Genomic DNA, 144,179 nt, shown 5'->3' with positions numbered 1-144,179 from the left:
CAGGTTCATGTTCTACCTGCCCTTGTTAGAATAATTGCCTTGAGTAAATCAGACAACTTGCTCCCCTCACAGACAAATACCTATGCTTCTAATTAATGGAAAGATTTAGCACTGCTAAAATAAGGTTCAAGGGAAAAAAAAACAACTTTAAAAAATCATTCAACTAACTAACACACAGAATAACCAAGTCCAGGATGTACATTCAAATGTCATTTGATACATTTCCAGTCATCTTCAAACTCATTAGAAGGACAGTAATCTCTGATGCTTCAATAACACACAAACCTGAGATCTTTGTGACCAGAAATAAATATACTATTCAGTATCCAGTTGTTCCTGTGCAGGGAGAGCAATACAAGAATATGTGCTAGAAAGTATTTGACTGCAATCCTGCAGAAACATTAAAACCTTAAAAAAAATAGCATACATTAATTAATAGCAGTATGTCAAGAACTTAAATAGTTTATCATCTTAAAAAATGTGTGACAATTTCTGGATTAAATTTTGCTTAATTTGTGCTCACAATTTTTGGGTTTTACTAACCTTCAACTGTTTGTTAATTCCTTTTTGTATTTTAATTTGAAAGTAAACTTATTATTTTAGTAACAGATGCATTGTGAAGTATGTGAAAAGGAATATCTAAATTACTTTTTTTGTGTCAGCAAAAGTATTGGACTGCGCTGTTTAGACAGAGTGATTTACTTATTAATCTACTTCAGCTTGTTATTACTTACTTATTTTATTATGTTGCTAATAAATGTTGCCTTAATAAAAAGCCATAAAGGAGAGAGAACAGATGAGTTGTACTATTAACAAGAAGTTGTGTAACAAAGTCAGAAAAGTCTGTTTAAAGTAAGACTTGCTTGTATACTAGTGGCCCCTACTTTAAATAGACAGTAGCTAGGGTTTGAAGATGAATAATGGTTGTGGTATTTTATTACCACATTAGTTTTTCTGTACTGTGACAAAAAAAAAAACAAATAGTGATACATGGTCCAAAGGAGATAATATTTCATGACTGATGAGGGAGCACATATCTCTGCAGAACAAATTAAAGAGACAAAAGAGGAGGTAAAAAGGAGGAAATTTATACTAAAAAAAAAGGAACTGTTACAAGAAGCAATTGAAGAAAAACTGCCGAAATCTGTCCATGATGATCAGATGAGTCAGATCAAGCCAAGACAAAGAGACATAAATTACTGCTATGATTCAGAATTATTTTGCATTTTGAAAGAAAACTCTTTTCAGGGTGAAATGGCCATGATAGATATTTTCTTTTTCTTTTCCCATCTACACTTCACAAATGAGACTCTACATTTCTGCACATGTAAGGAAAAATAATCTGACTGGAACAGAAAGCTGTCTTAGTAAGATATGAATGCTGTAATTGCTGAGTACTTGGACAAAACCAGGATATTCTCTGTTGATACTCATCATCACACAAAAGTGCATGAGATATGGTTTTCTTTGCATTAGTGTACTGAGGCTATCAACACCAATATGCTTACAAAGTAAAAACCCACTTAAAGTTTTGTTGTAGATCTTAAATATTTTTGATTCATCCTTTCTAATCTTATTTCAGTTTATGTAGGTGGACTGAACTGTAAAGTGTTATTAAGACCATCTTGAAATTTATAGTAACTATTCATAAAGGTTGAATGTTTTATTACTACTCTTAACAATTATTCTAATAACTTCTGATGTACTAACACATGCCACAGTCTCCTGTAATTTATTTCACCACAACGTTAGCACAATTACAAATCAAAGGTAGTATTCTGTGTAAAACAAGTAATACCAAAAAACCTAATTTCCTTCACAAAAATAATGCCAGTACAACAGCTGAAGCATTAAAATTTTACCTTTAGATTAAAATAATCTATGCTTCTTGGGTTTTAGACCCCCTCAATCAATAACCACTTCAAAATGTAGGACTAGCTGTAGTATATATAGTATGCACAGTCTTAAAACTTTATAAGCACCCCTGTTTAAAAAAAAAAAAAACAAACAAAAACTTAAACAGGCTGTCAAAGCATGGTCCACTATAATTCAATCATATGGAATGTCTGTTAAAGTGAGTATATTTACATAGGTGTAAATCTATACAAGTAATCCATTGATAATTTTGCAATTTAATGTACCCTTTTAAAGTTCAAAATTTTTGCTCTGTATTTTGAGTTTGACATTCTCACCACTGTGACTAAGCTGTTTCAGTCCAACGTGTTCATCACGTCTCTAGATATCATCGAATCAGTGGTTTGCACTGTGACATGTACTGACATCCCTAGCATGCAGTTCTCAGGCACTTCACTACACCCATTCATAAATTCTAAAGGATTTTTCTCCTTGACAGTACTGTCCCATGCTTGGAGGCAGCCTGAAAGGACTGTGGATGTTTTGCAAGGTCAGTGAGCCCAGTATGTCCAACGCTGTTCAGACATCCGATAATTTATGTGTTTTAGAAAGTTATTTCCACCAGACAACTCAAAAATATTCCCTCAGAAGCATTCAAATAGGCAGGAAATTAAAATAAATAAATAAATTACCAAAGCAGTGAGAACACAAATACTGTGGGCCCTTTTTTAAGAAGGTCAATCTGTAACCGTAAAGTAGTTTGGATGTGATACACTACAAAAGGATCTAAATACAGTTGGGCTTTTTTTTAATATAAAAAAGCTGCCCTGAGGTGTTGAGGGTTGTTGCAAGGCTTGGGATTTTGGGTTTTTTTGGTTTAGTTTTGTATAGTAGTCAGTCCATTAAATAAATAGGCCTTTCCAATGACTCTATTCAATGTTCATTATTAAGTGGTGAGTTACATGATAGATAAAACTTCAGAAGAACTTCATTCTAAATTTTTTGCACAGCAAACCAATTTCTCTTTCATCGCTATTAAGAAACCTAAGGGATTAATCTTTTATATCTCCTTTCAGATCTGTTACTAGCCATCATTCTGTCAGTCCACTTTTGGTTTGTGTTTTAATCTTTTCTACTTCTGCTTTCTTAGTTGGTAGGTCACACAAAACCAGCTGGGGTTCAAACCAAGGCCTTTGAGGCAGTGCTTCTAGAAATAAAGAGCATCTGAGTCTTCACCTACAACACAAGAACTGGTATAAGTTAGAAATAGCAATAGTACACATTAATTTTCAGGAATGTTTTATTAATTCATTGTAAGAAAAACAAAGCACGCCTTAACAGTTATCATAAATAATGTATCTGAGAAAAGGGTAATAGATTGTACTGCCTTAGAGAGATGTTCCATTGCAAAGCTAACAAGAAAAAAATTATAATCCCTTATGTAAGAAAAATCATTGTGATTTCTTCTTGTGCTTCAAATAAAAAATGGTAAAACTACACACAGTACTTAAATGAAATTAATCATGCATTACTTCAGATAAAATTGAAATGCCTATCATGAGTAAAACAGGTTTTGCCTTTGTGGGTGGGAAGAAACTATCAAATGTTGTTACTGTAAACATTTAATGCATAAGAAAAAATACTGAGTTTAAGTTAGACAAACCATACTACATTGGTTAGATTTGCTTTTCGTATCTGCCTTTCTGATTCTTTACGTGTCCTCTCCTTTTGGCCAGGTTTCTAAATGTAAAGAAATTAAACTTGAGTAGATGTCTCTAATTTCATTGACTGATACCAAGCTGTACTGTGATAGCAAGGAATTCTGATGGCATGTGTAAGCCCCCGTTAAACCAGTCATGCATCACCTATTCTTCCTATCCTACCTACCCTTAAAGTCTGTTTACCCTTTAGCATGACCTCTCCTTTTATTTCTTTACTGAAGCTCCAAATTTTGCAGAAGGCTGTCAAATTGCAGAACTAATGATCTGTAAAGAGTTCTTCTTTAATATTCTTTTTATCTGAATTGGTCTCTACGTGCTGTTTTACCTCTTGAGCTTATAATTTCAAAAAGTTAACATTAAACTACAATATAGAAGACATGAATTTGTGGACAAACACTGTGCTTACTAGCAGTTTCTCAGCAGCTCAGTGCATAAAGATAATTACACCTCCTGTAAAGAAGAGAGTTGACCTGTGGAATTGTTCTAACACAGAAGAAAATTGAAAGCAGGAAAGTGTTTTCTTCCTCTCCCTAGAAATGAAACATCAAAATTGAATTTGTTGCTACAGTGTAGGACTCACCACTTCTACACTGAAGTAGCTCTGGATTCCAAGATGCTTAAACCAGTGAAAAGGAGAAGCATCAAATACTCCTACTTTTATAGTTCTAAAAGAGGAGTCATTGTGCCTGAAGACTCACACCCAGCAATTTCACTGTATGTGGTCATATGGGGTTGAAAATTTAGAAGATTAAAGAGACAATACATCTCATCTTCATCATGCTTACAGTTGTGGAGTTGAATTACTTTTTTTGAGAGATCCAAGTGAAACTTTAGAACTCTGAACTAAGATTTCAGCTCTATGATTCACTGATGGCCAGGAAAGAGAAAAATCTCTATAAGCATTCAATTAGAGTTTTCTTCTAAATCTTTCCTATATGTGTCCCTGGGGAATGGGGAAAGGAAGAATAATAGATTTGTCCACAGAGAATGCACAGGTGCTTTACTCATCTTTTCAAGGGAGCTGTTTCCTTATTGTCTTAAGTTATCATCTTAAAGCTTTAATATCATTAATAAAGTGATGACTCATCTACACAAAGAAGTTGTAGAAAAAAATATTTCTGGTGGCTATCCACATAAACAAGGGCTGTGAAAATGTAAAAGGCTGGATTTGGAGATTTTTTTTTTTATTTTTTTTTTTCCAAATACTATCCTATCTGAATGCTTTATTACTTGTAAGGTCATTAGAACTGAGATGCAATTTAGATCAGATCAAGATGTACTTGGAGAAAACCTGAATATTTCTTTCAATGGTTCTGAACTATTACCACTTCAGAAACTTAAAAACTGCCCTGCAGCATTTTCTTTGTAGTCTAATAAAATGTGGTTTAAAACAATTAAAATCATAGTGTGAAACAAGGAAAAAATATGTCACATAAGGGAAACTAGTTCCAAAAGTAACAGGCGTGTTTCTTTCATTCACCTGCATATAATACATTCCGTATAAACAGCCACGCTGATGAAAACCCTGCCAGACCACAAATACTTACTTGTGAATGAATTAGCCCGCTAAGGCAAGCTGATCCTTTCCACTGGTTCAGAAGGATGTGCCACACATCACTACCTCAAGAAGGTTTAATTTGTGCACCAGCCCTCTCTTTGCCTTCAGCTCACCAGTTTTAATATTTCAAGTGGTCCTCAGATTTCTCACTTTCTCATAGGATTAGCCTACCAAGCCTTCATGTGAGCTAGGTAAAAGCCCAGTCCTTTGGCACAGACTCTTGATCCTCTGGCCCTTCCAGCAAAATTATACATATTCACAGCAAAAGTCAGTGTCCAACTGCAAAAACATCTCTCTGAAACAACCTCATCTAACAACTCAATTCACTTTTCTGGACTAGCTGAAAGGTTTATAACCTTCCAAACAATACCTTCCCTTATGTTCTCATAAATATGTTTGTACAATGCAGCATTCAGAGCTTTTATTTGAGTTTGAGCACAGCATTTGTCTCCTATAACTGCTATTGCAGCCCGATTTCCCATTCTGTAGGCAAAAATTGCATGCTCAATGCCCAAATTATCATTCACACCAAATGTGTTGACTTGACACAACTGTGCAAAGAAGCCCAGTGCAGTGTCTGTGCACATGTCAGGCACTCTCTGCCAGAAGGATACCATTCACTTTTGTTCAGAGATACGATCTGTACTTCACCAATTCATACATAGTTGAAGCTACTCATGATAAAATGATACAACAGGAATGTACTTCATTCAGATCATCTCAAAATGTGGGTTGCTGGGATGGATTAGTGGCATGCTTTAATATGTTCTAATGACATATTGTCATCATTACTTCATTTACTTGAAGTACTGCAAGATGACTAAATAATTGGCACAAACCCTAGAAGTAACACAGTCTTTAAAAGCAGCTTGTATGTTTGCACCATGAAGTAGATCTCTTGCAAATCTTTAAGCAACTATATATGCACTGTAGAATGAAGTAGAAAAGTGGACTATCTTACACTATGTTCCCATTTCTGCAAAAAGTAAACTAAACAAAAATGTATGTGATGTTCAAGGAAACTAGTAAGGCTGTTTCTGTGTATTTAGCAAATGCTTTTATGAAATCTTGTAAATGGCAAACATCAGAAAATAAAATTGAATTCACAGTCTCCAGAACATCTGCCAAAATTGCTATAATTGCCCACAACCAGGGAAATGTATCCTGCTAAATGGTTTAATCTCAGATCTGCATTACAGAGATTAGTCAAATTTATTTTTTCTTCAGTCTATACCTTTTCTAAGGGGAAATGTTTCAGATGTCAAAATACAATTTTTTGTTATGTCCAGTCTTTTTTCTCTTCCTAGAATGCCCAATCTTTTTCCAGTTACCAAACTGCATTTTTAACAAAAGAAAATTAATTTTTGAAAAAAAAACAAACCTGTGTGTCATTTCAAAAGTAAAGAGCAACTAAAAAACTACTCTATTAAGTACAGTCTTTTAAACTTTCCTAAAGGCAACTACAAGTAACTTTATTGCTGCATGTGCAAAGAATTTTGTATGAGACAAATTGACATACATTTATTCCTAATTTTTACATACTTCATCCATTCCCAAGGGAATTTTTCAAGGCTTGTTACTTAGCAAGAACAGCTAAGATAGCAAACAACTCAGAATTAGCAAGCAGTACATCAGTTCATCTGAGTATCAATTAGTATGTCTTTGCCAAAACTTGCCTTAACCCTACTGTTGATTTGTACTAAACTGTATATTGATCTTTCTTTTTATCTTGTATCTTTCCACAATAAGTGCTCCCATTTTCTTTTATCAGCATAATCCTCCAATGGATATGTTTCACCTCCATACAATGTCAATAGGCATAGTATCAACTGGCATTTTAGAAGAGCTGACCAAAAACAAAACTAGTTCACAAGATATTGATTAATGTTGGTTCAGAAGACAAATAATTTTTTTAAATAATCAGCTTTCCCAGTCTATTTCTGCCTTAGTTTGGTCTGTTTTTCTCTTTTCAAAGGCACAGACACCATGGTAACAGAGGATGAACTTTTGCCATTTCCTGGTTCTTCTGTGCGGGCTGTGAAGAAGTCCTTTGCTGGAGCAGAAGGGAGCCCTTGTTTGCAGCCCGAATCTGATGGCTTTTCTGGGCTTACCTTCCACCATCTCAAAGAAGAAGAGGTGAGAGCAAAGCAAGGGAAACCTCAAAATATTTGTGGCTGAAACAGGGGTATTATTCTTTAGGTATAAACAATGTTTTTGTGTGGGAGAGCTGGGAGGAAAAAACAGGACAAATGGTATGCATGTGTATGAGAGAGAGAGAAAGCATACATGGCATAGTTTAAACTAATTATTTTCTCCAAAGTTTAATCATAAAGTTACTTAAAATATTTCAGGCTGAAATATCCCTTTATCTGGAAAACGAGAACTAAGTAATTAAAAAAAAAAAAAGATCCTGCAAGAATCCTGAAAATAGCTTTGTTATACACTTAAGAGAAGGTGTCAGAAAGCAATGTTCAATTAGGAAACACCTAAAAAAAGGTAGAACATGGAATTATTACAGAATCCATAAGTATTGAATGGTAAATGCTTTTCTTAACAGTCCCAACCAGGAATCAAGACTCAGCTTCCATGCACTGGACAACAAATGTCCCAATCACAGAGGAAGATGAATAGCAGAGAGGTAAGCAGATCTCTTTTACAGTTTAAGGACCAGATGACAAGCCAGGGGTCACAATACTGTCAGCATTCACGTACAGTTACTGGTCTGAGCAGTAATGAGCAGAAGGCTTTAAACATATTGCCCACAGCAGAATAAAACTCTGATGGTCTGTAATGAGGCACTGAAGAAATTGTGGTAACACAGAGATTCATCCAAAGCAGAATCTTCCAAGAGGCACCATCTACATCAAAGAAACTACGGGTTACTTTATTATCACAAGATGCCTGGGGTAAGTGAGATCTCTGAGCTGCAAGGAAGAAAAAAGAACATAGTCTCTTCACTTTCCTGATGTTTGAAAGTGCAAACATCAAAGGAAGAGAGCACCCAAAGAGGAAAGAATAGAGTATGGGAAAAGAAATGGAGATGAAAGTTGAAAATAGTCAGGTAAAAAGCAGAGGGCTGAATCTGACATGGTATTGTTATTTCCTAGGTGCATACTTTTGTAGCCAAAACTCAGTGAAAGCTCTTAAGGTTAATTACGTAGAATGGATATTTCAAAGCCATTCTAAAATATTTTATGTGGCCATCTCAAGAAATGGCTAAAATAAAATAATTATGATTAACGGTAATTAGGTGTTTATTACCCCTTTTCTCTAAGGGGTAATTATTTCAAATTACTGCTAAGACAATAGAGTTTTCTCTAGGGAAAAAAATATTGTTCCTTTTAAGAAAGTGGAAAATAACGGTCCAATTTGTTTTTGTTTACACTTGATTCTTATAGAGATCCAAACTGTACTACCTTACTAAACTGGGTGCAGCTAATCACGGAAATTAGTACATCAGTGGATCCTACTTCAGTCTCCCAGGCAATATACCTAGTATTAGGGATGAAGCACTATATTTTCAGTCCTGCTCACATTCATGAATAGTGGATTTGTTTCTGTATTGTCATTGGAAACTGCTTAAAAGAAAGCAGAATGAAAAAAATAAAACAGACAACATGTAGGTCACTAACTATTCTCAGGTGCTAAAAAGTGTGTTTCTTCTAAGGCTGTATCATCAGTAGCAGATAGAGAAAATGAAGCCTGCTATATGTCAGCAAAATGCTTCTCACGGGGCATAATTTCAACCACGTCAGAGGCTTCAGAGGAGCATCCTTACATAGGTATCTGCCAGTTCTGCAGAAGAATCACAGTCAAGAAAAGCAAATTAATTTAAACAGGCTGGTGCAAGTTATATAGATCCAAAACAGGTCTAGAATAAAGCTGCCCCAGTACTCTTTCATCAAGCTATGCTGAGCAACATCAACTGCCTCTGCTTTTATTGAAGTCTTCTCAGGAGGATACAATATGTCAGCAGGCCAGGCACACAAGTTATCCTGCTTTTAGCATCACCAGCAATTGAAGGAAGAAGAGTAAAAAATGTGGGATCTCCTTCAGGTGCAAAAGACATCAGGTTTGAAGGGACACAGCAAAGTCTAGGCAAAGGTTTCTTGTTGTGAGAACCCAGGACTGTTCCCTGTGTGAAGCCTTTATCTAAAGTCATGTACTTAGACTTCATCTGAATTCAGAGAAACTTTTGTTATACACCCTATGAAGGAGCAAATAATTTCTCTAAGAAATAAAAGGCAAAATCGTTAGTGCCAGGAAGATCCAAAGCACCAAACAAAAGACACACCTGGAGGAAAAAAACAAATATAAGAAAGGTATATCATATATGACTATAAACTGTCCAGACTACAATAAACAAGGTATTTGTTAACTCTAGGAAAATCTAACTACGGGGAAAAGGCTAATAGTAACTAAGAATTCAAATATGCAGAAAATAGGCAGTAGAATCCCTGGAAAAAAAGACGTGAATATGCAGTCATGAGAATGTAAGTCACTTTGTTTTGCAGTTCACTTCCTGCTGAGTTCTGTAGAGGGTAGCTTAATGTGCTCAGTAAGTGTTCATGGGATGCAAGAGATAGAAGACGAATCAGCTTTTACATGCTTGATGATTATTTTTTTTTTATTTTCATAGAGAGGATTTGGGATAAGGAATTTATTACCCTTTAAATGATATGATGTAGGTACTATTACCATAGGAGAGAGTTTTTGAATTGAAAAAGAAATGCATTTAAATTGAAAAAGAAATGCATTATTGTAACTGCTGCATAGAGGTTTATTTGCATACAGAAAAATAACCAGTATTTCCTCTGCTTCAGATTTACTTCCAAGTAATTTATACAGTGATTCATTTTCAACTTAGCTCACCATTCCACTTCATTAATAATAAAGAGAAAGATGACATCAGAAATTATGAGTATTTCCCACAGGGTATTCACAAAGAGTGCATAGAAATCCACAGCCTCATTTTTTTCAGTGTAATCACACTTAAGATGCATCTTACGTTCTCTTGCCTCTGGTATGATTTGACCGGAGAAGTGACAGATACAAGTAAGAAATTTTGTCAAGTTGAGACTCACCACATTCCACAAAGAATATCAAATGCACTTAGCAAGCTGACAGCTACAGAGGTTTTTCAGAACATAAAGAAACAAAACAATCTGCAGTGACTTCCAAATTTCAAATGTGAGGGACCTACAAGTGATTTTAAAAAGCCCTTTTTCATGTGCCTAAGTGTGCCGAGATATGTATGTGCTCACACATACAGATTTTGAGAAAGTTCTGTGAGGAAGCACTAAGACCTTGAATAAAATACGTCTGATGAGCCAGCAGTGAGCCAGTAGTAGGTGGCCTGTTACATATGCACTGACAAGATAACAGAGATACACTACCATGCATGGAGCCAGTCAGATTTCTCACAGGTATAGTTTGAGGTACTTTGGGGTACTTACTAGATGTTCTCTTTCATTTGAAAACATGTCAAGTGACACCAAGTTAAGCTTCAGGTTAATAGTAGATGGCAACCTTATTTCTTGTTTCTGATTTACTTGTGGTTAAGAGGATAATGTTTTCCTGTTCATAGTAAAACTATGATTTGGAAGTAGAGTAAGTCTCCAAACATATATTTAAGTATATCCGAGAAACCCAAAACTAAGAACAATGTTAGAATATACCTCATTTTAAGATATCAGAAGCTTTGCCTCCAGCTCCTGATGGTAGGGGTCTGACTGGCTTCAAAACACATGCCTGGTGGGAATCTGTAGTCCAGGAGTCCACACTCAATCTAATCAGATGCAAGATTTGCCAAAAAAGTGTGCTGCATTGGTATGGGGGCCCAAACACTGAGTGCTTTTCTATACTGATCTGTTCCCTGTGTGCCAAATTACTTGCTCATAAATGAATGGGAGAGGAGAAATTATGTGGTTATAGATTGTGGTTTATAAATTATGTCTGCTATGCTGTGCAATGAAAGTTTCACACTAGGAGCCCATAAAAAGGATTATCTTGTAAAGCAGATGTTCCAGTTAAAAAAAAGGTATAGGAAACTTTACCATGGAATAGCCTGCTCAAAAGGAAAACTCCTTTTCCATTCTCAGTAATTTCTGGCATAAATTTATACCTCAAACTAAAGGGGTATTATTACTTTGTAGTTCCACATTTCTTACATAAGACTGGGTACTTAATTGCACATAGATTCATTTTTATTCAGACTAAGCAGCTGACCTCAGGAATGTCTGCTGACAGTAGATTCCAGAAATCTTTTATGTGCTGTGAAAAAATCTGAAATGGGCCTGGTTCTGAAAGATATATGGAGATGTATTGAGCTCTTTCTTCCATCTGAAAAAAGGAAGAAAGTGCAAAACTAGAAATCCTTGGTCTTTTTCAAACTTCACTTAAAAAACTGTAATAAAAATTATGTCCTCAAAAAGGGACTGATTTAGTGTCTGCCAAGGTACTTCCTCAAGCTTCAAATTTTTATCAGGATTCATTCTTCTTTTGACACCCATGTGATGCAAAACACAGAAAAAATGTTTAGTGATTTATATTGGAAAAAAGTCTTTTGTTTGTGTCATGCTGCACATAATGAGTGGGTAATCCCCAGGACATAGAACCTATTTGCTTTTACTTTGCTGTTAATCCTACTGTGTCATGTTGCCCGCTTAGGTTAGGCTGGATCTACACTCCCCAGTAAAGGCTTAGTTGTTCTAAAATAGTCATAATACTAGGTAGTTATCATCTTCAAGGAAAATGAAAAATATTCTTGGGGTTTTTTTGAGAGTTTTTGACTTGGTGACCTCTGAATGCTTTGTTGTCTCTGTATAACTACAGGAGGGACATGAGAAAATTCTGAATCTTCCTATGACTAGATACCGTGAGGCAGTCATTGCATATTTTCTACAAACAAGAAAGTAAGAAAGCCAAATCTACTGAAAGTCCAATTTGAGTGGCAAAAAAAAAACAAATCCTGGTGACTGCCTTTAATTAAACATAAGAAACTTCCCATCATTTTATATATTAAACAGATTTTAAAGAGTTAAGTTAAACCAGCAAGGATTATAGTTAATAAAACTTAAGAAAAATAAAGATGCAGCCCAACTGGTATTTGTGTATACCATTCTCAGAGAAAATCTTGAAGCAAGTGTAAATATTTTTCTGGGGTAACCTTGCATGAGCGTGTTGACTTTATGGGGTACTGAGGACTAAGACTTACTGTGAAATGTTGCTTCAGATCTTCTTCTTCCACTCAGTGACTCCCATTGCTCTCTCCACCAGGACTGCACTTTTGGGTCCATTTTTTATGAAAAAGAAAACAAACCATAAGGTAAAATACTTTTGACATAAGGTTTAGGGCTATTGGTTGAGCCAGAAAGTAACCATCTACAACCAATCCACTTTAAGTGTAACAAATCCCTTGTAAATCCACCAGGCTATTTGTGAGAGCACAAACATGCTCAACAACTTCCTAAGGGCTGGATGGGCTGGGCATGAGCAGCGCCACGTGCTACGTCCGTGACACAAAGGGATAACCCTGCTTTTCCAAAGCACCACATGAAAAGCTGGAGCCTGACCTGCCTGCATACTGTCTCACATTTATGTTACCATCTTTTCAATGCAATTTTCTTACCTTTAAAACAGATTCTGATTGGGATTCTGTTGCGCTTCATAAAAGGTTGCCAGAAAGGACTGGATATTTTTACTGTTTCCTGCTACAAGTTCCCTGAGCCTGTTTGGACGTTACAAGTAAATGATTCTTATTCATACTGAGGGAAGTTTTTGGAGCTGACTGTGCAAGTCTGGGAAATCAGAAGCTTGTGCATTTAGTTAGCTTGGCAAAATGCAGAAATTTGAATCGAAATTACCATGCTCAGTGACATCTTCTAGAAATTATGCTGCAAGATCAGCTATACTGTCTCATAAATATTTAATCAACCAACGTGCTTGTGGAGTACAGTGTCTAACTACATTAGGGTAAATTAACAAGAAGACCAATTCAGCTTCAGACCTCAGAAGTAGGCAGGTTTAGTAGGGTATCAGTAACGCCCTATAACATTTAGGATGTTCAGGTTTTATGTATATATGTGTGTCTGCCTGTGCATGCATTCATGCATGTTTACACATGTATTCATGTGTATACATGTAAGAGTATATATGCATGTATATCCCTATGATCCAGGATGCTACTAATAGAGGAAGCATTGCTTAACATGTGTATGTATGTGTAAGTATTACATATAAAAATATACAAATTTATGTTTGTGTATATATAAATATTTTTTGGTGTGAGTATACAAAGATCCAGACACATGCACAGCATGCGTGTGTCAGCCGTATCAGAAATACATGCAATATAATTTGCTACTATTTTAGGAAATACTGTTATAAAGAACAAGCTCATTTCTAGGGGCAGGAAAAAGTAGCTAACTCTAATAATAAGTCTGGATGAACTTTGCTTATTCTTTGACTTTTAGATAGTTCTTTCAATTACCTTTTAGATTTCTATTGTAAAATTGTCAGGCTAGCAATGAGGAATGAGACTGCATGTTCCCTATCACAGGCAGCTGTTGGGAAACTCTTTAAGTAAAATAAGAGACAACCTATTCTGTTACATGATTTGCCATTTATATTTAACTTGGTCATTTAATAGATGTTGGTTTACACACTCCTGAAATGTCTGCTAAATCTTGCAATGGCCCACTGATGGATTCAGTATTTGAAACTTTCCAGTTTCTCTTGTTGAGTTTTGGATTACACAGTAAGCTTCTTTAATCTTTGAAAGTGACTTTTGACTGCAAGTTAGAAAAATTTGATAGAAAATATCTATCAAACTGAAAATAGTAACAATTTTTTTCTGTAATATCGCCTTTACCAACAGAAATTCAGGTTAATTTGGGTATGTAATACACACTTTTTACCCAAAGCTTTAAATATTTTTATCCAGCCCTTGAGCACTGAAAAAAAATGTTGTTTTTTAGGATGCTTAATGTGATGCTTCCGTTAATCTTAAGAGCAATAGAAGTTAAATAGTTGCCCAAATAACAGGTGAAAACTGAGTCCAGAGCTTTGGATATTGCATATTCTTATTCATCTTACATCTAATATAAACTATATTGTAAATTACTTTAATTTTGTTTAGAATTTTAATTAATTTAGAAACAAATTGACTCCTTAAGGCTGCAAACCCATTTCATTTTCATCCATAGTAATTTGCTATGTCTCCCTTGAAAACTACTTTCTTCATTAAAACCTAGTACAGCTACCAAGTGCAGCTGTTTGTTTGCAAAATTTCAGTGTCTTAAATTCACTGCTGTAGTCCTGAAACTATGCAAAGTGGATCCAAAACACTATTGACTTGTAGCTCTCAATTCAAACCAATTGGGATTGAACAAACATAAATATGAGTAACAAGATTTTCTGGATGTAGAACCAAAAGGTAAAAAAGTTATATCAACAAATAATTTCATTTCCTAATTACATTTGAGAATGGATTTTCATTAAACATGCAGTGTATTTGATCTTTCATGCTCATTTAACCAACAATTTTTCCTGAAAGTTTTCTAGCACATCACGGAAATGTAATGACTCACAGCATTTGTTTACTCCTCTTTTTTAGGGAAAAGAAAATACCTGAGGGACCTGTAATTATTGAGAAATATCAGCTATTTCACTTCCTTTCACTTCTAAAGCAGTGTAATCAAATGTCTGCTTACTTTGCAATTATGGTAGGAATTTCTGGGTGAGTTGTAGCATTTATTTAATTCTACAGTAATTTAGAAAATGTTTTATTTAAGAACAGAATAATTATATGCCTTATCACTCACAAACTGCACGTACTTAATTTTTTAATGTATCACTTTACAATTCAGAAAACAAGAACAAGAAACAATTTCAATTTTCATTTCTATCCTTCTTGTAAAATGCATTTTACAAAGGGAGATCACATTTCTCATTGCTGTAACTAGTAATTTCTAATATGATATGCCAACTTGTTTTTTCAGAAATAATACTGTTGGAAACCATTTTCAAAACAGCTTAGTACAATGCAGGATTACTTTTAAACAGCAGGTTTTATTGATTGCTGTTTTGCAAATGACTTCCCTAACACCTATTACTAAGACACTGGAACAGCACAAGCTGAATAAGTAGTGCAAGCCTTTCACAGCACTCTGCAGGCAGGTACATTTGTATGCAATAGAGGAGAGGGAGTCAGCTAAACTATTCACTCATTCATTTTGGCTCTTTTTCTAACTGTGAGTTAACCCTGTGTGTGTCCTACAGAAGCTTTGGGGATTGTGTGCTGACATTGCACATTCCTCTCTCTGAGTTTTCCATGTTTACATTTCTGTTTGGAGAGTTTGTTCTCCTGAGTCACCAAAGCCTGATATCTTTTTCTTTATTATTTGACCTCTGATTTTCAGACATGACCAGTGTCTGAAGAAATCCTTTGTGTCTATATTTCTCACAGAGGTGTAAGAAGAAAAAGAATAGCAGGAAATTACCAGAGCTGAGATGTTTCAAGCAACTTCAGTAATTAATGGAGTGAAAGAGGCTGCACATGCTGAGTCTAGGCCTGCAAGGTAGTTGCATTAGTTCCAAAGAAGGAGGAAAACAGATTTCACAGCTTCATACATAAAACTCAGTTATTGAGATTTTTTTTAACAATATTGCATTTTAATGGACCTCCAGTTGATTTTTTTCATACACAGCTACCACTAATCCTTGAAGCTAGTTGAAAACGTTTTGTAAGTCTATCAAGAGATAATTGACTCAATGGGTGTTAACAGCCAGGCAGCTCAGCTCAAGTATTTGTCAGTTCGGAGGTGCCTCTGAAAGAGGTTTCCTTTTCTGATTAATACAAGACAAACATCTGAGTGCACACCTGCAATTTCAGTCTATAATGTTCATGCATGTGACTATGCCACTGTCCAACTTATAAACATGAATAGATCCTAATCTTCAGAAAGAAACAGGAAAAAGGCCTTTATGACACAGTAGCACAAGTGGGTAAAGTTAGTCATACAAACTGTCAGAATTTAACGTTTTTAGAAATGCACTGTTCTCACTAAAATTATACTATCTGTTCTGAATAGAAATCAAGCAAGTAAACAACTCAGCCCAAATGATACAAATAGAAAAGGAATTAATGAAGCTCTACTGATCACAAATGTGAAAAAACCGTAAATGAAAAGAATTTGGGCTTTTAAAAATGAGATTATAACAATGTAAATTTATAAGTCAGCATGGTTTTACTGTTGATAACATTTAGTAGATTGTTTATGATACTTAGCACTTTTTTATTAAAAAAACCCAGAATTTTCCAAACACCTAGTTTATCAACTACACAAAACATGAGTATCCTCAGTATTCAAAGGGATAATAATATTTATGAAACACATGAAGGTGATACACGTTTTTCACATGAGAAAAGGCACCTTAGCCATGAAGCTCCCATCCCATGGAACTTTCTGAGTATGAGTCCTGTCTCAGACATGAAGCTGTAATACACAACAATATGTTTGTTTATGGCACGTGTACTATAGTGCTGACTATACATTAGCAGCACTGCAGAACTGACCTCACAGGGTGTTTTTCACTGCTGTTCTGCTTTTGTCAGCCTTCTCATTTTACTTTATCTTGACACTTATTTCCGCTAGAACAAACTTCACATTCTCAGTTTTCTCAGTACATTATCACTATTATCAGAAGCAGAACCAAACACAGCTTTTACATCAAGGTTTTCAGAAATATATCCTCAGCCTTGAGTCTTTCAGGGTATTCTTCAACCTATCTGAGCTCATCACTTGCACTACAGATAATTTTTGTCTTTCATTTTCCACTTTAACTCTTTGGAGGTGAATAACAGGCTATAAAGAAACAATGGCAAAATTCCCACTGACTTCAGTGGGAATGATCAATCAATTGCCTAAAATCATTAATAGCATTAAGATACTTATATGAGTCCTTTCCTCTTCAAATTGTGACATTTTAACTTTCTACAGGAATATTCATGCAAATTTGTCTACTAAGTGGAGTGGGGTGTCTGAGACCCTTGTATGAGGGACCAGCCCTCAGGACCCGTACTTGCTGAACTGGTGTCAAAACCCCATTGTAGCCCCTAAACAAAGTCTTGTTTGTATCCCAAAAGGCCTGCCTGAGAGGGTGGAGACAATGCTGGTGGCCTGAATATGGCCTGTAGTCTGCATGTACAGCAACTGAGATAAAGACCAAGAGGTGGAGGGGGCAGAGATCCACTCCAGCTGCTCAGGCTTATGACTCAAACACACTTGTTCATCCTTGCAAAACAAGGAAAGTAGGCCTATAAAACAGGGGGCTGCAATGGTGGGCTTTGGGAGCCTCACTGACACAAACTCTCCCCATTTGGCTGACCCAATGCTGGATCCAGGACTGGTGATTTTCTATTATCTCTTTCTCTAAACTTTTCTTCTCCTACTCTCTCTCTCTACTTTCCTGTCATCATTAAGTAACACAAGGCCTAACCATTATTTTTTTCTCAGGTTATGCAGCTTAAACATACATGTCTTGTACTCTTCTGATCTGTCAGCCTTTATGATCATGCAGCCTAAGATAATAATTGAAATATCCAGATTCCTTCTATAGTTTTAATTAAAGCTAATTCAAATTCTGATTGAGTGTCATTTCACCCTAATCTAATCAAGGGGTATCGGACAGTCGAGCATTTCCTTGCACCGTGACATTTCAATCACTCTTGCTAGAAGGGCCAGGTCTGAGACAAAGGTTGGATCCAGCCACACTTGGGCTCCTCTCTGAAATGGAGTTTAGAAAGCAAAGGGATCCAATCTAAATCTCTCTGGGTTACCCTTCCTGGGTCGCAACAACTTGTAATGGATTGATGCTCTCTAATTGCTGTATTCCCTCATATAGCATTCAGTGATTGTATTTACTTTTTTCTTCCCCATTTCTCTGAGTCCTTCCAGTTCTCTTTTCCCAAAGTATTTTCTCTTTAACTGTCTCTTGCTTTTTCTGTTCATGTTTTTCTTACTCATTTTGTTTCCATTTTCTGAACTTCTTGCCAGATCTTATTTTTTTAACCTTTGTTCCCCTACTCCAGAAAAGGAAGACCTTCAAGACTGTGAGGGAAGGTGGAAATGCAAATATATTGTTTTGCTTCTGAGTTCTGTGGAGCTAGAAAGGACATCTGCTCTGGCAGGCTGTACCCACACTTCTGCAGCTGAGCTTCCCCTGAGATAGCTCCTAATACAAGAGAGATGGGGTGTGCAGTGCTGTCTATACATCTCAAACTGACAGCTCAATCAGAGTCAGGTGCCAGCTTTAGAAAAAGGAAAAAAAAATATTATTTAATCTATTTGTGCCCAAGTGGAGATCCAGAAGTCATCGTGATAAAATTGCTAGGTCGATATGTTAGCTTTTTTTGTTCTCCTCAATTTTAACTCCTTTTTCCTAGTCTTTCTTCTTCTTGCTGCTGCTGGGTGCTACACAGGTTAAGCATTTTTATAAATATATACATTTTAAATTGTTATTCTGTATTAAAGAGTCCTTGTAAAAACAATCATGACTCTCAGATTAAGTTTCCCGGTGTTCTCCATCAGAGAAAACAGAACTTGCTGACACATTTACTTTAGATTTAAATAGGTTTTTTCATTACTTCAGAAGCTAAACAATCACAGCTAAAAGCTGGCAAGAATTCAGATATAAAGCAGGAGGGAAATATCCCCCTGACAAAAGATTGAAATGGAGTATCTGAAAGTTCATACGATACTAATAAAATTTCACTCACTGAGAGTGGTCAAGTGGCAAAATCTGCAGAAGACATAAAGGTAATTACTTTAGCCAAAAGTGAGAATTAAAAAGACTCTAAGCAATATTGAAGAGAATTAACTGATCAATCCAAATGGGTGCTGTGTCAGTAAGTACAGAAACTTTAACAGCAAACTTCTGCGCAGGGTTTGAGAAAAGGTGCTGGGCTTTCTACATATTCTCTGCTTTCTATGATTTTCTAAAAGACCATTTACTAAAGACTAATGTTTAACCTGCAACAAGGTTAAGAAATCAAAAAAAGTTTGGAATGGGAAAGTGAGCAATATGAAAAACAAAACCATTAGCTGGAACAGGCTGACTGCCACATGGGCTGTGGAATTTGTTTCCTTGCTAGTTTCAAAAAGCCATCTGGAGAAAGCTCTGAGTAGCCTGCTCTAACCTTAGCTTCATCATGAGGTGACCTGCAGAAGCCCCTCCTGACATTGCTTTTTTTCTGCATTTCTACTCCTTTAATGAAATCAGGGGTGCAACTAGATTTGGGCACAAAACATCTTCCATTCATCTGGAAGAAGCTTTTGAATCCTCTGAAAGAAAGGAAGTGATGAGACTCATGGAAGGACTCCACTGCAAGGAGTGTGCTAGGAAATGAAAGTGGGAAATTTAATCACTCATGCTCTCATTCCAACATGCTCACTAGCACCAAGATACCAAGTGATTTGGTCATTATTTCATAGCTGACAAGAAAAACCAGCTGCCAAGTCCTCAGTATGTCTCAAGTTCTTCTTAGGTTGGTGACAAGCTGCTGAATTTAGATAGACCCTTTTTTTGGATGTTCCTTTTTTCTGTCACCCCTGTACATGAATAGGATTTTTAACCTCTGTACCCATCTGCGTCTCCTGCTTGCCCACGTTTCCTGTCTTTCTGTTTGCATCACTGATACCTTCAAACCTCTTCTTTTTACTGAGATCACCAGCTCTTAATGACTTTAGTTTATCCCTTGGTTTAAGTTAGAATTGGAGGAGGAATCAATGGAAAATTGCAACATTAGCAGCATCTCTTTGTAATAAAGATGATTGCATGCAATTTCCAGTGTAATTTTCCATCATGACTACATAAGAATTATTATCAGAAATTTGTTGCCTTCAGAAAACAGATTTTATATAGCTGAGACATTAAAAACCTGCATGAAAAGAGACTAACTTAATAAAAGGTTTGCCAACAATTGAAAGTTTAAGACAAAACACTGCCTGGAAATATCCACTGAGGCTGTGCTGTCACTCATCACATCCTCACAATGAACTGACAAGTTTTAAGATATTGCCAGAATTCCAGTGGGTATTTTTGTATCCTCTGGAAACTGCTTTATAATTTCACATAAGTTTTCATTCCCAAAAAGATGAAGTTATACTGTCATCTGTAACACTCTTTCGTGCTGTCATCTTCTCCTGCTTTTCTCACTACGCAGTGGAGAGAAGTTCTCTGCTGGCAATAAAAAAACAAAAAATGTGGTGTAATCCTTAATCTACACAGTAGATAACCAGTTTCCTGCATCCAAGCTACATCACAGTAGTGTGGTCCAAATGTAGATTATTCAGTTACAATGGAATACTTTGTTCTACAAATGGCCTTTTTGCTGTGTTTATAATTGTTTATCACATACATGTAAAAAGACTAGTTGCATTGCATTCCGCCTTGAGCATTGAGAAAACTAAATGTCAGACTATCAAGGCTCCCCATAATGAGCCTGTTAAATATAACAGAAATTACATTTTAAAATTACTGAAACTGTGACCAGCATCTCAGAACAAACCAAATCCCTCTTTACTGCCAGGAAAAAAAAAAAAAAAAAAAAAAAAAAAAAACCCAAACCTAAAAATAACCACTTCATTTGATTGGTTTTTAATTTCCAAAAGTAATAGCCCAGACCAGATAATTACATGAGAAACAGCACTGAACTATCATTAACACTAATGAACAGTACCTCAGACTTTCAATCTCTCTTAGCCAGCCATGCACTCCCACACAATACTCTCAGTATTCAGCCACCTATTCATATAAAAACTGCATTAAAAATGACAGTGAGTTACATTGTATAATCAAACAATTAGGTGTCTTGGAGAAAGATAATGTTGTAGGGCTTATTCTTCATTCCTAATTTCTGTTACAGAAAACAAGTTTACACAACTAAACTTGCCCATAACTGGGGAACAGAGGGTGTTTATTACTCTGTAATAGAGAGTAAAAGAATAAAAGAGTGATAGAGATGACGAAACACTGCACAAGCACAGAAAAAACAATATCTGTGTAAAAAAGACTGCAGACTAAATGGATCTCTGAATTGTTCAACATTATGTGGTCATTCTTGGCAAGATATAAAACTAACTGCTTGTTGTACTGGAAGAGCTTAGCTCCTGCTGATGCAGATTTTTACCAGATAGATGGTATTTCTTCTTTTCTTCAATTAACATTTTCCTAATTTTTTTTTTTTTTTAATCTAGTAGTCAAAATCTATAAAGTATTTATTGTCTTCAAGCTAGGAGATTAAGGACCTCTATTTTCACCTCTTCCCTGAAATGCTTTTGGATTTAGTTACAATGATGTTATTACTTCAAATCCAGCAATGGCTCTAGCTTTAAAAAAGATTGCAGAAAGATAAACTTAATGCTGTGTGAAAGCCATACTCCAGTGGTCTTCACTGTAACCAGATCTTTAGTCTCAACTAATTGACTACTTTACAATCTTAATTAATGGCACAATAGGTGAAGAAAAGGAACAGTAAAAAACCCAAATACCTATCTGTACAGTGAAATGGATATCCTAAAGGCAATTTAACCACATGCCATATGCTATGTAGAGAAGCAGTGAAGCCTGCTTTGTTTAAATATATATTTCGTAAGAAAAATCTTTGTGGAGTGCTGAGGTTTCAGAGATGTTTCAGTTTATAGGGAACTGATGATTGAAAAGCCCTGTCGTAGATTTCTTGAATGACACGTTAAAGATGCTAGTGGTCTTATTCTGTGGCAATAAGATTCAAAACACTGAACTGTTGATGTTCCATTCCCAGATGGTTTATTCATGGTAGGACAGATTAAGCGCAGAGGGCAGCAATAGGCATTATCTATTAAATAGAAGCACAATTCCTCACAGATCCCTGCTCATACTTACGGGCAAATCACAACTTATGTTTTTCAGATGTTTTCCATTAATAATAGCACAGGGGAGCATGGATCTTTTTGCCACTCTTGTTTAATTTTCTTTTCAGCAAGAAGCTCATGCAACAGAAACATCACAACATTTTCTCTCCTATCTGAGGAGCTGCTCAGGATACTCTGTGCAAAACTGCATCTGACAAGGCAAATACCACATCTTTTTATCTGAACAAGAAGTTATACACCAGAGCAGAATCATATTATCACAGAATATTAGGTGTTGGAAGGGAGCTCTGGAGATAATTGAGTCCAAGTCCCCTGCCAGGGCAGGAACAACACAGAATCTAGCACAATTGCTAGATGTAGCTACAACAATGAAATATACTACTAGTAGTTCACAAGAAAAATATATAGATCAGCAGTAACTGAAAATTCTTGTTAGAGACCGTGAGACCATTAGTAATTATATATAGCACTGTAGGTATCAAACAAATGGAACATTTAGTAAATAGCAAAGGGATACATCACATTAAAATGGAGTACATATTACCTTAAGTTAAACATGCTCTACTTTCAAAGACCTGTATGGAATTTCAGTTAGGGAGCTACTATTTAAGTGGGATGATGTGGTAAGGAGCTATTTGACACCCTCTCTGAAGAGGCAGGAGTGTTGTGTTTTTCTTTTTTACCATGATTGCTGTCTTTTACAGCATCTATTGGGAGCTGAGCAAGGAAAATTTTGACTAATGTAGAAAAGAGCTCAGTGAGTTTATGAATCAGAGAGATTAAAAAATTATTACTGGAAAAGTGTTAGGTCTGGAAAGTAGATTATGGGAACTGCTTTAACTGAGACTCTTCACACTGTGATTACTACTGGTTTTTGAGTTTTGGCACTTCTTTTTCTGCCCTCAGTTGCAAGCAGCTGGAAACACTTTCAATCTTCTCAAATTCTTTCCTCCCTTTTCAATAGGGACCTGACATCAGGTTGGTTGGTACTGACAGTAGCTTGGACCTGAGAGGGGCCAGCTCTGTGGCTGTTCTCTCAAGCTGTCTCTTGAGCCTATTTCTATGCTTTGTGTCCCTCTGTGCCCGCTACCTGAGTGAAACTGTAGCCTCCGCCCAGCAGTCAGCAAGAGCACCTTCCTATCCTTGTCGGCACACTGGGGGGAGTTTCTGCTAAGTATGGCAAGGGTAAAATGTTTTAGAAAGTTGTTTTCCTTCCCTAGTTTCAGCTCCTTTTCTGACTTCAACAACACAAAGTAATTGTGTCCCTGCATCACTTCTAGGTGGGGAGCTGGGTGGCTGCTTTGCATAGGTGGTGGGCTTTGCAAGGTCTCTTTGTAGAAGGATGGTGTCTCTCCAGAAGTGAAAGGAGAAAGCCAACTGAATTTATGAGAGAAACAAGGGTAGAAGAAATCTTTATTTTATGCACTATGACAGACCTTCACATAATACTAACCGAACTCTTTTAGCCTAAAGTTAATCCTTATATTTAAAGAGGTATGAAGAACTTAGAATTGTATCAAGGGAAAATCTAACCATGGGGACTTAAAGTGTTTTAAGTCTGCTTTTGGACTAGTAACTGATAGGATTTGTAATTCACTATCTCTCTGCTCTTCTCTCTGACGGGAATAGAAGTTGGTAAATTAATCTTCTCTTCACTACAAAAAGTTCTTGTGGCAGGGTTGTAGTTTCTTTTTCTGTTAAAGTCTTTGTACAGCCTATACTGTTGTATACTGCTTGTATACATACAACCTACAACTGTGCCTACTGTTTTATTTCAAGCCCTACTTAGAAGACAATTACTTTCAAACATAGCTAACATTACTGGATTATAAAAATCATGGAGTCTTTTATTTTGGTCTCTAAAAGAACTTTTTTAATTCAGAAAACACTTCTGTTATCTATGTTCTCTGAAATTACTTGTGTGAAGATTTATTATTTTTATCATTATCATTTATAAAGAAATATTTAATTATATCTCTAGAACTGTTGTGAAGGAAGATTCTCACTTTAATTCCTGTGAAATGTGCTTCAGAAGAATTGGGATAAGTAAGATGGTTCATGGTTTCTATAGTAGTCTCAGTACCACAATAAACTATCATATACTGTATCTCTTAACTAAGAATAAATATAACTATAAAGTACTCTTAGGCTAAGGGTCACTGACAGTCAACAACATTACATACAAAAAATGTAGTAGAGACTTTCAAACACTTTCAAGACTTTCAAGGAGACTCCACAACCTCTCTGGGCAGCCTGTTCCAGTGTTCCATCACCTTTACAGTAAAGAAGTTTTTCTTCATGTTTAGGTAGAACTTCCTGTGTTGTAACAGGTTGTAACACTTGCAGAGTTACAGCTTGAACACTAGCAGTCCATAGCTGAAAAATATCCTTTCTGATGTGTTAACATTAGCTGGGGGTAATTTAGATTAATGGTATCTTTACATGGGATAAAAAACCAGACAGATATTATTGCTGATTGCACAGTGCTATGAAATTTACTTCAGGAGAAACAAATTACCACCAGTCTCAGTTAAGCTAAAATACATTACTTTCAATGCACTTGAAATCACACAGCAATTTCTGTGTGTTCTGGAGCACTGATAATCCAATATCCATTTATTATGTTCTCTGAGTAAAACTGAGAAATGCATTCAACATTCCCCAAAGAAGACATCCAAGGGACCGACTAAAATATTTTTATTGGTATTCTTACCAAAATCTACAGTCCCTTAATGCCTCAGAAGGTTTTTAAGAAGTAGAATACAATATGCATTGTCCACTCACACATTCCTCAGTATAAGTGCTGGGAATACCTTGGCTCACTTTTAGGTATTCAGGCTCTTACTTATAAGAAAAAGGATTTCATTTACAGTGAACTTCTTCAGAACTCCTACATCGGTATGTTCATTAACATTAAAAACTTTGGAGAACATTTATCTTCAGCTATTTCATCTCAGCATCTCTGTTCATTTTGAAATTATACCAAAGTGCCCCAAGTGTAGAGTAACAGAAGTGCATTACCAGTGTAATATAAGCAATACAATATAAACAGCCATTTAATCTATTTTTAGATAACATGTTTTTCCTTTCCAGATACAAAAAATTCTGCATAAAACATTAAGTACTTCTAAATTATTACTGTTCTCCTCTGCATAGTTATAAATATGTTGACAAACAGGCTTTCAAGTAGACTTACTGAAATACCTCAGTTCAATCAAAGCTCAAGAAAGCCATTTGTGTTAACTTCCCTTTCCCATTTTTTGTTCTTTAAAACCACTCATTGCATTTTATTTCAGATTAGATTTAATGGCTTTGGCAATGCAGCTTACAAAGCCCAGGAAACCTAAAGTGCTGGAAATAAAGCAGCTACAGCTGCGAAACAAGTTTCCTGAGGAATGAACATGGAAAGATGTGCTGGAAGGTCCCGCTTCATTTGGAAAAACCTCACCATTTCATCACTTTAAAATCTTTTTATCATCTTCTCCAATGGTAATGCATCTGATATAGAGACACAAAATGTAATGACATTTGTGTGGAAAGTAATGCAAGAAGAGACAAAATTGTCCTTTAAGTCAAGAATAACACATAGTTCAGATACAGCATCTTTATATTTACTGACATACAGCTGTACAAAAAAACACTGCACTTGCACAATGTGCTCTGGGTCTTCTCTGGACCCAACAGCAGACACAGGATGACATGCCAGAGTAACTTGCCACAAAATTTGCACAAAAGAGATACCAGTCTGGCACAGGCACCGGTATCTCTGAATGTTTTCAGATCCAGCTTATTAATAAGATCCAAAAAGTATCCATGAATGCATCTTTTACTCTCCCACCTGAAAAAGAAAAGTAAAACACTTTCAGGGAATGCAGTTTACCATGTCTGGTACATGTTGTGAGGGAAAGACATAAATTAGGGATGACATACCTGATTCTTGCAATGTGAAACAAACAAAAATCAAACTTGTTGTGCATTGAGGAAGAAACTCTCTAAAAAAAGAACATTCCTAACACTTCAGGATGAAATTGTTCACTCCTCATCCAAGAAGAATTAGAATGATAGTTATTATCAGGTATGTTTTTATTAAAGATTTACAAAATAAAGTAGCAATTAAAAGTGAGACTAATATAACAATAGGCAAATTCTTCAAAGCAGAAGATTGCTTTTGCACAAACTGAAAAACAAAACAAAACAAAACTGTTTCTGACATATTCCATGAATAAATAGGCACTGCGTATTTATTGCTTCAAAGGAGAAAAAAAGCCAGAGTGTATGTGACTAGGGAATGAATAACCAACATGTCATTAAATGTAAAGGTGTGAAGTGTTCAATAAATATTTCTGTTGGACTTGGAAAAACACAAGGAGATATTATGTTACATATGAATGTTGAATTACTTTTCATTATATTAATAATTAAGGAAGGCTTTGATCACCTATGTGGATGGTGGAGAAATACTGTAACTTAAGGAAACCCAGACAGTTTACTCTGAGTAGCAAAAGTGTTGGCTGAGAAGACAGCTAGGTTGCTGATGCTTATTTTTGGTAAAGTCTGCAATATCGAGCAAGTTCCTGACCAGAACTAGCAGCTTATTCCACACTTCTGATCCAGGTTGACCCATTAATTTATTCCAGCACTTTTTCTCAGGAAAGGAAAGAGATCCCAGGCTCCCAAACATCCCTCAGGCTCCCAGCCACTTGTCAGGCTCCTGAGCATCCAACCAGCTCCCAAGCACCCAGCACTCCCCAGACAACAACACACCAAACTGTAACAGTGACATGATGTGCTGCTGCTGTCTGAAAGGGACTTGGTCTGGAGGATGACAACTGCTGCTATGGAATTTTCTGCTTAGAAAACAGATCCACCTCTTGCAGCAGCTGAAGCTGGAACAGACAAAATGTTTTAGCTCGATTCATGCATTGAGCATTCTGTCTGCAGGACCGTTGGTCCAGCCGTTAAGCCTGTATTAAATGTATGAAGAATTAACATTATCTCATACAAAATTAAAGAGAAACCATATAACAAGTATCAGTCAGAACAGCCTTAAGGAAACAAGATCTTGTCAAACAAATGTGATATCCTTGGAGGGGATTCCACTTACAGTGGATAAAGATATAATAAAGGCACAATATAAGCTGAACTAAGACATTCATCTGAGTTCTGCACAGCAGTCTGATTTAAAAATAGTAGAAACAACATTCATGAAGCATAAATTTAATAGATTAAAAATTTATACAATTAACGGATGAGAAAATGCCATTCTCAAGGGGGAAATTGTCATAAAATGGATGTATTTCTAACATCTACAGAGCCTGATAATAGACTGAAAGCTCTCAGTACCTCAGTGATGAGAAGAATATAAAGGAAATCCAATAATAATTGCAGATGATACAGAACTGACAAAGTGGTAAATACCAATAAGGAGAGAGTAACAAGACTGTTCTGAATTGCTTGGCAAATTAAACTTGATTAAGCACAACTTTTCAGTATAGCAAATACAAAGTAACAGATCTATGACAAGAACAGTATTCTGTGTCCTAGAAAGCAGTGTGCTGTTTACACGTAGCATGACTTTTGAAAAATCAGATCTTTAATGAGGTTATAGTGGAGTTATAATCCAGAGGAGGGCCACAAAGATGTTCAGAGGGCTGGAGCACCTCTCCTATGAAGACAGACTGGGAGAGCTGGGGTTGTTCAGCCTGGAAAAGAGAAGGCTCTGGGCTAGACCTTATAGCAGCTTTCCAGTACCTGAAAGGGTGACAGGAAAGCTGGAGAGGGACTTTTTACAAGGTCTTATAGTGACAGGATGAGGAAAAAAGGGTTTAAACTGTAAAAGGGTGGATTTAGGTCAGACATTAGGAGGAAATTCTTTAGTGTGAAGGTGGTGAGACACTGGCACAGGCTGTCCAGGGAAGTTGTGGAAGCCCCATCCCTGGAAGTGTTCAAGGCCAGGCTGGATGGGGCTTTGAGCAACCTGGTCTAGTGGGAGGTGCCCCTGCCTATGGAAGGATGTTGGATCTAGATGATCTTTAAAGTCCCTTCAAACCCAAATCATTCTATGATTCTTCTGGTGCACTGTGAAGGTACATGAGACCTGAGTGGTTTGGCTACTCCAGTGCATACAATAAGGATATATTGGCTCATTGGAATGTTTCATTATCTACTTTGGCTGAGGCCAGTAGCTTAGTGACTAAAAGATCAGTGGCACTAATCCATACTGAAATTGCTTTTCACAAATGGCTTTATTACTTTACCACTCTCAGCTTATAATGATATATGTAGCTAAATTGATGGAATAAGAAATATAACATTACCATTACTTTTTACAGTTAACAGCCTTTGAAGTTGAATTGATATAAAACAAGGATAAAGTATAAGTAATTTTAGGTCTATTCCTTCTACTTAATTAATTAGTTATTCAATACATCAGCAATACTTTTATTCAAGAAAAAAGAAAAAGAAATTATGAGAAAGCTGTACATAGAAGCACAGAGTCAGCTGAAAGATAATGGGAAGTGTTCCCAACAATGCCTAGTGACATATTCTTTATAATATAATGCTGTGTCCTTATTTTATTGGAGCAATAATTTATGCAACAGTTGCAATCTGCAAAAACTTTTTCATGGATAAATTTTATATAATGAAAGGTCATCTTCACTTCCCTTCTCTGCCCATGGTGTAGATAAGTGTGCCTAGTGAAGCTCAGAGAATTGCAAGCCAACATGGAAAAGTGCCGCAAGATTGACTTAATTGTGCCTTTTAAAGTTGTAAAGTCCTCTCCTTGACAACAACAAACATGCTGGCTGTGTCTCTGTTAGTCAAAACCTAGGCAGATGTTGCTTTCTGTACTAGGGCCAAGGTTTATATTCCCAATGAGGCAGACACTCATCAGAGGTAGTTAACAATTTGTAAGTAGAACTGGGAGTCCTTAATCAGATGTTGGCCAAAATATGCTGGGAATAAGATGTTGGACAATAGATTTATTTGCAGTTGTTATTCAAAATAAATTGTTATATGAAGGTAAAAACTGCTTAGAATCTATTGAAAATAAACCCAGATAGCTTGCTGCAGAACAATCCAGTTAGTTTAAAACGACAAAATTAGGGGCTCAATTGAATTGGCTGGGTCACTATGGAAATCAGGTCCATCAGTTGCAGTAAAATGAAAATAAATGCACTGTTCATGGCAGGGGGGCTATCAGCTGCCAGGATGTTTTCACGGCAATAAAACTTAAGATGAAGAGATGTGTTAATGGACTGATAAATACAGTAATTCCTTCTGAAACTTAAATGACTGATCTAAAAAACAACAACAAACAACAAAATCCTTGGCTCTGCTTGGAAGCACACAGACATAGACAACCATTTTGACTCTTTTCATACACCAAATGGAGACTCCACTGTGCAGATATTTACTTGGAAACACCTAAACTATCTGTGGTCTGCATACAGCCTAAGTACATGTGTGTAGCACCTCCTATCCTGTTTTCATGAAGCTACGAGTACACAGTCCCTAGCCTGAAGGGCGTGTGTAGTGCTGTAACACAATATACAAGGAGGAGAGACATATTTACAATCTTAGATTTTTTTCTACCCCATACAAGTATATCTTCACTTCACTTTATTACTGTTCTTCTCTCTTCCAGAAAGACCTCTTTTCCAGACATTTGAGGTGGTCTGTGCAGCCCTGTTCATTATGCATCTCGTTTCCTCCTCCAGCATGAGGTGTGGGCCTGCTTTATGACCTGAAGTCACATACCAAGGACAGTTTTCAAACTATCTTTTGCTAGAATTAGTGCAGAAATTTCATCTTGCCTAACAATATCTTACAAAACTCAAAGATTATATGTGTAATCTGAATTTATCCCCTGTGTGTAATTATTTTGTCACTTTTCATTTTTGGTCTCTGGACTCTTAGCTCATTCAATACTCCAACTAAAGACTTCAGTAGCATTGTAAGGTCTGAAAAAGAGTTACAACATCAGAAAATACATTGGGTGTGATCTTTGCCATCTACAATAATTATTCTGGAAATTATATTCATTCAGTCAGAACAGCTACCTATATTATGCAGTACACTACTGTCATTCAGAATTAGGAATGACAACATACAGTTTGGCTTCCTTCCAGAGGCAAGGCCAGACCAAGTAGAAATATCTTAAAATGTGCTCTTTTAGTTCATTTTGCTAATCTGAGTAGGTTTAAAAATTAAGTAACAATGGATCTTTAAACTGTTTTCAGGGGTTTTTTTGCTTTGTTTTGGTTTTCTGTAGAAAATATAACTAGCTGATTTCTTGGAAAAAAAGTAGGAGAAAGGAAACTTTTCTAAAATAGTATTCTACTGGGAGCTGCTAATGACTGCTATCCAAGAATCACCTGGATCTATGAAGATTACACAATCCAATGAACACATCAGAAGTGTGATTTTGGCTCTGGAGACAGAGCAGTTAGAGCTATTTAAAATATTAAGCACAATGAATGGCCAGGTCAGTGCAGTCATCTGCATGGCATGTCAGAGATAAGCCATGTAGTTTTATAGATCTGCCAAGCAGAAGTGAAAAGAGTGAAAAGTGCTGCAAGTGTATGAGATGGAGACAGAGAGTCTGGAACAGCAGCTGAAGGTCAAAATATCTCAAGAGGGAAAGAGGCCGTTTGGAGATGTCAGGTCAAGAGTGGACCTCCTTCCTCAAGTGCCCCATTTTTCATGCTGAGTACGTGTCTGAGAGTCAGGATTAAAATGTTCACGCTGTGCTCATGAAGAGGTAAGCACCAGCTGGTCATTAACAAGCCAAGCTCACTTATATCCACAGAAAAAAATCTCTACTGAGGTTTGCGCCAGACCATTGCTTATGTGTAAATGTGTGAATGATTGGAGAGCTTAGACTTGACACCAAGATAAAGTATGTGCTAACGTGATGTCTGGAGTTTCCTGAGTACATAACTGAAAAATCTAGTGGGTTTCCAATTGTTAGTTTTAATGACTGTGGATTTGGTGTGCATTTGTGGGAAACAACAACAATAACAAAAATAGAACAAGTCCTAGATAGTTCTTGTTGCAAGCAGCTGTGGCAATACTCTAATTTAGTGTCTTGTTCTATTAAATAAGTTTAGAAACACTGCAGCTGTATTTGATTGATAATTATCACTTTTTTAATCCCCATGGAAAAAGTCATGTACTAACATAAGTAAAAGACAGATTTATGTGAAGAACCATAGGTCTATTATCAAAGGAGGTCCAGGAAGGAAGTATTTCAGCCAGGGGCAAGAACACCTATTTCTGAAAGGCAATGAAGAAGTCACTCGTAATAAATTCCAAGACAAATGCTCTTCCAAGGCTTCTATTTAACTAGAACAAGGCTGGCAATTTCCAGACAGATATTCAGATTATTTTCAGTGATATGGTTTAATTAACTCTTCAAGGAAGTCCTGAGAGAAATAAGAATCAGGATTTTCATGCCTGGCTGACAATGCTAACCAGAGGCCACTCGCCCTTGCCAAAGTACTTTATGCAGGGGACATCTGTACCATCATTCCCTATGCAAATGACGAGAGACTATGAGAGATTATAGATACAGAAATCCAAATTATAAATTTTTCATACTCCCTTGATATATCTTCTGTGTGATCTTTATACTTAATAAGTCTGATGAAAAGAATCAGGTTTCTATTGGGTTTGTGTTTGCACTGTGAAGAATACAAGCTGATTTTCTCTTCTTCTCATCAATCACCCACACATAATGTAAATTAAATTCTTTTTTTACTAACCAAATTTTTAGGCTTGGCACCCTAATATGACCATTGTGCATGTTGTTCTATTTGCTCCTAACTCCACCAAAAGCAACAAGTATCAACAATGTGCGACATGAACTGTGAGTTAGGCTTAGATATTCATTCAGCTTTAGTTTTCCATGTTGAAGCTCTTAGGAACATGCTAATTATAACACAGCAGGTAAATAATAACCTAAAACTCTACTTCATAACAATTACAAGGAAGCCAAAGTAAATATGTGAGTTTCAACCGGACTTAGAAAGCACAGTGGGTTTAATGACTGCTTATACATATTACGAATCTTGACTGTTCCTAATACTCAAGCACTTATTAATCTTAGTACAGGTTGTACAACAAAAGAGTGTATTTTGATGAGAAGACAGGGAGATCTGTAATGTTACTGCATCTTCCAGCTCCACATATACAGGGCAGGGGAAGAAATTTTCATCCTTGGTACAAGGGGATGGAAGTATCTCTCCTCTGATACTCACAGTTCTCTGGTGCCATGTAAGCACAGGCCTGAAAAGAGCTGATGGGGAACCCACTGGAAGAAACCAATCATATGCAAAGGTTTGATTGGTCTGGTGACACATCTGAAAATGTGTTAGGAAATAACCAGATGAGTCAGTATTTCCACCTGTCGGAGTGCTGACTGCTTTTGTGGAAAAGTGCTGTGGTAAGGTTTTGATGTGGATGTGCAGTACCAGTGCTTGCTACTGGCTCTAGCAAATACAGTAACCAGTGCATTCAGAAATAGCTCTGTTCTTCTTAAGATTGAGCAATAAAGTTATTCTTTAATTAGTTGTCAACTGAAACTTCCTGACTTCTTTTTCATTTTGCCATCTAACTTCTGCTCAAGCCCCCAGGTTTTTCCTTAGAGATTGTTTGTTTTAAGGGAAGAGACACAGCTGTGCTGGCTTGGGCAACTGCAATAATTTAAACTATCTGTTATTACAGACCAGCCTTGACCCTGAACTTACATCCTTACAAGATGAGCTGTTAGCCCTGTCGATGAGGACATTTGTATCTCACCATACCTGAACAATATGTCCTGCAGAAGGTGGGGAGGAGGCAGACCTGAAGTGTGCAGATACTCTCTCAGGTCCATTAGAAACAGAAGATGGTAAAGCAAAGGAAATCTTAAAAACAAACAAAAAAACAACCACCCCCTAAACTAAGAAATTTTTCAAAAGAGGCATTTTGTGACCTAAATACTAGCTTTTCCTGAAGGATTAGTTTATGACTAGCTTGGACCCTTTTTACCATCTTCTGATAGTTTATGATACATTACTATTTCCTGTAGCTACCAATTTTTCATCATTCCCACTAAATTGTATAATGTCTTTGGCAAATATAAATGGCATTGGCAGGACAGTCCAGGCATGATAAGAAACAATCTGCATACTGGACAATATTTAAATAAATAGTGGGCTGGCTGAGGGATGGCAGAGCCAGGATATAGTTACTAAGATCCGCCCAAGGCATATGAAGCTCTCTTTGGAGGTGGACCTCAATGTACCCAAATTAGGAGCCAAACCTCTAACATTATCCATATCCCAGAGTGAAATACCACTCAAAGCATTGAGAAAACTTACAGGAATTACCTTTCATTTGTGATTTCTGGTCTTTGAAAGCAGAGTTGGAACAGGTTTTGAGGTTTTTTTATTTCCTGAAAATTTTGGAGTGTAGCATTTAAAATGTTACTTATTTATTACTTATCTAATTGTTTATATGAGCTCAATGTTAACATACTTCCTCTAATTATCTATATTTAAATGTCTTTTTGAATTTCTCTGAAACCACAAGCAATTCTCAGTTTTCTTTGGGATGTGGATCTTTCAGAGACAGTTCCTTTGAGTCAGTCCCTAATATGCCTCTTGCCTTTCAAAACTCAGCAAAGCAAAACTTTGTGTACTCAGAATTCTTTCTCTTCTGACAGATACAGAGTGAAATATTACCTTATCAGTCAAATTCAGTAAAGGTAACTTCTTTCTGCTTCTTTAAAAGGTTTCTTGATAAATAAAAAGTTGTAGTCCACATAACTGCAATATAGACCAATACACATACTACTTACATTTGCATAGGATTGTCAGCATTATCAAATGCTGTTGACATTGTTGAACTGCAACCAGATAAGTTGACCTCATCCTTGATGACCTGACACAGTTTCTCATGTATAGTCAATTAAAATGCAAATGAAGGGCTGATACAAGACCTTTCCGTGTTAACTTGGTGTCACCCAGTGCTCTGCCCACCGGTACCTTCACTCAAGATTCCTCACTTATTTGTCCCCCATTCCCATTACTTTTCTGAAGATCAGTTCCAGTGCACCTCTGTAGCAGGAACTGGGAATGGGTAAATGAAACACATTAAACTGTTCCTCCCCTTCCCATTCTTTTGCAGAAGTATTGCTAGTGAGATGCAGGGTCAGCATTATGGCTTTTCCCGGATGATGTTGCCCTCAGTCTAATGCTTTCATTAGAAAATGTTTGAAGATTAGATCCTGTAGTTATATCTGCTATTGCACTAGTAAAACTATTACAGTGCAATAAATCCATTTTAAGGAAAAAAAATAAATACATTGAAAAGACTCTCTTAAAAATCAATGACATTCTGAGAGAAAGTAGGATGAAATAGGTGACACAGGAGTTGCACAAATATAACAGAGCAGAGACGATGGAAGAGAAGTATATGATAAAAAGAGGCAGCTTTTTTTTTTCCCCCTCTTCCCTGCAAATGGCAACTAAAAGGAAGCAACAGAGCCTGAAAATCAAAGACCAAGCATATGAAAAATGGAAACAGACAGAGGAAATTAATAATTTCCTGTACAACCAGAACATTGTTTTCAAGATACACAGTAGGTTTACAAATGAAAACAACAAAAAGATGAAAGGTTTCTAGAGACTGTTTCTCCTCCTTGAAATACTGAACATCACAAATTCTATGTATGTTCTGAAATAAACCATTTTGAGAAAAAGGTTTGTGTCTGGGCTAAATTTAGCAAATATATTTCCTTTTTATTTTTTTTTTTAACAATTAAGTGGTTCTGAAATGTATAACAGCATTTAGCCCAGAAGATATACCAAAGTAACAACTTTTCACGTGGATACTAAGAATAGACAGCTAAAATGCTCTTTGCATAAAATTATGTGAGCTTCTTTATGATAGTTATGTTATTTGCGTTAAGTAGCAAGTTAAGGATACTTTATATTAAATTATCCAGGACATTGTTAACACATGAATAAAACATGTTTTTGGTAATGTAGAGTATAGCAATACTTTTGGGTCATGATAGTCCCTAAAATTTAATGTAGAGAGACACTCAGAGGAGCAGAACACAGCATGAGCCAGCACACACTGCTACAGCTCTGGAGATAATTCACATAGACAGTAGAACCTCCTACTAGTCAAGCTTGACAAGCAAGACATGATGAGTTTCTTCTGCTTCATTTCACCTCCTATTTTGACATGAAAATGAAGGAAGGATGTGATGTGATTGCAATATGTATGCAAGAAAAGAAGAGGAGAAGCTGAAATTTTTCTATTTAATTACAAGCCATAGACTGATATAGTACTGACTTTTTTTTCTATTTGAAAATAAATTGAAAATAATTTCTGTGTAAAAGAATAAAGAACATAGTAATCAAGAATGTATAGATGACAATTTTCTGTTTGCTTTGGATAGAAAGGATATCATGTATCCCATATCCTGTTACACCGTAATTAAACTGAACCTTCACATTCAAAGCATGAATTGCCCTTAAAGTCACACTGTCTGGAGTCTAAACATGTGTGTAACACTACAAGAAGTGAATAATAGGACCAAACAATCTATTCCAAAGAATATTGTGGATTTTAAGCTGTACCACCACTCATTCCCAGCAGCTGTCTGAGTTTATTTCATCTAACAAGATAAGAAGCATCAGTGTTTTTCTGTAGAATACTTTAGCCACTAAAGGCTTGCACTGACTCAACTGCAAAAAGTTTCTAGTTTTTTGCATTATTTATTTCACTACCAGCTCTGAAGGAGTTTGAACATAATCAGTGATGAAAACCATTGGAAGTCAATGAGATACTTCAGGGGTTCATTAAGCTAATACTATTTAGCATAATTATGTAATGGAAGGATGACACAAACAGAACAATGTGTAGAGATTACAGTCTTTTGACTTACTAATTAAACCTCCCATTTGGCCTCTCTATGACAACTTTAATTTATAAACTCACAATGCATGTCAGTCCTTAAGTCATGGAGTAGTTAAACTGGTAAACTACATATAAATTTCATCTTTTAACAGAGAACCTTACTGGGTTTTTCCTGTGTGTTTGGTTGTGCTTGGTTTTGATCACTGAAAATACTCTGAAACAGTGATAGTTAATCAAATGCAAAGCCAGTAAAACTCTGGTTTGATTCAAATGTCATTAAAATCAGTAGAAAGTCTTCATAGGTGCAGTGGTTTAAGACTAAGTGACAGTATGAACATTGAATGGTTTAGATGCCAAACTGCCGAATACAGGTAGTTGTTTGAATATACCAGCTTTCCTGTTCAGTGGGAGAGTCAATGCCATCCAGGAGGGAAGTCAAAGGGAAGTTACTGTCACAGACCTCACAAGCTGCTGAAAGAGACTAGAGCTAGCCTTTGATCCAGATGTGTTCAGGTTTAGGGACATAAAATACATTAACGAAAATATGAGTGTCACAAATCTTGTATCTCTGGTGGATTCAATTAAATATTTTCCTAGGATTTAGAACTTCAGTCACAATGTTCAATCCCATTCCTGTCTTCAGTTTTAAATGTATAACTTTTAGATCTTCCATTCTTAAATTTGAAAAAGTGTGTTTTGGAAACAAGACAGTTTTCAGTCCTGTGAAGACATGATCTCTATTGCATAAATTATTTTTTTAAGAAACTTTCCTTTTCTCCCTCTTTTCATGCTAAATATGTTTGTAAAGACTGCAAAGAACGACATTCTGGCAAGTCTGTCTGAGCTCAGTACTCCTACATTTTGATTGCTTCATGTCTTTTTAATAGACAGAGACTCACTAAAAATTAAACTTTGTCTACTCATGCTGCATTGTTATTATTATTTATTGATGATGGAAACTAACTTTAGCTGTGTAGTTAAGCTATGCTTGTGATGCCTGGAATAGTCAAAGAATTGTGGACAATGCAAGAATTTCTTTTTAATGGTACCTGTGCTGTAAATTTTAAGCTAAATATGAGATATGAAACTTCAAATATGCACTAGACCATGCTACACCTGATGATAGTTCATAACAAATTTTAACAGTTACTTACTAGATATTGTTTTGTAGAAAAACTGGACCTCTTACACTGTCTAAATAAGCAGGTTAAATTTGAAGATAGAGACAACCACTTTAAAATTATCATAAAGGTATGTTTAGTCTGGATTTGATATGTGTGTATATATACACACACATACTCTTTGTATTTACTATGTGGTTACTGTAAACAGAAAAGTGATAATATTTTTGACCAATAGAAAAGCATTCATATGAGAAAGGTGAGTATAATTTAAAAGGCTTCCCTTTAAAGTTTATGATATAAGAAGATTCTTCTCATGACCAGTAAGGAGGTATTCTGTTCTACAAATTTGAACAATTCTTCTTTAAGTGTGTTTTATGTGTTTAATGTGGTGTATCTTCTCCATGTAATAAAATCCAAAATATAAATTAAATAACCAATATATGTCTTCACAGTATTATCTACATTCATCATGCAGAAAATTCCGAACTACTGAATTATAACTTGTGGCCATTAATTTATACACAGATACTTTAGATTTAAAAAGCAAAATTGAATCTCTTGCTACTTGGATCACGTATATTGTCTAAAAGCACAGAATTAAAAATGTTAAGTTTCAATTGTTTCAGTAAAATTAAGACTCAATAAGAACTCAGTGGTAGTTTCCTGAAAAAGACTACTCTTTTTTCTCCACAGGAGTTTAAATCATGACTCTATCTGCTATGCTACAGTCAGAAAATAAAAGTGAGAGATGTGAAAGCAGTATTAAATACAAAAAGGTTTTATAACTTCATGAAGTAATTTTAATTAGGAAAAAAAACTTAATAGAACTATTTATTGTTCTGAATGATAACTCCTAATATTCCTTGAGCACGAAAAAACTGAAAACTGTCTCTTTTTTCTCTCTACATAACTTTAAAAAGAAGAGAACTTCAAGAAAAGTAGAGTTCATGTTGTTTCTCCTACAGAAAGTAAACATACACCACTCTGATGAAAACCTGATAAAAACAGAGGATGCCACACGGTATACATTTGTATACATTAAGTGTACACATATAACATACATAAACATATACATGTTTATACATATATAATTTTATTATATTACATGATACATGACAAGCCACAAATAAATTATATGCTAGAATGTAATATGTGGAGAGAGAGAAATCCTACACTTGTAACACTTGACATCTGGCCTTCATTTTGGTTTGAGTGTCTATGAAATTTTGATCAAAGACTTTTCCTTGGAAAAGACTTGTCTCTGTATAGAATCCCCCTTCCTGAGTTGTTTATAGTGTTGGGAGAGACCTTTATATTTTCATAATATTTATGCACACTATCTTTGCCAAATGAGGAATATTTTTTTACATAGTTCTAAAGAATAATTTTAATTAACATTTTCACTGGTGATAGTCTTTTGTTTCTTGGCACACAAGCAAGAACTAAACTAGTGTGCCCTTTGAAACTGTCAAGACCAAAGTGAAATACACCAGGCAGACAATTTGCATCAAAAGGTTTCCAAATTAAGAGCATCTACAGTAATTTTAACTGTTTCTAAGAGGCTAAAATTATAGTAGCTGAATAACAAGTTTCCACTGAGACTTAATGTTTTGGATTCAAACCTGTGATGTATTCAAGTGCACATAAAGTAAGGGGGAAAAGGAACTTTAAAAAATATTGCATTAATTCAAAATTTTGCAGTGTGTTCAGATAGATATATAGGCTTCACTCAAGTCTCTGTGCCAAATTTCTACCAGTAGCGGCTCGTTGCCATAGAGAGAACAAAACACATCAGAAGACGGTGAACCAGGTGACAGAGTGAACTATGTACATCTGCTCATCTCTGGAGACTGGATTGTCTGTATCAACTGGGGACAAACAAAGCTGAATATAGTTATCCAATGTTAGTGTCTGCCAAAACCCAACACAATTTGGCTAATTCTTTCCTCCTGATATAATTATCTGTTTAGCTCAAGAGTTACCATATTCATTATCATTCTGAACATCTCCTCAATCTATATTAATTACATGGATAATATTATTTAAAACACAGAGCTCACAGAGTCACATCACCAGTCAGGGAAGCACATTAGCCTCAGGCTAATTGCTCAAGCAAGTTGCTGTGCTTCTGTATCTATCGTTTAGGTCCTAATTCTACTCACAACAAAAATGATCACTAACTTGTCCTAAACTATCCTTTCAGTAGAAGTTCTTATGCATGCTTAAAAGAGGGAAGTTTCTCCTGTGTGAGTAAAGAAAAAACATTTTATTGTTCTTCAGGTATCTGTAATTACAACAGTCATCCCCTCAGCAGCATCTCTGCCCTTGTATCATGAGAGGGAGGCATAAGAATGAAAGAGGACACCAGTATGCACACAGATTTAATGGGATCTTTCTTCATAAACCATTTGTAAATCTAAGCAGCAAATGTATTCTACTTCACAAGGCAGGATAAATGACAAGTGATAAGACAGTTGCAATGCAAAGTGCAAAGATAATGATGTAAGTCATAACTGATACAACAATAAGCACAGAAAAAAATGTGGGCACATTTGCTTGGTTTTGTTGACAACCAAAACCATCAAGTTCATGAAATTTAGCCTTGCAGGGAGGATTAATCTAGATGTCTTTTGCAGAGCAGACTGATAGAGTATTTTCCCTTGCACAAGAAAGAAACAGCTAAGGTATCTGGATATTCTGAAGCAAATAGACATAAGTAGCCATCATTCTTGGTGTGGTAAAATTCAAAAAATATAAATAAAAGCCTGGGTTTGCATTCCATTCCTGGTTCCATTCCAGGTTTGGCAATCTTAGTAAAAAAATCACATTGTTTAGGACATCACGACTAAGTTGACTTGGCTTGTGAAATCAGTCAGTGACAAACAGAAATGTATTATGTCTGCTTTAAAGTCAATCTGACACTACTGGGGGAAGTGTGGGGCTCTGGAATAGGCAAGTCAACACTAGCAGATTCTCTGAAATCAGATCAAATCAGATTTAACCCAGGAAACATTTCCTGTGCAAAGATGTGTTAGGAACAAGATGTATAGCCATTTCCATCAGCAGATTTTTAATTTTAGAAACTGTTCTTGCCTTGTAACCATTCACAAATTAAAATGATTTCTGTCTCCTTAGACTAATCAATTCCATCCTAAACATACGTCCCCAAACATGACAGGTAATCTGCACAAATGAGCTGCTCTGCTTGGAAGAACTATCTTTTTCTACAGGGTATGGCAGATCCTGGTACCGTCTCTGCTTGCACTTCACATCCCCTTGGTTAAATGATCCTTCAACACAGAATAAGGCATATTCTGAGATTTTCTTAAAAACACACTCAGGTTCTTCAGAAGTCTATCAGTTTAGTCTAACCAGTCTTTCTGCTGGTTTCAAGCAGCTTGGGATTGGCTCTGTTATGGATAAACAGGGAGGAAAAATATGGGGAGCAAGGAAAATTAGCTTTAAAAAATAATGTTGGTACTGATCTGAAAAGAAAAATCATATTACACAGAACGTGCTAAAGACAAGATGTTCCTATGTAAAAGCTGCATCATAAATAATTTGTTACATGTGCTTGGGCATTTAAGAGGGGAATATCACTTTGATTGTCAAGTTTGTAGGCGCTATATTACTGAAGCTAAAGCTTCAATTTAGTACACTGCTGAGGTAAAATTTTCCAGAATACTCTCATGCCAACAGAAACAGATTCCTCAGACTATTGCTACCATGACTGGATCCACCAAAGCTAATCCTGGAAGATGTGATTGACTTGAAGATGACATGTCCTGCCTAGTAGCAGCACCTCTTGACTCTGCTGGACCTGACCTGCTACACCTGAGAGGCATTTCTGCCACACCCTGTAAAACTCATGTCCAATGTTAAATTAGGAACTCTCAGCCTTGGTCTCCATTTGTTCTGCAAGCATTTTCTCAGCCATTCTGATCATTAATATTCCATGGTATTTGCTACTGCTGAAGATGTTAAATTAATAAGAAGGTTTTATCACAACCATATGAACATGCCAGGTATCCCTGGCTGCTTCCAGTCATTTGAGACTTGCACATTACAAAATGACTGCTCTTCTCCTTGTACAAAACCTTCAGTAACTAAAAAAAATTGGCAACCTTCTGCATGAAGCAATGTTTGCTTGACTAGGGTTGTTTTCTAATCCAAAACTGTTGTTTTGAGAGACAGGGTGCTGGAAGGTAAAGGGGCTCAAGATAGCTGGTCAACATTCAAGGACCACTTCTTGCAAGCACAGGATCAGTGTGTCCCAATGGGTAGAAAATCTAGTAAGGAAGCTAGGAGACCAGCGTGGTTAAAAAAGGAACTGCTGGGCAAACTCAAGTGGAAAAGGAAAATCTATAGATCATGGAAGGAGGAGCTGATTACTTGGAAGGAATATAGGACTGTTGTCAGAGAATGTAGGGAGGCAACTAGGAAAGCTAAGGCCTCCTTGGAACTTAACCTTGCAAGTCAGGTTAAGGATAATAGAAAGGGCTTTTTCAAATACATAGCCAACAAAACTAACACCAGAGGCAATATATGCCCACTGTTGAATGAGGCGGGTGCCCTGGTGACAGAGGATATAAAGAAGGCAGAGGTGCTGAATGCCTTCTTTGCCTCTGTCTTTACTCCTGCAGGCTTTCCCCATGAGCCCCAGATTCATATAGCCCCAAAAGAAGTCAAGATAAAGGAGGAGTTTGCCCAGGTAGATGAGGATTGGGTTAGGGATCAGTTGAGTAATCTGGACATCCATAAATCGATGGGTCCGGATGGAATGCATCCAAAGGTGCTGAGGGAGCTGGCGGAGGTCATTGCTAGTCCACTCTCCATCATCTTCAGTAAGTCATGGGTAACAGGAGAGGTGCCTGAGGACTGGAGGATAGCAAATGTCACTCCAGTCTACAAGAAGGGCAAGAAGGAGGACCCGGGTAACTATAGACCGGTCAGCCTCACCTCCATCCCTGGAAAGGTGATGGAACAACTTGTCCTTGGCACTATCTCTAGGCATATCAAGGACATGGGGGTCATCAGGAGCAGACAACATGGTTTTATCAAGGGTAAGTCATGTTTGACTAACCTCATAGCCTTCTATGAGGAAATTACTAGGTGGATAGATGATGGTAGAGCGGTGGATGTGGTCTATCTTGATTTCAGTAAAGCATTTGACACCGTCTCCCACAGCATCCTTGTAGATAAGTTGATCAAGTATGGGTTTGATGATCAGGCAGTGAGGTGGATCAAGAACTGGTTGAAAGGAAGAAACCCGAGAGTTGTAGTCAATGGGGCAGAATCTAGTTGGAGGCCTGTGACTAGTGGAGTCCCTCAGGGGTCGGTACTGGGACCGGTGTTGTTCAACATCTTCATCAACAACCTGGATGAGGGTACAGAATGTACCCTCAGCAAGTTTGCTGATGACACCAAGCTGGGAGGAGTGGCTGACACACCAGAAGCCTGTGCTGCCATTCAGAGAGACCTAGACAGGCTGGAGACTTGGGCGGGGAAAAACCTGATGAAGTTCAACAAGGGCAAGTGTAGAGTTTTGCATTTGGGGAAGAAAAATGCCATGTACCAGTACAGGTTGGGGGCTGACCTGCTGGAGAGCAGTGTAGGAGAGAGGCACCTGGGGGTCCTAGTAGACAGGAGGATGACCATGAGCCAGCAGTGTGCCCTTGTGGCTAAGAAGGCCAATGGCATCCTGGGGTACATTAGAAAGGGTGTGGTTAGTAGGTCAAGAGAGGTTCTCCTCCCCCTCTATTCTGCATTGGTGAGGCCGCATCTGGAGTATTGTGTCCAGTTCTGGGCCCCTCAGTTCAAGAAGGACAGGGAACTGCTGAAAAGAGTCCAACACAGAACCACAAAGATGATTAAGGGAGTGGAACATCTCCCTTATGAAGAAAGGCTGAGAGGGCTGGGTCTCTAGTTTGGAGAAAAGGAGAATGAGGGGTGACCTCATCAATGTTTACAAATATGTAAAGGGTGAGTGTCAAGAAGATGGAGTTAAGCTTTTTTCAGTGATGACCAGTGATAGGACAAGGAGTAATGGATACAAATTGGAGCATAAGAGGTTTAAGGTGAATATCAGAAAACACTTTTTTACTGTGAGAGTGACAGAGCACTGGAACAGGCTGCCCAGAGAGGTTGTGGAGTCTTCTTCACTGGAGACATTCAAGACCCGCCTGGACGCCTTCCTGTGTGATGTGCTCTAGGTGACCCTGCTCTGGCAGGGGGGTTGGACTAGATGATCTTTCGAGGTCCCTTCCAACCCCTAGGATTCTATGATTCTATGATTCTATGAAATCAGGACCTTAGAATGTTGCAATTTTGCTTAAAAATATAAAATAAAATAATGAAATAAAATAAAATAGCCAACATTATTCTAAAAGCATTTTCTGAGAGAATAAAAGCTAACTCTGCTTTGCAAGTATTTTGATTAGCAAACCACAATCACAGAATTCCAATGCTATAAGCAAGGTCCTGATGTCAGCTACAGTATTGTTCTGACTGCCCATCTGCCCAGTTGTTTTGTTTCAAAAATTACATTTTACTGCATTTTGGAGCAGAAATTAAGAACAGAGGGGTCTATTTCCATTCTCCAGATTATATTAGATATCACAGCTGGTTTTGAATGGATATGTGAAACTGTCTGGCCCCATCTCCTCCAATATGTTTTGTGAATTTATCAGTTGAATTGGCAAGTGCTATTGGTTGTTCAGACATGAGTATTTTGCTAAGTATTATCTCCAAAGAGCTTTCTTACCTAAGATAAATCTTTCACTATGCAAGCTTACTGTTAAGAAACTACCCTGAGAGTTTTCGTGAAAGAGAGGAAAGGAGAGAGAAACATACTTGTAAACTACTTGTAAACAAGTAGATTTCCACTTTTCCCTACTACTTGTTTACACACACACACCCCTTATGTCTATTCCACACCTTCCTACCATGCACACTGTATATTTGTTTAAAAGACAGAGCTGGAATTGTTGATGTAAAATCTGAAAGCTGGGAAGAACAAGGAATTTCTTTGACTGATACTGTATCTTGAGTTTCTCTCAGTTTTTCCCCACTTAACCTCAGCAGTTTGAATTTGCCCAACATGTTTTCCCAGAAGCAATTCAAATTTCATTTGAGGAACTTAGTCAATAATAACTGCGATAATTCACATTATTGATTATTCAGCTTTAATTCCAGATCATTGACTTTCATCACATTTTATTTTTAGTGACCTGAAAAAAAGTTTTAAAACCTAATCTTTTCTTGTCCTCAAGATACTTTTACAACTGAATCACATCCCATCTCACTCTACCTTTTGATATACAAAACAAAGTGAACCCTTATACTCTTTAAAAGAAAGCCATGCGTTACAGACCTTTCATCACTTCTAGTTTTTGCACCTCCCTATGTGCAATTTTTCATCATCCTTCTGAAAATGTGGATAGCCACAGGATTCAGCATGCTCCTTCTGTAGGAAAAATGCCGTTTAAAGAGGTAAAGCCATATTTCTATTTGCTAATTCATCACCACCACCACCCCTCTATAAATAAAAGTAAGATTAGTCTTCTTGCTACAATGTAAAATTGTGACTTTATTCTTAGCTACTAACCTCTTTCGAAAATGCATTTTACCCTTACAGAAATGTGGTGGTAAGCTCTTTACTAGGATCTGTTGTTCATAGAATCTTTTTTTCTTGTTGGATTGAATGTTTCTCTGAAAAGTGATAATAAAAGCATGTAATTTTGCTGTCCAAAGCTACTTCTTGAAGACATATGATATGCCACTTTATTTATCCCTGTTTATGATGTTTATGTCTCCTTTTCTTTAGAAATTATTTAACAAAACTTGCAAGTTTGGCTTTCTGGCCTTCATTATTCACCATTCAGTGGCATCTTTGTGTAATGTGTACATTGGTATTAATTGTTATTTTTTTTTAATCTGTCTCTTGATTGCTGATAAAAGTCTTGAGTTATGCTACACTGAAAACTGCTCTTTGAAAATCCCCAGTGGAAACTCCAGTACTAGGAACTCTATTCACCTGATATTTTCCATTAATGGCAAGACCTGAGAGCTCCAGGTCAGCTCTCATCTCCTTATCATGTGCTTAAATGCCAATTGTCAATCTGAAGTTCATAAAGAACAAAACAAACTGCTTACCAAAGGCTTTTTATTTTACAGAGCCTTTGTCAGCCAAACTCATTATCTCAATTTAAAATTATTATCTAAATTGTAAAACAGCAATGCTCTGTGTTAGAGGGAGGGTGTGTTTAGTTTCTGGGGAGGTGGTTTGCTTTGGTTTTTGCTCACAGGAAGCTACAGCGGTTGTCATTAATAATATTCTCTCCACTTCTTTATGGATGGAATCCAGTCTGGTTTTTTTCTATTATTGCTTCCAAGCAGACTGCGGCTATCCAAGCAAAGTAATGTCTGGTCTGCAGGAGGAGTAAAGCAGCATTTGATGCTGGTGTCAGGCTGTCAACAGGAAAAGATTAGAATTGTTGATCAGTATAATATAAGCAATAATAGTCAGCATGGCAGATTGACTTCTAATTTGTTGGACTCCCAGAAACTGGAGAAGTTATCACCAAACATCCTACACACTGCACAAACTCTGCATTTCATAAGGCACACTCTTAGTTACTAAAATGTGTTACATCAGTAAACTTTAATCCCTGAATGAGTATGAACTCTGCATCCAAGCACACAACTTGGAAGTATCATCACATCTTTACTTGCAAACTTTGTACACTAGTGATTTTGCTCTTTAATTTTGTCTCAGCCCTACCAGTCAGTTGCAGCTTTTGAATGTATATGCTTAATTTTGTTTCTATGGTTCCCTTTTTTATGCTGAGCAAAAATCCATTTAAAGAATTTACATTTGGCTGAGAGAAATCTGTCTTTTTCTTTCTTCTCACTAGGAGATTATTCCCTGTGACATTTCAGTCATTGGCTGACAAGATTGTCTTAAAACCTCAGAGAATTATGTCCTTATAGGACATGGCAATAATAAAAAATACATGTGATTACTCTTAAAATAAACACAATCCTTTAACAAAATTCTGTGTTGAAATTCAACAAATATTGTTTCACCAAGCTAACAAAACAAAGAAGAATAAACAGAACTCAGGACACTGTACTTAACATCAGTTCATTATAAAGGTGATTAAAAAGAACACTCCAGTCTGAGTTTTCTCCTTTTATTTTCTTCACAGATAGAAAAAAGAAGACCTAGATTATTGGAATAGGTACATGAAATACAGAAACTTTTTTATTGCTTTTATTTTCATATTTCACTATTAGGAAAAAAAAACAACAATCAGATGTCACAGAAAACATTAAAATATTTTAGGTTTTCACCCCAAAATTGTGCAAAAAGTTAAATATAGACTGTTGTTTCTATACTGATTTTTTAAGCTAACATTTTGTGTTACTGTCCGATGTACTTAATACTGATATAATCTATTATAACTAAAATGTTTAATTCATGGATTAGGGAATAACCCTTGCAAAATTACTACATCTCCTGAACTGGTTGCATATCCAGGAAAAAAAACAACAGAATGGGTATTTTGTTTGCAAAAAAAAAAAAGAGATGCTTTGTGGTGCAATTGCAAATCCAGGGAAACAACTTTGCTAGAGCACTCCATCAGCCTAGAATGAGAGGCTGCACCCCAGGAGTCTAAATTCTTCTCCCTGCCATAATTCAGGTAAGGATGTGTTGTGATCTGTGACCTATTTTGTTTCCTTTTTGGAGTGATTTTAACTTACCAGGATCTGCCGAGAGGTCAGCACGCAGCACTCACCTCTCATAGAGGAGCAGTGAACTTTGGCACTGACTTTTAAGGTGAGACCCTTGTCCAGTGCTCACTGATGCCTCTAATAAAAGCAGTCAGCTCTCAATTAGAATTTACAAACACACGGTTTATTGAGGTGATAAATAAAACAATTCGGGGCAGGAGGCTCAAAGAGGGTAATCAAAAGAGATAGGATCTTTAAAATGTCTTTAAAACACCAGGAAGTTAACTGGATTAATAATTGTTTTCTGTCTCTCAAACAGTAAAAGGGAAGTAATAATGAACTTAACATACAGTTGTCATCTCATGTTGAACCTAAACAACAGTTTTGAGGCTCCAAGCCATAACTGCACAGGGAAAGACTGCGTCCTGTGGTGTTCATGACTCAGGCCAGCCACTTCTCTGTTGGTTCCTTGATGACACACATCTAATGCCTCCTAAATGAGGTGGGAAATTAAAGTCTCTGTAACAGTACTTAGATTATATTAAAATAGAATACAAACATTCCTGCCTGCTTACCATAAGGAAGAGGGAAAATTATTTGCTATGTTTCTTTAAGGGATATGACTTATCTTCTTCTATTCTCAGGTTTTGTTACCTTACAAAAAGCCAGCTTTGCTCATATCACCGTGTTAAACATGAAGACAGAGAGAATTATTTGGGTGTTCTTTCCGCTCTGCTCTTAAAACCTGTGAATTTCTGAGACGTGTGCTAGAATATGACAAGGACACCAAAGAAAACAGTCACCTCTAACTTTCCTTACTCCAATACATTCAACATTTGTGTTTCTTTCTATGGTGGAAACAACTATGTTTTTTATCTTACTAGGAGTCAGTACCTCTAGCAGCAAAATAAATTCTAATTTTTCTTAGACAATATGTGTGTGTGGAGCTTATAAAATAGAAGTGTGAACAATACCTAATGCCAACTGAGACTGCAACTCTGAATGCTGGTTTACACTTAATTACATTAATCAATGCAGTTCTATTACTACTTTCCCTAGCGACAAAATCTTGACTTATCTGCTTGAATAATTGCTGGTTGTGATCAGGCATCTGACTGAGCTTTTGAAGAAATATGCCCTTTTACATGAAATAAAATGGATCTTTGGCCTTACTGATGCTTATGTAAAGTTAAGCTTGTGCACATGTGCTCTGCGAGTTGCTTTCAGAACAGAGAATTGGTCTTAGGCACAAATACTCCAGAAAAGCTTTCTAATACTGTAGAGCTTGCAGGTGTTATGAGTCTAAGTCAAGCATTGGATATTAATTTCAATACTTCACATTGCTGATTTAGTTATCAGGTTTTCACAATTTGATCTAAAGATAGCACCATCCTCTGATGGTTAGGCCTGGAATAAGAAGCATCTCTCTTTATCAGAGACGAAGCATCAGACAGTAGACTTGCTGTTATAGATAAATGACTGAGCAAACCTCTAGAATTATTTTCAATTAATGTTATTTCAGGCTTCTCTTATGTCTCTCTACTTTTACCCTGAGAGATAAACAGTATTATTTCAGCCTGGCAAAAGACTGCATTTGAGATTTCCTGATAATACAAATCACTCTGGACGTTAGCAAACTTCTTTAAATATATTTAGGCAAATCAGCCTTCCGTGTGATTTAACCTTATGCCTGAATTCCTGTAAAATAAATTCATATACCTGTGAAGAAGCTATGATGAATAGATAAAACAGATAAAATAGATTTTTAAAACTGATTTTATTTTTCTTTCACTGTGACGATTCTCTATTTTATTTTCTATATTTTCCAGTTATTCTTCATTTTTCTTTCTTCTTTTTCTGCCCATTCTTGTCTACAATAATTGCAGTAATACTGCCTCATGCTTGTTCAAAAACCACATGGTGTCCATGTGATGCATAAGGTGATTAAGAATGTGTTTGGAGCAACAATTTTTGAGCATTTGTAGAATAAAATAAAGTACTTTCTAGAATATTGTACTCTGTTAGCAATGCATATAAATGGCTAGAAATGCAAAAATGTTTTTGTACTAATATGTAGGGATAAAACAGAGAAAGGGATTAGACAAATATTTACAGTGCCTGTGATTAGGTTTGGCTTTCTTCCCAAAGAAATCAAATGTCTATAATGTTATTAAGAACCAATACTGTGCTGAAAAGGCAATACATTTTGTTAACTCATCAAAGTGGTTCTACATATTCAGATCTAAATGAAAGATATTTCATTTATAATCATACCCTCTTTTCTCTAATTGCATATTCATTCACTTAGTTCTTTCTTACCATATTACCGAAAATTAGTTTGCCTGTCTTTCCATCATCATTTGCTAGCAATTTGGTGAGGAAGGAACACCGAAATTCTCTTGTTGGAGTTGCTGGTTCCTTGAGCCTTGTTATCATCAGGAGAAAAAGGCACTTTCAGAGTGTTGCAGCTGAAATACAGCAACCAATCCTTTTGAAGTAAAAACAGTCTTGTAGCTGTCCTGTGAGACAGCAGACTCTAGTAAAGAATTATAAGAAACCAAGCATACATCCTGAACTCTATCTTGGTAAGAACTACTCATGTTATACCCGTGTTATCCTATGCTTTTCTTCGGCCATCATTAACTGGAGGTTTTACCTTAGATCACAATTAAGCGTCCACTGTAGTAAATAAACAAAACAGTTAGAGTGAAATTGAGCAAGAAAGTATATTTTCTCTGTTATTAGATGATGAAGTCCATCTCCCATGGAGATAGAAAGACTTTGCAAAATCATTAATACACCTCTTGGATAAGTAAATAAGTGGCCTTAATTGAGTAAACCAGCTACCTATCTTCTCTTCACATTAGTTCTCTAAGGTTTGACACTGTGATTTATTTTTCCTTTGAACCTGTGTATGAAGTGCCAAAATCTAAAAAAACTGAAATAATGGAGTCTGAGATATTAACATCAATGCATTGATAATTAAAGTAATTTGTTAGATCATTTTGTAACCACATATTATCTTTTTGAGACTGTCATGGTCACAGATGACAGCACCCGCCAGCTTTGGACTGAATGATTTCAACACAGTGGATTTACGGAAAACAACCTCCTATCAACAGTTAGGAACTTGGTAGCTAGAAATTTTCATTACCACAGTCTTTATATCATCCTTTGTATAAGCTGGTATATAATTAGTCAGCAGAATTTTGTTTATTCTTTAAAATAATTTTGTCTTTATCATATTCTTAGTTTAAGCAACAGAAAACAACTGCTGCTGGGTTGTTGCTAGTATATGCTATGTATGTCAGTCATAATATTTTTCTGACACTTATTTTCAGCACAATTGTTTCCTCTAGCACAGAAAAGTGTTTATTTAGGAAAGGATGACTAGAAACTATAAGGTCTCTTCCTGCTGCTGTGAGCTGATCTCTGCCTTAAGGCTGCACCAGGTGAGAACTGGTAGGACACTACACAGCCTTTCTGTGATGGATCTTCCCTTCACTGCAATTGGCAGTGACAGGAATGCAACCTAGAGCAGATTTAAACTAATTTTTCATCTAAGGCAGTTTTCTGCTAATCTGTACTGCCTCAAAAAATTATCTGAAATGGAAAAGAGACCATTATTAAGGCAGACACAGGTACCAGGATAACAAATTTGTTCTGTCTAAATAACTAGTGACTTCACAACTTGCAGTGACAGTGAGCAGCTTCCAGTGAGCTGTGATATGGAGCTTTCAGCAAAGGCACACAAAGCTTCAGTCCAACTCATTTGAATCTGCATTTTCAAGTGGTTATCTCAGTGTACTTCCCTCTGTGCCGTAGAAGCTGTTGCAGAAAATATCTGGATGGTCCCTGGAGCATAGATCCTGGAGGATTGGTACTGGCTAGTTTTCATTGGCCATGTACTGAGAGAAACCAATATCCCTAATGCTAGAATGAACATTCTTAATTACCTTCAAATAATTAAGGAATCCTGTGATTTGGGCTCAATCTGCACAATTCCTCCCTTCCCACTGTTTCCTTAATGGACAAGATCTTTACTCAGGCAATTTCCATTGTTTACCTCTGGTCCTTTAAATTTCTTTCTCTTTCATACTTATATGTCTGCTTCCTACTCTAAGAGCTTCCCTCATTCCTTCCAGAAGTTATTTTCTAACTGCAGGCTACTTGCTTGACCCATCCAGCCATGCAGAAGATTTTATTTCCTGGCCTTACCCAGCTGCTTTCAGTAGAGAAAGCCTCCAGAGATTGCCTCAGGAGCCAGACAGTGTCACATAGAAATAAGCAACCTTCTTCTTTGTTTCCCAGCTAGAGCTTTTTCACAGAAAACAATAAACAGTAAATTGAAAACAGATCAAGCTGTTACAGCAGCTGCCAGAACACATCCCACAGGTGCTGCACAGTTTTATCACTGAGCCACCTTCTCTTACTGCAGCTGCCTTCCTCAAAGCAAGAGAGCTCCTTCGTGGCCAAAAGGCACATGTGAGAGCAGCCTACTGACACATACTGAGTATCTCCATCTTCCCCTACCCCAGCTCCCTGCTTCATAGCCCCTGTTGCCTCTTCCCCCTGTGGTGCCTTATCTCCAATCTGCCTGATCCCGAGTCACTGCTTGGCCTCATCTGCCTACCCCAGAATTTCCTGTGTGTCCTCTTGCATCCCCATTACTGTATGCCAGCTTCTTGCCACCTCCCTATTCTCCACAGCTAGTCTGTCTTCTAACACCTACTCCACTCCACTGCAGGTAATGCTGGCAAGCAAATTTTTTACTTTTCCTTCTTCCTCTCCTCCCCTTTGCTCTCCTCATTTAATCAAAGGCAAAGATGGTCACAAGAAGATCATCTCCTTTATGTGTCCACTTATATAGTGAACAAGTAATTTCAGATTTAGGATCCACCATTCAGTACAGTGTGTGAAAATTGGTGTTCCACACTCTGCTAGGATTACTGGCTTCTCACTGGCCTAGTGGAACACATGCCTTAGAAAAGATAAACCAAATAGGACTGAGATGGAAGATAGGATGGGAGCATATTCTAGGCATGTTAGTCAAAAGCCTAACTAGACAATTACCAGTCTTAAACTCATTGTGAATCCCCAGAGAGAGTAGTGGGTCAGTAGGGTATACTAGTGAATAAGATTCAGATGTTGAAACTCACCTTATAGGTTTCAAATCCTCGTGTACTTACCTCATTAGAAGCCATTCTGATGCTTTCCTAATTTTTAAAAGCTCAAATATGGCACTCAGGTAATACTGCCTCTCAAGCAAGACCATTCTTTTGTGTGCACCTTGAGAGCTGGAATCACTTCATAAGTGGTGGGCTCAGCCATTGCTACTTACAGTCAATCCCATTGCTGTAGACACACCAGACGAGGACCTCTTTGCCCAAGGAAGAGAATTTTTCTCTTTTTGCAAAGTTGATTCTTCAGCTTCATTTTTTTCCAAGAAGCTGAAGTCTTCTCTGTGTTTATATTGATGAAACATCATCAATATAGCGTAATAGGTGGCTTTAAGCAAACAGCTAGAGGATTAATTATTTGACAGAGAAATATATATTTGGATAATTATTTGGTCAATTCTGAGTAAACAAATCCTTTGGAAATCATGCATCAAAACAGATTATCTTTTCTGCAGGGTCAGAATATCTGCCAAGAACTAGTAGAAAATAACAACTCTGCTTAAAAGTACTGCGTTGAAAACTTCTGAAAAAATCAGGTTTGAAATTGCACATTGGGAAATAGTATTCTGGGGAAGTGAACTGGCAAAAGTGTGAGGGTCCAGTCATTAAGGGAGCAAGTAACCTCAAATTCCATTCAGCTGTATCAAAACAGAGTCTAATCCACTGTGGCTTACTACCAAAATGTGAAATTCACCATCTTGGAAGGAAAAACCTTAATTAGAAAAGCTACCACAGTATGTACTAATCAACTCTCTTCTTGGCAGTCATTACAGATATGCCAACAGCTGAATGAACATGCAGTCTGGGAACCAGGCAGCTGCTAACAGTTTTTGGAAATAGGAGGTTCAGCTGAGACAAATTATTTATTATATGTTCTAGATATTTAATTTTGTCAGTAGGGAGAGGCAAAGAGTAGTATTGGACTAAGAATAGCAATAGGCTTTTGATTTTTTCCCTGAAACAATCACCTTCGTGTATATTGTTCTTCCCATTTTTAACAGCTGGATAGGAATAGTCTTAAAGATCGGGAACAAGGAATCAAGCAACACACTCTTTGTAAGTTTTATCAAAAATACTTTCAAGTGAGAACTACAATGCATAGTTCAAACTAACATTGCTCATTCTAGAGTGAGATTGTATTTATGATGCTGATATAGGGCAAAGAAAAAAATAGGAAAAAAAATATTTCACACCAGGAAACAAACTTATATCTGTATAATTTAATGATACATTATTTGTTTGCTGGGTACAGGAGATGGTAAGTCTGAATTTATAAATTGTTATTTTAGATATAAACCGTAACACCTGTAAAATTCAGGATCTCAAACCTCACAATGTTATTGTCCTGAATGGTAAACAGAGTATACAAGAAGCAAGCATTTTATACATCAGCATTTACAGAGAAGAATACTAGTTATTAAGTAAATATTTTGAGTAGGATGTAATGAAAACATTTGTCTAACATTACATCTAGACTTCAGAAACAGATAACAAGATATTATTTTTATTAGCCTTGGTTTCATTATGTGAATGCTTAAAATACCATGCTTAATGCTTAAAATGGGCACCTTCAAAGACACTGCATATACACGTATCCACATAATAAATAGATAAAGCAGTAAAAGAGGAGGAAATGAAATGGAGGACCACTTATCTTAAAACACATTGCAGCCAGGAAAAGACTGCACCACTGTGATTGTCATGTTTGTGTTCATTATGCTGGACCAGTGGAACATCTTAGCAGTGACCTCCACTGTAATTTGACTAAACCTGCCTGAGACTGGATATATCACTGGGAGAGTGCAGTTATATAAGCACTTAGATCCAAAAAAAGCATAAATATTTAAAATCAACATCTCTTATTAGATTTACTGCTGATCATAATTTTCACCAGGACAATCCATTTAGTATTAATTCTTACCTCTACTTGTGTGGAGGTCTACCATATACATCAGCAGTTATCAGTCTGTGCACAGGACAAGATATTTGTAGGGAGTGCAAGGTCTATCCAGCCTGTCCACACACCCCCGGGAGGGCCCAGAGAACCAACACGTTGCTGCCTTCATATCTTGTGTGTCTGAGCACCCTGAGCACAAGCTGCCTCTAAAGCAGGAGTGCTCAGCTGGTGGCCAAGATGGGCAATGTACTGTAGTTACCAGTGCTTCCAAGGCTGGTTTTTTTGGGGCAGGGTCAGGCTAGCTGGGTCAGCACAAAAGGTGCATTCATGCACTAGAAGTCTGACACTTCTCAGTCTTCTGTGGGGCTTCAGTATCAGGCAGTTTTTGAATGTGAAGGCTGGAAAGACAATACCGAGATAGCTTTTGCTCTCCACAATAGTTTGAGAATTATTCCAGATGTGATCTGCCCTTGAAATTTCCTTTACCTACTCAGGGTGAGGTAGCAGTGTCCCATTTCAGTAAGGCTTTTAGAACAAATATAAGATCCTTTCTGTCGATACAGGATGCTGAGATTTACTTTTAAAAGAAAATAATAGCATTTATGGTCCTTTTACCTACCTTCTCAGCTACTTTCCTCTCTCTCTGCTGTACTTCTAATAAAGTGCTCATCCAAATCACAGTAAGAAGCTTAGCACAATGACCTAGCACAATGACCTACCATTCTTTTTTTAAGATAATCACAAAACCCAGACATTTCCTTTTTACTAAAATTCCATATATGTGGTAATGATTTTAGAGACCAATCTCAATTATGCTGTACTTTTTCTTCCTGAAAGGCATACAGGTGCTGTAAGGTTTATATTACTAGACACTTCTCAATTCCCAGTTTTCAGGTATAAGTGAATGCCCTACCTACATCCCAGCTTCTTACCAGTGCAAGACCCTGGCACATGCTACATTCCCCAGCACATCAGAGACAGTACTCTCTAGACAGCTTAAGCAATCTGCCTTCCTAAGTACCATAAACTTTCTGTAGCTAAAGTTAGTTCTGTAGCCTTATATATTACCTCTTAAGACTTAAATGTTGGTCTCAGATGCCTCTTTTCCCCACTCCATAAAACTATGGACCTTATGAGGACCATTGATTTTTCAAGTTCATATTCCATCTTCAGCTCTCACCATGGCAAAAGTGATCTTGTCTTGTTATTTGCACCATGGAGTTTTTCCAGAAGGAACAACAGTAACACTGCCACAGGAACGAAAAAGGAGAACAAAAGCAAGAAGTTATTTATCACCATAGCCTGGGGGCATAAAAACAGACTGAGAATATGATACTCCTTAGTTTTTCTGTTAACGCATTTCTATCATGATATTACTATATGAAAGATTAATTTCTGGCTTTGGGTTTCTTCCTTTTTTTTTTTTTTTTCCTTTATCTTGTGGAGTTGCAAAACTCACTGAATTTAAATAGGAAGAGAAAAAATTTCTCTTAACTGCTAAACTGCTATAGCACTAACTGCAGTGTATTAAATTGTCCAGATGTTTCTCATGGTGCAAACTATCAGATTACCTGGAAGAATGGAAAATCCTTGTATATGCATGACATTGTAATGTACAATGGGAAATGCCCACCAGAGGGGTTCAAGAGAAACTCCATCTCTGTCCAAATCCCCTGATGAGGGATGTATTGCTGGATTCCTCCTCTTTATTCATGCCACCCAGTACCCATGCATCTTCCTATAGAAAGGGCTATCCTACGAGGAAGATGTACAAATACCTATGTGGCATGGACCTGTTCTAGTTCCCCACACCCTGAGAAAATACAATGAGGTCTTGAAGTACATGTCCTCTTCCCCTTGGACTGTAAGTCCCAGGATAAAACCAAGCCAGGTTTCCAGAGTGATGTCTCCTGTTTGAGGAAACCTTAGGAGCTTCTGCTCTGGTACCTTCCTATTATATTCTTTCCTGTTATTTCCCATCCCATGTCAGAGGAACTCCTGCCTCAGCAGGCCTATGTGAGTGACTACTCAGCAGTATCAGCTATGTGAATTATTCTGGTTCTCTGCTATGTATTAATGGCTTGTGAGGAAGGGGTTTGTATCTTTCTAAACCTATTTGCCTCTTAGCAAAGAAAGTGTAAAACAGATGCACTGAAAACTCAGAATTCCCCCATTGTTTACACGACCCACAGTATTTTCTGCTTGCTTCTCATGTTTTATTTGCCTTATTTTTGAAAACAGGAGAATTAATAATTCATGGACTTAACATTTTCTTTTGTTCTTCATGAGCGTTGTGCACAATCATTGATTCAACAAGACTTCACGAAAGACAATTTACAAAAAAGGAAAGGTTTTAATCTGTTTCAAGGGTGTACTCCTCATTCAAGATTCTTTTGACCTAAGGGAGTACCCAAGGACTATACCTGCTGTGTACATTTTTGTTTCAATAGGAAGAAAAAATGCTTTTGCGTTCAAATTTTCTCTTGGTTCTGCCACAGCGCACATTCTGATGGTTTCACTTGTGCAGTGTCTGATATAACACCCTTGTCAAAAATATCTATTTTCACCTGACAGACTGATGGAATAACCATTTTTACCTTCTACTTTTCAGTCAAATTGCTACATTATGTTTGCTCATATCAATATCTTTCACATGAAACAAGAATCATATGTAATTTAGTTAAATAAAAAGTGGATTCTCTAGTAAAATTTCTGTGTACACAGGACAGATCCTTTAAAACTTGACCTTTTGCACATATAATTGCTCCGTGGGGACTGTCAAACAGTTCCCTAGATTTAAAACTAATTCCAGAGAGTTTGAACTGGGTAGTTTGGTTTTTTCTGCTCCTCCAAACCAGAAAATATCTGGAATAAATGATAAAATCTGATTTTTCTCTGCTTTTTGCTTAAATTGAAACAAGACTGTTATTTTTCTTAATAAATTTACAATTTGTAATTCAAAATTACAATAAAATGGTATTTAAAAAGAAAAAAAAAAGGTTGAGTTTTTTGTATAATTTCTTTTCTTGGAAAGAATTTCCATTTTTCAGACAATTTGAATGAAAACAAACACTCAGGACACCTGAGTTTGGCTTTCAGTTGGTGTTTGTTGGTTTTGTGCTTCTATGGGAATTAGAAAGGCTAAATGAGATGAATAAATGGATTTTTAACAAGCTTATTAAAATGAACACTTGCCAGCATGTTCTCAGCTTGAAAAATAAAGCTTTTAAGATTTAATTTTTAGCAGCCTTTCTCCAAAAGTAAAATTTAATTAGAACCAAATTACACTGAAATTGAAGTAACTGCTGTGATAGTGCAATGAATACCAGGTCACATATAGTCCTTATATAGTCTGATTTATAATCCACAAGCACTTTGAAGAGCTACCTTATTGTCCTCTCTATATTTGTGTGCATTTCCTATTAATATCAATATTAATTGTATGGCTGCTTTGCATATATTAGAGAAAAAAAATAAATTTAGTAATTTTTGTATATCTAGTTCACTATTTATTTACTATAGTTTTACATTGTGAAGAATAAACATGTATAAATTCATGTTAAATTTCAGGACCTTTAAGCTTCTGTTGAAAAGGTAAGGAGTAAAGTAAATCTTTCAGAAACACCAGTACCAACTCTTTAGTACAGAAATTCCTTCCTAGAAAATACAGAGTAAGGTCTACTATTTTGCACCCACTTACACAAATGTCAGCTCAAAATAATGATTCTGAACTCCTTATTTCTAGTTATGCCAGACTTAAAACAAGGTCTAACAAACAGCTCTAAGCTATATGCTGACGCAAAAAATAAAAGTTAAAAAAAAAGCAACAAGTCAACAAACAACCCAGAGATATTTTGCCAGGCTATTCTCTTACTCTGAATCATTTTTTTACAAGGGACTTCCTAACACCTTTAGAGGGCTCGTAATGGAGATTACTAGTTAATTACATGACCAGAACTTAGAGCACAAGGCATATTCATGCTCTCTCTACGTAAGGGACAGCAGAAGGTGCAAGAAATGGAAAATCTGCAGGGTAAAACCGGTGAAGGGACAGCTGGACTGCAGAAATGTTCATTCTTGACTCATCCTTTAAATAAATTTTGGTCAAATTACAAATTAGAAATAGCTGCGATTGCTTATCTTTTAATGTCTAACAGGAAATGCTAATGATTCTGAGGTAATTGGTTACTTACACAATTAGCATTTCCTTCAAAATAATTTTGATTCAAACTTGTTAAGATCAAGCTATTTTCTCCAGAGCTCATTTTGTATTTTCAAAATGGTTTCTCTACAACAGCAACACACATTTTAAAAAGCTCTATTCTGTATGATCAGCATGATGATCAGTTTTTGCAGGCTAGTTAAATGGCAGTAAGATACCAAGTTAGTGTACTAAATGTTTTGTTAAGACCTAAAAAACCTTTTTTTGTTTTTTTCTAGCAGAATCCCTCTCTCTTACATCCTCTCATTTTCTTACAAGAGGCTTAAAAATACATCTATTTCATCTGTTTTCTCCAGCTACACAGTCTGATTGCAGATCTGACAGCACTATGGGAATTGCCAACAGTTCTGCTTTTTGGCAGCCAAATGTTACTGAATGCAGATACTGTACTTCACCATGTTAACTTCTCTGATCACCCCTGCATCCACAACCCAGCACTGCCAGAGAAAGCTAATGCCTGTTCCTGAGAGAAGGCAGGACTCTACAGCCTCCCATGAAGCAGCCATTGATCTGTAGAATTCAGTGCTCAATTGCACCTTGCTGAAAGGTAGAAAAGTCTATAGCAATGGGCTTTTTTTTTGCTTTTTTTTTTTTTTAATTCCAATCCAACTCAGGCTGTTACTGTCATTATAAAAGCATCATAAAACATGTTTACATCTTTAAAAAGGAGTTGAGAAGCCAGTTAACTTCCAAGCATGTACTTGCCCCTTTGGGAATCTCTCAGGTTGTGATCATCAGCACATTGGCCTTCACATACATACTGTATGAAAGGACCATTTCCTCTCCTCCACACATAGTCTCTGCTCTCTATTGCATTCATGGGCAAAAGAGCCAAACCACAAGTTTACATCTGCTCAAGTTTTAATAATATTATTCAGAAATATGTCTTTATTAGTTGCTTTTCTGGTAACGCACTGCTAAAGCCTGTCCAGGTGTAAGTAGATTTGAAGCTTTGATATTTAATTGAAATGTGCTATTCAGCCATTTGTTAGTGTTGGCCAGCATGCTGGAAAACACAGCCTGACTTCTTGTGGTACACACTGTCAGGGTGACCCAACCACTTTGTTTCAATAAAAGCTAAACCCTCAAAAACACTCTTGCCCTGAAAACATCACACAGCATATTAAAAAACAAAAACAACAAACAAACAAACCACAAACAACAACAAAAAACACACACACACACACACAAAACACAAAAAAACCCCAACAAATAAAAAACCAACACACACAAAACAAACAAACAAAAACAAATAAACAAAAAAACCCACACATAGTAAAAGTTCATTATGTAAGTAGCAAAGCAGAGCTCTCCAGAATTAATGCTGGATTTACAGGGACCCTTGCTATCTTTAGCTCCTGCCCTGTGCAATGATTAAAGTCCTGTGGGAGTGGAAGAATTTGTGGTCCTAGCAGTAAACACAACCTCAGTGATGTCTCACTCAAGAGATGCATGAGAGGCACCAGTGATTTCATCTTATCTTTCTTTGTCAGGTCCAGTAGATGAGCCAGACTAGTAGAGCAACCACAGATATCACGTTAAAGTGAGGCGCAGGAGCCCAGAAGTCTCATGGGGGTACAGAGGTGGTTTAGAACAGCATCATTTCTTCAGTGAGTGGAACACTGCTATAGCCCCTGGGCTCTTCCTTGCTGAATCTGCAGGAAAATGGTAATGATGAAAGATGGCAAATACATCTGTCTTTGCCTAGGGAGGAAACTAAAGCAAACAGTGTCTAGACATGGGAGCAGCATTTAACGGAGGCTCTGCACAGTAAAAGCTGTAATATTTGCCATTGCTGGCATTCTCTTAGACAGATACTTCCCCTGCTGCTGACAGCTCCATTCTCTGCAGTTACAGGATCAGATCAGAGAAGTTGCTGTAGGCTCACTAGCCCACCCAAAGATGTGCTGTGCTTTTCTGAAATGGCTGCACTGTTACAGAAATCAGGTAATTCTGCTCTCAGATTGGCAAAGCTGTTGGGGGCTTGGCAGCACTCAGTTTCAGATACTGGGATGCTAGAAGGTACTTTGTCATTTTAAAGCTGGCAGTGCTTTTATATCATATTGATTTTATCTCACTGTCTTGAGATAATATACTCCAGACTCTCAAAACTCTTGAAATATAGACAGTCCGAGGCAATGCATAACATAAGGTTGGAGTGTACTCCTCAACTCAGTCTGGGCAAAAGGCTGTGCACATCTGTGCAGAGTGCTGCAAAAAGGTCAAGACACAACATGTGCCAATGGGATTGGGGTGCTCTGACCATAACAGTGATGGCACTCACACAAGGCCTAGCTGTCCAGGCCAGGTGCTGTGAAGAGTTTCAGAAAGAGAAGGCAAATCTTGGGATGTGCTTATATGTTTAATGTAAGTATGGGGTTTGCAGTGGGAAGATTGGCAGTCACAATGACAGAGAGAATTAAGAAGGGGCTCTCAGACACTCATCTTTTATGTCTAAAATATATATAATATTTCTGTTAGTAATTCAGATGGTCCACAGTCAGCTACATTAAGCACAGCTAGCTTTCCAAAGGTGTTCACATGTGGTGGAGCAAAGGTATGCATATAGGGAAGGGACAAGTATGTTCAGGATATAGCTGAAAAACCTCTTCATCCTTTTCCTGTTCTCCCTTTCCAGTCCCCAGTCACTGTGAGAAGGTGGCTGCCATATGCCTTGAGCATGAAATGAGAAGATGCTGAGTGAACTCAAATGAGAAGTACCTGATGCGACAGGAAAGTAAAAATGCTGGAGGGCAAAAACACTGGAGGGGCTGCCTGCTATAGAGCAAGGTCTTGCTAGTGTCAATAAGAATTTCTTGTCTCAGATGCCATGTAGACGGGACACTCCATCTTTACAGGAGCTAAGGCAGAATGTTGCAGCCCACCTCTGCAGTGGGTCTGCTGGAGGCAGACTGCTGGAGATGTATGGAAAATGAAGTCTGTAGGAATTGGACAGCAGTAAAATCGATTGGTTCATGAAGCAGCTCAAAATTGAGAAGGATTAAAACAGCTATCCTATGGTACCATCCCTCGTGGGAGAGAGATAGCATTAATTTCTTGTTGTGTTCACTCATCAGAAGTGTCTTCTCTGAATAAAACATGCACTACAAGATGAAGGCACAGTGCGCTGAGTCAGTAATGACACAAAGCTGACTCACAGTTAATTCCACTTGTTTAAAGAATGAAGTAACAAAATCCCTCTCCCAATAAAAACAGTTCAGCAGATCAGTTAATCATGGCCACATTTTATACCATTTATATTAAAAATCAATGCTATAGAAATTTACTAAGTGTATCATGTTGTAATACAAAATCCAAACTTCTTTCATTCACTTTATATTCTGACAATCACAGAATCACAGAATGTTTGGAGTTGGAAGGGACTTTGAAGATCATCGAGTTCCAACTCCCCTGCATGGGCAGGGACACTTTCCACTAGAACAGGCTGCTCAGAGCCCCATCCAACCTGCTCTTGAACACCTCCAGGGATGGAGTCCCCACAACATCCCTGGGCAACCTATTCCAGTGTCTCACCACCCTTACACTGAAGAATTTCTGCCTGATCTCTAACCTAAATCTCTCTTCTTTCAGCTTAAAACCATTACCCCTTGTCCTCTCACTGCAAGCCCCTGTAAAAAGACCCTCCCCAGCTTTCCTGTAGCCCTTTCAGGTACTGGAAGGCCACTATGAGGTCCCCCCTGAGCCTTCTCTTCTTCAGGCTGAACAACTCCAACTCCCTCAGCCTGTCCTCAAAAGAGAGCTGCTCCAGCCCTCGGATCATTTTCATGGCCCTTCTCTGGACACATTCCAACAAGTCCACATCTTTCTTGTGCTGGGGGCTCCAGAGCTGGAACTAGAGTATTCTAGGTGAGGTCTCACCAGGGCAGAGTAGAGGGGCAGAATCACCTCTCTTGATCCACTGGCCACACTTCTTTTGATACAGCCCAGGATGGAGTTGGCCTTCTGGACTGCAACTGCACATCTGTGACTCATGTCCAGCTTTTGATCCACTAGTACTGCCAGATCTTTTTCCACAGGGCTGCTCTCAAGGGTGACCTCCCCCAGCCTGTATTCATATCTTGGGTTACTGCTGCCCATGTGCAGGACCCTGCACTTGCCCTTGTTGAACCTCATGAGGTTCACCTGGGCCCACTTCTCAAGCTTGTCCAGGTCCTCCTGAATGGCAGATCTATACCCTCTAAGATAAAAATACACATTTTCCTGTTGACTTAGCTCATATAAGTCATTACTACATGTTTTTCAAAAGCAAACACAATTCTTTTACATTGATGCTTGTCAGTAAGATAGCAGTAATTTTGGGAGTCAGAAATAAATTTGAAACACTCAGAAATTACAGCAATTTCTCAAAAATTAATTAGACACTTGTCTAAATTAAATGAGAAATCAAAAGCAGATGTGGCTAAGCAATATACTTTTGGTGTTGACCTGCCAGTTTAGTGGCTGCAAAATGTGCTGTAATATAAAGTATGGAGTCAAGTTATTCTGTTAAGAGTTCCTCCTTCCTTCTACTTGACCAGCAACAATCCCAGAAGTGTCTGAATGTACTTGCAGATTGTATTTGGTTCTACTTTTGTTATGTATTTCCCTAGTTCAAAATAAATACTTCTTTGGGAAGGTACAACTCTTGAGCTACAGCGTGCAAGTTTTCAGTAGCCTTTCTCTTTCATCCAGATCCCGAGGGACCCCTACCTTCCTAAAACTTTTATGTTTTCAGACTGAATTTGCCAAAATGCAGTCATGCTGGCAATCTTTGATCTAGCAAAGACGATTAGAAGACGTATTTTTGATCTATCCTTCTCATACCCCATTCTGGCACAGCAAATGAGGCCTCTCTAGCCTTACCCAGGCAAGAGAATGAGAAGGCTCATCATGGTACCAGAAATAAGGAAGAAGCCAGTAGCAGGTAACACTGAGGATCTGTGTAGAGTCCTGGGATTATTACAAGTGCTACGAACATGTTAGTGGATTTTCAAAGACATCCAGTGACTTCGTGAGACTGAGTTGTGATTTCATTGGCAGGCTAACTATTGTGCAACAGACTCTTTATTTTAGAAATAAGAGAAGAAAGAAATGATACTGGAAATAAACACTGCAAATCTTCAACTTAATTTGAATCTGTTTAAATTATGAGAAACCATTTTTCTCTGCTACTCTGAAATTGACTCTTCCTGATCTTAAACATCTGTGAATTTGTTTTGACTGAGTTAAGAGAAGGATCTATGGTGCAGGTACATTGTGAAAAAGAAAGACACTGTTCTGTATTGTAACAAAATTGGTTTTGTTAAAGACAGTTAACACTTCATGGTGGAATACTAAATGAGTTACCTCAAGTCTATTGAGAATTCAACCATATTCACACCTCAGGATTCAGAATTTCAATGTTTCTGTTCCAGACAGGGTGGGGGGAAAAGATGCTATCAGAGCTATTTTGTGCTACTTGTAGTCTAGGGGAAAAAAAAAAAAAAAAAAAAAAAAAAAGCACAGAGGAAACAGTAATTACCTCAATTTTTCTAATTTTTCAGAGACGGTGAGGAGAAATGCTAGTTTTCTCACTCATCGAAAAAATACTATTGAAAGAAACCAACACAAAATTCATGAGGGGAAGATAGAAAGGTACAGAAATTTCTGAAATAAGAAAATTTTCACAACAGAAAAAAAGAATTAAATTATATTTTAACAATCATTTTGACATAGATTTCAACGTTGTACCTAAAAAGCTGACATTACCTCATTTACAGATCTCCTTTGTTTCTTTGACTATAGAGTTAGAAGAAAACACTTCATATAACACATTCCACAATCTTTTTTTTTTTTAATTTTTAGCAAGCAGTGTTATCTAGAAATACCATAATACATACAGCTGTACTTATATACAATGCATACAAAAGCACAGTAAAAGACACTTCCCAAATGTGCATATTGGGTTAGCAATACACCTAGGAAAGCAACAGACAGATTAACTAATTCCCCAACACCATGCTATATGAATCTGAGAGGAGGCATATACAATTTAAGTTACCTACTCAACATAGGCTTTGAGTATTAGGCTTGGGAAACAGTGAACCAAAATTGTGCTGATTTCCTGGCAAGAAGGTATTATAGTCAACCTGAGAATACCTTCCCTGCACAACAAAAAGACCCAAAAATTTTAACTGTAAAAAAACCTGTAGCTTGCAGTTCTGTCAGAAGGCAGACTGTCCTGTCCACACCAGACATCGCAATTGATGACACTGAGTGAAGTGAATCACTGGGTGAATCAAACATAAGCATCAGATCTACGGTAAATTAGATTTTTTTTTTCTGATAGGGTACCTGTATCATCTGGCAATGTCCACGTCAGACAAATGCCTTCAGGAAATAAAAATCACAATGGATTTAGAAGGCCTCTGAAAAGTTATGCTGTGTAGGGAGATTGCCAAACAAAATGAGAAGCAGGGAACCAGAAAAAGAATAATGCAGAAATAAAAGGGAAACTCGATCACAGTCAATGATCACCATTGAGAATTGAGAAATGAAGACTTTAAGCTTTTATGTTTTGTGGGTGTAAGAATTCAAAATTCCGGCTGGCGTCCAGGGATAATTAGTGGCATAAAATGAAAGTGGAGTTCTGAGAACATGTGGACTCACAAAGAATTAAGGCATGCAAAGAGAGGTGAAGAGGCAAAATGGGAAAAAAAGGAGGATGAGGCAGTGCAAGGCAGTTATGGATGACAACTTCCTAAACTATTACAGATAGCAAGATCATGTCAATCTGCTCTGGTCCATGATGAACTTCTGGAGCTGGTTCATGCTGAACTTCATAAATGTTGTCATCTGAATGCTGCACACAGCTTTAACTACATTACATGCTATATGTCTCCCCAGCTGGACCATGCTGGTTGACATTCACACCTTTAATCTGTTGCTTTCTCTGTTGAGTGCTAACAACTGGTGACTTTTTTTCAGGAAATTAGGTAAACTTCACTGTACTCTCTTGTTGCTTTAAGAATTGGGGCAATAACTAGCCTTGAAGGATGGGAACTAGGAAAGAAATTTTGAACTTCAGCGGGTTTCTCAAAGTTGCAAATAGAACTAAACTATCAGCAAGTGCATTAATAAGGAAAATAAGGAACTATAAGCTGTTAAACTGTAGTAGCACTTCAGCTTTTGAACTTATATGACTAGCAACTAATTCTGAAATCCAGTCTAAATTTCTAGTGTACATTCTACAGTTCACCTGTAGAGAAGTCACTGCAGAAGTACCAGCTACAGTGTTGTAACAGAGACAATTCTGTGCTGAAGCAGTTCCACCCGATTTGAAAGAAAGAACTATTTAAAATTACATTTGGCTCATGAACTGGCCATAAAAGACTCCTCCCACAAAGTGCCATTGTCTGCCACTACTGCCCCTTCTCCTTAGGACATTGTGAGCATCTCCTCTCTGGAACTCAGATCCACAACAGACCCTGTTCCAGCTAACCTCTCACCTGGCTCAGGGAATGGTTATTAGTCTGCTAGCATGCAGCTGCATAATGGGGGGAATCAGCTTCAACCCCATCAACTCTTTCATCAAAAACTGGTGTAGCCCTGGGACAGATTAGAAACTTTTATGTGGCTGGCCTTATGTGAGTTTTTGTAGCAACTAGTTTACATCATTGGCTCTACTTGACTGCCTGTGTTGTCACATGAACTGATTTAAAAAAAAAAAAAAAAAAAGCATCCTGCTTGCTTTTGCTCTGAAGGACAGATATGCAAGCCATGTGTAGGGTATCCTTTGCAGAGGATAGTCAATGAAAAGAGAGAGTAGTAAACCCTCCAAGCAAATTTATTCTGGACTGGATGATAATCTGTAAATACAGCCTCATCCAGAATTCCCTGCTGTTTTAATCCCAGGTATGCATTGAGCAGGTATGCTGAAAATGTTCTCCTTGGAATACTGACAAAGACCTAGGCACTGTCTGTAGCACTGGAATGACTAAAAAACATTTGAAAATCTTTATTTTCGGCAGCCCAGCTAGGATTTTCAGAAGTGCACTGACTATTTATACACAAGGGCTTTCAGGAAAAGAAGTACATTTTAAAGCTGAGATTTTTGACAGTACTTAGGTTCTTTTTAGACTGGTAAACAGTGTGTGCAAGAGGAACAGTAGATCTAGACAGCAAAACAGCTGATAATGAGCCACCCATTACAGCTACCCTTGTGTCATCACTTGGGCATATTTAATACCAGAGATTGTCTGATCTCATGGACTGGATGATGATTAGAGATCAGAGTACGTTAGGTGTGTTTCTGCAGGGCATCTTTCATTTTGCTTTTATCTGGCAGTAATCTGGGTTCTGCACTTTGAAACTGCTCCAAGCTGTAGGAAGTCTTGCAAGAGACCCTCTCTGAAAAAGCCACTTACAACTTTACCTCTGAATGTTCAGGCATTCCATTACATTTAGCATCTTTCTTAGCTGTGAACTGATATCAGCAAGATCAGTTAGTAGCAACAAGTATAAAGCATGTAGACACTCTAAACCAATGATGTCACAGATTAACAAATCTGAGAAATGAGCTTTCAGACACCAAGTTCTAGGAAACCTGCACATTGCACACATTTTTTTTTTAAATGTTAATAATGAAATGAATGTAATTTTAGCAGATAAATTTCTGACTTGGACAGCAAACAGAACACCCAAAAAATGAATTCTCATCTGTATGTCTGCCAAAGTGAAAAAAATAAAAAATGTATTTAAATGAGGTAAAGGTCTGGCATTATATATTTTATTTTTTTTTATCTGAAACTAGAATCTATGCATTTCAAAGGCTCCTTATTTACTTCAAAAAATGCCTACCAGTCTCAATGAATAATGCTTGTACACACAGCACAGCTAAAATAATGCAAAATCTATTACAGTAAGACATAAGCCTGGATCAAAATTCAGTTAAAAATATATATTTTCAGATGAGAAAATCTATATTTTTAAAGCAATATTAGATCAGCTACACTAATACAACATTGCTTTCTTATGTTAAAATATATGTTGACATCTCCTTTAATGTACAATATGAAGCCAGTCAGTTTTGTTTGCTCAGTAAAATGTACTCTTCACTTCTATCTAAAAGTAAGACTAGGCATGAAATAACTTCAGATGGCCCAGACTTTAACAGATCCTCTGCTCTGAGAACTCAGTGGGTATAAGCATATGAGAGGCAAAAGTGAGTTACAAAATGCAATGAAAAAGTTCAAATTTGTTCACAAAGTCACACCTATTAAATCATAATGACATTTCTTGTTTCAAGTTGTGTCCATTCACTAGTGTCATGCTAGTCACTGTGTTCCTGGTATTGCTTTTCAGGGAGGTCATTTGGATGGCAGAAGAGTTGCGCAAGTAACTGGCAGATCTCTCTTGCTGAGCTCTCCTCCTGCAGCAAAGCTGGTTGTTGAAATGTCTTCTAAAGCTCTCACTGAGAAAATACAGTGCAAATGGGTTGACACAAGAGTTGCAAAAGCTTAGCACTCGGGCTACTAAGGTAACAACCATATGTCCTGTGGATGGATCGATCTCATTGTAATTAAAAGATCGGTACATGTATAACACGTGGTTAGGAAACCAGCAGATAGCAAAGAAGCCGACAAAAACTAGAACAATTTTTGCCAGACGTTTCCGAGTTTCCGTCTAGAAAGATGAAAAGAACCCAAGGGAACAGCAATTAATAGAACTAGTCCACATAACACACTTAATTAAAACATGCAGCATTTTGCTTTATATAATCTTTAACTGTTACAAGTAAGATCAGTAAAAATGCTTCCTTCAGGGGCTGAATTACTTGTTCTGTCTCATTTACTTTCCTTTCCCACTTCCAGTTTACTTTCAATGAAAGATCCTAGCTGTTTGCAGTCACAGAAGGTTGCTCTTTGTACATGATATACGCAGCAAGAATGATTCATCACCCAAGTAAACATTGGCTTTTAGCCTGAAAACACGAACCAAAGGATGCCATGAAACATAACCTTTTCTGATGAGATCACAGTGCTTGGCTTGGAAGTTACCTTTAGTCAAAAAGCTATCTAGAAATCGCTGGCTTTGAAATATAGAGACATTGTGAGTGAAATGTAGAGACATTGCTAGGATGTCAGCTATCCCATGGTACTTACATTATTTTGCCTCAAATGCCTCAGCTTGACGTCACTCATAGATAAACCACCCAGACTGCATTGCATAGCCTGAAGCACCTTAATTCCAGGGTAAGGTGAGAGGTTCCATGTTTTTTTCAACAATGACATGAGAGAAATGTACCTTAATTGCATTGCTACCGTTAATTGGATTACAGTGTTGATACTGAGAGTGGCTGGAAAGTTGACAGGAAATGAGCCACATCAGTGGTTCCAAACTGAGAGAGGGAGCAAAACTGGCCACATAGAAGGCACCAAAAGGGAGGCAGAAACTTTCTGTAATCCTCCAAAAAGATTTATTATGTATGTTAAGTATAAAAGTTTTGCAGAGGCAGGAATTTGCTCAATTTTCAATCAATTTTAACACGAAAAATTCAAGTGTTATTTTAACAGGGTTTTTAAATCTGTGAAATAAATCTCTAAGTAGTTTTCTTGGCTCTATCTAAACAAAAAACAGTGGGGAATTCACAAAAGATAGGAAAACTCTACCATTCTGATTTGGTAGGATTTGCACTCAGACAGATTGCAATGGCAGACTAAAAGGTATAGAGATACAGAGTGAACATGACACTTCTCTGTTACAGCCTAAAGAAACCTAAGTTCTTAGTAATAGTCTGAATTTATTTCCTCTTGCTGGTAGGTATGTAAGGACAAGGGAATTTTCTGTTCTTCTGAATCTCATAGATTAACAAAAAGAAGAAAACTAAGTAAAATGAAAAAAATACGTTCTTACTTCAAAAATGCATGTGGGTTCAGAAATGTGATATAAATTACACATTGTTTCCGTCCTGAGGGTTCAGCCAAAAAGCTCTCCATATTTCACAGGAAAATAAAATAATACATGAAGTGCTAATACGTATGCATTTTTGACAAAAAACAGGCTACAGCAGAGATGAAATGCTGAGGAAAAAGTACATGAGGGAATGTAGTGGGTTTTTTAAATAACAAGTACGTGCTATATAAGCAAAGAGATTTCAGTGAGTATAAAGGTATTTCTAAAAATATTGGCAGAGGAAACCCTTCCAAAATTATGTAATGAGCATAACTATTTTTCTCAATCAATATTAATGCTTTTGTAAAGTGGTCAGGGTACTTTCACTGCAAAAGCTGTTCTCTGCATATGTAAATATTTCTGCTAATGAATAACCTGTTGCTATCTTATTGCTGTCTGTGCCTTACAGCGAAGCTGGCTTTGCCCAGCATTTTAAAATGCTTTGTTTCAAAGGTATATAGAACCTAAACTAAAAGTTGTATAGCATCTATAATAGAAAGGGTATTAGAAAACTGTGAGTTTAGGATTGTATGCAAGAAAGATCTACTGAGAAAGCTAAAAAATCATTTGTTCATGCCCTGTGTTCATATTTGCAGCACTTTTTGGTATGAGAAGAACCTTAGATCCTCTCTGAAAAAATGTCCCAGCCTATGTCAGGTTTTTTTTTTCATTTTCAAGCACAAGTAAAACAGGGACAATTCTCAAAGAGTTCATGGAAGATTTCTTCCCAAAATGGCTGCCTGTAGAGATAGGTGAAGCCACTAGCATTAACTTCAAAAACATTGTTCCCCAGTAAGAACATAAGTAATGGTTACACTAACAACACATACAAACAAATACAACAATCCTGTTTCTTATTAGAAATTTGCATTAATTGCATTGGATTTATATTTTTCCATGCTCATATTCATTTACGTACTGGGCTCTATACTGTGTAACTATGAAAACAAGGACATTTTTCAGATAATCCTTGGCTTAGTCCATGCATGTGGAAACTGAACTAACCCTTTGTGAAATCAATTTGGATGTTACAGTTCCTGTACTGTCATTTTTAAGTGTATATATCACACAAACCTTTCATAAGGATTTAAAAAGCAAAATGCTTACCTGTCTTTTCGAATGCTCATTGTATTCCCCAGGAATGTTATGAGCGCTTTTTATCAAACTCTTTGCAATATGATAGTAATAGATACTAATAATGGCAAGAGGGATAAGGAAATACACCAGGAAAATCATCACAGAATGGATCTTTGGATGCTTATCATCTGTCATGGGGTATGGTATGCATGCTGTGAAAGTGACATTATTCGTGTCATTGATGTGGGCCAGTTGGGAGAACACCACTTCAGGAACTGCTAGGAGCATGGAGATTACCCAGATGGCAACAGCTTTCACACAGGTCCATAGCACTGCACTGGAGGTCTGGATGTCCATGGGATTTACAATTGCTTTGTATCTGAAATAGATCAAAATTCAAATGTAAATGTAAAGGTATATTTTGAAATTCAACGTGATTGACAAAGAAAATTCATAAATTCAATTAAAATAATGTTGTACTTTGTCATTGTTTGAAATATCAATGTGTTTTTAATCTTTCTTAAATTTGAATTTTGTAAATCTCTAGCTTCATCTATCTATCTGTCCACCAGAGGTGGCCAAAGGAGCCCTGGATACAGCCTGTGGCTGTAGGTGGCTATTTTGTGCCAACCTGGTGAAAGTGCAGAAGCAGCCATGACTCCAGTTTTAATTTCTTCAAATCCTCCCAGCAGATCCACAAATGCACACCTTCCTCCATCAATCCCCCTCACTCTCATACAAGTCCATGCACAGTAGAGTTTGTTTCTGTCCCCAGCTCAGCCCAGGACTCTCTCCTGCCCACCAACAACATGACTTTCCACCTAGCAGACTTCACCATCCCCCTGGCAGTGCAGGACAACAATCAGCATGGACCACCTCTTGGCAGACCAGCAACAGCTGCTGCTGTGGAGGCTTCTGCCTTTCTACCCCAGCACCCCTCTGCACACAAGATACACAGTTCAAATTGTAATACCTGGAATTTACACACCTTCATAAACTCAGGCAGGAATTATTCCCAATGGCCTGTGCAGAAGGAAGTATTAAACTCTTAAAGAAAGTAAACAATTCCACATGAATAGTTGGAAGCTGTTGCTCTATATTGTATTTTGAGAAACTGTCTCATAGTATCTGTTTACATACAAACCTTTGCAGAATTTATTATTTCATAACCATTACAATAAAAACAGGAAGTACTGCAGAGAATGGAAATACCACACTACAGCAAAACAAAAAACAAAACAAACCAAACCAAACCAAACCAAAACAAACAAACAAACAACATCAACAACAAAACTAGCAGAAGGAGACCATAGCCAAGAATTCCTTTATATATATTAAAAAAAAAAAGTTCCTAAAGCTGACACAAAGTGAAACTTACCACAAGAAAAGGTACTGTGTAGGAGGCCAAATATAGTTTGAGAAAAATATTTCAAGGGTACCTTAGTATTTTGCTTAGATTTTTAATTTAAGTAAATTACAGAACCATAGTCAGAGAATCATTAAGGTTGGAAAAGACCTTTAAGATCATTGTGTCCAACCATTAACCTAGCACTGCCAAAACCACTTCTAAACCATGTGCCTAAGCAACTAGGTTTTTATAAAAAATTAAGCCTTGAAAAAAATATTCCAGTGATTTTTCTTTAACATCTAAATAAAAGTTTAATAGGAAAAGGGGTTCAAGAGAGATTCATACTCCAGGTACATAACTTTATTCACTCTAAGGTCTTTCTGATGTACTTTCAAAGATTAATCAGGCTTTAGGTACATTAAATTAATGGCCTGAAGCTGTGCCAGGGGAGGTTTAGACTAGATATAAGAATTTATTTACTGAAAGAGTGGTTGGACAGTGGACCAGGCTGCCCAGGGAGGTGGTGGAGTCACCATCCCTGGGAGTATTTAAAAGAAATGGAGATACGGTGCTTAGTGACATGATTTAAGCGCTGAACAGGTAAATTAGATTCTGGTGGAGGGATTTAGGTTATAGTTGGACTTGATGATCTTCAAGATCCCTTCCAACTAGGATGTCTCTATGTTTTGATGATTTTAAATCACCCTCTGATGTGCTTACTTTTCTCTGTTTAGCTATACAATTAGTTTCGATTAAGAAGAAGTATAACTTAGATGAGTCTACTTGGCGATAAAACTCCTTATCTGTGCATGTAAATACACAAGCATTCATATACAAATACAAATATAAATATGTATGGGTATGAACAGGTGTCTAAATACATACCCAGGGTTAGGCTATGGCTAAAGTTGCTGTTTCGCAGGATCGTGGTAAATTGTCTTATCACTAAATCATTTAATGGCTATTTATGTTCATATCCTCTCTGAATTCAGAGAGAAGATTTTTGCTGTGTCTTCACCCTTATTACAGAGTAGAAAATTAAACTCAGTAAAATGCCACTGTTAATTTATGTTTACCACTTCTAATGCACAACGAGAAACTCCCTGGACACTAAGGTGTAAAGTAATCCTTTATACTGCCATGGGAAGGATAGAAGCTTCTGCAGAAAGCTTGAATGCTCCCCAGGACAAACAGTGACCTTGTTATTCAATAATTTGCTTCCTATTGCTGTCTGCCTTGATTTCATTACATAAAGACAGACCTTCTATTTCATTACATTCAACTGAGGTGACGTCAAGTTCTTACATCTGCTCATTTCTTTAAAACTTTATCTTGCTGGGTGAGAGCTGGTTTGGGGTCTTTGTGGGGCAGGTGGGAGGATGTTAGGTAAAAACTACATTTTGTACTACAGATTATTTTTTTCTCTCTCTTTTCTCATTGCACTGCTCAAAAATAGCCCTATCACAAACCACAGCATTATCACCCAAGACAGTGACCATGTCACAATTAATTGTTTTAGCAGCACTTGGTCTGGTTAATGACTAAATGGGAAACCTTTTCAGAAGCTTTCATAGCAGAAGAAAATGTGGCATATATTTGTGCCTCAGCAAATGGTGCTGTTTCAGCACATAGCATGCTTTCCCTGAGCTACAACTAACTCCGGGCATTGGAGCAGAGTGCCCTTTTTCACAAGACAATCTGAGTTCAGTCCAAAAGACTTCTTTAATCATATCAAAATTCTGCATGTTACTTCAGTTATAAGATGGCACCCTTATCCCTAGAACTCAGTCCTATGCAGTACTCTATGGGAGAAAAAGGCATTAAAAGCCCTTCACATAATCTGTCATCTTCTCAAAAGAATAGAGTAGAAAGAGACAGGTTATAGATAAAATCAAATGTAAACTGAGTGCAACTAGAAGTGTTCTCAAAATGAACACCCAGCCCATTCCTTTGATATAAAAACAGTATAAGGCTAAAACATACCACCAACCATCCAAATTACCAAGTGCATTTTTTCTATCAATAAAACAACACTGGTAAATCACAGTAAAGGGGCAAATTATTTAGTCAAATTAGTAAGCAAAATCCATCTTTTTCTATATTTCACTGCTGAAAACAGAAAATTATAGGTTGCCTTGAAGATCAGGAAAGGAATATAAATATGCACTTGGTTTTAATTAAAAGTCTTCGTATAAATTCTGTCTTCCTACATCCTAGATCATTATCACTGTTAACAAAGGCACCCCAACTCAGGAAATACTTTTATAATGTTTCCTTTATTTGGAGCTCTAGTTTCTGCTGACAGAAACAAGCACAATCTCACCCATTCTACAGATACTGGGTTTGTTTGTATAGCGTATTTTCATTATAAAGCAAACTCTCCCTTCCATACAACCAAAAAAAATTATTAAAGAAAGATTACCCTCTTCCTCCAGAGTCATAACATGTCACTACCTTATAAACTCCAATATAGTTTATCCAGTCCTCTCCATCTTTTTTCCCAAAGTCCTTTGTAAAGGTGTTTCTCAGCTTCTAATTAGTATTGGAAGCTCTATTTCTGATTCTGCTGAGTCTACAACGCTATTCTATCCCACACCCTTGACTTCAAAATTATCTGCTTCATGCTTAGTCCCTCCATTGCAGTGCTACCTCTTTTTCTAGAATACTTTTTTTGTGAGGCCTTTCAAAAATAAAATAAAAATAAAACCCAAAACTACTAAACAATACTTAAGCAGCCACTGGACTTTAATGAAAGCCCACCATTCTAAGCAGAATTGCCTCAGTATTTCCTTGCATTTTTGTTTCTGTATCTTGAGTTGTCTCTACAAAAAAAAGACATTCCAGCCAGGGACTTCCTTCTTATTCCTGTTCATATAGCACCTACCACAAAGACAACTCTGATTTATCACCCAGTTTCCTACATGCCATCACTATGCAAATGGATAAATATTATAATTGTCATAAACCAAGCAAAGACTTAATTTAGGCAGGGCAGATCCGTACTACTTGATTTAATTTGTATTTTAATCCTAGAGCTGGAGGGGTTGGTATAATTTGCTTTAATATAAAGCTTCTGGTTTAAGTGATTTTTCTGTGTCAGAGTACAGCATCTCCTGCAAACTGGAGTAATTTATCAAAACCATTTATATGCTAGCATTTTATTGTGTCACTGTACAAAGATTTCAAACACAAAAAGACAGCATTCAGCCTCACAATATAAAAAGGATCAAAATATCTGAATAGGAAACATGGCTGTGTGGTCAATATTTGTTAAAAATACTAGTATCATGCCCAGCTGCAGACCACTCCACAAAAGTAGAACCAAATTTTGGATGGGTCTAAATCCTTTTTCCTTGTATGGGTATTTCTGTTGACTCTGCTCCAGCTTTATCATTAAGAGGAAAACATCTTATCTAGCTGAGAACACTGTGAAATCACTGTGGAATCCCACAGTTGTGGGAACTTCTTTACCAACACACAAACAGCCTGAGATTAAATTTTTTTTAAATTCTTTTAAGTTCTTGCAATTTAAGTAGATTTCTCTTTTTTATATATAGTTATTCACTATGCTTTTGTTCTGTGCCTGTGACTTAAGTGCAGAAAACTGCATTCACCAGGAGTGAGCATCTCAGATAGTTTAATAGAATTTGCAATATTTGAAATGAAGACTAGAAGACCATGCGTAAACACAATTAAACTGAATGTCAGTGACACATGTTTTGTGCTCCTCAGAGGGAAAATCTTAAGATTTTGCTAAGTGGAAAAAGATTTTCCACTCTATAGAAATACACTCTATTGAACCAAAAACTATCAACAATGTTTCAACAAAAAAGTATAATTTAGTCTATTGGATTATGATTTCTCCATCCTAAAAAGAATCACAACAAAATTCTCCTAAAGTGGTAGGATTTTTTCCCCCTGAAATATACTACTTGTCCAGTCCATCCAGTGTTTTACAGGAGAAATTTTCCTTTTCCCTTTCATTTTCTCTTCTCTTGCTACTTCCTTCTCTTGCTATTCACCTCACTTTAGCTAACTGCATGTCTTAGAATCTAGTAAAAATCTTGCAATGCTAACTTACTGCCTGCAACCTGGCTTTTTAGTTCTACTTGCCTAAACCCATTTCTTTATAACTGCACTAGTTGAAAGCACCATCATTAATTTGTTCAATTCTCCACACAAGAGCAATAATAGTAAATTGTTTCACTGACCATTATTCAGAAGCATTCATACATGTCAGTATTCCCAGTAGATTTATATTGAATTTGGATAATGCCAAGAGTCCCTGATGAACATATTTTTACATATTTTGAGAAGGAAAATATATCTGTAGTGTTGCAGTTTCTGTAAGTTTCTACTGTGAAAATGAAGAGAGGAGAGGATAGGGGATGGAACCAAATTGTCCCTTTTCAAAGGATGCTTGAGAGATCCATCACTTTGCACATATATACAAGATAATTATTTTTTATTCTCTAACAAATTTATCATCACAGAAAACACATGAATTCTCTTCTCCTGAGAAAGCACTGGTAAAGCACACTTAATCTTTGACATTATTTCTGAGGACCTTCTGAATGCAGACCTGAGGATTCCAACAGTCTAATTTGGATAAACTCATTGCAATATATAAAGGAATAGTGTACCATATTATGGGGAGACACAAACAAAATAAACATATGAAGATTTCTATTTAGACCTGATTGGTAAGAATTCAGCAGCTATTTCATTTCCACAGGCTTTTACTGAACTGATGAAAGAAATAGAATACAGGAGGAATGTTTTTGCAGCAGTTTCTCAGACTCTAGGTTGCAGCCTTCGAGAGACTTTTGGAGGCTGACATCTGCACTAACCAAAGCTGAGGTGGCTGCTGCCAGAATGACAGAGGCCTTGCACCAGTCACTGGCTGGGATAAGCACCACAGCCATTTCTCACCTTGCCATCATCAGGACTCAGCTGTTTCTTTATCAGTTGAAGAGCAACAGGACACGTGCACAAAGACAGGAATTTAAGAAACGCGAGTGTCTGTGTGAAGCTTGAGAAAAATTTGCCTAACTTGGAAGGAAAATGTGATGTGCTGAGAAACCATTTTCAACTGTGTAAAGACAGCTGCAAGAGGAACTTCTCCAAGAGCTGATTTGAATTGCTGGACTTGGACAAACCTACCAGAAGGTAGGTAGTTCCTTAATTTACTCCATAAAATTCCTTCTGCGTTGTTATGTGGGGCTTTTCCCCCCCCCTTTTTTTCTTTCTGGAATATTTTCCATCATATTCCTTTTAGCTATACAGAATGGTTACAGTTGGGGTCTGGACAAGTGAGGGCAGGATTCACTTTCTGACTTGACATAAAAGGATGGCTTTGCAGGTCCTGACATATGTCAGAGTTTCACCAAAGGTGTTCCAGGAAGCTTCATTTTGTGAGTCAAGTTTGCCCATTTACACTAAAGGGCAAGCTGAAAAAAAAATGTGTGAGAGAAAGCTTGTCCAATCTTCCTTCAATTTCCTTTACTTTGACTGTTACCACATAATTATAACCACACTACTACAGCCTCCAGTGAGAGAAACGTCTGGACCATCAGTTGCTTTAATGAAGTTCAGCAAATGATTAATTCAATATATTTATCTCAAGTGTTTGGGTTTCTAAAGGATATACTTACAGATTTCATAGTTCTACTGGTTCCATACAATTTTGTTATTGCATCTACTATATAAAGTTATGACATTGTTTTTCTCTTATACAGATAGTATTACATTTTACCTTTGATTATTTCTTCTTTATTCTTTGGATAATTATAGCTAATTTTCAGGATGTCATTTAATACTACTTCTCTTGTCAAGGCTCTTTAGTCCCTGAATGTCAGCTATTAGAGCTTGAAAGGAAATCATGTCCACTTTCCTGCTTCACCTGCTTCACTACATGTAATAAGAAATGAGGACTTCAGAGGTTTCCAATCACTGTATTTCAGCCTGAACCTGCAGCTGACAAAACAAAAGAAGAAGCTTTAAATAAATTTTGAAGAATAAAAAGAAAATTTTGTTAAGGGTGATTTTACTAAAGAAAAATCCTAAAGTAGTTACTAGGGCACCTTTTCACACTTCTGAACATCTTCAAAATTTTCCTGAGTCTGCCCCAAAGTAGGAGACAGCAGACATACAAACTGATCCAGGATGGGTTTTGATATCAATTGTAGTCAGAAGTAAGCACATAGATATTAAACTTGCACAAAACACTTTTAAGTCTTCTTATACTTTTAGAAATACAGATTGCAATCTTCCAAAATTAAAACAAAGAAATAAAGAAATAAGGAAAACAAACCAAAAAAGGATCAAATAGTTTAGCTATGCAAATCTGTAGATTACATTTTTAGCATCTCAGTCAGACACTGTATTCAATTATTTAAGAATGCATTTATATTTTCAAACTCCTTTGTTATTAAGATTCAGGAAAGGAGTCATGACACTACTGAAAAATAACTGTTAGCTTGTTAATCAATTATTTGACTCATAAATGGTGTCTTTCTGTCACACTTTTTAGGAAGAATATAAAGAAGATGCTATTTCAATTGCAGTAGCGCCAGTTGCTCCACTGTTCAGCTTCACTGTCTTCGCTAGAGTGCAGCAGGACTGTATGTGAGCTAACACATTTAAAATCTTAATTAGAAAGAAAATTAAACCTAGAAAAAGTAGCAGAAACAAATTTAATCCTATTTTACAGATCATATAAAAATCGAGGCATAAATGACAGCCAAAGAGAAAAGGAAAGACTAGGTGGAAAAATCTAAAGCTGTTTTAAGGAGCTGCCATTTACTCCTTCAAAGTCTATTCATTCCAGGTCTCGTGGCATTTTGTGGGTACAATGGCTTTTCACCAGCATGCACAATAGTGCAGAGCTGGCCAGAGGTGCACACTGCAGTACTCATTGTAAATCCTCTGCCCTCTGAGTTTCTCCAGGCACCTCTCCCCACCACAATCAATACAGCTCTGTAGCACTGAAAGGCATCTTGGAAATATCTTGCTGTACTTGTGCTCCACCCCCTCACCCGAGAGTCATCCCCAGGCACAAAATGGCAAATCTCTCAAAATGAGAAGTGGGTGCGGAGCCCCATAGGTCCAGTTTGCACTCTGGCCTAACTGTATGGACCACTGTAGATGTAAAAAACACGCTCTGGAGCAGTGAGAAAGTTCATAAGAAGGCTCAAGTCAGACCTAATTCAAATCAGGTTCATCTCTGACTTCTGTCCTTTTTGCAGTGAGGAGACACTGGCACACCTTTGCTTCACATGTGCCATGCTGCAGTCTCCTCGCCTACACTTCTCCTCTCATATATTTATTATTACCTCCCTTATCCACAATCACACCAAGTCCTTGGACTTTCTCATCAACATCCCTGACTAAAACTGCAGTCCATGGCCCCTGGGGAAGCAAGCTTGACAGGGGACTCATTTTTGGTTCCTTGTTCTGCAACACCTCTAGAAAGTGCACCCCAGTGTCACAAGCCAGTCATCACCGACAAGCTCTGTGGGCACTTTCAGGGTGTGCTAAGTGCTATTGGGAATGTTCTTTCCTATGATCCCTTTGGTTCTCCTTTTTTTGTGTGTGTGTGTACATTTTTTTCCCTCAATCTTCAGCCTTTTTTCTTCATTTGTCATGCACTGTAGTTGCTAAATTTTCTCTTTCTGTAATCCCTTGGGTTTTTTTTAGTTGCTTTTTGGTTTGGTTTGGTTTTTAAACCGGAGAAATGTTTCTAAAGGTGGTCCAGTTTCTCCACAACAAAAGAACATCAACAGGAGCAGTGGTCTTGAGGGGCAAGGGTGCTATCCTTTCATATCTATCCTTTCATATATGGGAACTCAGACGGAGGTTCTGAGCAGGCACGCAGCCGTGCAGGTCTCTGGCTGCAGCGAGTGCCTGAGCCTGGCACTGGTGCCAGAGGGAGCCAGTGGCACCGCGTGTGTGCGGTGCGAGCAAATCGATGATCTCCTCAGGCAGGTGGTTAGACTGACAGAGGAGGTTGAAAGACTGAGAATTATCAGAGAATGTGAGAATGAAATAGATTGGTGGAGTCAAACCCTGAGGCAAGGGCAGGAGGAAGAGATGCTAGAACAAGTGATGGATCCCCTCCCCTCCTGTTCTCAGACAGAAGGAGAGAACTTTAGGAACATGGAGGAATGGAGGGAGGTCCGTCCTCGGAGAGGCAAGAAAAAACCCTCCCAACTCCGTCCATCCTCCGAATTGCCCTTGAAGAATAGGTACGAGGTCTTGGAACTTCAGGGAAAGGAAAATGAAGCTGGAGTGACAGATTTGTCTAGTGAACCGCCTATGACTTGTCGCTCAGCTCCACGACTTAGGACTTCTTCAACTAAGAAGGAAAGGAGGGTAATTGTGGTGGGTGACTCCCTTCTGAGGGGAACAGAGGGGCCCATCTGTAGACCTGACCCATCCCACAGGGAGGTTTGCTGCCTCCCTGGGGCTCGCATTAGAGATGTTAAAAGGAAACTCTCTAGTATGGTAAATCCATCTGATTACTACCCACTGCTGATTTTTCAGGTTGGCAGTGACGAAATTACTACAAGAAATGTAAGGGCAATGAAGAGAGACTTCAGGGCCCTGGGACGGCTAGTTAGGGGGTCTGGAGCACAAGTCGTGTTTGCCTCCATACCTCCTGCAAGAATGGGTGGAGAGATAAGCAGGAAGAGTTTAATGATGAACGAATGGCTAAGAGACTGGTGCCAAAGGCAGGGCTTTGGCTTTTTTGATCATGGGCTGCTCTATGAGACACCTGGCCTGATGGTGGCGGGTGGGATGCACCTGTCCCAGAGGGGGAAAAGGCTTTTGGGGCAGGACTTAGCAGGGCTCATTGAGAGAGCTTTAAACTAGATGTGAAGGGGGAAGGGGAGAAAACTGGGTCTGTTAGGGACAAGCCCAAGAGGAACATACCAGGGCCTGTAGGAGGATGGGCTAAGGAGGATTTAGTCCCACCAATGTGCTCTACTTGCTTCCTGAAATGCCTGTACACCAATGCACGCAGCATGGGGAATAAACAGGAAGAGTTAGAGGTCTGTGTGCGGTCTAAGGGTTATGATCTGGTAGCAATAACAGAGACATGGTGGGACAGCTCACACGACTGGAATGTGGCCATGGATGGCTATGTGCTTTTTAGGAAAGATCGGTCGGTGAAGCGAGGTGGTGGAGTTGCTCTTTATGTGAGAGAGCAACTAGAATGTATTGAGTTTTGTACAGGGGCTGATGAGGGGCGAGTTGAAATTCTGTGGGTAAGAATTAAAGGACAGGGTAGTATGGGTGACACAGTTGTGGGGGTCTACTACAGACCTCCTGATCAAGATGAGGAAGTTGATGAGGCTTTCTACAGGCAGCTGAAAGCAGCCTCACAACTGCAGTCCTTGGTCCTCATGGGAGATTTTAACTATCCCGATATCTGCTGGAAGACTTATACAGCCAGCCTTTCACAGTCTAGGAGGTTCCTCCAATGCATTGATGACAACTTCTTAATGCAAATGGTGGATGAGCCGACTAGAAGAGGAGCGCTGCTGGATCTTGTGCTCACCAACAAGGAGGGCCTTATTGAAGCAGTGGTGGTCAATGGCAACCTTGGCTGCAGCGACCATGAGATGGTGGAGTTCAGGATCCTGTGTGGGAGGAACAGAATTTCCAGCAGGACCAGAACCCTGGACTTCTGCAGAGCAAACTTCGGCCTCCTCAACCAATTGTTAAGGGAAGTCCCATGGGACAGAGTGCTAGAAGGTAAAGGGGCTCAAGATAGCTGGACAATATTCAAGGACCACTTCTTGCAAGCACAGCATCAGTGTGTCCCAATGGGTAGAAAATCTAGTAAGGGAGCTAGGAGACCAGCGTGGTTAAAAAAGGAACTGCTGGGGAAACTAAAGTGGAAGAGGAAAATCTATAGATCATGGAAGGAGGGACTGGTCACTTGGGAGGAATATAGGAATGTTGTCAGGGAATGTAGGGAGGCAACTAGGAAAGCTAAGGCCTCCTTGGAACTTAACCTTGCAAGTCAGGTTAAGGACAGTAGAAAGGGCTTTTTCAAATACATAGCCAACAAAGCTAATACCAGAGGCAATATAGGCCCACTGCTGAATGAGGTGGGTGCCCTGGTGACAGAGGATATGAAGAAGGCAGAGGTGCTGAATGCCTTCTTTGCCTCTGTCTTTACTCCTGCAGGCTTTTCCCATGAGCCCCAGATTCATATAACCCCAGAAGTAGTCAAGATAGGTGAGGACATAGTAGATGAGGATTGGGTTAGGGATCAGTTGCATAATCTGGACATCCATAAATCGATGGGTCCGGATGAAATGCATCCAAGGGTGTTGAGGGAGCTGGCGGAGGTCATTGCTAGTCCACTCTCCATCATCTTCGGTAAGTCATGGGTAACTGGAGAGGTGCCTGAGGACTGGAGGATAGCAAATGTCACTCCAGTCTACAAGAAGGGCAAGAAGGAGGACCCGGGTAACTATAGACCGGTCAGCCTCACCTCCATCCCTGGAAAGGTAATGGAACAACTTGTCCTTGGCACTATCTCTAGACATATCAAGGAGATGGGGGTCATCAAGAGCAGTCAACATGGTTTTACCAAGGGTAAGTCATGTTTGACTAACCTCATAGCCTTCTATGAGGAAATTACTAGGTGGATAGATGATGGTAGAGCGGTAGATGTGGTCTATCTTGATTTCAGTAAAGCATTTGACACCGTCTCCCACAGCATCCTTGTAGATAAGTTGATCAAGTATGGGTTTGATGATCAGGCAGTGAGGTGGATCAAGAACTGGTTGAAAGGAAGAAGTCAGAGAGTTGTAGTCAATGGGGCAGAATCTAGTTGGAGGCCTGTGACTAGTGGAGTCCCTCAGGGGTCGGTACTGGGACCGGTGTTGTTCAATATCTTCATCAACGACCTGGATGAGGGCACAGAATGTACCCTCAGCAAGTTTGCTGATGACACCAAGCTGGGAGGAGTGGCTGACACACCAGAAGGCTGTGCTGCCATTCAGAGGGACTTAGACAGGCTGGAGACTTGGGCGGGGAAAAACCTGATGAAGTTTAACAAGAGCAAGTGTAGAGTTTTGCATTTGGGGAAGAAAAACGCCATGCACCAGTACAGGTTGGGGGCTGACCTGCTGGAGAGCAGTGTAGGTGAAAGGGACCTGGGGGTCATGGTAGACAGGAGGATGACCATGAGTCAGCAGTGTGCCCTTGTGGCTAAGAAGGCCAATGGCATCCTGGGGTGTATTAGAAAGGGTGTGGTTAGTAGGTCAAGAGAGGTTCTCCTCCCCCTCTATTCTGCATTGGTGAGGCCACATCTGGAATATTGTGTCCAGTTCTGGGCCCCTCAGTTCAAGAAGGACAGGGAAGTGCTTGAAAGAGTCCAGCGCAGAGCCACAAAGATGATTAAGGGAGTGGAACATCTCCCTTATGAGGAAAGGCTGAGGGAGCTGGGTCTCTTTAGTTTGGAGAAAAGGAGACTGAGGGGGGACCTCATCAATGTTTACAAATATGTAAAGGGTGAGTGTCAAGACGATGGAGTTAAGCTTTTTTCAGTGAAGACCAGTGATAGGACAAGGGGTAATGGATACAAGTTGGAGCATAGGAGGTTTAAGATGAATATCAGGAAAAATTTTTTTACTGTAAGAGTGACAGAGCACTGGAACAGGCTGCCCAGAGAGGTTGTGGAGTCTCCTTCGCTGGAGACATTCAAAACCCGCCTGGATGCCTTCCTGTGTGATGTACTCTAGGTGACCCTGCTCTGGCAGGGGGGTTGGACTAGATGATCTTTCGAGGTCCCTTCCAACCCCTAGGATTCTATGATTCTATGATCTCCTGTGTGGCAGTGAGAGGGGAAGGCTGGCTCAGCAGCGCTGCTTCTGTGCTGCCTTCTGTACCCCAAAGGAGAGGGAGATCATATTTTCCTTTGAGGGAGATCATATTTTTCTTTGACAACAACACACTGCACTGCCAGTGCCACCATCCTCACCACTGCTGCTGACCTCCCAGCCCCCTCTGCCCCAAAATGTATGGGGCTGCAACAGGGCACCTCCCACCCCTGGCAGCCAGAGTCACAGGAGCTCAAGAGTGGGAAGACCTGTACTGTTTCTGGGATGGGAATGGCCAACCTTGGGCAGATATGCTCTGTGCTGACAATTTAAATCTGCAAGTGTGCTCTAGGAGAGTGTGGGAAGTACTGTTACCAATTACATATCATGTTTCTACACAAAAAAAGCACCCAAGCCAAAACCCAAATAATCTCAGTACTAGATAACAAAGCTTCCAGACAGAAGGTGCACATTTGTCACACTGAAAGTACTAGTGATGCTGAGAGAGACTTCTCTGGCAAAAAGCAACATGAAATAAAGCAACTGTAAAAAAAGATACATGCACAATGAATACTATTTTTTCTTCCCTATAGCTACAGTTTGTAAGTAATGATCGTTCAGAAGTGCTTCTGTGGTTGTTGCTGTTAAATGCATCAGATATATGTAATTTGCCATGCAGAACTTCCACATAAACAGTAAGTGCTAATTATACTGTGGAAACCAAGACAATCTCCTTTATTCTGATTCATGCAGTCACAGTACAAAGAACTCTAAATATTTATTAATCTGTTCCTTAGTGTAATCAATGTCTGGAGTTCTATACAGGCCTGTGGTGACAGAGAGTAAAAACCAAAAAGACTTTAATGACCTTAACAGGCTTGAGAATAGGGCTCGTGCAAACTGCATGAAGTTCAATAAGGCCAAGTGCAAGGTCCTGCCCCTGGGTTGAGGCAATGCCAGGCAAAAATACAGGCTGGGTGGAGAACGGATCAAAAATAGTCCAGAGGAGAAGGATTTAGGGGTAACGGTGGATGAGAAGCTCAAGCCAGCAATGTGTGCTGGCAGCCCAGAAAGCCAGCTGTGTCCTGGGCTGCATCAAAAGAAGTGTAGCCAGCAGGTCAAGGGAGGTGATTCTCCCCCTTTACTAGGGTCTTGTGAGACCCCACCTAGAGTACGGTATCTGGAGACCCCAACACCAGAAGGACATGGAGCAGTTTGAATGAGTCTAAAGGAGGGCCATAAAGATGATCAGAGGGCTGGAGCATCTCTCCTATGAACACAGGCTGAAACAGTTGGGGTTGTTCAGCCTGGAGAAGAGGAGGCTCTGGGGAGACATTATAGCAGCCTTCCTTCAGTACCTGAAGAGGCTACAGAAAGGCTGGGGAGGGACTTTTTTCAAGGGCTTGTAGTGAGAGGACAAAGGGTAATGGATCAGAACTGGAAGAGGGTAGATTTAGGTTAGACATTAGGAGGGAATTCTTCACTATGAGGGTGATGAGACACTGGCACAAGTTGTTCAGGGAAGTTGTGGAAGCTCCATCCCTGGAAGTGTTCAAGGCTGGGTTGACTGGGCCTCTGAGCAACCTGATCCAGTGGGAGGTGTCCCTGCCAATGCAGGGTGATTGGAACTAGATGATCTTTAAGGTCGTTTCTGAATCAAACCATTCCATGATGCTATTACATGATTCTATGATAATATATTAAAACATACTTTGAGCTTTACCTGTGAAAGCAGGGACCACTGTGAAGACATTATATACCAGACTGAGCAGGAACTGGATTACAATGGAGCCTTTTTCATGGTATCACCACTTCCAAACTGCTAGCAACCCATGTTAGATTTGTTTATCTGGAGGTAACTCTGTCCCCAGACAGGCCTTGCCTCCTCATCACCTCTGAGATGCAGGATGCTGCCACCACTTCTGATCTGCCAACATAGTTACCCATACAGTTTCCTCATAATCAAGTATAGTCAAGATGACAGATGTCAGGATTTGGCTACAAATGAGTATGACAAAAACCCCTCCACACCAGTGCCACCCCCTTAGTTCAACATAAGTATCTGTTGTACAAAAAAGTAGACCCAAGTCCAAGCTAAACTCCACTGACTCCAGCCAGCTTCACTCAGAGTTGATTTGGGTTCCTAGCAGACGAGACACTGGTTTCTGAAGTCAGTGGCTTTTCTTCTGACTTAAAAATGAATGTGTTTTTTTCTCAATAAGTGAAAAGGTAACTGCAGAGGTCAAAGAAATAGAGTTGTTAAATTCTTATTATAACCATTCTGATATTTGTATATACTATAGACTCTAAAATGCTGGAGGAACAGAGTTATTACAAGCTTATATGATCACAGTACAACATCTGCAGCTGTTTTCAAGGATGTGTGATTCTAAATGCATTCAGTGTAAACAGATACAGCATTATTACTTCTTAAATCTTTACTGATTTTAAAAGGAGGATATAAACTTCTATGGAAAAAACAAATAACAAATGCTCTAAAGCTACATAAAATGAATGAATCTGTAAACATTAAGCCACCAGCATTCTCTCACACTAAATTTCACTAGAGATATGATCTCCTCTGCAAATAACTTCTTCCCTTTTCAATAACATACCACAATCGTACCTCTAAACAGTGGAAATAGAGCATAAAGAAGGCTGCAAGGTTTGCTTGGATCTCCAAGGACAGTTTCTGGCATGCTCTTTAAATGAGGAAATCAGAGAGTTACAGGTATTCACTGTAAGGTATGTTTTGCAAGCTCTTCTTCAAAAATATAGTCCATTTTCACAAGTTACAAAGTCTTTATACACAAGTATTTTAGGTCCTGATTCAAACACCATTGAAATTGATGACCACTGCAGACTACGCTCAGGTGGAATCAAGTAATTTACTGAATTGGGTAAAAAAAGAAATTAATTACAGTCACATTCTTATTAAAAACAGATTAAAAGTTTTAAAGAAGAGTTAGTGTGTGAAGATTAATTACAAAACTCAAGCCTTTGCATCACGCAACAGTGTAATGCATTGGTTCAATTTAAAATCCAACAAAAGAAAATGGAGCAATTCCTGTGGAAAAGAAATTAAACATTTTCATTTCTGGCTAAAATAATTGCTCAGGTAAGGGAAGAAAGAATTTCATTTAATTTAAGGTTGTCAATTACACTGCAAGATCTTGTCTTTCAGAGCCTGAAGTATAGTCAAAAAGCTACCAAGTTGCAACAAATCCCTTAAGTACCCATTTTTAGTAAGTGAGAGGAAAAACTTGGGGCCCAGCTCTTTGTTTCTTGCTCATTTGACAAGTACTGGAGACTGAAGTGTTATTTCCTAGTCTGCTTTGAGGGATTTTTTTTTTCTGTTCCTCTTTTTTAATTTTTTTTCTATACATTCATACGAAGCCAGAAAGAATAGTTTGAACAAAAGTTTAAGACTGACAACTACAACAGAACAGTTTGTTGCCTCCAAATTCACACAGGCTGAACTAATTCTTGCATTCACCTGTGATGACGTGTTATTCTTACTGTGGCACAAGCATATACACATATACATTTGTTTCTTGGCAGAAAAAAACCTAATTGATTAAATATACCTCTGTGCTTGACTTGGTTTAAGCTGTTCACTGCCTGTTGACATATCACTGTGGCTTGGTATAGGTCATATTTAGCATCTAAAACCTTCCCCTGATTATAATAATTGCAATAGTTGGGCTGTTACAGGACCATGCCAGAGGTGCAGAAGACTGGACTAAACCTGATTCTTGCAGCTGGCACCTTGGAAGCTGGAGTAGGCCCAGGCACACCCATTTTCAGAAACCCTTTAAATTAAGCTAGTACCAGACTGGCCAGCCGTCAGTGAGGGAAGGTGAAGAATGGGCACTTCAGAAGTTGCAATGAGGGGATTGCAAACCAGGGATATTTTATCAAATGGGTATTTTACCTTTCATGGCAGCTCCAGCTAGCCTTACCCCAGTCTGCAGAGAGCTGAGAAGGGGCAGCCCAGCTTTCCTACCTGTCAGCACTGAGGACAGTGAGGGTGAAGACAGAGACACCAACGGAGGTGAGCTGGATGGCAGGAATGAGCTTACAGCCCACCTCCCCAAAGAGCCACTCCTCAGAGAAATACCGAGAGGCATCCACGGGCACACAGGTCACTAGGAGCAGCAGATCACCAGCAGCGAGGCTGGAGATGAAGATGTTGGGCACGCTCCTCATGGCACTGCTGGAGATGAAGATCTTCATGAGGGTGATGTTGCCCAGCAAGCCCACAATGATGATGAGCAGGTAAAGAGAAGGGATCACACAGCGGACAATGAACATGGCCGTGTCCTGTGCCGAGGGCAGCGGAGCTGTGTCTGGCACAAGCCGGGCACTCCCATTCCCCCCGAGGGGCATTGCTGTGAGCTCGGGCAGCAGCTCTGCCTCCATCCTCCAGCTTCGGGCAGACCAGAGGTCTCCAGTGCAAAGCGCAGTGAGAGCCACTGCAAAGCTTCACCTCTCTGCAAGTCAGCCAACTTTTTTCCCTTTCCCTCCTGCCTTTCTTCCTCCCCCTTTTTCTCTGCCGACTTTTCCCTCCTCCGAAATGCAGAAGCACTCCCCGCCGGCGCAGTGGCAGCGGGGGTTAGAATAAAGGATCCCGTGTCGCTCCCCTTCAGCTCTTCGAACGAGCCCTCTCCCGGCAGGCAGGAGGGGGGTGATCCTGAGGTCCGAGGGCAGCACCTGCCATCAGGACGGCAGCCTGCCCTCGCCACCGGGACCGCTCTCGGCCAGCCGCCTCCGCGGAGCCGCGGTCCGGCCGCCACCCGCGCCCCGCACCCGCCGGGGCCGCAGCCACCGCCCGGCGCTGCCGGTCGCCGTGGCCGCCCTGCCGCGGAGCCGCCGGCGCTGTCCAGCCCCGCCGATGCTGCCGGAGAAAGGGCCGGGAAAGAGGCGCCGACCCGAGCCCGTTCCGGCCCCCATTTATACCTGCTGCGGGGAGGAGCCGCCCCGCCTCTCGTCCTGCGAGCGCTTCTGCCTCTTCCCAGACCCGAGACTCCGAGGTGGATCTTGCGCAGAGAGGAGACGAGGAGCGCGGAGCCGTCCCGCGGGGTTCCAGCCGCTGAGCGCGGTGGGGACGACAAGGAGGGGAGGGAGGGCACCTCTCCTTCCTCCCTTGCCCTCCGGGAGCAGCACCCCCCGGGACTGCCTGCCCGGCAAACCGGAGAGCTGCCCGCCACGTCGGGCAGAAGGCGGGATCGCCTCCAGGAAACCCGTCCTTCAGCGTCTTACCCAGGTGAAACCACGACGGTTTGAAATACGGAGTGACGGGAAGCAAGAGTCTTGGAGTTGAAGAGATTTTATTTCTGTCATCCAGCTGTGAGTTCTGAATAGAACCTACCAAAAAACATCATGGTTTAATCTGTGAAGTTGCATTTCACATTAGTCTCGACTATGGAAATGGTGACAGGTGATGTGTTTTATCCACGACTCACTATGCAGATGGTATAACACAGTGGACAATAAAGAATTTTTGCCTCATCAAAATGTAGCATTTGCCCCTAGTGGTTCTTGTTTTTCAGTGTAGTACCATTTTTTACTCTCTTTTGTCTGCACATGCATAGGCTTTCCAAACACGTTTATCTGTTTCCAGCAGAACACATGAACATAGGTAGCAGTGCAAAAAAGCTAAGGCAGAGGAATAACAGCCTTTGCCAGTAACATTCTCTGCAGACTGATAATTTCACTTACTCTTCTCAAGAAAGGAAGATGCATGAGCCTGTTCACATTATTGAAATGATTCTCCTGAAGCCTTATAGGTTTATAACAGCTGTATGGAGAAAAGAAATTAATGCATGGTGGACTTACTGAAGTCGGAGAAAGAGTTTCACCACTGAAATACCAGAAGCAAGGGATGTCACATGTACAGTAATAAATAGCCTTTCCATGGCATGCTGTCCAGTGTAGGAATTAAATTTAAAAGACATCAGTCGTTTATCTTAAATAACCTTATACTAAGATTGTCAAACAAACAAACAAAAATGCTTCCTAAAAGTTACACCGCTCTGTATCTATTGATTGATCTTTGTGACTCTTCTCATTTCCCTGAATTTATAATCGTATTACATTTGTGTATATTACTGATTCATATAATGCTTAGTTTATCAGGAAACCCAGCCAGTGCTAGTCCTCAGAAACAATCAGGCTAGAGACTTGACCTTTCTCCTGAGGCACCTGATAGGAATCGCCACAGAGCTCCTCTGGAAGTGATTCTTGTTACTGATCAAGTTTCCTCCACACAGTGTTACATTGAACTACACTCCCTCTGAGGCAGCCTTACTGTCAGCTTGGATATTTATCACAATTGCAGGTAACCTCAACTTTGCTGAGTATACACAAATTTTTCTAAGACCATCAATACCAGGTTTCTGCAAGCAGTCTGAATCAGTCTTTTTTGTTTCCGATGGTTGGACCCAGTATGTGTCTTTAACACTGCAATTTCCAAGCATGGCCCTTTCACTAATTTATTTTAAAATGGGTTAATGTGTGAAGAATCAATATTATTCCCATTGGGAGAATAAAGTCAATATGTCTTTAATACTGATTTACCTGAGACATTAAGAAGCTGAGTCTTTTTGCATGCATATCAACAGGAGAACACTTTAAAAACTTATATTGGCATAAACTTCATGAGGTTTGCATGGAAAAAGGTGAGATCACTTGTTTTTTGTTTCACAATACCACCACTTCTACTGCTGTTGTCCAGGGAAATTTATTCCATCTTAATAATTTTTACCTGTCCTTTAGTCTAAAGGATAGAATACCTAAGGTCAAGGAATTAGGAATACATGCAGTGGGAATTTATGTTCCTGACTTTTTTCATTACTTGATTTTACCTGTTCTATATTTTCAGAACTCGTAACAGCAAGAAAATAAGCTTTGGAGACTGTGAGTGTCTCCAGCTCAAAGGAAACAAAAAGTTAGGTTATGCTTCTAATGTCATTCAAGAGATGTCTGTGTAAACACAAGGGAATATACTAGAAAAAAAACACATGAATACAACTTCCTGCAGAGACAAAAAGGAGAAGGAAAAGATCCACATATCCTGACATAAACCAGTCAGAATTCAGATCCCCACATACAAACTATTAATCATTCTCTTTTCAAACAAAAGAACCCATCTGAGTCTTTGGATGCTATATCAGATTATAGTCTGGAGACAATCTCATCATGCAGCTGTCACATAGGACTTAGCACAAGAGCAAAGGAGAGAGTGCCCCAGGTAAGTCCCCTTAGTGGGAAAGAAACTCTGCATAGGCTGAAATCAGCTAGTGCAGATGGAGCATATCTGGGAGTGCAACACCACAGGGCAGGGAATGCAACAGCTTGGAAAGGTGGGAGAAAAATCTGCTTCATCAGTAATTCCCAAATGTAGGGATGCAAAATCAGTTCCTGCAGGAATGAGGAATTCCACGCATCTCACAAACACCTTCTGCCGAGAATTGCTTCCAACAGGGAAAAAGGCTTCTTTCAGGTGTTTATGTAATTCAAGGCACTTGGTGTTCCCAGGGCTAATTCCAGGTTTGCACATCACAACAGACTTTGTGTAGTCTCATGCAGGGCCAGGCATATCTGCCACCAAAACTTCTTGCAGTAACTAGCCTTGCATTAAGTATGCATGCTTGCAAACTAAATGCAAACTGTGTTCAAATGAAACCCTGGAAGGAATCATGTTTGAAAGCCTGATCATCAGTCATGCATTAAGAAGGAACAAGGCAGTAAAGAAGGAATAAATACTATTTGATTTTAAACCACTGAGGATTAGAAACCAAACCTTAGATAAATGTTTGTAGTATCATGCATTAGACCAGCAGACACAGCTGGAAAAAGCAGACCGGCATTACAGCAGTGAGTGACTTCTCCCTGAGAGTCAGAGGAACAATAACCTTAAGCAAGTCATGTCTTCTTGTTGTTACTTGAATACAGGCTTTCTTAATTTGGTGGACATTTTTCTTTGGAAGAAACCTCCATTACTTCTCAGCTTCTTGAGTCAGGAACTCTATTCTAAGGACAAGAGGTTATAGAAATAAATCTCCTCCTCTAACCCAAGGTTTCAGAACAGACAACAGGGTTTGCTACTGTGTGGGTCACTAGAAGTGGGCCCAAAAATTAGCTGGGAAGAGTAGCCAGAACTGGAAAAAAGAAGGGATGGAGACAAGGGCTCTCTACCTGGGTATGAAACATTCCATGTTGTAGAGCCTTGAAGATGGACAAACTTTTGTCTTCCAAGGCTACACCTCTAAACCCAGACCTCAAACTCTAAGGTGAAACAACTCAACATCAAACCTCTGTGACTCTTTTAATAGTTATAATAGCACTGAAAGTTAATAATCTCATAGGCAATACCAGTGTATTCCCTGGGAGAAACGGATATGAGAAGAATTACTCTAAAAGGAAGAATTGTGGGCTTATGTAGAGAATGTCACAAATGGCATAAGCTAGCAAACTAGATATGTTCAAAAGAGAAATGCTGAGTTCAGCTATGGCTGCTCACAGATAAACTCTAAGAAGTAGCTAACAAACAGAAAAGATGTCAGATGTGTACCATGAAGCCCTTTCCCCTTCAAGACTCCATGTAACAGAATAAGGAGCTAGACTCTGTGGCTGGAGTTGAGCCTTGTCTGCCAGCAACACTATGTCCTTGGAGCACTGGGCTGCAAGCAGGAGTAGTTTGTGGTCTTCCAGGCCTGGCAAATGTGCAATGAAAACCAATATGGAGATTCCTCTTCATTAAACCTGTATGACTGGACACAGTGATGGTAGAAAAGAAAGCTAGAGAGTGATCCATCATGTCTATTTCTTAATTTTTCAAAATACACTTTTTAGATTAAACAGGCTTTGCATTAATTAAAAAAAAAAAAAAGTTATTAAGAAGGTTTATGCATGACACACCTCTCCCCGGACTGAGCACCACGGCTGAGCTCATAACCATCTACAATAAACCCAGACTTTCTTTAGTCCATTCTTCTCAACTCCAGACTTTGCATCTTGCCCGCCACTCTTCAGGCTGAACATTAACCAGCAGTCAGTCAGGAGGATCTTGAGGAAGCCACCTGCCTCCTAAGCCTCCTGCCACAGCTGAAGGTGAGGCAACCTCTGTCTCAGGTCCAAACTGCAGTACAAACACCAGGCTGCAGCTAGCAGAGGCCTCCACAGGGCCTAAGTGTCAATGCGGGGAACTCTGCAAACCAAAAGGGAAATTCAGCTGCTTCCAGCACTAGGCAAAGCTGGGAAGCTGGCAGAAGATGCTGTTCTTCACGATTTAGACATGCAAGCTCTCTTTTGCCATGCAAAATCTTATCTTACTGATACCAGTTCACTTCTTGTGACTTTTCATTTTGTGCCACTTCCATGGTGCCATTTTTTCACTGAGCCTTTTTTTTATGGCACAAGCATAATAGGTGTCATCCCGTTTAGACACACTAAAGCAATTAACTGGGTGACTAGTGTTAAACACACAGTTCATCATTCTAATCACAAGTGCAGCTTCATGCATGCATTTAGTTTCCATTTGATTAACTGCAGTTATTCAGTAGGACTTTCACTCATTAAAAGGTTAAAGAGCATACTACTGAGTTGCAACCTTAAGCTGAAATCCAGGCTTAGGACTCACTTAGAAACAAGTGTGATAAAAACATCTTCTATCTCATTTGTGCATTGTAGATAACCAAGAGACAGTCATTCCTGCAGATCTGAAACAAATTATTTTCTGTCAATAAAGTCCCAAGTAAGGGCTTGAGTTGCCTTAGCAGACTGCATTCAAATGGACTACACAATGCCAGCTTCTCTACACCCATCTCAAGAAGTACTCTTATTGCAGTGTTAAGAAGCACATTATTGAACACACATGACAAAAGAAAAAACACTGCTATTAGTTCCTCCTAGTGCAAAGATAATGGGCTTCCCCTGCTTCAGCTCACATGGCACGTATTGAGCCACTTCAAAGAAACCAACAGTTTTATTGTGGGCCCATTCATCATGTTCAGTGGCATATGAGTGCAGACTCCCATGGGGTTTGCATTGAGTTTATTTGACAACCCCTCTAGAATTCATTTTTTATTTCAATGCAGCTGTATTACTTATGTGTTCCCAGAACTAAGGCAGAGCATTGTCAGCTAACTCTTCTTTTAGCATCACAGGAAAGAAATTCAAGTTTCCATGTGTCATGGTTTGACTTGGGATTGGCGATTAAACCAGTGACAACAATGCTCTCGATCCCCTCCCCCTCCCACACAAGTGGAAAAAGAAGAGAGGGAACAAGGAGAGAAACTTTCTGAATTGAAAACTAAACTAGACAGCTTTACTGAAATATTGATGAAAAGAAAATACAATTTTACACAAGTATGTGCAGGAATGTGCAAATCCCTGTCACTTCCCTCCCCACTCCCCTATCCAAGCAACTCCCACAGCATTCTCCTTTAGCTGTGAACAGTTCCAAAATGTCCTGGAGCTGCCAGAGAGAGCGGCAGAGTAGACAGGAGCTGAGGGGAGAGTTGTGAGGGTCAGGAATGCATGGGCCTGGGGATCAATGGTGATAGATAGGTGCAGTCCTCCCTGGACACCAGCCAGGAATGGAAGATAAGGAAAAAGAGAGTTGACTTCTGTGATCCCTGAATTTATAACGAGTCTTACATAGATATATGGAATACAATATCTCTGGCCAATTTTGATGTCCATCTAGCCTGCTCCTCCCTACGGGAGGGTAGCAGATAATGGTCTTCTCTTGCTTTAGAAGCAGTAGATTCAATAAGCAGAGCAAAGTGTCCTTGGCCTCTCAGCAGTGATATAAACATTCAAATGTTATCAGTCCACTAGCTGGAAAAAAATGTGTGCCCCTTAAAAAGACAGTTCACTGAAGAAAAATAATTAGTAAAAGAAAAATTGGCTTCATCTTGAATCAAACCAGGACACCATCTTGCAATTATTCTCCATATGTATCATGAGCAGAATCACAGAATCATAGAACAACTATCATTAGAAACAACCTTAAAGATCATCTAGTTCCAATCACCCTGCATTGGCAGGGACACCTCCCACAAGATCAGGTTGCTCAGAGGCCCAGTCAACCCAGCCTTGAACACTTCCAGGGATGGAGCTTCCACAACTTCCCTGGACAACTTGTGCCAGTGTCTCATCACCCTCATAGTGAAGAATTCCCTCCTAATGTCTAACCTAAATCTACCCTCTTCCAGTTCTGATCCATTACCCTTTGTCCTCTCACTACAAGCCCTTGAAAAAAGTCCCTCCCCAGCCTTTCTGTAGCCTCTTCAGGTACTGAAGGAAGGCTGCTATAATGTCTCCCCAGAGCCTCCTCTTCTCCAGGCTGAACAACCCCAACTGTTTCAGCCTGTGTTCATAGGAGAGGTGCTCTAGCCCTCCAGTCATCTTTGTGGCCCTCCTCTAGGCTCATTCCAATAGCACTCCAGGTGGGGTCTCACAAGTGCAGAGTAGAGAGGTCCTTTGACCTCCTGGCCATCCTTGTAATCAGATTGCATTTTTATGAAGGTTAGTCACACACCCTTAGAACTACAGTATTTTATTGCAGATCACACACCACTGCAAGATACTAAAGCATTTAGTTCATTCAATATGTACAAACCTCAGCATTCTCTCTATGCAGTGGAGCAGCAGGTTGCATTAAAAAAAGTTTAGAAACCCAGTCTCAGTGCTACCAATACAACACCTTTTACAAAACTTCAGGAGTCAGGCATTTAATTAACTGCCTGAAAAGGGAGCTGTAGCAAATAACACACACTGAAGCACTTTTTACCTTCATATAATCTTGTTACTTCAGCAGATGCAGGGCAAGTTCCCTTTCAAAGGGTGTTCTGGCATCTCACAACAATTATTCTAACCATGCCATTAATAGTCATTGTGGTATCTTTCAGAGCCACAGCAGTGTAATCCAAATGTAAAAAAGAACCCTGATTCCCATCTTTCCATATGCCTGTATTTCCATGCCTGTGAAGACATCACAGAAGGGGTAACACGTTTTGTTACATCAGTTTAAAGTCACACTGCAGTCAATCACATGTGAGGCTCTTGTGAGTTTAGAGGCAAAAAAGTAAATGCCCCTTTTGGATTGGGTGGATAGATTTCACTTTCCTGTGCACCCTCTTCAGAACGCTGAATAAGCTTCAGTTGAACAAGCAACTGAATGACAAAATCCATCTTCCTATCCTCTGGTTTCCCATCTCCATCCTTTCTCTCTCCACCTTCTCATTAAACTCCTGCTAGGTTCAAACTAGCATCGTGGGTGTGTCCCTGCATTTCACTGCACAGCTTTCACCACCAGCAGTGCCTGGTACATGCACAGCTCTTCTGGAGCTCTTTCAACTCTGCATATGTAATGGCATGACAAATAATTGGAGGCTTTAATATTATTTAATTCGCTTGTTCTTCCTTTGTACTCAGAACGTTGTACCTGCAGCTTCCAAGTAGGGTTGCATCCTTCCTTTTTAATGGACTTAGTTAAAAGTACATTTAAGCTCAGGATGGTGTACATGGAACGTGTCAACAAGCTCAGGAGGCTGCTGCTTCGCCCCAGTTCTCGGGGTCCCGGCAGTCCCGAGAATGCCGCTTTGGGGCTGCGACTGCTGCGTAGCTCTGCCGAGGCCGGGACCGGGACCTAGACCGGGGCGGGGTAGAGGCAGCCCGGGGAAGCCCCGCCGCCGGGCCCGGGCTGCGGGCACCCCGACGCGGGGTGGAAGGCCGGCCTAGGGCAGCGGGGCGGGGGAACACCCGGCGGTGGCGGCCGGTGCTGCTGACGGGGCTGGCCGGGGATTACCGGCTGCCCCCACTCCCGCTGCGCCCGCTCCCTGCCCAGAGCCGGGGCCGCCCGGGGGAAAGGGCGGAGCGAGCCGAGGGCCGGGGGTTGGCTGCAGCCGCCGCCCGCAGGGCACCTTCCCTAGACATGTCCCCCAACTACATGCGGAGCTTCTCGGAGGGATGTGTGAGTACGCGGCGGCGAACCAGGGGGCTGGAGGGGCGAGCCGGGGATCCAGCCCCAAAACTGAGGGGGCCGCGTCGTGTCCCCTGTTCCCCAGCACCGAGCAGCTGTGCTGGATGTCCTTCAGCGGCAGGGCTTCCCGGGCGGGACCCGAAGCCCACCCCAACAGGCCTGCCAGGGTGCTAGAAATGCCTCTTTGGGGAAGCTGAAATGTAATTTGCAATAATAACTATGGTTAAGTCTGCTGATGGGACGGCCGTCCTGATTTTGGCATCACCTGACATCACATACATCGACACAATAGCAAAGGAAGAGGACTTTCGGTGGAAGCGTTCAGCTCGGTCTGGTGTGTTCTGCAACAGCAGAACGCAGATAAAGGCGGTGAAACAAATTAACTGATAACTGCTAGACAAATAAATGATCCTATAAACTTAGTAGCAACAACAAAGCGTTCTAAGCCATTATTTTATTAGAAAGCTACTGCAGCCTTAGGAGGCAAACTCCTTTTTTAAACAAGTAGGATAAAATAAATAGTTTGGATAATGAAAAAGAGAAGTAGGTCTCCAATAATAACGCTGTTCATTTTTGTTTTCATGTTGAATAACCCTGTAATTTGCAGCTCAGGCCACCAACGGTAATTGGCCAATTCCACACTCTTTTCTTTGGCTCAGTCCGTATGTTTTTCCTTGGCGTTTTGGGCTTTGCTGTTTATGGAAACGAGGCTTTGCATTTCAGCTGTGACCCAGACAAGAGAGAGGTTAATCTTTTCTGTTACAACCAGTTCAGGCCTATAACTCCTCAGGTAATTGTATTTTTTTTAATTGTAGAAATCCAATGTTAAGAAAATAAACTGCAAAAGTTATTTGTTCATATAAGAACTAGTAACTCACTGGGTTAATTATCGCTTAGCTTTTTCATTAACATTTTATTTTCAATAACCTTTAATCTGTGACTAAACATGGAGTTGTCCTTTCCATTCTTCTTAACAACTACCTTCATGTTTCAGAAACCAACTGAACTCAAATTAAAACACAATAGTGGTTTTTGCCTTTATTTTCATCTAAGTGGTTATACATTTGATATATAAAACCAGACTTGCAGAATGTTCAATATGTGCATGTTTTAGTTGTCTGGATGCAGTTGTAAATGACATGACAACAATGTTTTTTGCTACATTGTAGGTATTCTGGGCATTACAGCTGGTGATTGTGCTGGTACCTGGAGCATTTTTTCACCTTTATGCTGCATGTAAGAGCATCAAACAGGAAAATATCCTCCAAAAGTCATTCTACAGTGGCTTTTACATCTTCTCTGTACTCTTAAGGATTATCCTTGAAGCTGTGGCTTTTTGGCTTCAGATTCAGCTCTTTGGTTTCAAAGTGAATGCAATCTACATGTGTGATGTGGGAGCACTTGAAAAAAAGTTTAACATCAGCCGGTGCATGGTGCCAGAGCACTTTGAAAAGACAATTTTTCTTATTGCAATGTACACATTTACTGTGATTACAGTGGTCTTGTGTGTTGCTGAAATTTTTGAGATCTCATGTAGAAGGCTTGGTTTCTTTAAAAATCAGTGATGTCAATCACTCCTAGTCATTTGCCATCCTGTCCACCTGCATTTTTATAGCAGTGATTTCAAGCTATTACAAAAAGCAGTGTTGCCAAAGAGAACCACACTCATGATTATGACTTAGTTTTGCATAAGAGACTTAAAAGCTTGGGGAAAAAAAAAATCTTGGAGAAAAGCCTTTTCTGGGTCCAGCCATGCCTTGATTGCAGTGAGAGTTCTGCTTGTGTGTGACTTCAGAAATTGGCCCACAGAATTTTTTGCGGTGTGTGTCACAAACCTCTTATTGCTCTGACTACCGTGGCTAGAATGACAGTTAAAAAGAAGTTTGTGTACTAAAATTATTCCATGCAATAAGTGTATTTGGATAGGGTAGGTCTTGAACTTTATATAGGCATCAGATGTTTTCATGTGTGACACTTTTTTCTTAAGGACTAATAGACATCTTAAACTTAGAAGCAATTTCATTCCTTGTGCTAAAATGAGGTAACAGAAAAAAAATCAAACAGATTTCTGAACTGGAAAGGAGGAGGTAGTTTCCTGTATAAAATGTGTACAGGTAGCAGTCATAAAAATTAGCTATTTTCCATTTGTTTTTCAAATATCCTCAGTTTCTAGGACAAAAAAAAAAAAAATTAAAAATGGAAGGTTTCTTCCACTTTCATCATTTTCTACTGTTACTAGATTGAATACTTCCCATTCTGATTGTCAGTGAAACAAGAGACTTAAGACTCGTCACAACAGAGATCCAGGAACCAGCAAAGTCAAGAAGTCAGAATCTCTGAACAGTTTGAGGACTGTAACACTGAAGGGAATATATTTGCTCATTGAATTAAGTCGAATTTATATGAAAAAAAAATAAATTAAAAAATCAGCATAAAAGCATAAAAACTAGAGTTCCTGGTGGTAAAACCTGGGTTCTTTCAAGAATATTTGGAACATTCTAGAAAAATTACTATAAAATCTTTTCTATCCCAAACAAGGTTGGGTTATAAGAACTTGTTATCCACACTCACAAAAGTAGTCCTTTTTACATAAATGGAGTTGCATTATTTAGGTGTCATGGATTTGATTGATTCTGGGCCCTTTATATCAAAGTGGCTCATAACCAGATGTGTGATTTTTTTAATATGCTGATCAGGAACAAGATGAAAAATTTCAATATGCTCACTGTATTGAAGTATTAATGTTGTGTTATTTTTTTCCCTACAGAAATAAGTTATATGTTGTCTTAAATATTTGTCTAGTCAAAACTACCAGATCTGTGCAATATTAAACTAGTTATTTTATATTTGCAAGCATTATAAGTGGAATAAGAATGGCTGTGCTAACTTCTTGTTTGCTTAATATGCCACAGGCTTTGGCCAACACATGCTTCATTTCTTGTTGTATACATCAGGAATTATGCTTTGCAATTTAAACTTGTAATCTCAGGTAAAAAATATTTTTATTTCTAAATAAAATACAATATATATATTACTACTAAAAAGAAGAATTTACTTTTATGTGCTAAGTACAGTATTGACCCACTTAATAACACTTAATCAGGTATTTATATAACAATAAAGTAACTTCATCACAACCTGGTCAGTATTGTCCCTGGTGTTTAAACTTTTAACTGCTTGTAGATTTCAAAACACTTCAGAAAGGTAAGGGGAGTGCCAAAACCCCCAGCCCCTCAGGGGTCTTCCCTGTTACCATTAAGGGACAGGACTGGCACAGGACTGCCTGAAGACCTTGGTGGGGCTTCCAGGAGTTGGATCACCCAACACCATGCCCTTTGCCTTGGTGGTCAAACTCTGGAACATAGAAAAATGTGTTCTTCTTCCAAATCAGATACAATACATACTTTTCTGCCTTACCTGTGAAATTAAAATTGTCAAATTCCTCCATTTCAGTTTTTCATTTAAAAATGAAATGTGCTTTACTGCCTTTCAGTGGCAATGTTTTTATGTAACTGATTACATCATTAGTTTCTGGAACACGTTGATGGAGATATTATGTCCACGTAAATAAGCCATTTCCCCATGGTTGTCAAGAATTCTCTCTCCTGTATTTGCTGTTTGTTTACCTGGCACTTATTGTATTCTCAAGAGTCTCTAAACTTTTCTTTCTCCTTGTCTTTCAAACTCCCACCACTTTTATCCTCATTTACATTGCTTTCTCTCAGCTTCCATCCACACTTACTCCCTCTGAGATTTATAGCATGCCTGCGTTTCAGTGTTGCATTGATTTTAGCTCAAATGCTTAGCAAATATTTTGAGATGATCCTGAAAGCTTTATTTTTTTTTTTTCATTATGAAAGGAATTATATAATACACTTGGGGATACTTTTATTCAACCCTCTTTCTTTACACAGCAAACATGAAGTCCTGTCTCCCAGAACACAGTAGGAAGTATTTTTCCTTACACAAGGGCCACATTATACGTGTTCCTTTGACTTTTTCATTGTTTTCCAGCATACTCTAGCCACCTCATTTTCACAGACAGCACTCTAAGCAATCCCCAGCTCATGAGTTTGCAGTCAGTTTTGTCTCTAGCCAGACATCATGCTTGTTTCAGTTGTCACTTAACAAAGAGCCGTAATTGTTCCCTCCACAATCTCCAATGAAACAAGCTAAATCAGTGACGCCACTGCCTTTACATCAAAGGTATAATTGCTTTGGGCCAGCCAACTTCTAGTACATCACCACACATCTAGTCCTATTACCACTCCTTGTTCTGTTCCTTCCTTGTCTCCCTTTAATCTGTTCAGCCACCGTTTCTCTTCTGTTCTCTTTTCAGCAATCTCCCATGACAGTAATGACGCAATGCAGCCACTTCTACCCCTCCCATGATAGTAATGACGCAATGCAGCCACTTCTCCTACCCCTTTCCTTCTCTCCAACACTCACCTTCCTTCACGCCCTGCGAACATTGACTTTGTACTGAATTGCAGACAACCATTTTGAGACCAGGACATTTGGCAACAGGGCTAAAACAGGGCTGCAGAAGAAATTTAAACTACCATTTAGCTATGCTGTCAGAATGAGAAGACGGCAGACCCAAAATAATTTATACTGCAATTTGCGAAGTCCATTTGAAACCATTTTGGTCCTTAATTATTTTCTTGTTCTTACCCCATCCCATCAAAAGGAGAAATCCCTAGGGGTGCCACACAAAAAACCATTATCTGGGAAGCGGTGATCCTGCCAGATGGACTTGCCAGGCCGGCCAGACCTGCTGACAGCTGCCGGGCAGCAGCCCAGGCCGGGAAGCACTGTCAGGCAGCCCCCGGCCGCACAAGGCCTCCCCGGCGGCCGCGGCGGCAGGAGGGGCCGAGGCCGGGAGCAGAGCTGCGGGCCAGCGCCTCCCGCGCCTGGGGTGAGCCCCGGCGCAGCCCTAGGGGAAGGTTTTCCGATCCGAAACGGCATTTGATTTGCAGCTTTACCCCCGCCGGGAGGTCAGCACGCTGCTTGAGCCTGAACCGGCCAAGGAAGGGGCAGCCAAAGACTGGGGAAAGGGTCGCCGCTCGGCCGCGGTTCCCCCGGTTGGGCCCGGGGAAGCCTCGGCCTCCGCGGGGTCTCCACGCCCTTCGCAGTCCTGTGTTTCAAGCACTAACGAGCCGTGCGGCTGCAGAGCCCGGGAGACAGCCCGGGAGACAGCCCGAGCTCTCCGCCCGCGCCTCACCGAGACCGGGTGGCGCCGCCCGCCACGCCCCTCCCGATCAGCAGGGGGAGCTCTCTCTTCCCGGGCAAGCCCGCCCACCGCGCAGGCGCCCCGGGCCTCCCGTGCCGGAAGCGGAAGCGGCCGGCGCCGGGCCGGGCAGGGAGAGCCGTCGTCGGGCGCCGGTTGGTGCTGCTCGGCGTCGCCGCCCGCGCGATGGCGGCCACGGCGCTTCCCCCGCTGCCGCCGCAGTTCAAGAGCATCCAGCACCATCTGCGAACCGCGCAGGAGCTGGACAAGCGCGAGCCCGTGGTGGCGTACTACTGTGAGTGAGGCGGCCGCCCCGCCCCGCCGACCCCTGGGCCCGGCTCTGCGCCTCCCGGCCCGCCCTGCTGTCGCCCCCGCGGATGGCGGGGGGACGGACGGACGGATGGATGTCCCCACCCCGGCCACAAGCGCACCGCGCCCCTCCTGCTGCCCGCCTGGCCTGTGGGGTTTCGCGGAGTGGCCGTCGGATGTAGGGCAGAGTGGGGGTGGGGAAGAGCCGCACCTTGTGGGGCGGTGCCGGGTGTGCACGGTCTCCCTCGGCTGCCCCTGCACCTGCAAGCCCCGGCCCCTCTTCCGTGTGCTCTATTTTTGCAGAGTTAAGCCTCTTTGCAATCTCAGTGGATGTGTCGGCAGCCTAAAATACATGATCTTAACGCACGTGTATAAAGTCAAGTCTTCTGTGTTGGGGTAGTCCTAATAAGTATCGCAAAAAACTAACACTCGAGAGTCTTTTCAGAGTTTTTCTCTTGATGAAAAGGTCTACTTTCTGTCCTGTATCTCAGTAAGCAATTTGGGTTTGAGACTCCTTCCCTCCATTAATAGTGTTCACTTTATTTTCTGTGAGGCTTTGTCACATTTTCAGCTAAGAAGTTAAGGGTTTTCTTCAGGGTTTACTAAGGGGGGGGCAGACTAGGTGGATCTTTGCTTCTTTGAAATGAATACAGCAAAAATAATTTTCTCTTGCTGTAAATCTTTCAACTTAATTTGTAAGTTTTTCGGGCTAACTTTTGGGCTTTCTACAAGGCTTTTTGTAGTTAATTAGGAAATGGAAGGCTGTTAGTAGTCTTAAATTCCTGCCACAGTTAATCACTACGCTTGGAAAATCTCTAAGACTAGCAGATCACCAGAAATGTATGTTTGGGTTTTTTTATTGAGACTTGAAGAGGTAATTCGGGGGATTTACTTGTGAATGGGCTGTCTCCAAAAAGAGTTTAAAAAAATAGAGGTAGAACTGGTACTTTTAATTTGCAAGGCAATCTTAACCTTAAAGGGGTGAATTTATGAAATTCAGGCTTCAGAAAGCTCGGAAAAAACTGTCAGCTCAGTGTCAGAAGAACAGTTTTAATTTTTGTGTGTTATGCAGGAATACTGTGCTAACATGGAAAAGTGCCACCAGAGAAGTGAGGTAGCCACATATTAGAACACTGGATGTTCTCAGTAGTACTCACTATTTTTTACTGGGAAAACACCAGATAAATCATACCATGTGTGGCAGGGAGCACCAGTTAGGTCACGGTGCACTGGGGTTTTATTTTATTTTATTTTCATTTTCTTGTTGTGTTTGATTTTGTTTGTCTTTTTTTTAATCAGATGTAACCACCCTATCTAGCTATCCGATAAAAATACTAGTATTTACTGTCCGTAACAAAATGCAAGTTGATGTTTATTTTAGAATAGAAATGTGACTGATCTCTATTTTTCTTAAAGTTTTTCCTATTCTGAAAGGAGTCTTAGTGTCCAGGAAAAAAATAATTGCATAGAATAATTAGCATTTTCTGTAAAGTTCTTTGCATTGTCTGGTTTTAGTAGCCTATACATTTGCATATCTTGGTTTTTCATTTGGGTACTTCAGTACTTCTGATTCACTGCACAGTATAGTGAAGACTCTTCTAGCCATATCTTTCTCATTACATTAATACATAAAGTAAAAAGCAGTGATACCTTTTTTTCAAGACAGGTCTTGTTTGGATCCATTAAATGCACAAAAGAATACATTTTCACCAGTGTTCCACTGATGACACTTATTTGCTCTGGTAGTTGATGAGTATCTCTGCATTTACTATCATGCACAATTCCTGTTTCATAGGAATTTTAATTCTGGCTTTCAAGCACAAACAAGGTTTATGAACCATGAATTCTGAACATTGTGCGTTTGAAACAATTATGTGGAATGCTGAAGTATTAATTATTAATATTTCTACTTTCAGAAAAAATGAATAATAAAAGCTTTCCTAAAAGGATAGGTTTATTTAAAAGTGTAAATCTGGGTATAGAACACATTTTCAGGATACTTATAAGGTAACCTTTTGAAAACAAAGCACAAATTGTATGTGGAGTTAAAGCAGTGTTCCTCATTAGGTGCTTTACTGAAAAAAACTGAACACTTACGTTGAGCCTTCGGAACGTGTTTAGGAGGGGCTCTCTATACATTTGCTGTAATGTGTGGAAGGAGCAGTGTGAGGAAAGCTTGGTGTGTGCTGGGACATGGCACTCCTCTACTAGCCTTGTCTATGGGAGTGTTCCTGGCACCTCGTGTGTGGTGGCACCAGCAGGATGGTGTGGTACAGCAGCTAGCTGAGGGGATCCTGTGGCATCCTGTGATGGGGCAGTGTTGTGGGTTCTGTCACATGGCTGCTTGCACAGCCACTGCATGAGGGGGGACATCTGAATTTTGGACACATGATGGATGTAACCATCAGTATGAAGAGTGAGGTGTTTATAGCTTTGGAATGTTACCAGGAATGGTTCATTCCTAGCCAAAAGCTTTGGTCATGTTATTAATGTTTCCATGGCACGGTAGTTTTTAGTATGGACGTTTGCTGGGTTTTGATTTGTGTGCATTTTGTTTCAATTCCACTTACATATTTCTGATAATAAGATACTAAGTTCACAAACTGATTTTAATACCAGAAACAAATTAATTCCTCTAAGGTACGTTTATAACCTATAATATTACTTTTTATAGCTCAGCAATAAAATAGTGAGGAGCAACTATTTACTGTTCATCTTACTAGTTTTGTTTCTCATTGGCATCCAGGGGTTTCTGAGGTTTGTTCTTGAAGCTGGGAATTTGATTTGCAGTTACACATTTTATCTGCATCTACCATTTTTATTTTTTATTTTTTTAAATTTATTTTTGGGTATTGTTCATTTGAATCATTAAACTAGCATAAACCAGCACTGCCACCTAAAGAAGACAGTGTAGTCCTCCTCTGGCCGCTCACTGGCAACCCTAATGTGCTTCAGAAGCAAACATTGATGTAATTGTGTGGTGAAAAACAACAGTAAGCTGTTTTTCAGCCAGGCTAGTTCACTACTGCTTAAACAGCTGTGCTCCCACACAGATAGAAGGAGCAAGACACAGTGGCTTGCAGTGAAGACAGGACTCATTCTTTTTTTATATTGCTGGCATATGTTGATTTAAAGAAACTAATGGGATTAATATTAATCTGTTTTACACAATATGGATAGCTACAGCAGAGATTGTGTTTTTCAACTGCCACATAATTTTCCACATGAAAATAAAAGATAGAAAAACAACATTAATGCTCTTGTGCACCATAACACATCACAGATGCTTTTTGTATAGGTACTTGCTAGAAACACTACAAAAATTTAAAAAATGTTTTATTCTCGGTAGTCTTCTGTATTCCTTTCAAAGCCTTCATGCTTATCTCCATTTTTAGGTATTCAGATTCAAAGCAGCCCATTATCAGTAGCTTTATAAGTTTTTTGTGAACTGTTATTTTTTTTAGCCCCAGACACTGTTAGTAGATGGACATAATTGATTGAAGCAATAAAAATATATTGTCTTTCTGACAGTATGTGCCATAAATTTACATGGTTGTAAAATTTGTTCTACTTGGAATATAGACTGTAGAGAAATAAATAAAAAAAAAAGCTTATTTTTTAATGTTGTACAGGACATGATCTCACAAAATAATTTTCCTTTTAAATAGATAAGACACTTTTTGGTTTATATAAGTGTTCAGCACTGTGCTAATCTACCACTTTCTTTTTAAAAGCTTTCCTCCCATGTGGTACTTTTTCTCAAATTTCACATTCTTTTGTTAATCATTGTCATGAAGTATGTAGCTGTTTCAGGTTCAGTAAAGGTCAGCTGATTGAATAGCTGTAAGAGAAAACCAGTAAAGAATGTTAGACTGATTGCCTAGCACATGGCAAATAAGTGATTTCTGGACAGGAAAATAACTTTCTTATGTTAAAAACTTAGATGAGTCTGACTGATTGACTACTTCGAGGTGTTACTCTGCAAACACAAGGAGGCAGGCTTTGATAAAAATTTTCCCTAACCTGTGTAATAACTAAAGAAATTGTATCTCTGTGCCATAGGCGGCTTGACTCAGAAGTTATTTTTTGAAAAATTGAGAGGTAGTTTTGTCTTCTAAAAACTAACATTTTTGTGCTTAAAGCAAGATTTTCCTCAGTATCTGTTGTTTCAGCCTTTTAATAGCGTTGTTAAGCTCTTTTCAGAGATGATTGATAGTTTGTTTTATACTTCTCTGCTTACTGGCCATTGGTGTTCTAATTAAAAAGTACTGTGAGAATGCCTGTGAGTTGCCAGAGAAGTGCTGCTGTTTCGTTACATATAGCATCCTAACACACAACAGTGTTTGGATATGCAGTGAATGCAACATGAAAAAATATTCTGGTAGCTTCAGAAAAGCAGGTCTGTGTTGGGTTTTGCTTTACAGTTTGCTAAAGGTCAGAAAACATTCATGTGAGATCAGTAGACTTGGTGTGAAGGAAACCGCCTATAATTCTCCAATTCTTGAGGTAGAAAAGCACCAGAGAGAAAATCCTGTTGAAGGATCTTACAGTTGTGTTGATGTTTCTGCTTTTGTGGGATCAAGCAGGATAGAAAAGCAAAAGGGATATTTTTTCCCACAAATAGTTCATAACCACTTGATTCAAGTCATTCATCTTTTAGCAGAAGTACACATCTCTTAAATGTGGCGGTTTTTTTACTTTTAAGTTTAGTCAGACGTCCATGAAACAAGTTGTTCAGTGCATTCCAATGTTAAGATTTTTTTTATTATTATTAAAAAAAAAAAGACAGACTTCATGGCCAGACTCAGGAGATACAGCTACTATGTAATTTTACAACCAAAATGCTGTCAAATCAAAAGACTAGTAACAGAAATATTTTTACTGAGCTTTTAGTTTATGGAACTTTTTATTGTATCTTGATGCCTTTTGAATTACTAATTTTGAAGATTCATGTAATTCAAAAGTATTAATGAAACTAAAAGCAATTGGTATTTGCTGTATTTCACTTCAGAGGTTCTGCACATACTGGCTTCATTTAACTGAGGCACTGTAGAATAGAAATGTATAAAATAACATTCTTATAACATTCCTTATCTAATAAGATCAAATTACTGATGTTTTCAGTTTAAATATTTTTTACTAGTTTTATATAAAATCCAGTTCTAGAAGTACATTTCCATGTTATCACAGTGCTAGTGGCAGAAGCCGTTTTGTGTGCTACAAATTCTACAAATTATTTAAATCCTATTATTAGAGATTACATACTGAAGAACAGATTTATTTGAGATAAGTTAATCAAAATTATCAAGTATTTAAGAAGTAGAGATCCGTTCCATAGTGTGCTGTGAGACTTGTTTTGATTGTGCTATGACTATAAACTAAAAATATTTCTCAATATTTTTTTTTTCCCCTGTACCTTCTATTTTTTCTGCTTTCAGTCTTAGCTTGTTTGCTCTAATTTGTTTCAAAGATGTGTAAGTGGGAAAACTGAGTTACTAAAACTGGTTTTCTGTGGAAACAGAAAAACAGTAAGAAGTGATTGGAATAACAAAGATAAGTACATAAACCCCATGGGCCTCAAAACAAACTATAGACAGAAGCAAAAATTAAAGACTATGTTAACTATGGTGTTGTATTTTTTACACTTGCTTTGATTGTGTGCCTAATATTTAAAAATAATCTGCTGTGACAGAAATAGAAATCACAATATAAAATAGAACAAGTGAACTTCAGAGACTGAAACTTTGTTTCTGAGATATGTGTACAGATATAAAACTACTGAAGTTCAGTTATACATTATAAATACACTGACATGAATTTTTCCACCATATAGTTCACATTTTTGGTGGATCTGTATTCAGCTTGAGCCTCTGGAAGTAGAGTTAAGAACCATCTTTTCCTGCCTGAGGTTTGCTGCTAGATTCTGAAAAAGGGCTTAATCAGTATCAGCATTCTGATTTGCAAAATCACGGAATCATTGAGGTTAAAGATAGTTCAATCCCTTGCTCAAACCACGATCACTAGTGCAAGTTGGTCAGGACTGTATCCAGGCAGGTTTTGAATATCCCCAAGGATGGAGAGACTCCACAGCTGCTGTGGAAAATTTTTCTTATGCTTAAATGGATTTAATTTTGTGCCCATTACCTCTTGTTGTGTTACTGGACACCACTGAGAATGGTCTGACTTTGTCTTCACTCCCTACTTCCCTCCTCCTCATTTCAGGTATTTATGCAAGTTGGTACGCCTCCTCTTTTCACGACTAAACAGTCCCAGCTCTCTGCCTCTCCTGGTATGTATGACAGGTTCAGAGCTCTTTATCATCTTTGTGGCCCTTGCCATGTGACTTGTACTGGGAGCCCAGAACAGGAGCCAACACTCCAGGTGTACTATACCAGTGCTGAGTAGAAGGGAGAGAGCATTTCCCTCATCCTGCTGGCAGTGCTTCTAATGCAACCCTGAATGCTGTTAGCAATTAATGCCAGGAGTGGACTTCAGACTGGCTGTTCCTGGTGCTTTGTTGCACCTCACAGAGTAGTTTGAGAGCATGAAATAGGTTTCTTCCAGTTTAGAGAGTGTTGCACAGGAGTACTTCAGATTTGTGTTCTGATTCCTACAAGCTGTTTTACCCACATGACTTGACCATAACTGATCCAGAGTAGCTGCTGCCTTTTGCTTTCTTGAGGTCTCAATTACTTAAAAACACCTACAATTAAGGTAGTTTCTCTGTTTTAATGTCCCTGCTCATAGCAGGGAGGTTGGAACCTGATGATCTTTAAGATCTTTTTAAGATCTCCAACCTTAACCATTCTATGACTATGATTCTATGATTAATTAGAAATACTTCCTTTTCTTTAGAAGACTGTAGAGACCAGCTTTGCAAAATACTAGTTTAAATATTGTGCAAAAGCTTAGAAATCTATGAAATCCACGTATAAATCTTTTACTCAAATTTTATAAGACCAAAATTGGTCCTTAAAACACATTGAAGTATGGCAGTGTGGAATACTGGGTGATTTTTCTAGGGTTCGTAATAGAAAGTATTAGATTACTTGTTTTATCACCTAACCTTAGTCATTACTAGTCTTGCTTGTAACAGCAAATGTTATCAATCCATTTTCTTCTAGAATTCAGAATACTATGAAAGAATCTGAGGGGAAGAGGGAATCATGATGCTACCCTTTTTTTTGTTAGTTTTGATTGTTTTAATTCAAGTTGTGTGTAGTCTTCATTCCCCTCACTTGTGTCTCAGTGTATTTTTTTCTTGAATTTCTGCTTACATTAATTTTACTTGAAAATAAATATGTTAAAGTAATATGTTTTCTTTGGAACATTTCAGATTTTGAATTCATGCTTCCACTCTAATAATTGCCTTGTTTTATGCAAGTTCCCTTTAACCTCATGTAACGAAGAGAACGTATCAGGTCCTTCAAAATTTGTATTTCAGTGCTATTAAATCTCTTTTTAGAAGTCTTTGAATTCAGACAAATTTGACTTAGCCATGTAGAAATAATGTGTATTTATGATCTGAATGCAGAAATTACATGAATGAAGTATGATATATTAATGTGCATGAAAGCAACAATAATTCGTTTTTATTCTTCCTTGCAGATGCGTTATTTGCAGTAGCTTGAGTACAATCCAGTTCAATGTTTTTTGTCCCTTCCCACATTTGTATTCCAACGGTTGTCTTCCTGTACTAAGCAGTTAACAAATGTTTTTCTCTCAGTGGTTTGACAAAGGGAAGATGAAGATGTAGAATATTAATGAGTAATAAATTATGGCCTGAAAGAGCTTTAGTCTCTTAATCAGAATCAAAATATGGCTAAAGTTTATGGCAGTGTTTTTTGTTACTGTTTAATGCCAGTTTGTTACTATTAAATGTCAAAAATATTCCAGTTCCCAATAATTTTCTATGCTAGAGAGTTAAATACCTCTGGGGAAAAAAGAACTATAGTCTTTTGATCCTGTTAGACCAGGATAAAGAAAGATGGATAATAATTTAGAAGATAAACTCAACCTATTGTGCTTACTTGCTAGCTGGAACTTTTGTTCTCCAGTATTTTTACTTGGCCCAGAGTTAGTTTAAAATGGGAGTGAGGGGAGTTTCAGTTGCTATCCAAACATAAATCTGGAATAACTTACTGTGTATTAGGAATGAATGCCTGGCACATACTAAAGACAAAATACTGCTCTGTAGTTGTGCTGTGTATTAGCAAAGGAAAAATAACGTGGTATTACATGACATAAATAAAAGCAGAGAAATTTCTGCAAAGCTCACTGTATAATTCCTTCCAGCACACCCACACTTAGTATTTGCTGAACAAAGATTAAGGGCAACAAATCAAGACATAAATTTTATAGTTGTCTTGGCTAAACATATTTCTGAGAATGACTACTTGCCAAGTGTTTATGAATTTGAAGATAAATGTCCTGTCTGCAAACTGAGAGCAAACCCTCTTTTAGTTAATAATTGGCAAACCAGCTCTGTCTTAGTGTGTAAAAGATTACAAATTACTATAGCTCTGCTTATATTAATTACTTAGATATTAGCTCTGTGTAGTTTCCTTTACCGCCTCAGTGCTTTATTTTATGCATATACTACTGCTGTTGGCCACAAAAAAATCTGTTTTGCTATTTGATTTGAATAAAGAAGGCAAAAAACATAGTTTGTATCTGTTCCGAAGCCAAGTGCATAAAACAAGCTTAAAAAGAAGGCAAAAAACATAGTTTGTATCTGTTCCAAAGCCGAGTGCATAAAACAAGCTTAAAAAGAACCAACAGTTACATTCATTTATTTGTTCCCAGCTATTCCAGATCTTCATTACAAACAGTGAAGATGAGAATTACAGGACGCTTATTCCGAGATGGGCTGCATTTTTCAAATGCTTCATTTGGGCTTTAAAAATGTGAAAACTTTTGCAGCTACAATGTATGCTTTTAGTTGTCTTTTATATCAGAATTTTCAGTAGCTCAGCTTTTCACAGAGTACATTTCTTCTCAAAAGTTACCAAGAAAATACTTGCTGTAAGTCTAGTTTAGTTTTACAGTGTGTTACTGTGCTCATTAGGGACATGCACTTCAAACATTAATCAGTGTATAGAGAGAAGTTCTGAAAATTCTGAAGTAATTTTGATGTAAAATGGCATCTCAAGTGTGGTATTTTTAAACGGCGAAATAATGTAACAGAGAACATGAAGCCAATTTCTTTTGGTTGTGTCCATACCATTGAGGACATTAACTTCTAGTTATTAGCAATTGAACTAATTGCATCGGAACAAAATTTTTGTGACTTAGCAAGCACAGTAATAATACATTCCACTGCTTTTGGAATATTATAGAAACCGGAACAGCTATATTTAAAGGAATGTAAATAATTACTATGTTTTCCTTTAGTTTTGTGGGGGTGGAGACACAAAAGACTGAACTCATGTTTCTTCTGGCTTTCTCAGTTGGAGGTGGTAAATTCCTGGCCTCTTGCTTATGAGTTCTTTCTGCTGAGTTGACCTGTTGACATAAACATGGAGGACAGTTCTTTCACCATTAGTTGCCAGTATAAAATTTCAGTGATTATATTAACACAGATAAATTAGGTTTTCTCGTTGCTGCTGAAAATTCAGTAGTGAAGTGAGTTTGCCCATTAGGTGCAAGTTAACAAGGAAATGGCATAATAGACTTTCTTGACTAGGTCAAGGCACATTTTTTGGTTACTATAATGTATCCTTACCATAAGTATTTCACTTGTTATCTGCTTGACAAGTTTAATGATTGTTGATAGATGTTTGCCAACCCCCAAGCCTCGCTTTTGACTAGAGCAGCACTGAGTAAAGCAGTAAGTATGCCTAAATGTACTTAACATTTTGTTTGTCACTGGTGAGTTTCAAACACTGGAGTGTATACTTTCTTTCTATATCTTCAGTTGATTAATTGAAGCTGATGTTCTAGGAGATACTACAGTTTGCATTTTTGACCTGCAGCTTGCCATGTTCTTCACTACAGTCAGGTTTTTCAGTTTGGACTGCCTTTCAGCACTGAATGCTACTAGTTAGGGGTGCTCTGCCAATAGCATTTTTCAGAAACATACTCTTTTTTTTTTTTATCACCACTTACTTGAGAAAGAAGGAAAAGCTTTTGCCTTTACCTTGGTGATTACTTCATCAGAAACCTGTCTCTGGGTAGGTTTGGTTTTGCAGTACTCCTTTCAAACATTACTGTATATGAAGAAGTGAGTATGCACAACTATCAAAGTTCTTAAAGATTGCAACAGACTCTGTCATTAGGGTAACTTATGTGTGCTTTGACCTTTTACAGTTAATAAGATCATGTAGGAAATCTCTTTTTCAATTTATATAGATGTTCATACAAATCAAGGTTTGATGACTAGATGTCATAACTGTCTGGTATAGTCAGTTGGGTGGTACAGAGATGTAATTTTGCTGTGACAGGTGTAACACATTTCATCTTAGTTCAAGTGACATTAATAGTCTGTCTGTAGGATGTGTCTGTTCTTCAATCCATGGACCTACTACTAGAGCACCTTCATGTTTTCTTGACACTCTGTGTACGCTTTGGATAAAATTCCATTGTTCTTGAATGATCTGAGGACTCTTGGGCATCTTGCTTTCAGAGTCTTGTTACCAAGAAAGTGTTGGTATCAAGTCTTGCTTGATGTCACCCACCGTGTAAATTTATATATAGACAAGAAAAACATGTTTCTTATCTGTAACTATTGTTCTTTGACCTGTTCTGTGTGTGTTCAAGACTCATTCTTCTCCATTTGTTTGTTGGAATGCCTGGTGGAGTCTTCAGGTTTTTCTCAGTCTGTGAAATCCTAAGAGGGGAGAGGGGCTTGTGGTTTAGGGCTGCCTGCAAAGCTTACAGATGTCACAGTCCTGTAAATACACCCCTTTGGATATTATTGAGGAAAAATTATCTTGCTTTCACTATTTAAATTGATGTATTTGCAATGAATGTGAAAAAAAGCCATATCTACATAATAGAAGAGTAACAGGTAACAAGCAGATCTTTTAATGATTCAACTGATTCTCAAGACTAAAGACACTTGCAAGATTTCTATGGAAACAGTCTCTTTTTATATAAGTGAATTTTGGAACATATGTTAATACTTCAGTAGTATTGAGTACTGAATACTTCAGTAGTATTCAGTACATCAGTAAGTAAAATAAATTACATCCAGTAATGACCAAGGGTATTCTGAATGTATGTAACCCTAACTCCTACCAGTCTAAAATTAATTTACTCTGAATATATCTGATATTTGCATTTGTCAACAAGAAAACACTGATACAGATGCCCCATAAGTCTAGCATTAAGTGTGTTAATTCCTAAGTTGTATATTGCTAAATGTTACCATGAAACATGTTCAGGGAAGCTTACAATCAAGTATGTACTTAAAAACCAGTTTAGTTAAAGATGGTAAGCATTAACTCCTCATCATGTGATTGGTGTACTTAAATTGACAGTAGACTTAAATTGCCTTAGATACACATCTCTGGATCTTTCTGTGTTTGGATATATTTGAAATATAATTTCAACTTTACATGTGCTGGTTTCATAATTTTTCATATTCTGCAGCCAACATCAGGATAAGTGCAGTTTGAAAGCATCTGTGTTATATTGATGTTCACCGAGATAATTTGAAGGGAAAAGGCTGTCTCTAGTGTATGAAGACTTGCTTGGAAGGAGAGAGATGAAACTGTTCTGCATTCAGTTACTAAACGTTTTTGTCTGTTTTCCCTTCTCTGTGTGTGTTAATCCTAGTATGTCAGTAATAGTTGTTTGGTTTTACCCACAGTTTCCCGAAGCATATAAAGTTCTGCCATGTGCATATCTAAAACTCATAGATTTTTGGTATTAAAAAGATAACCTTTCATCAGAATATATTAATAATTCATTTTCAAGATCACATGAAAAACTGGCAATTTTACTGACAGGGATAGTTTAATAAAGTCTTTCTTGTCTGATTTAAAGGTCAGGTTTGTATCTTGTGTCTTTTGATGACATGTACGCATATACATTAATAGAATATATCCTTTATTCCATTTGTTAAAGTGGAGTATTAAAGCTAGCTAGTTTCTGATGTGTGAAGTTCCATTTTTTGAGATATGTGCATACACTCTATTCACATATGTAAGTCATATGAAAATGACTCATGTATAATGAGGGATAAAAATCAACTTTGAAGTTCTTATTTGAAAGAGTTCCAAATGAGGATGGTGATTATTTACAAAAGCACTTAATATTGCGTCATAAAAGTGATACAAGCATCAACCTGAAATCTGCTGAAATACCAATTGAGAAAAATAAGGCATACATTTTAGGGAAGTATCTCCTAGTATCTCTGCAAGACTGAACATACCTAAGTGGAAGAGGGGGCATTTAGATTAGACTTTTAAGAGGAAATTTTTCACTACGAGGATGGTAAGACAACTGGAACAGGTTGCTCAGGGAAGCTGAGGGTGCCCCATCCCTGGAAGTGTTTGAGGGCAGATTGGATGGCAATTCAAGCAACATGGTCTAGTGGGAGGTGTCTGTGCCCATGCAGGGTGGGTTGGAACTAGGTGATTTTTCAAGTCTTTTCCAATCCGAGCCATTTTGTGATCCTGTGATTTTGCTGTCATTGCTAACTAGTCCTGCAGTAGTACACCGTTAACCTGAAGATGAGTTTGTCTTTCAGGTGGGTTTGGAGGGGCATTGCTTTGTTTGCTTATGGGTTTTGCCTTAGATAATTAATCACTTCCATTTTTTGGTGTGTTTTGTCTCCTTTAAAGGTCGTTTGTATGCAATGCAAACAGGGATGAAAATTGATAGTAAAACCCCAGAATGCCGTAAATTTTTATCCAAACTTATGGATCAGTTGGAAGCTGTAAGTAGATTTTATTTCTCTTCTCCAAAATTATTCATGATGTTACTTTAATTTTCATTTAAACTTCTGCGTATATTGTCTTTCCACTGTCATCGGTCATTGATGCAACTATTCTGTATGCAGGCATACTGTATGAATTTAAGTTGTATCGAGTAAGTTGACAGAAAGATTGAAAGAAGATAAAGCTGTATGTATATATATATTTATATGTTGGAGTGCATGTGCAAACATAACTGAAATTTTGTCTAGACAAGGTGAATTACAATACTTTATTCATACATATTCTCATGAGAAATTGCAATTTATTACAAAATAAATGCAGGACTTCTAGAAGAACTTTTTAATTGAGTTGTCTTTGATTATCTGAAGTCTGTGAGAGTTATTTGCACTTTGCAATTTATTTAATACCTTGAGATACTCTGCAGTGTTCAGTTACCCCTTTTGATTCACATTTCTAAAGACAAGAAAACCAGCAAAAATCCCTGGTTTCATCTTTAAGTTGCTGGTAAGATTGAGTGACAACTGATGCTCAGGTATTGAAGTTCCTTCTATGTAGCCGAGTGGTGGGAGATTGGAGAGAACACTCCAAGCAGATCCAACACAGCATTTTGGGGACTAGGAAGCTTGGGTATATTGAGAAGTTGGACCTCTGCAGTAATTCAGTTGCAGCCATTTTCAGTCTGCCCTTAACCAGCAGGGGCACAAAGGGGTGCTGCAGGGCTGAGCTAAATGTTTCTCACTGCTTTCTGTGGATTGCCACAATTGTTTATTTTAGAGGTTAAGACAGAAGGTTACAAGCAATCTTGAACTATGTAGTAGCAAAGAATAAAATGGTGTAGATATACTGGAAATTACCGGATGTGTTCTTAGCAAGAACATTCATAGTTTAATTGCATGTAGTAATTTTTTTTATCCAAAATGCCTGTTTCTGTCAGACATTTTTACATACAATTGTGTTGTTTTGCTTTTCCAATAGGTGTTTCATTTCAATGTTTTGAGTAAAATTAAAAAAAAAATTGCTTGATTTTAGGTTCAAATTATGAATCATGATTTTAAACTCCAGTACTGCTGTACTGAATCACAGTGTGTGAAGGATAATTTCAAATGTAAACAACTTGGCTAACTAATATTTTTAGAAGTATATGTAATTTGTGCTTTTGAAGTAATCTTCATTAAACATTAGATCAGCTATAGCAGAAAGTTATTTTCTGTGTGTAAGGTGTGTATGTATAGGCTGGTAAAATACGTATATAAACTATTAATTTTCTTTCTCAGTTAACTTCATTCAGCATTTCATTTCATTGCATGCCGTGCAGCCTAGAAATTATGGTACACTTAAAGAAAAATGCTTACACTTTGTAGAGTATTAGTTTGACAAATTATCTTCAAGCTTAGAGTTCTCTTTTGGAAGTTTATATCTCACTACTGAAGTCAAGTAACTTTTCTGGCAACATTCTGTCTATTAAAAAGTTGGCAGCAATCTAAAAACTACAGAAGTTCAGCCTGCATGATTAAATTTTCTTCACACGCACTTTGGAAAATAACTGTTATTCAGAGATTGTTTTTAAATCTTTTGGCAAAATAAAGGCTTCAGGTTAGTGTCATGCAGTGTTCCTGTTTTTGTTCTCTAAGGAAAACCTGAGATTTACTTACGTGCGAACAGTAAGCCTATTCAGAAGCTGTCAATTCACCTGTTCTAACTATTACAGGGTTATTTGCTTTACTGATTTTTATTAGGAAACCTGAGGATTCTTGTACTCAAATGTATTTGAAAAGAGGTCTTTGAATTGCACTACACTGCTTACACTGAAAATTCCAGTAAATCCATAGGTCACTAGACCCGTCAATGTAGGACTCAGACACTTTGGAAGGTGTAATGATCTGCAGTGAAATAGCCTTACAAGAGAGAAGATACATGATCAGTCTGACCTACAGTAGCTTTATAAAGCATGCATTAATTTCTCAATTGAACTGTTGAATCCTGACGCAGGCTTCAGAGTCCTTGGTCTTTCAAACAGTAAGGGGAAAAATATTTGTAGCTATTCCTTCACAATATTGCAGTTGTGTTTACTTTTATTTTGTTTGCATTTTTCAGTGTTATGTGATTGAAGATGGTATTCAGAGATACTTACTCATAATATTTCTCCCTGCAAAATAATGTGCTTTCTCTTAATCATGCTACTTTTAGCGTTTGTTTTGTTAGAAGCTGGAGATTTGTAAAATCTGTTTTTTAGTTTTTGGTTTGTTTGGTTTTTTTAATTGTACTTAGCTTTGTCTAAATCGGCAGCTTCTTGTATTTTAAATGGATTGCAGAACTGCTAAGGTCTAATAAAGTAATGAATATATTTTTTTCAAATTTTTCAGATGAAAAAGCAATTTGGTGATAATGAAGCAATTACTCAGGAAATTGTTGGTTCTGCTCATGTGGAGAATTATGCTTTGAAAATGTTTTTGTATGCAGACAATGAAGACAGATCTGGACAATTTCATAAGTAGGTGAAAATCTTTGGATTTGTTATCTGAATTTAAGATATAAGATAGCGGTCAGGAAATTTGAATATCCCAACTGTTTAATTTGACTGGAAACAGGAATTGTGCTGTAATGCATTAATTTCTTTTTTAGAATACTTGATTTGTTATGACTTGTATGTCTCTAACTTCACACATTAACTGGTATCCCCACTCTTGTGTTCTTTAGGAGGTTGCTCACCTACTGGCAAGCCTTCTAAAACCTCAGGCGAATATTGAGCTTGGAATCAAGCATGTTACAGTTATTACTGTCCAGTGATACTAAAATAGTTGTGATGTTACATTATTTGGTTTGATTTACAGCAATTACTACAGCATCTTGATAATTTTGCTAGGCTTTTTCTAAGGTAATGTAGGATGTCCTTTGTCCTATATTGAACATTCCAAACTAGAAACTAAGTGCAGAACAGATGACCAGCTTTAAAAAATACCAAAAACTTTCTGCATAGTGGTGAAGAGACTATCTGATATATTGCTAAACCTAAACATTGTGAAGTAAGTTCTGGAACATTAAATTAATAGGAAAAAAATAATGATGACTGGCTTGAAATAATCCAGTATGATCTAAAATGCCAGCTTCTAAAATGTGATCCTCAGAGAGTGACATTACCAAGTTAGTGAAATATTTTATTTTTTACAGAAACATGATAAAGTCCTTTTATACTGCAAGTCTCCTGATAGATGTCCTAACAGTATTTGGGGAGCTCTCTGAAGAGGTAAGTGTTGGAGATACCAGTATATTGTCTCACTGCTTTTTCTAGCACAGGTGCAAATTATTGTTTTAGTTCTGTAAAGTTGTTTTTATAATTTGTGAATATGAACTTAAAATAATTTAGGTTTTAATTGTCTAGTCAAATACTTGGCAATAAGTGACAAGGAATTATCCTATGTATTTCAAATAAATCATGTGAAATGTTAAATTACTGTTAGAAGATGCTTCATGACTTTAAAGAACTAAAACTGATATAAGTGTAGCTATTAAAGTGTTCTTGCAAGATTCTTAAATCTTCCATAGCCTGAGACTATATCAATATACAATTTTCGTCTATCAAGAGGGTAAGATTGCTCTTTCATGTGTTCTCTTGAAACTGGCTTCTATGGACCCTTGCATCCTTTAGGATACCAAATAATGTTTCCTAGAGCCAGAGGGTGAATGCACATTTAATTGGACTGAAAAGAGAATAATGTTAGACTGTGGGTATCCAGTACGGAGGACAGGGCACTGATTCAGTGATGCCTCAGAGGTCCTGAAGCAATCCTTCTTGTAGATAGAAAAAAATACTGTAGATGTCAATGTGGAATGCTACCAGTGGTATGTTTGCTACTGAATATGGGGACAGGGGTTTAATGCTGAAAAGACAGAAGTGCTTTGTAGTTGAAAAGAAGCAGAATTATCTCATTTTGATTGTCAGCGAAGGCATTGCTAGAAGAGAGCGTACAAGAAATACAAGGTTTGCACTTCTGGCTCACATCATTACATTTTAGCAGTTTCCTTATCCAGTGTCACATGAAGGAATGATGGGACAAGTATGACGTGTGACTGTCTTAGATTTGTACAAAAGCTTTTATTAGCCTGAAGTAAGCTCAGCCTGACACCTGGTCATGTAGTAAGACACCTACATTTTCTATTGATTCTTATTTTTAAGACCATCCATATGTCTTTTCAATATGTAATTGCTATTATATGTATCTAATAGAAACTATTAAGAGGCTCTTAAATCAACAGCAGAAGGTGTAGAAGGCAGATACTTGACACTTGGAGATAGCCTTTTTACTGTCACTCTCTACCCTGTTTTAGAGGACAGTGCAATAGACTTTTTGAACTACAATTTTGTCTTTTATACTAAAAAAATTTGCACGCAATTTCAGTCAGATTATCCTGACTACCTTACTTTTCAACCATTTAACCTGTGGTTGTTACTGTGGAAATTTGAGTTCACCAGTACCTTGCAGGTGATGTTGTTGATGTGAAACAGGTAATTGGCCTGTGTTGTTCGCTTGGCCAAATTATTGCACTCATCCTTCCACATTTCTCATCTCTGTTTATATTCAGCATCGTTCCTTGAAATATATTACCTCATAACTGTCAGAATGTGTTATTTCTCTTACAACTTTTGACAAAGTGATTGATTTGCATAATCAGTTTAAGATTTTTCATAACAAGTGAGAACTCTTCCTGGATTAAAACAACAATGTTGTAACAGTCCCAGGAGATACATAGTGGCCAATCTTCATTTCATGTTTCGACATACTAAAGTTGCACCTAAGAATAGTAAAGCATAAAAAATGAAATGGAAAAATATCAAAATAGATTAAATTCTGACATTTATTTCTATCACGTATATTCCTTGAAAAGAAGAATGAACGAAGATCAAGATGAAATGCTTTTCCTTGATGCCTTTTTATCAGACTGAAAATGTTGAAACATCATGTTGATTTTCTTTAAATACTGATGCTACTGCTGCATTTTTTTTATTGTTTCAAACTGTTACTATGGAAATGAAATCAGAAGGGCAAGCAGTAAATTCACTTCTGACTGCTATTGTTTCATATCAACACTGTTTCAGAAGATAAGAATTGGCAAAAAATTATATTGACTTTCAATATAATATTTTTTTGAGAAGTATTACTAGTTTTTCTAATAACTGAAATATTAAACTTGACATTATCAGTGTATTTAAAGTCATTATTAACACAACCACATGCTCTGAAGGTAGTTCATGTATTGCTGTCCTTCATCTGATATTTAGCTATGTTGTGAACATACTAAATTCTGTGTCCTAGAGTAGCCCACACACACATTAACCTGCAACTACAGCAGACTTTCTGTATTCATTATTTTAAATACATTTTAAAAATGTAAAATAGTATAATTAGAAAATACATTATTTGTCAGCAGGAATAGCATTGTAAGTTTCAGATATTTAAATCTAAAGTAAATAATCAACCAAGGTTATGGAGATACGGAGTTTTCTTTATTATTTCACATCGATAATTGCTACACAGCACTCTGTCTTTCACACTAGATGGTCCTGTTATAATTTATTGCCTTTTCCTGACATGTGCTAATTAAAAATATCCACGTTTTCCTTTCATTCTAAGATCCTGTTAGAGCTGTTCTTTTTATTTATTTTTTTTAGTTAACGGATTAATTTCACATGTGTTGTTAATCTTGAAAAGGGTGTCAAATGATAGCAGAGAAAGCAGTTTAGTTTTATAATCTCAGGGTGGAAATCTGCTTATATTTCTGTTTGGAATGCATTAGTTTGCAGAAATGAGTGGTTAAAAGGACTGGCCTTTTCCCTTCTCCAGAACATCCAGCACAGGAAGTACGCCAGGTGGAAGGCAGCATATATTCATAACTGCTTGAAGAATGGAGAGACACCTCAGCCTGGGCCTATTGGGATGGAAGGGGAGAGCTTTGGTATGTGTTTCCCTTTTCTTTTTCAAAGAGCAGAGGACTGGGCCAATACCAAAATGGTACGTACAGTTCTTCAGGGAGCGCCCTACAGGAAGCACACTTTTTCTGTTTAATGTTCCATTAATGGTGACCCTCCTTCTGCTTTTTTTCTCTGCTTCTCCTACTGTTAGTTTTATTTGAATTTTTAAATATTTGTTTCTTTCCTCTGTAGTGGAGATTATTATTTTCAATATAGCTCTAAGAAGGTATTGTCACCCTTGGGCCAGAACCATGCATTTCTTAATGCTACTCATATTGTTAAAATATGTTCTGTGAAGTTTTGATCCCTTTGACAGTTTATCTTCTCTCAGGAGTTAAACAGGAGTAGAAAATTGATTGACTGTAGGTGAATTCAGCTCCAAAGCAAATGCTTCATAGTGAGACAGTTCCTTCCTCCTCATATAATAATGTGGTTTACAAAATACATGTCTGGCCTACTCTTTTTTATGTAGGATTTCCTGCTGCCTTCTTACTCCTCCTCTTCCTTGTGTTTTTAGTTACGCCCTTTGTTCTTCTGGCCACTTGACTTTACTGTACAGGATTCCTTGAAGTTACCTTCTTAGCTGTCAGATAAGAAGTGGTGATTTCCAAGGCCACCTACTTACCAAAAATTAATGTTTATCAGAAGAAGGTTGTTTAAAACCTCCCAAAATGTAACTTTTACTGCCTTCTATTTCCTGCATTCCACTCTGTCTAAACTCTGCTGCTAATATAAGTCTTAGCTCTTCAGAAAGAAATGTTAGGGCCATCCAAACCATTCTCATGTAGAGCTTTTTTTTAAGACAGACAACACCACTTTGAGCATGCAAGCTTGCCTCTCTATGAAGTAACAGAACACATACTAAACAGACTCTGTCTTACAAGAGCATGTTGATAACATCCTAACCTTTCCTGAGGAAGACAGTTCCATTCTCTTATGTCTTTGTGTATTTTTTCTAAATAATTTCTAAATCATTTTAGTCATCTAAAAATGACTAAACATTCAAAACAAAGCTTCCATATTATTTCTAAAGTTTCTAATGTCAAACTTTTTCTAGGATAGATCCAAAGGCTTCACAGATACATTAAGCTGTTAAAACAAATAATACCATGCTTTTCAGTTATGGATAAAAGCAAAATATATGCAAAAAATTATGCATTTCTGAAATATATAAAAATGGTATGTAATTGTTAAATTAACTTTTGAAATATTTTCACCCATTTAATTTTTCATTTGCAGTTTTTTTATGCTTGATACCTTATTAATGTTTAATTCTTTTTGCATTTCACCAGTTGCTTTTGATAGCAATCAGTATCATTAATAAGGGGTCTCTTAAGTTTTCCTCCTCAGTCAGTGCAGAAGCTTGAAATACAAACTTCAAATGCGAATCTCTCATGGAAATAGGATGTCTTTGAAATTGATATTTTAATTATGCAAGTTCAATCAGACTAATTCTGCACAAATAACCTCTATGTATAATTCTTCACATATCTAATGAAACTAATGAGAACATTAAATGATTTGAAATTTTCCTCCGAGTTAGTATACAGGCCTGTGGCTTGAATAAATGTCACTTATGTTGATACTCATATATATCTCTTAACTTATGCTGGAATTTTTTCTAATTAAAATGATCACTAAATCTTCAATGCAAAAGAAAAAAACTAACTTGTTAGGTAGCTGCAGAGGTGGCTACATAAAGTTTTAAGTTCATATATATTAATGTATATGATCCATATACTTAAATGTACACACACACACAAGTATTTGTTTACTTCCATTCATTCATATTTGGCATCTCTACCTGAGTCTTAGTTGGATTTTGAAGTTTGAACCTGTAATTTCAAATATGTTATGAATAGGCTTGTAATTTTCTGCACATTAATTTTGTTTTAAACATGTCAAAACATTAGAAAACTGGTTTCTCTTTTAGTTCTTGGTCTTTTAATCATGTGATCTCACATTTTGAAGCTTTTTCCCTCTTCATCTGTGAAGAAAGAGGCGATGGGCATGACCTACTAGTTTGAGGAAGATTAAACTGGTGGTCCTTACAGTAAGCTATAGCATCCTATTTCACTTGGCAGCCACTAGCCGATTCTTCAGCAGAAGACAAATGTGTAACAGAAGATAAAAAGTGACAAAGTAGCATGAATAAAAACTATCTAGTTTACCAGCTTTATCAGATGGGAAAAAAGTATAAGGAAGTAGAAGATGGGCAGTCTTACTCCTTCCAAGCTCACCTTTGTCATAAAATAGTCTACTACTTGAAGTATGATAATTTTCTGTTGTCTTCCAAATGTGAACTGGAGAACAAAGTGAAATGTCTTAGGGGAGTTCTTATTGCTGTCTTAAGCAATAATGGGAGAGTGTAGAGAAGATCTAAGCTAGACTCTTATTGGATGTGCATAATGATAGGACAACAGGCGGTGAACACAAGGCAAATGTGAATTAGTTATTAGGAGAATAATGTTCATCAAGAACATGGTCAGATATTGAAAAGAGAGTCCAAGAGATGTCATGGAATCTCCATCTTGGAAATATCCAAAACCTGACTGGAGACAGTCCTGGGCAACTGGTGGTTGGACTACCAAAGGAAGTCCCTTCCTTTCAGCAATTCTGTTCCCAGAGCAGCATGATCTGCATTAATACTGCTGTGAGTGAGGAATTGGACTGGATAACTTCCAAGGGATGCTTCAGCCTATGATTCTTGAAACAATCACACAGAATCAATGGGTGGAAATGGGAGAGAGTCAAATAGAAGTGCTTCTGAGATTCAAATTTAGCCAAAAAATTCTGAAAAGTGGCTCTCCACAGTGTATTCTCTTATCATTTCTATCTCCTGACCACCATTACATTTAAAATAATAAATAAAAATATAAATAAAAAAATATATATTCTCATTTTTAAATGAGAATATATGCTAAACATCTATCCCTGTTTATTCTTAGCCTTTATTTTGTTAAAAGTAAACAAAAGTGTCTAGAAGCCTCTGTGCCAATTATAATTTCTTTGCAGTTTCCTGGATAAAATACTGTTCGGGTATCAATAATCCAGAAACACTACAACATAAGTAAAGTCAAATATTTATGAACAAATAATGAGTATGATACAATTTGATTTCCAGGCTACCAGTTTATTTGTTATTTTGCTTACCATACAAAAAGATGTGCTGCACGTTTAAACCCTGGAATGACTGGCTGTCTTACCCACTCAGATTTACTCCAGTCTAGGCATAGCTGTATTTAAAGTGAAGCATCAGCAAACTGATTTCTTCTTCAACAGAAAATCTTTCAAGGCAGTTTTTTTAGCTGCTGGTGCTGCTGTAGCAACAGAGACTTACAGTGGAACTCCAGGTGCAAACAACTTGTGGGAAAAAAATCTTTTGTTATAGTGAATGTTAATGAATAGCCCAGTTAAATATTTCTAGCTTAAGACTGCAAAAGCAACTGTTGTAGGAGGGAAAGTAGAATTCAGCCTTAAATCCCCACTATTCATTGCAGGTCATTAAAAGCAGTAGTGTGAATAGGTGAAGACTATTGCTTTCACTAACAAGTTACGTCTACATACAACTTAAAGGGGATGCAAATGCTGAGTGAGCCAAAATTTGAACATCCTATTGATAGGGAATCTGCAATATCTATAATTTGGCAGTAACTTTTTATTTGTCAAATTGTGTTTCATGTAGTAAGATAATTTCTCACCCTTTTCTGAGGGTTCAATGAAATGAAAATACTTCTTGATCTTTATTTTTAAAAATTATCTTCATAGTGTAGGTGTCCATAGTGCTTTATATAATCAAGACAAAAATTTTGTGCAAATGATTTTTTATTAGAAGGGTCAGTAAAAAAAAGTGTCAGTTATTGCTTTGTGCATCATTCGAAGAAATGCATCATTGTTTGAATGTACAGCTGAACCTTCCCCATTCCTTTCTGCTTGCTCATTTTCTTCCTCCCTTGGCAAGTGGAAAAAGTCTGTTTAAACAGAGTGAAACTAGGTCTCTGGTAGCTTGACAAATTACCATTTTTTTCCAAAGTGTTATTTTCTTTGTGATTCTCAAAAACCATACTGTAACTCCTGGAGATGTTTTTAGAGTAACATAGGCATGCTTTATGCAGTTCTGCTGTTGGATTTATGGATGCTTTTGTCAGGATGCCACCATGGAAACCTTAAAATGGCATGCTTAATTTATTAATGCAGTTGAAATGCAAGTCCTAGAGTACACATAAAGGTCACTTGGCCATAGCCCAGGTCATCCAACAAGATTTTATACTAATGGAAAAAATTTAGAATGTAATTTGAAATATGAAAAAGTTCCAAAATGGTCACAGTACAGCCATAGTGAAATACATGTCACCACTTTCATTGCAATGTGTAATATGTATTCTACATTTATATTGCAGAAATCCTTATAGTCCCAACTAGCAGAAAGAACAATGTATGAAAATTTCATGTATTTTTGAGTCTATTTCTCAGCATTGTGGAAAAAAGAAATATATATGTGCCAGTAGAACCTTGCACTGTGCATATTTTAGCAACATCTCAATCTAAAGAGAAAAGTGCGTCAGACCGAGAAAAATAAAATGTTTTTAAAATTAAAATTAATATATTGACCTCTTAATTCTCTGGACTCATTAAAAAGAAGAGTCCAGAGAACCAGAGGAGATGAGACTCCTTAATAATAACAGCAATTTTTCTAGTTTTAAATTTAGAGCTCAGGACCACAGAAGTTAAATCATAATCGGTGGTTCCTTACACTAGACAAGGGAATGCCATTAAACCTGGAGGATCCTCTCTAGGAAAGTATCTTTGAACAGTTGATAATGGGGCCAAGGATATCAGCCTTATTCCACAAAGTCTTGCCTTCAGTAAATAAATAGTTTAAAACAAACTAACAGATAATCTGGGTGTACTGTAGCTCTGAAAAAAAATCTCAAGAGCACATTAATTTCTTATGCTGGAATACAAGCACAAAGGCTGATGAGGTTCCAGGCAAGAAACTCAGCTGGAGCTGAAACAATTGTGTCACTGTTTCACAGTGTGGTATTTCACCATCCTTGAGCAAATCGCAGGGAATTTTAATTTCTAGGTTAGTACTGCTTTATGAGAAATTAATTCTCTAATTCTTCTAGTGTTCATTCCCATTCCCTGGAGAAGATTTGTTTTTCAATAATGTTATGGATGTTGTAACCACAGGACTTAAAAAGTTTGTTGACTTAAATGTTCTTTTCCAGCAGCTTGAATTCCTTCTGTTTAGCACTGCTTTTAAAACTCTTCATGAATACTGCAAGCACATATCTCAAAATGCTTCTAATACTTCAATCTTTCATAAAGAATATTTTAAATATTTACTTTGCAGAAAGAATAGTTGCAATGCTTTGATGACATTTAGGCTCTTTGAACACCTAAGAAGACTTAATTTAAACAAGTTACTTTTATGTTTAATACAGTTTAACATTTGCCAGTTGCATAATGAGCAAGTCAAACAGTTGAGCTTGATTTCTTGATTACATAGGCATGATTAAGAAGTACACTTTTGTGAATTTGCCTCCTACAGGCACTGTTATTAAAGGTGGTCAGCACTTCTGATGCTTTTTTTTCATTGCTTTTTTTGCTTATAATGTTGCCAGACTTTAACCACTTTAGTTCATATCTTCCATGACTAATGTTGCCTACAGCACTGCACTTGTACAGGAGTGACTGGAGACCAAAAAGAGTGAGGAAGTTTGAAGCTGAAACTGGGAAGCTTTTGGAGAAAAGACTGCCATGTAGTACAAGACAGACACACAAGGATGGGACGGGGGCTTGCAGATAGAAGCATAACATGGTTAAGGTTGGAAGAGACCTCAACTTCATCAGGTTCCAACCTTCCTGCTATGAGCAGGGACACCTCACTAGACCAGGCTACACAAAGCCTCATCCAACCTGACCTTAAACACCTCCAGGGAGGGGGCTTCCACAACTCTCTAGGCAACCTATTCTGACCTTACTACCATCATGGTGAAGAATTTATTCCTGATGTCTAGCCTAAATCTCCCCTCTTTCAGTTTAAAACCATTACCACTTGTCCTCTCTGGTGAAATTCCCCTTCCCAGCTTTCCTGTAGCGCCTTCAGGTACTTGAAGGCCGCTATAAGGTCTCCCCAGAACCTTGTCTCCAGGCTGAACAGCCCCAACCCTCTCAGCGTGTCTTCACAGCAGAGGTTCCCCAACCCTTTGGTCATTTTTGTGGCACTTCTCTGGACCCTCTCCAACAGCTCTGTCTCTTTCCTGTGCTGAGGGCTCCAGAGCTGTACACAGTACTCTGGGCAGGGTCTCATCAGAGCAGAGTAGAGGGGCAGAATCACCTCCATGGACCTGCTGGCCACACTTCTTTTGATGCAGCCCAGGATGCAGTTGGCTCTCTGGACTGCATGCACACACTGGCGGTTCATGTTGAGCTTCTCATCTACTACTACCCCCAGGTCTTTGGGACCGCTCTCCAGCCATTTTGTCCCCAGCCTGTATTTGCACCTGGGGTTGCACCAACCCAGATGCAGGACCTTGCACTTGCCCTTGTTGATTTTCATGAGGTTGGCATTGGCCTATGTCTTTAAGAGCCTGAATTACTGATAGCAGCAAGTGAAAGTAGTTTTCACAAGAGTAACATAGAAAATTTTACCATGTGCTGTGTTTTTGTAGTAAATTTTGCTAGCAGTGCTTGACACACCTGACAGAATTTCACTTCTGGATTTCTTTGCTTTTTAATACTTTTAAATAAAGATTATTGGCATTAGACTGTGGATTTGAGGGATTTGTGAATCTGTTTATTAGGATGTTCTGAATGAAAGTATACTACTACAACATGGCACCATACAACAAGAATATATTCCTTAACTGTATATTTAATAAAGTCCAATAAAAATGTCCTAATAACAATACTTCTGATTTTACTCTGCGTTACTGCCTTTTGTTTTAGTAACTAGTATTATGAGTTAAAAGGTGTTTAGTCATTTTTAGTAAAGGTAGTACCTGAACTTTTTCTGGGAGGAGGATATTTTTAATAGTCAACTGTTTAATTATTAAACAGTAGACATGTTTGCATAGTACATAATCATGTATAGTTGAAGATCAGTGTGGATTTCATAAGGAAAAAACATCTCTTTTGCCAGCTCTAAACACGTAGAAGTTTTGTGCTCCTATGTTCATTTTGCTCTATATCAAGAACTGGCTGTTAACAAAGCCATTCCAAAACTATGGTTATTCCACCTGACATTATTTATACAGATGAACACATATAAAGTTAAAGGAAATTAGCTTTTAAAAATGGAACTGAATTCAAATTGAGGAGCAGAAATCAACCATATTTTAAATTAACTGGCTCATCAGCATAATAAAATTGGACCATTAACCTCAAAGCAACATTGAATTAACTAAACCAAAACATTCAGAACATGACTAGATTGAAAAATATGTGTTTTTTGTACATGCTATGGCATATGTTGAACCTCATTACTCTTATAATGCATGATGTACTCCAGCTGGTCCAGATACAGTTATGACTTGGCTAAGGTGAAAGTTCCCCTTTTTTGTTATGTATTTGTTTGTGTAATTGATCTGGGGTGGAAGGATTTGCATTGTCTTTCTTTTTACAAAGAGTTTCAAGGTAAAGTGGGTTTTCCATGTTCTGGTTCATGTTTGTATTAAAATATAAATTACTGCATATTGGTAGTATCTTGTTCAGCTCCTGTGGATGCAGTACGTGGAAGTAGAAGGGATATTACTGATCAGACAACTTACTTATATTCCAGCCTGTAATTACATGATCCTTCAATTTAAACAGAAGAGAACTTTGAAAGTATTTGAGTTTCTAGATCTTTATCCTATGGTATGTTGCCTTTTTATTTTGCCAAATCAACCTTAGGTGATTTGGGTTGATCGATGTTTTATGTGACACTGTGGTGGCAATTTTTCTACTAGCAAAAATTGCAAAGGAGGTTTTAAAAGAAAGACCAAGTTTCAAGTGTTTATACAGAAGAGTTACAGTAATTCCTATTTTGTTTCATCTTAGCAGATGCTGAAAGGGAAGAAGCCGGGTCTTCTCTCCATAGTGGAACAACTCAACCAACATCATCATCTACTTTTGAAGCTAACAACATACCAACTAGTAATTATACTGGTATACATATACCACCAGGTGCCCATGCACCAGCTAACACACCAGCTGAAGTACCTCATAACACAGGTATGTCTGAATCACACCCCAAAAAATCATGCCTTTATTGAGAGGTGAATTCTAGCCCTCTTTTCTATGACATAAAGTAAAATAATTTTTATATATTCTGTGGCAGAAGCAACTCCATACATTAGCATCGTCAATATGCCATTGGAAATACATATATGTTTTTTATGGTTTTTAAAATATGTAATTCATATTTTGGAGCATTTTGCCAGGAGAAATATATGGACTGAAAGAGTGAGTGTTCCTGCAGACAGAATTTTTTTTTTATTCTCTAGAATCATGCATTGCAACATCCATACTGTAAAGCACCATTTGAATCTTTCACTTGATAAATTAAATTCTTTAATTTCCTTTCATATTTAGCTTTCCCTGTGCAGATGGACTGCTGTTCTTTATGTGGGAACATACCCCATGTAGTGTTGCAAATGATACAACACCACTGTAACAGTCATGTCAAATGTACCATTCATACCTTTCTACTATGTGTATTCTGCTTTGTGGTTAGTCTCAGACAATATTATTAATGGAAGTTTTGTCCCTACTACTATTTTGCTCCTACATCCTTCTTATTCTGTGTCATTTTTGGACCAAAATTAAGTTATTGAAAATCAAAAGTTCTTCCCAGTCACTGTATTTTTTTTTTTTTTAAAGTCGTATTATTTGTAAGTACAACTTTTTAACCTCATGTTACGTTTTTGTAATGAAATTTAATGCGACTAAAAAATTAAAAGCTCTTGATTTTAATCCTGTTGATAATTTGATTGTTCAGATATATTTTTATATTACAGAACTTAAGAGATATTCTTGTCATACAGCCCCTCCTTTTCTTTTACATTCTCATTTAAAAAATGCTTCACTCAATGAGAAGTTCAGGATGCTCTTTTTTTCAGCTTTATCAAAGGGAAATCCTTCAGATAGGTGGGTTTTTTTGGGTCTGGGAGGAAGTGTTGTTTTTTATATTCAGCTTGGGTAAATGTTTAGTTCTTTGTTTTTACCAGATCTGAAAATTACAGAATACGTACCTTCTTGGAATACATTATTATTTGCATCATTTATCGTTAACCCTGTCAATCATTCCGTGAAATAACAGACAAGTTAGAGAAGTGATTACACTGTCTTCATACATAGTGATGTAGAAATAAATTTATGTCAGTCTGGTATGTTCCAGACATATACTGCAAAAATACAGTTTGGGATCACTGCAAGTGAGAGTGTCTAAAACATGAATGCAGATACAGGAATGCTTCACAGCATAAAGTACTGTTTCTTCTTCTACCATCACCATTTCCCTTTTAAATCCGTCTAGCTTTTTTATTATAACCAATTGTTTTCAAAAGAATTAGGAAGGAGATAGCTAGCAAGTGTGAAATCCAGGCATGGGACTTTGAAAATATGATAATGGAGTCTCTCTGATTGAGTCATCAGGTTTACCTGTTCTATTTTCTTATTTTGTCTTCTTACTTTTCAAGTCTATATATAAAAATAACCCAAGTCCAATTTTTTGCATTGATTTACAGGAGTGACAAGTAACACCATTCAGCCTACTCCTCAGAATATTCCTCTAGTCGATCCTTCCCTCTACAGTGCTCAGTCTGCAGGTAAGACAGTGGCATTTGTATTGTCTGTACATGGATGTATTGTGTCCTGTGTCTTCTGTGTACTGAAGGAAGAAGTTCAGGAAACTGTGGTTACCTGAATGCTACTTATTCCAAAATTCTAAAAAGAAAGGAGATAATTGAAGCATTGTGCTGCTAAGAGCTTCTGAAAACTTTGCTACAACATATGATTAGTGTTGTCAAAGTAACTTTTTTGAACCAATAAGCTAGCGTTGTGTTGGGCTTTTGATTAATATTTCTGCTTCTCAGATGAGATTCTAATGTACTTAGCAAAGGCTATGTTCCTTATAGCCTTGCTAAATTGTATTTTTAATAATTAGTAGACATTCCATTCACTTCAAATTTCTTGTACAGGGTCAGTACATAAGTTATGTATTTATTTTATTAACTAATCATTACATTCTAGCTGATAGTATATATAATTGATGCTTTAAATTTCAGTTCTAGACACAGTCAAATGTTGCCCATTGTGATTATGGAGTTTAGATAAGTATATTCTTGCATATTGTAACTTAGAAATATTTAGGTAGAAATTTTAGTTTATTGTGTTGTTGAAGAGGGTGTCTATGTTAAATACGAGCTTTACTGGAAAAGAATTGTTGATTCAATAAAATGCTATGATAGGCATTCAGTGTTTAGTTTGATTTTAGTCTACTGTCATAAGAATACTTAAGGATGTGTCCATCTTAATATATTAGGAAGCCATTTTTGCAGAAGATGTCTAAAAAAGATAAAAATAACAAAATTTACCTTTGATAGAGACACATTAACCTTTAGTATTCTCTTAAAGAGCAGAAGTCACATCCTATGGTTTGCCTGACATTACTGTAATGTCTTACGTGACAACTCATTTTATTGAAAACAATGCCTCTGACCTGCAGCTGAACCATTTAAACTTGTTTTGGGGGCTGTTGTTGGGGTTTCAATAACTCCTTAACCAATACAGCTAAAGACTTTACTTCAGCTTTACCATTTGGAAGGCAAATTTTGTGTTGTTTGGCAGCAGAGCTTTCATATTTAACCAGCTTATCATGATCTTCTAGACAGTCATTCAAATAGGTTTTTGGATAACTGCTCTGGAAATTTTAGTCATCATTGTTTCTAGATTTGAATGTTTAATTCTAGTTGTCAAAAATGTCATAATTTGGGTTTAAACTTTAATTCTTCATTAAGTATTAGAAGTTCTATTATTCAATATCTGGATGGTATCAGTACAATCAGCATTGCTCCCTCTAGCCACTTACCTGTGATAACCTGATTTAGTAAGTACCTAAATATAAATAAAAAGGAATTGAGTTAATTAAGATACCCTGTGTTTGTGAGAGTTCATAACTACAGTCTTGTAATTAAAAGATTAAGACCCTTGCTAATCACAGTGATGAATCTCTAACTTGATCTAACCTGAATATGTGCATGTCTGTCTTCCTTCTCTGTGCATCTCGTGTCACAACCAGTCTGGGTCTTGCAACAACTTAAAGTGTTACATTCTTATGAGGGAATTTTGCAAAAGTGCAGCCAAAGAGGTGATACAGCTCATACAGATCCTCAGTTCTGAAAGCTTAGACAATATGCTCTCAGGTATGCAGGAGTCTGAGAGGGCATAAGGAATACCTCAGCCAGTAGTGATACAGTAACAGTTTTGTTTGCGTGTATACAATTAAGAAACTCCAGAGCAATGGAAAGTGTTTGTCCTTGCCTGTCACCATCCTGTGATGCATGCCTAGTCATTACCCAGAGCATCCTCCCTTCAGCTGTACCTGCAAGCGTAATGGCAGGTACTGTTCTTCTCTATGCTGCTGAGGAGCCCTTTTTATGCCAACAGTACTTTGTTCCACAATATCCTTGTTCCCTGACCTGTGAGTAGATTTAGAAATGCCTGTATTTCCGAGTGAGTGTACTAAACAGTGGGACCCAGGATCCCTCCTCGGTTCCTGGGTTGCAATATGTATGTATTGGGGCTAGATTCTGGATGTGTATCGAGGTTAGACTTTGGTATGCACCATTCCTGTGGAACTGAAGTTTACTTTGGATGAGTTAGAGGGATCAGTGTTGCCCTCCAGTAGACCCATAGAGCTAGTATAGTGCAAAGTATACTTGCTCCACAATTTAGACACAATGTCCGTGTCTATACTAATAAATTAAACATGCCTGTAAATATTTGACACTGAGAACAGCTGGCACAGACCCACTCACATCCATACTATTAAACTTTTAAACCTTATAAACAAGGTACTTTGTGAAGGCTGCCAATATTGAATGGTCTCTAACTTGCTCTGACCGCAAGTCATGCCCAGGAATTGTTTGGGAAAGTGCTAGCGTGCGTGGGCCAAAACCATACTGAATTCTGTTCCAGCAGTTTGACAGTGTAGACAGTCAACTTTTGAGTGTTGAGACACATTCCCTGGCACTCATGAATGTACTAGTATAGGCATAGCCAAACAGGATATTCCACATATTCCTGCAAGACCCTTTCTGGTAATAAGAGCAAATGTATATTTTAAAATAAATTATATATTTTCTTTCCTTCCCATAACATGGGGAGAAGTAAATTGATGTTATGATGGGAGATAAACTTTTGCTGGAGGAGGGTGGAGTATTTTCTCAAAAGTAAATTAAGTTAAAATAATAGTATTCTTTTGATTTTAGTCAGAATGAATCCTTCAATAATTGTCCTGTCCTGTGGGAACAGGTTTCAGAGTTTAACATTGAATGTGTCAAATCTTATGCAGTTAAGCATTGGGTCATGTCTCTCACAACAAAATGTAGAGATACACAGCAACTTTGTATAATGTGTACATGCACTTCTCTGATGTAGTTTGCTTGAAAAAATTACCCCTAGATTTTGCTAACACTAAATGCATTCATGGTTGTGCTAAACAGAGTTTTTATAAGATCCTCTTATATTATCACATGCCTTGCTTCCACAGGTGACACAGTATAGAGAAATTATTTGTCCATTCCAGTTGTGTGTACTAATGTTTGATTTTCTACACAGATAATAGAAATAATAATTTGATATTTCATATATGATTTTGTGATCTTAAGAAGGATTCATATTTCAAATATCTTAAAAGTCCTTTAACAAGAAAAAAGAGCATCTTGTTTCAAATCATTTTGGTTACCTTTGCCATCACTGTTTTTATACACCAAGTTGTCTCATTAAACTGTTCTTAAATCAGCTGCCTTGTGTTTGGGCAACTTCATGAAAAGGAAAAACCTCTGATAGATAGAAAAGGATACCAGAGAGAAGCAGGTATATCATAATACCTGCTGTGGGTGTGAAATACACATTATTTTAATTCTAAAAGTGTTTTTTTCCAACATGCTCTTCAGCATCTCTAGTCAAATTGCCCTTTCGTTTTCACTTTGTGTTTTTCTTAACATAAAAGAATCATGCTTGTTGGCATTAGTGACGGATTCACTTTGTGTCTGTTATGTATCCATACTAAGTATAACTACTGTGCTAATAATTCCAGATTAACACTGAAGCAGCTTTTTTTCAGGATAAATACAGAGTACTTTTCCCATCTCAATGTTGTTGGGCTTTTTTAGAGCTCAGAATCACAGGATGGTTGAGGTTGGAAGGAACCTCTGGAGGTTCCTTTCTGGTCAAGCAGAGGATACTGTAAAATGGCTTTCTCAAGACCATGTTCTTTGTGTCTTCCCTGCCTCTGCACCATCCCCATGGTTTACTTCGCAGCACTGAAGGAAGAAGTTTGACAAAAAAACTTCACTGTTAATTAAAAAGACAGCTTTTTAATGTCTCTGGGGACAGAGACTTCATAACATCTCCTGGTGTCTTGTGACAGTGCTCAGTCACCCTTACAGTAAACAGTGCTTCCTGATGTTCAGATAGGACCCTCCTGTGTTTCAGTTTGTGCCCATCACCTCTGGTCTTGCCACTGGACACCACTTGAAAAGAACCTGGCTCCATTCTCTTTGCACCCTCCGTTCAGGTGTCCACATCAATAAGATCCCCTTGAGCCTGAACAGTCCCAGCTCTCAGGCTCTCATATGAGAGATGGTCATATCCCTTTATCGTCTTTGGCCCTTTGCTTGTCTCTCCAGGCTGTCAGTTTCTGTCTTGTACTGGGGAACCCAGAATTGGACACAGTGTTATTCCAGGTGTGGCCTCATGAGCCTTGGAAGTGCTCCAAGTCCTGGTTGGATGGGGCTTTTAGCAACCTGGCCTAGTGAGAGGTTGCCCCCCCCTCCCATGGCAGGGAGGTTGGAAGTAGATGATATTTCAGGTCCCTTCCAACACAAACCATTCTATGATTCTATTCCCACCTCCATACACTTGCTGGCAACACTCTTCCTTAGCAGCCCAGGATGCCATTAGCCCTCTCTGCCACCAAGGCACATTGTCATCTTGTGAACAAATTGGTGTCTACCAGGACTCCCAGGTCCTTTTCTGCAAAGCAGTTTTACTTTTCTCTAAAGCTTCTTAACTCCTAGAATATTTTAACTGAAGTCAGTTACTAACTTTTGTGTTATAACTTTGATGTAGATACAGGCATTAAAGTTTTGTTTCAAAAATAATTTGAAAACTTAAGAACACTTGAGCTGTTTTATTTATATTCTGCTTGTCCATTGAAAGGTGCTGACTTCAGTAGAAGCTGAGGCCCCTGATCAAAAGATCAACACACTTACTGTGTAAACTTTGGTTTATAAATTTAAAATTGTTAACTTTTTTCCCCTTAAGTTATGTCATAATGGCATCTGAAGTAGATTTTGTAATAAAGAAGGCTTTATGCCAACAGAACATTAATAGAGTTCATACTGTAAAAATAAGATTAGACTGGTGAATTTAGGCTTCCTTCCAATAAATTAGTTGAATACTGGACTGATGCCTTGGCCAGTTTTTAAAGAATTATTTTGTAGTTTCTTTTGGCATCATAGCGTAAAGCCACTTTGAGGGGAATTAGCCTTTTTAGTTTCCTAAAGATGTTCAGTAATGTAGTTGCAGATTGACCCCAGCTGCTTTTAGTCTGAGACTTTAAGTTACAAAATAACCTAAGTGTGTGCCTGTGTTTATGCACTCCCTCAGGTGTATTTACTCATGTGTATGTATTTTAAGGGATTTAATGTGGCTTTGCTTATTCAGCAGTAAACTAATACACATTGCAATAATAATAAGCACACTAAGCTATTATATGCCTCAATATTCAACAGTTACCTTGTGGTTATATTTATTTCTTGAATGAAAAATAAGTAAACTTCTAGAGTGTATTTTAAAAATCTATAAATTTAATCTAAAGAGCACCTACCCTTCTGCTTTTTAGTGGGGTAGGATTGTTTTGAAATCCAGCAGACCAGTCTAGTTTTTAATACTCCCAGGTCTTCCATTTTATTTGTTCAAAAGCTGTTCTTAAATAATAAGATTGGCAAAAGGAAAAGCAAATATAATAGACATTTTCTGATAAGAACTGAGATTCTTTAGTAAACGTTCCCACAGTATTACTAACTACGGTTTTATTTTGAAAGAAAGGGTTCCTTCTAACTGGAATTGTACCATTAAAAATGCATGTAAATGTAGTCATATCCTTGCTTAAAATCCAAACGCTGTACTTATAGTGCTAAATCTTTGTTCAATCAATTTTATATAAAATATTTGGTGCACTTTAAAATGCATTTTTTCTTAATCTATGAAATGAGTTCATTGCTTATAAGATGCTATGTGGGAAACCTATTTAAATAAATACATACTTGTTTAGCATTGCATATAATTATCTGTGTCCATAAAAATCACTTTTTTACAAGTTAAGTTGTTCAGAAAGAACATGAATAAAGGTTTTATAATTTATCCATAGGTTATTGGATTGGCATGGGATTAGTCTTAAAACTCCCCAGTGAATTTGTGAGCAGTAGGACAGACGGGGACATAACTGTGCTTTATTTTATGCATACATCAGTGATGCTGTTTGCATATTAAATCTTCTGTCAGTTAGGGCATAAGTCCCTATTATGCTTTCTAGAAGGCTGAATGGCGTGTGTGTGAGCACTACAGAATTCCCAATATTTTAACTTATGTTAGGAAAATATTCTGATCGATAAATTATAGTTAATTGATTTAGACTATGAGAATATTTTTTGCTAGTGTCCTCTGGTATTACAAAAATGGGCACATTTAATGAGATCAGTCTTATTTTCAGTCATCTTACATAAAATTGGAAACATAAACATTACTTGGACAAAACTGAAATATAAAATGTACAAAAAATACCAGGGAGAGATGTGTCTGCATTTTGAAAAGTTATTCCAGTTGAGAAGAAACAGTTTCTAGCTATGAATTATTCCTGAAGAAGAAAGTAGTCATACTGTAAAGACAAAACCCACTGTCCATGTTTCTTGCAGATTGTATTGTGATTACAGCTAACTTACTGTCTTTAGAAAGCTCCCCTTTGCTGCATGAGATGAAGAGCAGATCTTTCTGAAAGGTATTGACTTACTTTTGAAAGGCACTGGGTCATACAAATACCAGTGTTTAGAAAGGCCCTCTTACATTTTTGAAATGCCAGCAGCAGAGAAATTAAACATTATAAGAGTGGAAAGAAAAATTAAGAGAAGAAGCACCATAGCTTGGTCTTTATGATATTACCACAGGTAGTCGCCTAGTTTTCTTAGTATCACCACAAATACAAGTAAAACACATAAATTATGTGAAAGGAAGCCTCAGTCAGATTTCTTTTGTAGTAACTTTGTAATACTTCTGTTTTTGCAGGGGAAGTCCGTTTGACTCCAGAGGACTTTGCCAGAGCTCAAAAATATTGCAAATATGCTGGCAGTGCTTTGCAGTATGAAGATGTGAGCACTGCTGTGCAGAATCTCCAGAAGGCCCTCAAGTTACTGATTACAGGCAGAGAATGAAGCCTTTATCCAACAGATTCATGTATTTTGCCTAAAGAACTAACAGCTTGTTACTGTACCTGTTAGGGGAGCTGAGTTATATGGAAGTTCTCAATCCCATCACCCACGACAGTGAAATCACTGCTTCAGTGTCAGATTAGCAATTAATGGTACAGTAGGAATCTCTGTTTTCATTCTACAAACAGTGAAGCTAGAAACATGAATGCAGTGGCTTGATGTAAGCAGAATACTGAGGAAAGTGCTGAGAACACTGCTCAAGAGTTAGAATTCATCTTGTAATATTTAGGTTATCTGAATGGGATAATCCTGAGTCTAGGAAACTTGAGCATAACAATTTCTGTCAAAGTTCTACTGATTTTATTATTTCAAACAATTGTTTAATAAGTATAATAGCTTTAAAATGGTAACTAAGATTATTGCTCTCCTTCTTAAATGAGAGCATGTGAGACAGCTGACAGATCCATAATGGAAGGGACTTTTTTCTATACATAAATTATTTGGGTATTATCCAAGATTTAAGTCAAAGTTGAGGGAAACTTGAGGACATTCGTATTTAATTTTAAAATGTGCTGGAAGAAACATCTCTTGATACTTCTGAGCTAGTCATTTATATTGTACTCCAACCTAATCCACCACAACTGTATGGACTGCTACATGTATTCCTGATTATTGTTCTTGCTCCTTTTGTGTGAACACTTACAATTTTGTATATGTATGGGTAATTAAGAGAAAGTACTAATATTTATCAGAGATGATCCTGAAAGCAGAGGCAGAGATTCTAAACAACTTTTAGGGAGGTTCATAACTGTCCCACCTTTTTAAGAGACTGAAAAAAGGCATGTTTTTCAGCTGTTAAGGCAGTATAAGTTCATCTCTGGTATTAGTATCGTAGAGCTTTGTATTTCCAGCTAATATTCTTCCTGTCTGCTTTGTTGTGGAGACTTTTTTGCACTTAGGATTTAATTAAAATATCTTGGAAACTGAATTTTGAGTCTTTATGAGGTCTGCCCTTGCAATTATAGAGCTCTTGATTTTTAAAATTGTATCCATGCTGTTTAAAAGAAAGAGTAAGTAGTCTTTTAACTGATGTGACTTAATAGTTTAGTACACCATAAGGCATGATTTATCTAATAGTTTTGGTGACATATTATCTGACCTTTCTTTCCAAGCTGCCGGATCAAATCCATGTATTCTTTATAGCTGCACTGTTTTGCAGTGACTAAAATGTTTGATATTCGAAGCAAAAAGATGAGAAAATCAAACATAAGCATGCTTTAATGTTTAGCTGGACATATCCTATTAACAGTGTAGAGTCTGTCAGCAGGTTTGAAAAAGGTGGTAGGAAAGTTGTAAATTTATTATTTAGGCTGGGTGGAGAATCGATTCAGAACAGCCCTGAGGGAAAGGACTTGGGGGTGCTGGTTGATGAGAAGCTCAACAAGGGGCAGAAATGTGTGCTTGCAGCCCAGAAAGCCAACCATGTCATGCTTCAAAAGAAGAGTGGCCAGAAGGTCAAGGGAGGTGATTCTCCCCCTCTACTCTGCTCTCATGAGGCCCCACCTGGATTACTGTGTACAGCTCTGGAGCTATCAATATAAGAAGGACATGGAGCTATTGAAGCAAGTCCAGAGGAGGAACATGAAGATGATCAGAGGGCTGCAGCACATCTTCTGTGAAGACAGGCTGGGAGAGCTGGGTTGTCCAGCCTGGAGAAGAGAAGGCTCTGGGGAGACCTTATAGCAGTTTTCCAGTACCTGAAGGGGGCCTACAGGAGGGACTTTTTATAAGGACATGTGATGATGGGACAAGTGGTAATGGCTTTAAATCAGAAGAGGAGAGATTTAGGTTAGACATTAGGAAGAAATTCTTTAGTGTGAGGGTGGTGAGACACTGGAACAGGTTTCCCAGAGGGGTTGTGGATGCCCCATCCCTGGAAGTGTTCAAGGCCAGGTTGGATGGGGCTTTGAGCAACCTCGTCTAGTGGGATGTGTTCCTGCCCATGGCAGGAGGGTTGGAACTAGATGATCTTTAAGGTCCATTCCAACCTGAACCATTCTGTAATTCTGAAGCATTTTAGTTGACTGAGGTTTAATAAATAGATGGTATTGTTTGTGTTGATTTCTGATATGGGATAGAATGCTAATCTGGGAAGTGATATGGATTAGATATTGTTTTGGGAAATTGAGCATAAATCAGTCTGAAACTTTTTTACAATGCTGTACAGACCTGGGCAATAAGCCTGTGTTTTCTACAGTGCTTCATGCCAGACAGGTCCCTCTCTTCAGTATCAAACTGAATTACTGTAAACTATTCCATGTATATTATTCTGGTATTGCATTGTGGTTAGAAAAGCTGCTTTTCAGTTGAAAGAAGGATGCAGAACATTATATAGAAATATATATATATATTGCATTGCTATAAAAAATCAGAAGTTGCTTTCATTTGGGCATCATACTGCTCTTTACTAGTACTAGCTTTAGTCCCCAGCACTTTAAGGAGGAAAGTCAGTTTTCCTGTTTCCATTTATAAAATAATTAAAAGAACTTTGAGGCTTTTGTATTACATAGAAAAACAAGCAAGCTGTTATATAATACTGCATTAATTTGAGGCTTTCAATTCAAATGAGGGGTTTTTTGGTGATTGAGTGATATGCAATGGAAGCATGTGACTAAGAAGGTTGCAAACAAAACAAGTATTTTCTTAAAGTGTATAAAAGTATGTATCTTGACCATAATTATGTTGAACCTCTAAGCTTCTGTAGGAAACTAGGTAATCACAAGGGAAAGAGCGGTAAACAATGAAAGAGCCATAAGCAATTTTCTTGGGTGATCATTTACAAAAGTGTAACCTTCTTCTAATTACAGAGAAATTAAAATAAGTGTCTCTGAGAGGAATGGAGATGAAAATGCTAATACAGAAGTTCAAGAGTTTCCTAGAGAAGCGATCATGGCATCCTTTCTGAAAATAAATTAATGTTTAGAAGTTTTGTTATATAAAATTCTCATGAATTCCTTAAAATTAAACATATTCTAATACTGACCTTTAGACCACAATACCTGAATTAGCATATTGAATTTTATTGTGCATAGAATTATTTTGCTCTGGTAATTTATTTTTTAATTGAGAAGTTTTGTAACAGCCCATCAGACCATGTTTGAAGCCACTTCTTTAAGCTGCTAACATTTAATGCAACAGTATTTATGATCCAACTAATGCCTAAAGTAAATTACAGGAAAACTTTTCGATTCCATTAAATGTAGCCTCTGGGACAGTTCAAAAAGTGTACATATTTGAAAATGTCAGGAGAATGTGGGTAGATAGCCTGTAATCATTCCAAATTGGAATTTCTGGTAGCAATGGAATTTATGGCCCCATTGTTAAACCTTCTGAGAACTTCAAGTGTTGACTGATTGATTTTACTGCTGCTCTGAATGATGAAGTATCAACCCACAGCTCCTCTTAAACCAGTTCCCAACATGTACAAGTACAGTATTAAATAAAGGAGAGTGCCATTTTTTTTGCACATTACATCTGATTTTTTCTTCATTATGAAGAAGCCCACATGCTAGTTGGCCTTTCTCCTTTGGATGATGAGTTCCCAATCTTCTCAGTCTTGCTTTAGAAAGGAGAAAGAAGTGTTTTCTGTCAGATATTCTGTGTTCAGTTTTGCTATTTATGTAAGCTAGAATTTTAGTGACTGTTCAGCATTTTGCTGTTAAAAGTTACTGTCAATGTTAAAAATCTTTTGGTATTAATGTTTTTGCAGTTCTTTATACTTTCACCTCTTTGCAGGGAAAGTTCCATATTATATTTCAGGATTCCTACAGAAGTCTTTGAAAAGTGGTGCACAGCAGGTAATTGTTTATGAAATGGTGAAGATTTTTTCAAAGGTGCACTACTTGGATTTGCTAGCACTGGAGATGTTCTTTTCAAGTTATTGCCATCATTGCAGGTGGAATTTTGAAGAATGTCCTTTATAAGTGGAGTTTCAGAAGCATAAAGTTATGATAATATTCTATAATGTGATTGCAATTGTAGTGTTTGATGCTCTGTAATACCTGCAAGAAATTAGCAACAGGGAAACTTACTGTCTGAAGTAGGATTAAGGGGGTGTGGTGGTGATGGCGTGTGTGCAGACGTGTCTGTGCATTGATAATAAGATGCATGTGAGTTCAGCGGTGGGCTGTAAGAATGCCTTCCAAAACACATAATGAGCACCTTGTTTACAAGTATTGGGAAAATGTCAGACACAAATATATAGGTACTGCTGACAAATATTGTTCTTAATGCTAAACTTTAAACGTATAGTTCCAAAAGTTAGCTTTTAATTGTGCGGGATTCCAAATGAATGATCTTTGATTTCAGCAGTAAAATAGGAACCTGGTGCAAAAAGAATGGGAACACAAACTTAGAAAAAGTTAGATTTACTAAAGATCAAAGATAGTTTCTGTTATTGCAAAGTCTTTGTGGTAATGTTCCCGTTGAGATTGGAAAGGGCCCTTACATAGTTATTTCTTTCTTTTAAAATGTCCTTTGTTGCACAGTTTATGGAATTAGAGCCTGAACCTGGATATCTGGATCCAGAAGACCTGAAGTTTGGTGCTAAGTTTCTGAACCAGTAATGTATCCTGATACTGACTGCAGCTGTTCTGGGAAAAGGAGCAATGCTTTTTCTTACTGCGTTGTCACCTTTCAGTGCAGAGAGGATCAGAAAAAATATGAATTTGCATTAGATATTTCACTATCAGCAAGGAGGTGTTATCTTGCCAGCAGACCTGGTTTTGGTTTACAAGAGTATTGAAACGGTTTGATCATAGAGATTGTTCTGAATGTAATGCCCTGTTAGAGTTGTTGACTGATTTCTTTAGAACCTTGAAAGAGATGAGAAGGAAGCTTGAGCTTATAACAAAAGATTACAGAGAGATAGGAGGGGTGGGGAGGAGCACTAAAATAACAAAAACCCCCACTTTTTTACTGCAAACTGGGAGAAGTGAGTGTTATAGCACTGGCAAACATTAACCTAGTTGAGGAAATGGTACCAGAGACTAAGTCTAGCTCTAAAAGGGAAAGAAGAAAGTACAAGTTGACAGCATTCTGAAAATGGAGAGAAGCAGATCTTCTCATCCTTGGAAGCTTTGCACTCTTTAAATATGTAATATTTTTTAAACAATTAGTCATTTTAATATGGCCTTTCTGGAAAACTTGGGAGACTGCATTAAATAACTGTATGATATCTGCAAAGAACTATAGAGTTCCATATTTGTCCTAACATGCTGTCACCTGATTTGGTGTTTCTGCCCTTTTTTGATTTGACTCCCCTTTTTCACTGTGTATTTATTCTGTGGTGTTCCCATAGTTAGAGGTTGTTGTGGTTGAATACAATGCTGAGTATGAGTGATAGCCCACATGTTCAGACATTCTCGGGTAATTTAGGAAGATTAACAGTTCTGGGTTTTACTTGGTGTGTGCTATGGAGAAAAATTTAGTGGCTGTACTTACCTCCTGAGCTTCAGAGTCTCCTTAGCAGGAGTATTACTACAATATTTATCAAAGGCTATGTGGAAGTTAACTCTACTCAGAGCCATATTCCCAGTCAGAGCCTGACTAACTGATCTCTGGGAGTTTGAAGACCTCCAGCTAAGCAGCTGGTGAAATTGCCAACTTTTCCGTGCCTCACTTAACCCATCTGTAATTTCTGGCTTCTTTACATTTAACATTTCTTAATACAGTTGGGATTTTTGTAGTTCTGACAAGTAATGACAAGACAGTGGTTGATTATGGTATCAAGTTCCCAAAATAAATAAGAGTTTTTAGGAGATACAGACTAAAGTATTAAAGTTTTCATATTGTATATTAAAGTATTAATATGCAATGAGAACAGAAGAAATGGACAAAAAACTTCATAGGATAATTTAGAGGACAATGGGGAGGAATGAGGAGATCTGAGATATGGAGTTAGTGTAGTAAGTCATGGGAAGGAATTAATACAGAGTGGTAATATCTAATCCAAGTCCTAAAATGTTGGATTATCACAGAACCAGCATAACCTTCATTTTGGAGTACTGAAATAAGTATAAATCCAGTAAGAAGAATTTTTAACGGACCTGTAATTTCACAGTTAGTATTTTACAGCAAAAGAACAACAAAAAAAGCAGTAGTGACTTGAACTTCAAACATGGGTAAGATTGCATATAGTATGCTTTCTCCTAGCGCTTCCATTCTGCCCATTGCCCCAGGTGGTTTGAGACACTTAGGTTTTTAGAAAATATGATTAATTTAATTTACTTAAAATGATGTAATGCTTGACATAAGGCTCCGAAAATACTTGGGTGGAAATTGATCAACGTGAGAATTGAAAGATGGATTAAAGCTGGTGGAAAAAGAGATTGCAGTGAATTACATACTATTTTCAGGATGGAAATGGACAGAGATTAGCCCAGGGATACATCCTGTTTCATATATCAGTGACTTAGGTTGAGATCACCATCTAAGTTACATGTAATTTGTGGATGGATGAAGTTGGGAGGTACTTTTAAGTACTGCAGAGAACTGGGAAAAATTCTGACTTGGACTGAAGGACTAGAATGGAGTGAAACTGAAAGCACAAAATGCAAAGTCACTTGGGTTCTAACAAGAGAATATTTTAAAATAAAAATTAGGATGCTCAAGCTGAAGTAATTCTGATCAGCCTCACCTCATGTATGTTTTTTTGTGACTGTGGAAGGATATCCACAGTCTGCATGTTTCTGACTGCAGACACCTTTCAAACTTAC

General features: G+C 38.0%; 3 protein-coding genes across 5 annotated transcripts; 2 read left to right on the top strand and 1 right to left on the bottom strand.

The window, feature by feature from the left end:
- Positions 1-67,374: 67,374 nt before the first annotated feature.
- Positions 67,375-87,746, bottom strand: NMBR (neuromedin B receptor). The gene is made up of 3 exons (XM_051613465.1): positions 87,328-87,746; positions 70,164-70,512; positions 67,375-67,787 (listed from the first exon to the last, which is right to left on the bottom strand). Exons 1-3 carry the CDS (start codon positions 87,741-87,743, stop codon positions 67,386-67,388), a joined length of 1,167 nt encoding a protein of 388 aa, XP_051469425.1. The 5' UTR covers positions 87,744-87,746; the 3' UTR covers positions 67,375-67,385.
- An 8,518-nt stretch (positions 87,747-96,264) lies between these two features.
- Positions 96,265-97,944, top strand: GJE1 (gap junction protein epsilon 1). The gene is made up of 3 exons (XM_051613469.1): positions 96,265-96,303; positions 96,920-97,102; positions 97,482-97,944. Exons 1-3 carry the CDS (start codon positions 96,265-96,267, stop codon positions 97,875-97,877), a joined length of 618 nt encoding a protein of 205 aa, XP_051469429.1. The 3' UTR covers positions 97,878-97,944.
- A 3,718-nt stretch (positions 97,945-101,662) lies between these two features.
- On the top strand, positions 101,663-138,391 carry VTA1 (vesicle trafficking 1). Of its 3 annotated transcripts, none has more exons than XM_051613467.1 (8): positions 101,663-101,837; positions 114,640-114,734; positions 117,099-117,226; positions 117,904-117,979; positions 120,576-120,687; positions 128,753-128,923; positions 130,438-130,518; positions 137,261-138,391. In XM_051613467.1, exons 1-8 carry the CDS (start codon positions 101,729-101,731, stop codon positions 137,404-137,406), a joined length of 918 nt encoding a protein of 305 aa, XP_051469427.1. In that variant the 5' UTR covers positions 101,663-101,728; the 3' UTR covers positions 137,407-138,391. The 3 variants fall into 3 exon arrangements, with proteins under 3 accessions (XP_051469427.1, XP_051469426.1, XP_051469428.1); XM_051613466.1 differs by having other exon boundaries at positions 128,750-128,923; XM_051613468.1 differs by lacking the exon at positions 101,663-101,837 and adding an exon at positions 108,080-108,140 and having other exon boundaries at positions 128,750-128,923.
- The last annotated feature ends 5,788 nt before the right edge of the window (positions 138,392-144,179 follow it).

This window comes from Apus apus, chromosome 3 (assembly GCF_020740795.1).
Source record: "Apus apus isolate bApuApu2 chromosome 3, bApuApu2.pri.cur, whole genome shotgun sequence".
In the NCBI taxonomy this organism is placed as follows: domain Eukaryota; kingdom Metazoa; phylum Chordata; class Aves; order Apodiformes; family Apodidae; genus Apus; species Apus apus.
Note: the sequence above shows the minus strand (reverse complement) of the source record. Positions and strands in the feature narration are given on the sequence as shown.

Excerpts from the sequence above, each read along its gene's own strand:
- NMBR (XM_051613465.1), bottom strand. The coding sequence starts at position 87,743 with ATGGAGGCAGAGCTGCTGCCCGAGCTCACAGCAATGCCCCTCGGGGGG. Across the intron at positions 70,513-87,327 it reads ACTGTCCTCAGTGCTGACAG|ATACAAAGCAATTGTAAATC; the intron begins GTAGGAAAGCTG and ends GATCTATTTCAG. Across the intron at positions 67,788-70,163 it reads ATGAGCATTCGAAAAGACAG|ACGGAAACTCGGAAACGTCT; the intron begins GTAAGCATTTTG and ends TCATCTTTCTAG.
- GJE1 (XM_051613469.1), top strand. The coding sequence starts at position 96,265 with ATGTCCCCCAACTACATGCGGAGCTTCTCGGAGGGATGT. Across the intron at positions 96,304-96,919 it reads GGAGCTTCTCGGAGGGATGT|CTCAGGCCACCAACGGTAAT; the intron begins GTGAGTACGCGG and ends TGTAATTTGCAG. Across the intron at positions 97,103-97,481 it reads TCAGGCCTATAACTCCTCAG|GTATTCTGGGCATTACAGCT; the intron begins GTAATTGTATTT and ends GCTACATTGTAG.
- VTA1 (XM_051613466.1), top strand. The coding sequence starts at position 101,729 with ATGGCGGCCACGGCGCTTCCCCCGCTGCCGCCGCAGTTCAAGAGCATC. Across the intron at positions 101,838-114,639 it reads GCCCGTGGTGGCGTACTACT|GTCGTTTGTATGCAATGCAA; the intron begins GTGAGTGAGGCG and ends TCTCCTTTAAAG. Across the intron at positions 114,735-117,098 it reads TTATGGATCAGTTGGAAGCT|ATGAAAAAGCAATTTGGTGA; the intron begins GTAAGTAGATTT and ends CAAATTTTTCAG.